The sequence below is a fragment of the Bubalus bubalis genome, chromosome 19 (assembly GCF_019923935.1).
Source record: "Bubalus bubalis isolate 160015118507 breed Murrah chromosome 19, NDDB_SH_1, whole genome shotgun sequence".
In the NCBI taxonomy this organism is placed as follows: domain Eukaryota; kingdom Metazoa; phylum Chordata; class Mammalia; order Artiodactyla; family Bovidae; genus Bubalus; species Bubalus bubalis.
In genome coordinates this window covers 28,631,290-28,775,468 of record NC_059175.1, presented here as the reverse complement: position 1 = coordinate 28,775,468, position 144,179 = coordinate 28,631,290, and the positions used below count along the sequence as shown (strand labels likewise).

At 37.2% G+C, this 144,179-nt stretch overlaps 1 pseudogene; it reads left to right on the top strand.

Moving 5' to 3' along the window:
• Positions 1–109,349: 109,349 nt before the first annotated feature.
• LOC102409334 lies at positions 109,350–110,829 on the top strand (annotated as a pseudogene).
• The last annotated feature ends 33,350 nt before the right edge of the window (positions 110,830–144,179 follow it).

Here is a 144,179-nt window from a genome sequence, read left to right as displayed (position 1 = left end):
AATTAACTGAATACTCATCATAGTAACTATGCTTAATACAGTATTGTACACTTTAAAGTTGCTAATAGAATTATCTTAAGTGTTCTCATACCAAAAAAGGCAACTATATGAGATAATTAATATGACTGTGACAATCATTTCACAATGTATACATATATCAAATCATCACATTGTACACTTTAAATTTATACAATTCTATTTGTCAATTATATTTCCATTAAACTGGAGGGAAAAAAATCTTTAGTGAATCTGCATTGCAAATAAATATATTAATACAATTTAAATGAGTATAAATGAGTGACACCAGTGAAAAGGGTATGTCTAAAAGTAATCTCATTTATAATATTAATAGTGGTAAATGTTGGAAGATTCAGACTTTTCAGAACTCTGGAAATCCCATAGCTGTAGCAATCTAGGGAGCATTTATTCAGGAAAAACACTGAACTTTGTTAGGAACAGTGATCTTTGTTATATTTCAACTTGTCCTATTTCTATTTCACACTCAAAAGCTATGCAATAGCCTCAAATCCAAGCTCCCATAATCGTGGTGAAAACCAACAACCTGACAGTCATGGGAGAGGTTAGAATGGTGTTGAAACTCTTACAAAGCTACTTTCCCAGAGAACTGTCATTACTGACCTGTCTGGTAGTTCCTTTGAAGACTCAACCTGCAAGAGAGTTTTTAAATGACCTGACTCAGAACTTTCTCAGTGCAAACAGCCTTTTCCTAGAAAGCAATTTTTGAAAACAGGGAAAATAACTAAACATTTCTGCCAAGCAAAAAAAAAAGAAGAAGAAGAAAAGAAAAAACTAGGGAAAGCAACAGACTTAAAAAAAAAATGCTCAAAAGGAAAACTTGAATGAGATGTCTGTAGGAAGATTTGAAAAACTCTGACACATTCCTGAGATCCTGAAAGACTAACTGCCTGGCAATTTACATACACAATCGTATCTACCAAATAAAAATACATGCTCATATATTTTGTTATAGTGGTGCCTCACTCATCAAGAGGAGGTTTATGTATCATATTATTTCAATTACTTGCTAATTGATCTCCTGTTTCCATTTCAGTAACCCCCAAAGTATCTTCCTACTGCTACCAAGATGACCTGATGATAACTCCTCCATTGAAATTATTTTAATTATCTGTAGACTGTTATTTCAATTTCTAAGTAAAGTATGAGATTTACTACAGCCTCCAAGCTCTTCAATACCATCTTTGCTCTTCATTCCCAAGCGTGATGCTCTTCTCTAGCTGCACTGAACCAATCTCATGTTTGAGGTCTAGACCAAACTGCCCCCCATGTCCGTCCTTTTCTCATCAAATACTATTTGTTATTGATTACAGCCAAGCCAAAATTGTTTCATATGAGGGAATGACATTATCATGGAGAAGAAGGAACAGACTCAAAATAAAATGGCATAGAGTATTGATGCAAGTAGAGACATTAAAAAGCAGACACATTACTTTGAGAACAAAGGTCTGTCTAGTCAAAGCTATGGCTTTTCCAGCAGTCGTGTATGGATGTGAGAGTAGGACCATGAAAAAAGCTGAGAAGTAAAGAATTGATGCTTTTGAACTGTGGTGTTGAACAAGATTCTTAAGAATCCCTTGGACTGCAAGGACATCAAACCAGCTAATCCAAAAGGAAATCAATCCTGAATATTCATTCGAAGGACTAATGCTGAAGCTGAAACTCCAAAACTTTGGCCACCTGATGCGAATAACTGACTCATTGGAAAAGACCCTGATGCTGGGAAAGATTGAAAGCAGGAGGAGAAGGGGACGACAGAGGATGAGATGGTTGGGTGGCATCACCAACTTGATGGGCATGAGTTTGAGTAAGCTCCGGGAGTTGGTGATGGACAGGGAAGCCTGGCATACCACAGTCCATGAGGTCACAGAGTCGGTCATGACTGGGCAACTGAATGGAACTGATTGATGCAAGCATTTTAATCACATCTAACTAAACATACATTTACACTCATTCATATTGTCCTAATCTATTGCCCACATACTTGGGCAGACAAACATTATAAATGAAAGGATTCAGGCTGGATAACTTGGTGTTACTGACAATTAACTGAAGATAGGCTGTTACTAATACTTTAGTTTTATGCTATTTGTGGCATGAGACAACCAGTGAATCTTCAACTTTAAGCAATGCAGGTAGATTTGCTCCTGTTGTTAGACCTGTTTCTGGCTTAATTCTCTAGCTGAAAATGGGTTTGGGTCCAACTTTAGAGTTCTTTTTTTTCATGAAGTATATGTTCATTTGCCACACACACCTCTGAACATCAAACAGTTGTTGTCATTGATACTGATTTTTATTAACTAAGTCATTACTTCAGTAGAGTTCAACACTTTAAAATACAACATAGGTAAGTTTACTGACATTAATAATTCCCACAGTGGTACTGGTTAATTTACTCTATATTTGGTAGAAGGCACAACTACAATCAGTAACACTGAACATTCAACCAAATGTACCCTTTGGTTTACTTGACCACCACAAGGGACAAAAAGGGTATGGACCTAGAAGCAGAAGATATTAAGAAGAGATGATAAGAATAAACAGAAGAGCTATACAAAAAAAGATCTTAATGACCCAGGTAACCAAGATGGTGTGATCACTCATGTACAGCTAGACATCCTGGAGTGTGAAGTTAAACAGGCATTAGGAAGTATCACTACAAACAAACCTAGTGGAGATGATACAATTCCAGCCGAGCTATTTCAATTCCTAAAAGATGGTAGTGTAAAAGTGCTACACTCAAAATGCCAACAAATTTGGAAAACTCAGCAGTGGCCACAGGACTGAAAAAGTTCAGTCTTCATCCCAATCCCAAAGAAAGGCAATGCCAAAGAATGTACAAACTACCACACAATTGCCGTCATTTCACACACTAGTAAGGTTATGCTCAAAATCCTCCAACCTAGGCTTCAAGAGTACATGAATCAAGAAATTTCAGATCTGCAAGTTGGATTTAGAAAAGGCAGGGGAACTAAGATCAAATTGCCAACATCCACTTGATCACAGAAAAAGCAAGGGAATTCCAAAAAATCATCTACTTCTGCTTCCTTGACTACGCTGAAGCCTTTGACTGTGTGGATCACAACAAACTGTGGAAAATTCTTAAAGAGATGGGAATACCAGACCACCTTACCTGCCTCTTGAGAAATCTGTATGCAGGTCAAATGCAACAGTTAGAACCGACATACAACAACAGACTGGTTCCAAATTGGGAAAGGATTACATCAAGACTGTATATTGTTACCCTGCTTATTCAACTTATTTGCAGAGTACATCAGGTGAAATGCAGGGCTAGATGAAGCACAAGCTGAAATCAAGACTGCCAGGAGAACTATCAATAACCTCAGATATGCAGATGACACCACCCTTTTGGCAGAAAGCAAAGAGGAACTAAAGAGCCCCTTGATGAAGGTGAACGAGGAGAGTGAAAAAGTTGGCTTAAAACTCAACATTCAAAAAACTAAGATCATGGCATCTTTTTTTTTTTATTTTTAAACTTTACATAATTGTATTAGTTTTGCCAAATATCAAAATGAATCCGCCACAGGTATACGTGTGTTCCCCATCCTGAACCCTCCTCCCTCCTCCCTCCCCATACCATTCCTCTGGGTCGTCCCAGTGCACCAGCCCCAAGCATCCAGTATCGTGCATCGAACCTGGACTGGCAACTCGTTTCATACATGATATTTTACATGTTTCAATGCCATTCTCCCATCTTCCCACCCTCTCCCTCTCCCACAGAGTCCATAAGACTGTTCTATACATCAGTGTCTCTTTCGCTGTCTCATACACAGGGTTATTATTACCATCTTTCTAAATTCCATATATATGCGTTAGTATACTGTATTGGTGTTTTTCTTTCTGGCTTACTTCACTCCGTATAATAGGCTCCAGTTTCATCCAACTCATTAGAACTGATTCCAATCTATTCTTTTTAATGGCTGAGTAATACTCCATTGTGTATATGTACCACAGCTTTCTTATCCATTCATCTGCTGATGGACATCTAGGTTGCTTCCATGTCCTGGCTATTATAAACAGTGCTGCGATGAACATTGGGGTACACGTGTCTCTTTCCCTTCTGGTTTCCTCAGTGTGTATGCCCAGCAGTAGGATTGCTGGGTCATAAGGCAGGTCTATTTCCAGTTTTTTACGGAATCTCCACACTGTTCTCCATAGTGGCTGTACTAGTTTGCATTTCCACCAGCAGTGGAAGAGGGTTCCCTTTTCTCCACACCCTCTCCAGCATTTATTGCTTGTAGACTTTTGGATCGCAGCCATTCTGACTGGTGTGAAATGGTACCTCATAGTGGTTTTGATTTGCATTTCTCTGATAATGAGTGATGTTGAGCATCTTTTCATGTGTTTGTTAGCCATCTGTATGTCTTCTTTGGAGAAATGTCTATTTAGTTCTTTGGCCCATTTTTTGATTGGGTCGTTTATTTTTCTAGAGTTGAGCTGTAGGAGTTGCTTGTATATTCTCGAGATTAGTTGTTTGTCAGTTGCTTCATTTGCTATTTTCTTCTCCCATTCTGAAGGCTGTCTTTTCACCTTGCTAATAGTTTCCTTTGATGTGCAGAAGCTTTTAAGGTTAATTAGGTCCCATTTGTTTATTTTTGCTTTTATTTCCAATATTCTGGGAGGTGGGTCATAGAGAATCCTGCTGTGATGTATGTCAGAGAGTGTTTTGCCTATGTTCTCCTCTAAGAGTTTTATAGTTTCTGGTCTTACATTGAGATCTTTAATCCATTTTGAGTTTATTTTTGTGTATGGTGTTAGAAAGTGTTCTAGTTTCATTCTTTTACAAGTGGTTGACCAGATTTCCCAGCACCACTTGTTAAAGAGATTGTCTTTAATCCATTGTATATTCTTGCCTCCTTTGTCAAAGATAAGGTGTCCATATGTGCGTGGATTTATCTCTGGGCTTTCTATTTTGTTCCATTGATCTATATTTCTGTCTTTGTGCCAGTACCATACTGTCTTGATAACTGTGGCTTTGTAGTAGAGCCTGAAGTCAGGTAGGTTGATTCCTCCAGTTCCATTCTTCTTTCTCAAGATCGCTTTGGCTATTTGAGGTTTTTTGTATTTCCATACAAATTGTGAAATTATTTGTTCTAGCTCTGTGAAGAATACTGTTGGTAGCTTGATAGGGATTGCATTGAATCTATAAATTGCTTTGGGTAGTATACTCATTTTCAGTATATTGATTCTTCCAATCCATGAACATGGTATATTTCTCCATCTGTTAGTGTCCTCTTTGATTTCTTTCAGCAGTGTTTTATAGTTTTCTATATATAGGTCTTTAGTTTCTTTAGGTAGATATATTCCTAAGTATTTTATTCTTTCCGTTGCAATGGTGAATGGAATTGTTTCCTTAATTTCTCTTTCTGTTTTCTCATTATTAGTGTATAGGAATGCAAGGGATTTCTGTGTGTTGATTTTATATCCTGCAACTTTACTATAGTCATTGATTAGTTCTAGTAATTTTCTGGTGGAGTCTTTAGGGTTTTCTATGTAGAGGATCATGTCATCTGCAAACAGTGAGAGCTTTACTTCTTCTTTTCCAATTTGGATTCCTTTTATTTCTTTTTCTGCTCTGATTGCTGTGGCCAAAACTTCCAAAACTATGTTGAATAGTAATGGTGAAAGTGGGCACCCTTGTCTTGTTCCTGACTTTAGAGGAGATGCTTTCAATTTTTCACCATTGAGGATAATGTTTGCTGTGGGTTTGTCATATATAGCTTTTATTATGTTGAGGTATGTTCCTTCTATTCCTGCTTTCTGGAGAGTTTTGATCATAAATGGATGTTGAATTTTGTCAAAGGCTTTCTCTGCATCTATTGAGATAATCATATGGTTTTTATTTTTCAATTTGTTAATGTGGTGTATTACATTGATTGATTTGCGGATATTGAAGAATCCTTGCATCCCTGGGATAAAGCCCACTTGGTCATGGTGTATGATCTTTTTAATGTGTTGTTGGATTCTGATTGCTAGAATTTTGTTAAGGATTTTTGCATCTATGTTCATCAGTGATATTGGCCTGTAGTTTTCTTTTTTTGTGGGATCTTTGTCAGGTTTTGGTATTAGGGTGATGGTGGCCTCATAGAATGAGTTTGGAAGTTTACCATCCTCTGCAATTTTCTGGAAGAGCTTGAGCAGGATAGGTGTTAGCTCTTCTCTAAATTTTTGGTAGAATTCAGCTGTGAAGCCGTCTGGACCTGGGCTTTTGTTTGCTGGAAGATTTTTGATTACAATTTCAATTTCCGTGCTTGTGAAGGGTCTGTTAAGATTTTCTATTTCTTCCTGGTCGAGTTTTGGAAAGTTGTACTTTTCTAAGAATTTGTCAATTTCTTCCACGTTGTCCATTTTATTGGCATATAATTGTTGATAGTAGTCTCTTACGATCATGGCATCTTGTCCCATCACTTCATGACAAATAGATTGGAAACAATGGAAAAAGTGACAGACTATTTTTGGGGGCTCCAAAATCACTGCAGATGGTGACTGCAGCCATGAAATTAAAAGACTCTAAATTGTTGGAAGAAAAGCTATGGCAAACCTTGTTGTTGTTCAGTCACTCAGTCATGTCTGACTCTTTGCCACCCCTGGACTGCAGCATGCCAGGTTTCCTTGTCTTTTACAATCTCCTAGAGCCTGCTCAAAATCATGTCCATTTAGTCAGTGATGTCATCCAGCCATCTTTTCCTCTGTCGTCCCCTTCTCCTCCTGCCTTCAATCTTTCCCAGCATCAGGGTCTTTTCCAATGAGTCAACTCTTCATATCAGGTGGCCAAAGTTTGAGTCTTCTCCAGCACCACAATTCAAAGGCATGAAGTCTTTGGTGCTCAGACTTTTTAAATAATAAACCTAGACATGGTATTAAAAAGCAGAGACATTACTTCGCTGACAAATTTCCCTATAGTCAAAGCTATGGTTTTTCCAGTAGTCATGTGTGGGTATGAGCGTTGAACCATATAGAAGGATGAGTGAGCACCAAAGAATCTCTGCTTTCAAATTGTGGTGTTGGGGAAGACACTTAAGATTCCTTTGGACAGCAAGGAGACCAAACCAGTCAATCCTAAAGCAATCAATCCTAAATATTCATTGGAAGGACTGATGCTGAAACTGAAGTTCCAAAGCTTTGGTCACCTGATGTGTAGAGTTAGCTTATTGGAAAAGCCCCTTATGTTGGTAAAGATAGAAGGTAGGAGGAGAATGGGACAACAGAGGATGAGATGGTTGGATGTCATCACTGACTCAATGGATATGAGTTAGAGAAAGCTCCAGGAGACAGTGAAGGACAGAGAAGCTGCAGTCCATTGGTTCACAAACAACCAGACATGACTGAACAACTGAACATCATCAACAACAAGCTTAGCTCCAGAAAAAAATAAATTACCTTTCTTCTGTGTACAAAATCACTTTGTAAACGCCACTGTAAGAGTACTTATCTAATTATATTAAATTATTTATATTGTGAATTCAAAGCTTGAATATTTAGAGCAAGCACAACAACTGTATTTTCTTTATTATATATTTTCAGTGAATCATATAGTTTCTGATATACAACATATACAGAATAATATTTCTTATGATACACTGAATCTGAAATTTCCAAAATATGATTGAAAATCCAGGAAATAAACTTCTGACCCAAAAAAATTCTTCAGTAGTCATTGAATTCATCACCTCTGCATTCTTGTTATTAAATATCGGTCCTTGAGAGGGGTCCAAGGTGGTGGCATTGGAAGACCCTGCATTCACCTCCTCCCATAGACTCAACAAATCTACACCTACATATAGAGCAACTCCTCCTAAAGAACACTGAGAAATTGAACAGACAACATACACAAAATGACTACATGGAAATGGGTAGAAAAGATGGAGAAACAGGAACCCTATAGTTATCACAGTGGCCTGCAAGAGGGAGGGATATTTCTGAGAGGCCAGAGCACAGACTCACCCATTTTAGGACACAGTGAAAAGACAGCAGTTTAAAGGGAACCTAGATTACATGGGAAGAAAATCCATTTACTAACCGTATAATTTCTTTCAAACAGGCAAGAAACTGCTGGAGCCTCCAACCTCCCTGGGGGTTGGAGGTGCTGGTGAGCACCATTGTTTGAGTCCCCCGGGACTCTTTCCAGCCTCGGTTTGCTCCAGCCCTATCCAGCCCACCAAGGTGACCTCAGTGCAGCAATCGCCAGGGTCTGCCATTGGCCCACATCCACTCCAACTCCAGTCAGTCCGTCAAGGCTCTCAGGTGCAAGAGGTCCACAGAGAAGACACTCCCACACAGGGCCATTCCTTCAAGACCGGGAGAGGTAGCTGCTTTGCTTAATTCATAGAAACAATAACTGAAAGTCAAACAAAGTGAGGACATAGAGGAATGAGTTCCAAATGAAAGAACAAAATAAAACCCCAGAAAAAAGTTCTAGTGAAACAGAGAAAAGTAATTAATCTGATTAAAGAATTCAAAGAAAAAGTCTTTAGGATACTCACTAAACTCAGGAGAATGGAGAAACTAAGTAAGAACTTCAACAATGACTTAGAAAATATAACTAACCAGAACTGAAGAGTATAATAACTGAAATAAAAAAAAATACTAAAGGGAATCAACATCATATTAAATGATACAGAAGAACATATAAGTGATCTGGATTCTAGACTAGTGGAAATAAATCAGAATAGCAAAAGGAAGAAAGAAACTTTTTAAAATGTATACCTGTGGTGGATTCATTTTGATATATGGCAAAACCAATACAATATTGTAAAGTTAAAAAATAAAATAAAATTAAAAAAAAATGATGAGGGTTTAGGGAATCCTGAGACAACATCAACTGTACTAATATCCTCATTATAAGGACCCCAGAAGGAAAATATTGAGAGAAGGGGACAGAAAACATATTGAAAAAAATAATGCCTCAGAACTTCCCTAAGGTGTGGAAGAAAACAGATGTTCAGGTACAGGAATCACAGAGAGCGCCAAAGAAGATGAATCTAAAAAGGTCCACACCAACAGATGTTATATTAAAATGAGAAAAGTTAGAAAATTGTAAACGCAGCAAGATTTAAAAAAAAAAAAGTAATCTCATAAGGAAACACTATAATACGATCCACTGATTTTTCATCAGAAATTTTAGAGGTCAAATGGAATGGCAGAATATATTAAAGAACTGAAAGAAAAAAAATGTATAACCAGAATACTCTATCCAGTAAGGTTATTTTTCAGATTTAAAGAGAGAGAAAAAGTTTCCTAGATAAGGAAAAGAAAATTTACTGGCCTTACAAGAAATGTTAAAGGGTCTCCTTTAAACATAAAAGAAAAGGCCACAACTAGAAACAAAAAGATATATGAAAGGAAAAATCTCCCTAATAAAGGAACATCGATAGTAAAAGCTGCGGGTCAGTCACTTAAAAAGCTAGTATAAGATTAAAAGACAGAAGCAGTATAATCAACTATAACTATAATAAGCAGTAAAAGGATCACAAAATAAAAATATGTAAAATACTGCCTCAAATGCCTAAAACATGCAGGTGGGAGTAAAAATGTAGTGCTTTGAGAATGCTTTTAAATATAAGTTCAGTTCAGTTCAGTAGCTCAGTCGCATCCGACTCATTGCAACCCCATGAATCGCAGCACGCCAGGCCTCCCTGTCCATCACCAACTCCCAGAGTTCACTCAAACTCATGTCCATCGAGTCAGTGATGCCATCCAGCCATCTCATCCTCTGTCGTCCCCTTCTCCTCCTGCCCCCAATCCCTCCCAGCATCAGAGTCTTTTCCAATGAGTCAACTCTTTGCATGAGGTGGCCAAAGTACTGGAGTTTCAGCTTCAGCATCATTCCCTCCAAAGAAATCCCAGGGCTGATCTCCTTCAGAATGGACTGGTTGGATCTCCTTGCAGTCCAAGGGACTTGGCAGCTTAAAACAGATAACCATATATACAGTCAATATATATATAAACATCATGAGAACCATAACCAAAATCCTACTATGGATACACAAAAAATAAAGAGAATGGAATTAAAACATAACTTTAAAGAAATTCATCAAGTCACAAGGGAAGAAACCAAGAGAAGACAGGAACAGGGGGAAAAAAAAAAAGCTACAAAAATGAACAAAAACAACTAGAAAACAATTAACAAAATAGCAATAACTACATACCTACTAATAATTACTTTAAATTTAAATGGACAAAATGCTCTAATCAAAAGACATAGGGAAATGAAATAGATTTTAAGCAATTAAGACTTATGTATATGCTACCTACAAGAGACTAATCTCTGATCCAAAGACAAACATGGACTGAAAGTGGAAATGCAAACAAGTGGAAACAAAAAGAAATCTAGAGTAGAAATACTCATATCAAACAAATAGATTTGAAAACCAAGCTGTAACAAAAGCCAAAGAAGGATATTATATAATGAGAAAGGGGTCAATTCAACAAGAGGATATAACATAGTAAATGTTTATGCACTCAACATAGGAGCACTTTAATATATAAAACTAGTATTAACAAAAATAAAGAAAGAAAAGAAGCAGAATACACACTGTTTTCAAGTAAACATGGAACATTCTCCAGAATAGATCACACTTTAGGTTACAAATTAGTCATAATAATTTTTAAAAATTTGAAATCATATGCAGTGTCTATTCTGATGACAGTGAATTCAACTACAAGGATAAAACTGGGGGAAAAAAACATAAACATTGAGAGACTAAACAATAATCAAACCATCAATGAAAAAAATCAAAGAGGAAATTAAAAATACTATGAGATAAACAAAAATGGAATTACAGCTGTCAAAAATCTATGCAGTGCAGCAAAAGCAGTTATGAGAAGGATGTTTATAGTGATACAGGCTTATCTCAAGAAACAAGAAAAACCTTAATTGAAAGGTACATTTAGAGAAACTTAAAAAAAAGAACAAAGCAAAGTCCAAAGTTAGTAGATAGAAGAAAATAATAGAGATCAGAGCAAAAATAAATGAAATAGGGACTACATCAAAAAGGTCAATGAAGCTAACAGTTGATTCTTGGAAAAGACAAAATTGACAACCTTTAGCCAGCTGTATCAAAGAAGAGGGCACTGAAATACATAAAATCAGAAATGAAAGAGGAGAAATTATAACTGACAGCAAATAAACACAAATGGCTATAAGAGAATACTATGAATAATTATATGCCAACAAATTACACAACCTAGAAGAAATGGGCAATATCCCAGAAACATAATCTTTCCAGACTGAACCATGAAGAAATGGAAAATATGAGTAGACCAATTACTAATAACAAAGTTGAACCAGTAACCAAAGAACTCTCCTTAAACAAAAGTCCAGGTCCAGATGGCTTCACAGTGAATTCTGCCAAACACTAAAAAAAGAGTTAATACTCATTCTTCTCCAATTATTTATTCCAAAACAACTGATGAGGAAGGAACATTTCCAAACTCATTTTACAAGACCATCTTTACCCTAGAAGCAAAACAAGACAAAGATTAAAAAAATTAAAAAAAAAAAACAGGCATGTATGCCTGAATTCACAAACAAAATTCAACAACTGTTTAGTAGGATCACACACGATGAGAAAGTGGCATTCATTCCAAGGATGCAAACAGGGTTTGACATCCATAAATCAATCATTGTGGTATACCACATTAACAAACTGAAGGATAGAAATCATATAATCATCTCAATAATATAGAAAAAGTATTTGACAGAATCCAACATTCATTTATGATAAATTATTCTTTAAAAAGTGGGTATACAGGAAACATTGCTCCATACAATCAAGACTATGTATTACAAATTTTGAGCTAACATCATAATAAATGATGAAAAGATAAAAGCTTTTTCTCTAAGATCAGGAACAAGACATGGATGCCCACTCTTGCTACTTCATTTAAATATAGCATCAGAAGTCCAAGTCACATCATTCAGACAACAAAAAGAAATAAAAGGCAGGCAAATCAAAAAATAAATAAACTGTCACTATTTACAGATTACATGATACAACATATAGAAAATCACAAAGACTCAGCCAAAAAAATATATATTAGAACTAATAAATGAATTCAATAAAGTTGCAGGATACAAAATTAATACATGGAAGTTAGCTGCATTTATATCCACTAATAACAAATGACAATAAATCTATGAAAAAGGAGGCAAGAACATTCAATGCGGAAAAGACAGTCTTTTCAATAAAGGCTATTAGGAAGTTTGTCAGTTACATCCAAAATAATAAAACTGGACCACTTTCTTATACCATATATATAAATGTACCCAGAGTAGCCATCATGTCAACAAAAGAGTTCGAAATGCAGTACTTGGATGAAATCTCAAAAACGACAGAATGATCTCTGTTCGTTTCCAAGGCAAACCATTCAATATCACAGTAATCCAAGTCTATGCCCCAACCAGTAACGCTGAAGAAGCTGAGGTTGAACGGTTCTATGAAGACCTACAAGACTTTTTAGAACTAACACCCAAAAAAGATGTCCTTTTCATTATAGGGGACTGGAATGCAAAAGTAGGAAGTCAAGAAACACCTGGAGTAACAGGCAAATTTGGCCTTGGAATACGGAATGAAGCAGGGCAAAGACTAATAGAGTTTTGCCAAGAAAATGCATTGGTCATAACAAACACCCTCTTCCAACAACACAAGAGAAGACTCTACACATGGACATCACCAGATGGTCAACACTGAAATCAGACTGATTATAGTCTTTGCAACCAAAGATGGAGAAGCTCTATACAGTCAGCAAAAACAAGACCAGGAGCCGACTGTGGGCTCGGATCATGAACTCCTTATTGCCAAATTCAGACTTAAATTGAAGAAAGTAGGGAAAACCACTAGACCACACAGGTATGACCTAAATCAAATCCCTTATGATTATACAGTGGAAGTGAGAAATAGATTTAAGGGCCTAGATCTGATACAGTGCCTGATGAAGTATGGAATGAGGTTCATGACATTGTACAGCAGACAGGGATCAAGACCATCCCCATGGAAAAGAAATGCAAAAAAGCAAAATGGCTGTCTGGGGAGGCCTTACAAATAGCTGTGAAGAGAAGTGAAAAGCAAAGGAGCAAAGGAAAGATATAAGCATCTGAATGCAGAGTTCCAAAGAATAGCAAGAAGAGATAAGAAAGCCTTCCTCAGCGATCAATGCAAAGAAATAGAGGAAAACAACAGAATGGGAAAGAATAGAGATCTCTTCAAGAAAATCAGAGATACCAAAGGAACATTTCATGCAAAGATGGGCTCGATAAAGGACAGAAATGGCATGGACCTAACAGAAGCAGAAGATATTAAGAAGGGATGGCAAGAATACCCAGAAGAACTGTACAAAAAAGAGCTTCATGACCCAGATAATCACAATGGTGTGATCACTGACCTAGAGCCAGACATCCTGGAATGTGAAATCAAGTGGGCCTTAGAAAGCATCACGATGAACAAAGCTGGGGGGGTGATGGAATTCCAGTTGAGCTATTTCAAATCCTGAAATGATGCTGTGAAAGTGCTGCACTCAATATGCCAGCAAATGTGGAAAACTCAGCAGTGGCCACAGGACTGGAAAAGGTCAGTTTTCATTCCAATCCCAAAGAAAGGCAACGCCAAAGAATGCTCAAACTACTGCACAATTGCACTCATCTCACATGCTAGTAAAGTAATGCTCAAAATCCTCCAAGCCAGGCTTCAGCAATATGTGAACCGTGAACTTCCTGATGTTCAAGCTGGTTTTAGAAAAGGCAGAGGAACCAGAGATCAAATTGCCAACATCCACCGGATCATTGAAAAAGCAAGAGAGCTCCAGAAAAACATCTAGTTCTGCTTTATTGACTATGCCAAAGCCTTTGACTGTGTGGATCACAATCAACTGTGGAAAATTCTGAAAGAGATGGGAATACCAGACCACCTGATCTGCCTCTTGAGAAATTTGTATGTAGGTCAGGAAGCAACAGTTAGAACTGGACATGGAACAACAGACTTGTTCCAAATAGGAAAAGGAGTTCGTCAATGCTGTATATTGTCACCCTGCTTATTTAACTTCTATGCAGAGTACATCATGAGAAACGCTGGTCTGGAAGAAGCACAAACTGGAATCAAGATTGCCAGGAGAAATATCAATCACCTCAGATATGCAGATGACACCACCCTTATGGCAGAAAGTGAAGAGGAACTCAAAAGCCTCTTGATGAAAGTGAAAGTGGAGAGTGAAAAAGTTGGCTTAAAACTCAACATTCAGAAAACGAAAATCATGGCATCCGGTCCCATTACTTCATGGGAAATAGATGGGGAAACAGTGGAAACAGTGTCAGACTTGATTTTTTGGGGCTCTAAAATCACTGCAGATGGTGATTGCAGCCATGAAATTAAAAGATGCTTACTCCTTGGAAGGAAAGTTATGACCAACCTAGATAGCATATTCAAAGCAGAGACATTACTTTGCCAACAAAGGTTCGTCTAGTCCAGGCTATGGTTTTTCCAGTGGTCATGTATGGATGTGAGAGTTGGACTGTGAAGAAGGCTGAGTGCCGAAGAATTGATGCCTTTGCACTGTGGTGTTGGAGAAGACTCTTGAGAGTCCCTTGGACTGCAAGGAGATCCAACCAGTCCATTCTGAAGGAGATCAGCCCTGGGATTTCTTTGGAAGGAATGATGCTAAAGCTGAGGAGTTGACTCATTGGAAAGGACTCTGATGCTGGGAGGGATTAGGGGCAGGAGGAGAAGGGGATGACAGAGGATGAGATGGCTGGATGGCATCACTGATTCAATGGATGTGAGTCTGAGTGAACTCCGGGAGTTGGTGATGGACAGGGAGGCCTGGCGTGCTGCGATTCATGGGGTCTCAAAGAGTCGGACAGGACTGAGCGACTGAACTGAACTGAAATGAATTCAAGACTTAAATGTAACACCTGAAATGATAAAACTTTTAGAAAAAAAAATACAGGCAGTAACCTCTTTGATGTTAATCTTAACATTGTTTGTTTATGTCTTTCCAGGCAAGGGCATGAAAGCAAAGATAAACAAAAGGGGCTATATTCACTGAAAAAGCTTTTGCACAGCTAAGGAAACCATCAACAAAGTGATAAAGCAGCCTACTGAATGGGAGAAGATATTTGAAAAGAATATATCAGATAAGGAAGGGATTGATATTCAAAACAAATTACACATACATACATATCAATTTTAATAAACCTACTTAAAAAAAGGGCAGAGGACCAGAATATATTTTCATAGACGATATACAGATTCCCAACATTCACATGAAAAGATGCTCAGTATCACTAATTATTAGGGGAAAGAACAATGTGATATCACTCCACACTTGCAGAAATGGAATTCATCAAAAAGACAAGAAAAAAGTGTTCGTGAAAATGCGGAGAAAAGAGAACACTGGAGCACTTGGTGGGAAAGTAAATTGGTGCAGCCAACGATGGAAAACAGTACAGCACTGTTGTTGTTTAGTCGCTGTCGGTCCAACTCTTTTACGACTCCATGGACTGTAGCCATACAGGCTCCTCTGTCCATATATAGAGGTTCCACAAAAATTAAACATAATGCCACCATATGATCCAGCAATTCCACTTCTGAGTATTTATCTGAAAGAAAACAAAAAACACTAATTTGAAAAGATATATGTGCCCTTATGTTTATTGCAGCACTATTTCCAATAGCCAAGATATGGAAGCAACCTAAGTGCTCAGCAAAAGATGAACAGATAAGGAAGATGTGATAAAGATATCACAGATAAAGAAGATGTGTATTACACATACACACACATACATGTATATGTGCTCAGTGCTTAGTCGCTCAGCTGTGTCTGACTCTTTGCAATTCTATGGGCTGCAGCCCACCAGACTCCTCTGTCTACAGGGTTATTCTGACCAGAATACTGGAGTGGTTTGCCATTTCCTCATCCAGGCGATCTTCCCAACCCAGGGTCTGAATCCACATCTCCAGTGACTCCTGCATGAGCAAGCAGATTCTTTACCACTGAGTCACCTGAGAACCCCATACACACATATGTGTGAAATATCACTCAGCCATAAAAAGAATGAATCTTACAGTTTGCAGCAAAATTAATGTACCCAGAGTATTATGCTAAGTGAAATGAGCCAGACAAAGAAAAACAAATACCATAGGACTTCACTTATGTGCATAATCTAAAAAACCAAAACACATGAACAAACAAAACAGAAACAGACTTATAGATACAGAGAACAAACTGGTGGCTGCCAAAAAGGAAGGAAGTAGTAGGATAGACAAAACAGGTGAAGGGGATTAACAGGTACAAATTTTCAGCTATAACGTAAATGTCATAGGGATATAATGCACAATATAGAGAATATAGTCAATAATACTGTAAACTTGGTGTAGTTACAGATGCCAGCTGGCCTTATTGTGGTGATGATGTCACAATGGATAAAAAATATGGACTCGCTACATTGTACACACAAAACTAACATAATTTGGTATGTTAATCATAACTCAATAAAAATAAATAAAAATGAACCCTTGAATACCATGTTTTTAATGTCTTTTTATTGTTTTATGTGACAAAATAGGAAGCATGCATAAACACTTTGGTTCCATTATGGTATGACGGCTATCTCAAGTAATTGCACATATGCAATTATTTAAGTTGTGAGTTAAATGAGCCGCTTTTTCATGGAATATCAGTTTTATTTGAAAGAAATAATCACAGAGATACTGGTTCACACTTGGAAACAACAGCATTTTTTCCCCAAAATGAACAAAGTAAGCCTCACAAAGAAAATAACTAATAGATTTTTTTTTTTTTTTGACAATAAGACATTTTGAGCGTTCAAGAAATTCTGGGAAACTTTTAACTGCCACCATGAACTTGGAGTTTTGTAAATGATTCTAGGAAGAGCAGGGTAATATTAATACATGTGATTTTTTTTTTTTTTTTTTGCTATTGCCTAACAAACAAGGTCAACGTTTGGAAGATCTGCATATCTCAGTAAACTAATATTTTCCAAATGACAAATGAATGATATTACAAAGTCTAGTATGGGTAAGAGATACTTTTAAAATGTGACATAGAACAATGAATTTTAATGTAATAAAGTAAGAAAAATTCACTGATAAGACATTTCACATTGCAAAAACCCCGTAAGAAACTACCACTTATTTAGTTGGTAATAGTATGCAAATACAATATCTAAAATGTTCTGGAAAGGCTGTTATACCCTTTTCCAACTATTGCTCTGTGTGTGTCTGAATATTCATTATCTATGTCAGCCAAAACAACCTAGTGCAACAGATTGAAAGCAGAACAGTTATGAGAATCTGCTGCCTTCCCAAGCCAGAGATATTTTTTAATTGTAAAAGTAAAAGCAGTGTCACTCTTCTCACTATTTCTGTTTGTTTTGGAAAGTATAGCTATTTTTCATTAAAATAGATGAATTTATCTTTAAATGAATTTATGTTGAAGTGCTATGAATTTGTGTTTAAATGAATAAATAAAATTTTACTATCTCAACTTCAATTTCTAATATTCTAAAAATCAATTCATATAACCTACATAAGTGAAAGCACTGTAGCATCCTCAATAACTTTTAAGAGTGGAGAAGAGACCTACATCTAAAAGGATAAGAACTTTTTAACACTGCTCTGCTCTCTGTAGTTACTTTCATGCCTTGCTTTTGATATTTTTGTAAGTCTCTCAACACATTCAGTGATGTCTTTGTTTAACTCAGAGCAGTGCTGTGTTTAATTATTTAAGTATATTCTGTTTAAGAAGGAGAAGAATCAATTGTGTGTATGTGTGTAGATGTTTAACAGAGTAAGCATAAGCTCTAGTCAACCAGAAAATCCACTTAAGATGAACAATTCATTTCACTAGTAGTGCATTATTTCATTAATTTTTAAAAACTCAATGAACTTAATTTTACTTTATAATAGAAAGATATTTAGACTTTATTTTAAACTTAGAAAAAAGTGAATTTTAACAAATTAGAAAACTATTCACTCTTTTTTTTTCAATTTTTTAAAACTGAAGTATAGTTGATTTACAACACTGTTAGTTTCTGGTATATATCCACTCTTTTTGATTCACATTTTTAATCATAGTCTTCAAAAACTGGAAGCCTATTTTTCATTACTCATTTTCATATGTAAATATATCTCACAGATGAAAAGATAAGTTTTATTTTTTAACAAAAGTTTACATTCTAGAATTACAAAACCTCAGAAAAATCAGTTAGTCCATGTTTCTTAACATGTTCAAATACCAATAAACTGATTTAAACATCAGAAGTATAATTTAAGAATGATATTGACCAGCATTTATAAAAAAATAACTATGTAAATTCATAATCTCAGAGTTAAACTGAAATGTACCTAGTATGTACTTTTAACACAAACAGAATGGAAAAATTCAGATTTATCATTTTAGCACTTAACTTTAATGGTTAAAGTTAATGGCAGTTTCCTTTGCTGAGTGTTTCATAAGAATTACATCAATTCATTTGGTCATTTAATAAATATCTATTGGATCATCTTTCATGTGCCAAGGATATAGTGATAAACGGATAACCTGAAGTGCAAGAGGCAGTCCAATATATTTTATGTTATTATAATGTAGGTGCAGAAGGAAAGTAATAGAAAAAAGGAGAGAAAAGGGAAGAGGATGGATTACATTCTTTCAGAATGACTGATCAGTAATCCAGAACCTGAATAATATAAGGGATAGAGTCATGAAAAGAGCTGAGGGAGCAATGGGTAGACAGAAAGAACCACATACATAGTTGTGCCAAGCCAAAATAAGCTTAGTTTCACCTTGGGTCTCCGGTATTCAATATCTCAATTCTTTGAAGTAGTTACTGTTATTAATCCTTTTCAACATATGAGGAAGGTGAAAATCAGAGAGATAAAATGAATTTAATGTAATAAAGTAAGATCTGAAGATCTCTTTGCTAGAATGTATTAAATGCTAGATTTCCACACAAGCAATCTAATTTCAGAATGTGAATTGTGTCTATCAATAAATGATGTCACTTAATACGAATCCGTGATTCTAATGGCTGATCTATGATTCTGCAGTCCCTCATACTAAACTACAAAATCTTATCATGACATACATCATAAAAAATAATTCATTTCTTATAATCTGAAAGCTTTTAAAATTTGAAACCATATTTAAATGCACATTATTTTTAAACTATTAGTATAACACATGCAAATCATGAGCAAGTTATCTTTACACTGTTCTGTTAAAACCAAAAAAAACCCAACAGACTAGTCAAATTTCTAGCCATTACTTTAAAAAAGTGATCAACTGAGAATTTTCATAAAGCCAGAATAAGAAACTCAGAATACAAGTTGGGGTTCATGCTATAGATGAACAGTAAGTGACTTTTGCAATAAAATTTAGAAAAATGCAGGAAGCCAAGCAACAAGGCTGAACTCTGGCATGTCCTACCAGGAGACCAGAGTGCAATAAGAAAGCAAATAATTCAGAATCTATGACTAACCTGTATCTAGACATACCATGCCCATCCTCTCCACCCATATACCCACACCAACCCTGCCTTTATCACTCCACTCTACCTCTGTTTCTTCTGTTTGTAAAATACATTGTTGTTTACCCTGGTTGTTGTTGCTCAGTCGTTCAGTTGTGTCTGAGTCTTTGCAACTCCATGGACTGCAGCACGTCAGGTTTCCCTGTCTCTTCACCATTTCCTGGAGTTTGCTCACTCATGTCCATTGACTGATGATGCCATCCAACCATCTCATCCTCTATCACCCCCTTCTCCTCCTGGTTAACATTCTATTAATTCCTCCTGTCTTTTCTTCTTGCCTTTCCCCTTCCCTGTTTCTCTTTTCTCACTTATTTCTTACAATACTCATTTGGATATAACTCAGAAGAGTTGCTGAGGTCCAAAATTATAACTGAAATATACCTTCATGGGAACGTGTGTATCTACATTTATGTGAATGAGTACTTGTGACTGACAAATTTCTAGTTAATAAAATCCAGTATACATAAAATATGTCACATCTGACAAAGGGGTACTCTAGAGTAGTTCATACTCATTGACTAAGAGATAAAAAATATCTCAACAGTAAATTTGCAAGTCCCTGAACATTTTAATCCTCAAAGGGGTAATAGCAAGCTAATAAAATAGGAATTACCCTAAAGAAACTAAACTGTAGTATATATGATATGATCTAACAATGAGACAGAAAAATATATTTAATTTTCAAAACAACTGTTAAGGAAATGCAAAGGTGAGGCAATAATTCTGATTATAGAAAAGGTTTCATTTCGAGATATCTGTAGAATTTTTTCTCCACTTCTTCTCTCTTTAATTTTCCTTACAGAAAGGTTTATTGATGGTCTCTAGATGCATAGCTTTGGAGTATGGTAACTAGGCAGAAAGGGATAAAAATTAGGGAATATACTCCTTAGAAAGAATGTTAGCTAGATGGGTCAGTGTCTCAAATCTAGTCAACCTAAGGGGTCTCCCAAATGTCAGGAATGAGTTTAGCAAGGTGCTCAAGGTCTGAAAAGTATCCATCTGGGGAAATTTCCTGAGAGCCAGTAAACTGGAAAGGAACATCAGAGGGCCAGGAGCAAATGTTATTAATTAGTTTTTCCTTGTGTGGGTCAGAAACTTTCAACAGGAAAACAAGTGAACAAACAAAGCAATCATTCTTCTCTGTTGGCTGACTGTATTGAATTCAAATTTGAGAGCCTGTATAACCGGATTTTTTTTCTGGATCCTGTCCCTAAATTTTCTATTCTATCTGCAATTGTTCTTCTATATGACCCCATGCCCCAGTTTAACTGATGTTTCCATACTTCTCAGGGAAAACATGATGAACCTTTACCTTGCCTTATGCATATCTGTACTCTTTCCCCAGACTTTTTTTCTCTCCATGTCACTTGTCTACCTCTCTTTCAAGGTCCCTGTCATTATACCTCCTCTCTTTCAGACTCTGCAGATCCATCAGGCTTCTTCCCTTCAAATTGTCTATAAGAGTAGCCATATCTATATCACATTTGACATAAAACTATATTTCTTTCTGTTTTAATTCTATTAAGCATAATTCCTGACAGGTATTTAATATTTAACCATTATTAGGTCCATTCTCCTTCTCAAACTATGTTGTATCATCTATTCATTAAGAAAGTAAAATACTGAACAAGAACTCAGTTCTTCCTCAATTTTCTCAAAACAATTATTACTTTATTCTAATGGCATATCTCTGGTGTTTTTTTTTTCTGAATTGGTTAATTCTTTTAAAAACGATGCTCATAATGCAAGCCAAATAGCATATGCTGTATGATGTCAAACACTTATTTATAGCTACATGTTTAAGGAAAGAAGACAGCTGTTAGTGCATATTGGGTGGCTTTTCTTTTTCTTGTTTAACATTTTCCCCTTTTGTTCATAGTTACAAAGAAGAATGTTTTGGTGAGTTTCATCAGGGAGAAATAATGTGTGCAAAAGTAAACTTATGCTATTTTCAGCATTGTTACTATTGTTACTAAGCATTGCTAAGTTCTAGGTATTGTTGCTCATTAATGCCACTGGGAAACACACTGAAGAGGAGGTTTGCATTATGTTGTACATATGTCACCTATTTTTGAAACAATACTTTAGTACTTATTTTATGCTATGTTCCTAAGGCCAAGATAAATTATTTTCTCTGCCCTGTAACTCCCATTTTAAATCAAAGATAATGGACTATTTGTACCTTTCAGAATTTTGACACTAGAAATCTCAATATGGTGTGACCAACTTTAAGCAAAACCATCAAGTCAAACATCAAGTAGTGAAACAAAGAGAAATAGGGTGGTAAAACGTTATATTAAAGTCATCAGTAAAGTACAGGTTAGCCATATAATCAATACAAGATAAACAGCCAGTGCCATATTATTGTTGTTTGGGTTTGTTTTTTGTTTTTGGTTTGTTCTATTGCAGTCACATTTTATGCACATAAAAATAATAGCTTGTGAAGGAAATCATATTATTCAGGGGCTAGAGCAGGTAATGTAGAAATGGTCTTTCTGAATGGTATTCCTAGGGAACAGAATGGTCGGTAATCTTTGTTTGAGGTTTGATGAAGAGGAAAATAGAAAGGTTTCAGCTTCCAAGGCTTTAAAATTGAAAAGAAATCACTGTAATAATTTATCAAATATATTTTACTCTTTTGTATTTTTAAGTGAATAAAAATCTCAAGGTTACATAAATTTTATAAAGTAGATGAGACCCAATCAGTGTTGTAAAAGTGAAGAGCAAGGAGAAATACTTTGATAGTCACTGACATAGTATCCACTGGTTCATCTGGAAGCTAATATCTGTACTCTTAGGACAAGCATATCCTGGTAGGTAGCCAGGGATCTTAAAGTGTGTTAGAATCATAAAATGTGATGATGATGTAATCTAATCATCTGCATAATTCTGACTTTTCAAAATTCTCACTTTTCATATTCAAAGTAATAATAAGAAGTTCTGTGAGAGCAAGTTTCCATCTTTTCACAACTAGGTTGCTCCCTGTCTTAAATTAGATTTTGTCATTACTCAGATATTTTGCTTTCTCAGTCTTCTTTCTCTGGGCTTTCTGAGCACAAGCAGAACATCATGATTCCCCATGAGACCTCAGATCTGTTCTTTCTTTTTCCTAGCTGACCACCACTGCTCCACTACTGCTATAATTAATTAACTTCATTGAAAGGACAAGCTATTTTCTGTTCCATGTATAATACAGCACTGATACCCATTCAGGTGTTATCTGATTATCATATTTATAATAGTAACAGCTGGACTCATCATTCATAGCAAAAAGATAAAAAGAATTTGGGGAAGTAAAGTAGTAAGAGAATGATCTTTGCTTGCATATAGATTTTGGTATATAGGTTCTTGAAATCTACTTTGCGGAAGAGAAATCAGAGAAAATATGTTGCACAGACAGATACAGCATGTTAATAGATGTAAAAGTTGAAGTTTCTAAAAAAATATATTCTCCCTTTATTGGTCTTTAGATGCAAAATAATTTCCAAAAAAATTCAAAATGGATATTTGGGGAAATTTACAAGCTGATTCTTACTTGAACACAAAAGAGCAAAAACATAAGTATGGTCAATATGCCTTGAGGAAGAAAAACGAGGCAGGTGAAATTGCCGTACGATGTATCAAGACTTATTACAATGCCACAGCAACTGAAAGAGGTGGCTGTGGGTCTCAGAAAGAGAAAATAACTTTTAAAATCAAGAGAAAAAAAATACAAAATTCAAGATAGCAACATACTGGGGAAAAACTAGCAGGAAGATGAGAGCAGTACATACAAGTAGCTTCTGTGGTACTCATAATCTTCAAGTTTCCCAGATGTGAATTTTGTTTTATTATGTTTCATAATTCACCTATAAATGTACTATTTTGTATTACATATTGATGCTTTAAATCAAACATTTTAAATACAGTAGAAAATAATATATCATCATTTAAATAAATAAAAAATTAAAACTATACATTTAAGTGCATTAAAAAAAAAATGTGGCAAGATTCACACCAAACTTGTAACAGCTTTTAATTTCTGAAAGGGAGAACATATTCAGAAAGAACAATGCATTATTTTGGTGCACTATCTTTTCAACATAATAATCCACTCATACTTATGCTTCATTAATTTTAAAATATTAATAAAAAGTGTGAACTTGGCCAGAAAACTTCTTAATGTAAATCTTTACATATCATTTGTATTATAAGATATAAAAAATGTACCCTCTTCCTGGTTTCACTTATGCCAAATAATATAAGTATCCATAAATTTTTTTTTAACCCGGGAAGTTAGAGTTGGACTGAAGATTACACTGATCTATTCTGGAAAGACAGCCCAAGTATTTCAGCTAATATGACCTCAGACAATAGACTAGCATAAAAAATTAATATATTATATAACTAATATAAACAATATATTTATAATTGATATAATTAAACTGCATATTTATATGTGATATATAAAATATATAATAAAATGGAAAATTGAATGTCATGTTTTGGGGGGTATGCTTAAACATCTAGAAATAGCTGCTATGATAGTCATCGTTACTTAAAATTGTTAGGGACTATATAAATGAATGTAATAACCTGAAATACTTCAGCAATTTATAACAAATGCCTCTGCATCAACGAGTAGAAATCACCTGAAGAGGCCCCAAAATAAATTAAAATCCTTTCCCTTTGTTAAATTTCAGTCACTCAGTCCTGTCCCACCTTTTGTGACCCCATGGACTGCAACACGCCAGGCTTCCCTGTCCATCACCAACTTCTGGACCTTACTCAAACTCATGTCCATCAAGTCAGTGATGCCATCCAACCATTTCATCCTCTGTCGTCCCCTTCTCCTCCTGCCTTAAATCTTTCCCAGCATCAGGGTCTTTTCCAGTGAGTCATTTCTTCGCATCAGGTGGCCAAAGTATCGGAGTTTCAGCTTCAGCATCAGTCCTTCCGATGAATATTCAGGATGGATTTCCTTTAGGATTGACTGATTGGATCTCCTTACAGTCCAAGGGACTGTCAAGAGTCTTCTCCAACACCACAGTTCAAAAGCATCAATTCTTCAGCGTTCAGCTTTCCTTATAGTCCAAATCTCACATCCATACATGACTACTGGAAAAATCGCTTTGACTAGCGAGACCTTTGTCAACAAAGTAATGTCTCTGCTTTTTAATATGCTGCCTAGGTTGATCATAGCTCTTCACCCAAGGAGCAAGCATCTTCTAATTTCATGGATATAGTCACCATCTGCAGTGATTTTGGAGCCCAGGAAAATAAAGTCTCTCACTATTTCCATTGCTTCCTTTTCTATTTGCCATGAAGTGATGGGACTGGATGCCATGATCTTTATTTTCTGAATGTTGAGTTTTAAACTGGCTTTTCCACTCTCCTTTTTCACTTTCATCAAGAGGCTTTTATTTCCTCTTTGTTTTCTGCCATAAGGGAGATGTCATCTGCACATCTGAGGTTATTGATATTTCTCCCAGCAATGTAGATCCCAATGTGTGCTTCATCCAGCCCAGCATTTTGCAAGATGTATTCTGTGTATAAGTTAAATAAACAGGGTGACAATATACAGCCTTGACATAATCCTTTCCTGATTTGGAACCAGTCCATTGTTCCATGTCTGGTTGTAACTGTTGCTTCTTGACCCGCATACAGATTTCTCAGGAGGCAGGTTAGGTGGTTTGGCATTCCCATCTCTTGAAGAATTTTCCACAGTTTATTGTGATTCACACAGTCAAAGGCTTAGGCATAATCAATAAATCAGAAGTAGATGTTTTTCTGGTATTCTCTTGGTTTTTCTATAATCCAGTGGATATTGGCAATTTGATCTCTGCTTCTTCTGCCTCTTGTAAATCCAGCTTGCACGTCTGGAAGTTCTTGGTTCACATACTGTTGAAGACTGGCTTGAAGAATTTTGAGCATTATTTTGCTAGCATGTGAGATAAGTGCAATTGTGTGGTAGCTGGAACATTCCTTGGCATTGCCTTTCTTTGGGATTGTAATGAAAACTGACCTTTTCCAGTCCTGTGGCCACTCTGAGTTTTCCAAATTTGCTGGCATATTAAGTGCAGCACTTTCACAGCATCATCTTTTAAGAGTTGAAATAGCTCAACTGGAATTCCATCACCTCCACTAGCTTTGTTCATAGTGATACTTCCTAACGCCCACTTGACTTTGGACTCCAGGATGTCTGGCTCTAGATGAGTGATCACACCATCATGGTTATCTGGGTCATGAAGATCTTTTTTGCATAGTTCTTCTGCATATTCTTGCCACCTTTTCTTAATATCTTCTGCCTCTTTTAGGTCCATACCATTTCTGTCCTTTATTGTGCCCATCTTTGCATGAAATGTTCTCTTGGTATCTCTTTCTTTTTTTAGTTAATTAATTTTAATTGGAGGCTAATTACTTTACAATATTGTGGTGGTTTTTGCCATACAGTGACATGAATCAGCCATGGGTGTACATGTGTCCCCCATCCTGAACCTCCCTCCCACCTCCCTCCCCATCCCATCCCTCAGGGTCATCCGAATGCACCAGCCCTGAGCACCCTGACTCATGCATCAAACCTGGACTGGCGATCTGTTTTACATATGATAATATACGTGTTTCAGTGTTGTTCTCTCAAATCATCTCACCCTCGCCTTCTCCCACAGAGACCAAAAGTCTGTTCTTTACATCTGTGTCTCTTTTGCTGTCTCACATATAGGGTCATCATTACCATCTTTCTAAATTCCATATATATGTGTTAATATATGGTACTGGTGTTTTTCTTTCTGACTTACTTAACTCTGTATAATAGGCTCCAGTTTCATCCACCTCATTAAAATTGATTCAAATGCATTCATTTTAATAGCTGAGTAATATTCCATTGTGTATATGTACCACGACTTTCTTATCCATTAGTCTGCTGATGGACATCTAGGTTGCTTCCATGTCCTAGGTATTGTAAACAGTGCTGCAATGAACATTGGGGTACACGTTATCTCTTTCAGCTCTGGTTTCCTTGGTGTATATGCCCAGCAGTAGGACTGCTTGGTCATATTGCAGTTCTATTTCCAGTTTTTTAAGGAATCTCCACACTGTTCTCCATAGTGGCTGTACTAGTTTGCATTCCCACCAACAGTGTAAGAGGGTTCCCAGAATTTATTGTTTGCAGACTTTTTGATAGCAGCCATTCTGACTGCCGTGAGATGGTACCTCATTGTGGTTTTGATTTGCATTTCTCTGATAATGAGTGATACTGAGCATCTTTTCATGTGTTTGTTAGCCATCTGTATGTCTTCTTTGGAGAAATGTCTGTTTAGTTCTTTGGCCCATTTTTTTATTGGATCAAACGATCCAATACCTTTTCTGGTATTGAGCTGCATGAGCTGCTTGTATATTTTTGAGATTAATTCTTTGTTAGTTGCTTCACTTGCTGTTATTTTCTCCCATTCTGAAAGCTGTATTTTTACCTTGCTTATAGTTTCCTTCCTTGTGCAAAAGCTTTTAAGTTTAATTAGGTCCAATTTGTTTATTTTTGCTTTTATTTCCATTACTCTGGAAAGTGGGTCATAGAGGATTCTGCTGTAATTTATGTCAGAGAGTTAGTTTCTGGTCTTACATTTAGATCTTTAATCCATTTTGAGTTTATTTTTGTGTATTGTGTTAGGAAGTGTTCAAGTTTCATTCTTTTACAAGTGGTTGACCAGTTTTCCCAGAACATTTGTTAAAGATATGGTCTTTTCTCCATTGTATATTTTTGCCTTCTTTGTCAAAGATAAGATGTCCATAGATGCATGGATTATCTCAGGGCTTTCTATTTTGTTCCATTGATCTATATTTCTTCTTTGCGCCAGTACCATACTGTCTTGATGACTGTAGCTTTGTGTTATAGTCTGAAGTCAGGCAGGTTGATTCCTCCAGTTCCATTCTTCCTTCTCAAGATCACTTTGGCTGTTCTAGGTTTTTTGTATTTCCATACAAATTGTGAAATTAGTTGTTCTAGTTCTCTGGAAAAATACTGTTGGTAGCTTGATAGGGATTGCAATGAATCTATAGATTGCTTTGGGTATTTTCATTTTCATATTTCATTTTCACTATATTGATTCTTCTGATCCACTAATATGGTATATTTCTCCATCTATTTCTGTCATCTTTGATTTCTTTCATCAGTGTTTTATAGTTTTCTATATATAGGTCTTCTGGTTCTTTAGGTAGATCTATTCTTAAGTATTTTATTCTTTTCATTGCAATGGTGAATGTAATTGTTTCCTTAATGTCTCTTTCTGTTTTCTCATTGTTAGTGTATAGAAATGCAAGGCATTTTTGTGTGTTAATTTTATATCCTGCAACTTTACTATATTCATTGATTAGCTCTAGTAATTTTTTGGTGGTATCTTCAGGGTTTTCTATGTAGAGGATCATGTCATCTGCAAACAATGAGAGTTTTACTTCTTTTTTCCCAATCTGGATTCCTTTTATTTCTTTACTTCTCTGATTGCTATGGCTAAAACTTACAAAACTATGTTAAACAGTAATGGTGAGAGTGGGCACGCTTGTCTTGTTCCTGACTTTAGGGGAAATGCTTCCAATTTTTCACCATTGAGGATACTGTTTGCTGTGGGTTTATCATATATGTTTTTTATTATTTTGAGGTATGTTCCTTTTATGCCTGCTTTCTGGAAGGTTTTTATCGTAAATGGATGTTGAATTTTGTCAAAGGCTTTCTCTGTATCTGTTGAGATAATCATATGGTTTTTATCTTTCAATTTATTAATGTGGTTTATCACACTGATTGATTTGTGAATATTGAAGAATGCTTATATCCCTGGGATAAAGCCCACTTGGTCATGATGTATGATCTTTTTAATATGTTGTTGGATTCTGTTAGCTAGACTTTTGTTGAGGATTTTTGCATCTATGTTCATCAGTGATATTGGCCTGTAGTTTTCTTTTTTTGTGGCATCTTTGTTTGGTTTTGGTGTTAGGGTGATGGTGGCCTCATTGAATGAGTTTGGCAGTTTACCTTCCTCTGCAATTTTCTGGAAGAGTTTGAGTAGGATAGGTGTTAGCTCTTCTCTAAATTTTTGGTATAATTCAGCTGTGAAGCCATCTGGTCCTGGGCTTTTATTTGCTGGAAGATTTTTGATTAGAGTTTTGATTTCTGTGCCTGTAGTAGGTCTGTCAATATTTTTTATTTCTTCTTAATTCAGTTTTGGAAGGTGATACTTTTCTAAGAATTCATCCATTTCTTCCAAGTTGTCTATTTTATTGTCCTACACTTGTAGGGACAATAGTAGTAGCTGAGCGTAGTCTCTTATGATCCTTTGTATTTCTGTGTTGTCTGTTGTGATTTCTCCATTTTCATTTCTAGTTTTGTTGATTTGATTCCTCTCCTTTTTTTTCTTGATGACTCTGGCTAATGGTTTGTCTATTTTATGTATCCTCTCAAAGAACCAGCTTTTAGTTTTGTTGATTTTTGCTACAATCACCTTTGTTTCTTTTTCAATTATTTCTGCCCTAATTTTTATGATTTCTTTCCTGCTACTAACCCTAGGGTTCTTCATTTCCTCTTTTTCTAGTTGCTTTAGGTATAAAGGTAGGTTATTTATTTGATTTTTCTCTTGTTTTTTGAGGGAAGCTTGTATTGCTATGAACCTTCCCCTTAGCACTGCTTTTACTGAATCCCATAGGTTTTGGGTTGTGTTTTCATTTTCATTTGTTTCTATGCATATTTTGATTTCTTCTTTGATTTGTTGGTTATTCAGAAGCATGTTGTTTAGCCTTCACATGTTTGTATTTTTAATATTTTTTTTCCTGTAGTTGACATCTAATCTTATCTCGTTGTGAACAGAAAAGAAGCTTGAAATGATTTCAGTTTTTTTGAATTTACCAAGGCTAGATTTATGGCCGAGGATGTAATCTACCCTGGAGAATGTTCCATGTGCACTTGAGAAAAAGGTAAAATTCACAGTTTAGGGGTGAAATGCCCTATAGATATCAATTAGATCTAATTGGCCCATTGTATCATTTAAAGTTTGTGTTTCCTTGCTAATTGTGTGTTTAGTTGATCTATCCATAGGTGTGAGGGGGTATTAAAGTCTCCCACTATTATTGTGTTACTGTTAATTTCCCCTTTCATACTTGTTAGCATTTGCCTTACATATTGTGCTGCTCCTATGCTGGGTGCATATATATTTATAATTGTTATATCTTCTTCTTGGATTGATCCTTGGATCATTATGTAGTGTCCTTCTTTTTCTCTTTTCATGGCCTTTATTTCAAAGTTTATTTTATCTGTTATGAGTATTGCTACTCCTGCTTTCTTTTGGTCTCCATTTGTGCAAAATATCTTTTTCTAGCTCTTCACTTTCAGTCTGTATGTGTCCCTTGTTTTGAGGTGGGTCTCTTGTAGACAACATATATAGGGGTCTTGTTTTTGTATCCATTCAGCCAGTCTTTGTCTTTTGGGGCATTCAACCCATTTACGTTTAAGGTAATTATTAATAAGTATGATCCTGTTGCCATTTACTCTATTGTTTTGGGTATGAGTGTATAAACCTTTGTGTTTTCTGTCTAGAGAAGATCCTTTAGCATTTGTTGAAGAGCTGGTTTGGTGGTGCTGAATTCTCTCAGCTTTGAGATCCTTGCTGGGTACACTAATCTGGGTTGTAGGTTTTTCTCTTTCATCACTTTAAGTATGTTCTGCCATTCCCTTCTGGTCTGAAAGGTCTCCATTGAAAGATCAGCTGTTATCCTTATCGGTATCCCCTTGTGTGTTATTTGTTGCTTTTCCCTTGCTGTTTTAATATTTGCTCTTCGTATTTGATCTTCATTAATTTGATCAATATTTGTCTTGAGGTGTTTTGCCTTGGGTTTATCCTGTTTGGGACACTAGGTTTCTTGGATTAGGGTGGCTATTTCCTTCCCCATTTTAGGGAAGTTTTCAACTATTATCTCCTCAAGTATCTTCTCATGCCCTTTCTTTTCGTCTTCTTCTGGGACTCCTATGATTCAAATGTTGGGGAATTTAACATTGTCCCAGAGGTCTCTGAGGCTGTCCTCACTTCTTTTAATTCTTTTTTCTTTTTTCCTCTTTGACTCATTACTTCTGCCATTCTATCTTCTACCTTCACTTATCCTATCTTTTGCCTCAGTTATACTACTGTTGGTTCCCTCCAGAGTGCTTTTGATCTTTGTTACTGCATTATTCATTATTGATTGACTCTTTTTATTTCATCTAGGTCCTTGTTAAATATTTCTTGCATCTTCTCAATCTTTGTCTCTAGTCTATTTATCTGTACCTGCATTCTGTTTTTGAGATTTTGGATCATCTTTACTATCATTATTCTGAATTCTTTTTCAGGTAGACTCCCTATCGCCTCCTCTTTTGTTTGGTTTGGTGTGCATCTATCATGTTCCTTTACCTGCTGAACATTTCTCTGCCTTTTTCATTTTGTTTAGATTGCTCTGTTTGGGGTGGCCTTTCTGTAGGCTGGAAGTGTGTGGTTCCTCTTTATTGTGGAGGTTACTGCCTGTGGGCGGGGCTGTGTGTCTTAATCACCTCCAGGTTCCCAGCCACTCGGTTTCCTGGGTGTGCCATGAGAGTGCTGTCTCAGCTGTACCAGGTGTCTCCTCTGGGGAGCTGATCTCTGGCTGCAACCCTCCTGGCAGATGTCAAATGTCCAGGATCCCAGGAAGATTTGGTTAGCAACTGGGAGCCTGCTCACACTGTGGTGGAGGATGCCATCTCTGGGGCCAAGATTGCCCCTTGCCTTTCGGCTCTGGTTGTCCCTCGCCTGCCTCTCTGCCTCAGGCAGGGAGTAGGGGACGGGGAAGGGTTGGACCACAGCCAGCTAGCTCTCCTTTGGTATTGGCTCAATCTTTTGTTCTATGAATGGGCCAGGCTGTGCCTTAGGTTTAGAGCTTTTCACCAGAAAGTTCTCTTTCTCTAGCTTTTTTTTTTTTTTTCTCCTCTCTCTGGCTATCTCAGGTTACCTCCCTCAGATTGTCCTCAGGGCATTCAGGCCCTAGCCTAAGCATGCAATCCATGCCTCCCTGTCCAGCCCTCCCCCCAGATCAGTGGTGGGAGAGTCTGGGCTACTTCTCTGCTGGGAGTTGTGATTAGGTACGTATTCTGTGGGATTTGTTTTTTCCCCTCCCGGTTATGTTGCCCTCTGAGATTCCAACACTCTCCACAGACCTGCTCGTGAGAGGGTTTCTTGCTGTTTGGAAACTTGTCCTCCTTCACGACTCCTTCCCTGGGACGGGTCTCTGTCCTTAACTCTTTTGTATCTCCTTTTGTCTTTTATATTTTTTCCTACCTCCTTTCGGAGAATAGGCTGCCTTTCTGGGTGCCCAGTGTCCTCTGCCAGCATTCAGAAGTTGTTTTGTGGGAGTTGTTCAGCATTCAAACGATCTTTTGATGAATATGTGGGGGAGAAAGTGGTCTCCCTTTACTATTCCTCTACCATCGTAGGACAGCCTCTCTAGTTTTCTTGAAGAGATCTCTAGTCTTTCCCATTCTCTAGTTTTCATCTATTTCTTTGCATTGATCACTGAGAAAGACTTTCTTATCTCTCCTTGATATTCTTTGGAACTCTGCATTCAAATGAGTGTATCTTTCCTTTACTCCTTTGTCTTTCACTTTGCTTCTTTTCATAGCTATTTGAAAGGCCTCCTCAGACAACCATTTTGCCTTTTTGCATTTCTTTTCCTTGGGGATGGCCTTGATCACCACCTCCTGTACAATGTCATGAACCTCTGTCCATAGTCCTTCAGGCACTCTGTCTATCAAATCTAATTCCCTGAATCTATTTGTCACTTCCACTCTATAATCATAAGGGATTTGATTTAGGTCATACCTGAATGGTCTAGTGGTTTCCCTACTTTCTTCAATTTACGTCTGAATTCAGCAATAAGGAGTCCATGATCTCCCTTCTTAATTCTGTTTTATTAAAAAATAAAACAAAAAGTCAACATAGAGATTGAAGCATCATCCTTATTCCTAGGAGGTGAAGCAGGTGCACGTGTTCTACTTATTTTGGCCAAAATGACTTGTTAATACGTGAACAAAGCTGATGTTCCCACTCAGTTCTGTCAGTGCTAGAAGTGGATCCACCCCAGAGGCTGAGATCCTAAGCACTAGAATGGCCTCGTGCTCCACATCCCAGCACTGCTAAGGGGAAAAGGCCTGCTAAACCAGCTTCTCACAGTGACCCATTAAATAAATCACTCCACACCCAGGAGGTCTTAAGAGGTTAAAAAGAAAGAAACAAGGAATGTCACACAAAGAGTTCTTTTTCTATCTAGAAGGTGATATCTTTTCCTCTCCTCTTCACCAACACAGAACAATGCTCAGGCTTGTTCCTCGAGGCATCTGCACCATCAGAGAGTGTGCTAGAAATGCTCTGGGTTCTTTCTCAAACAAATCAGAGTCTCTGAAGGTGGGTTCCAGCAGTTTGAGTTTGAACAAGCTTCCAGTGATTTTAATGCACCTTAAGTTTGAAAAACGCTTTGTCTTATTGCATTTCATTATGTATATGAACTTAGGTTTTTCTGCTTCAACATGAAGACAAATAAAATAAGACACTATATCTAAAATAATAGTGCAAATACTTTGATGAGATTTGATTAAATGAAAAGATCAATACACTGGGGAAAAAAGAGGCCAGTGCTGAAATATTTTTCCCACTTATTTCTCTCTTAAATTCGATCAAATACTCAGATTCATCTTTTATAGCTACAACAATAAAATTGGACCAAATGACTTCTATGATTTCTTCAAACTCAATTTTAAAATTCTTTTTGATCTCTGAAAGTATAAAAATCATATTGAAACATGATCTTAAACATTTTTTTAACCATTTCCTTACCCCTGTTTTGTGCACTCTGGTCCTCTCAGTCACTCATGTAGTCAACATACTTATATTGGATACTTACTGTTCAGGCTTTGAGGAGTGGGGTGAGAAATACAAAGGTGAATAAAACCCTAACAGAATACACAAACCTATAAGACAGAGGTATATTCCCAGTAAAAAGAAGGGGAGAAAAGTGACATTGTGACTTAGAGAAGAGTTACTATTTAATTAAAAATCAGAATGTATTTATGATAGTAAAAACAAAATTTATAACTTATTTGTTGGTTATTTCATTTTTAGTGATTTAGTGAATAAGAATTGTTATTTGCACTAATTAGAAAGCTAGGTTTTCTTAGAACTATTATTCTTTGTGCAAAATTATTGTATAGAAAACAGACTTTCTTTTGTACATTCTTACCAAAAACAAGTCTATTTTTCTCCTGCTGATGCATACTCACCTGGAGAAAATGAGCTTCGGCTCTGCCATCTCTCTTATTTTGCTAAGACTAGATTTCAGTTGGGGTTTTCCCTCAAAACAAAAACAAATCTTTCTCATCTGTCCAATTCTGTTCCCTGAAACACTAATAAAAAACTCTTTATCCAAGGGTCATTATTTGAGGTTACTCAACTGCCAACTTCTACCCTTAAAGGCTGAGAAACAACCCAAGTTCCTCTTAGCCTCAAGGTGACTATACCGATATTCTTAGTTGCCATAAAGTTATTAAGGTATTTTCATGAATTGAGTCCAACTTTTAATAAAACATGGGTTCAAGGGGCACAGTTTGCTTCTCTGAATTTACCTAGATTTTTATGGAGAAAGGAGGTTCAAGGGAAAAGTGGTAATTCCAAACATTGTTTCAATATTTTATTGACCTATGTGCTTAGATTTTGACTTTGAGTATTATCATTTAGAGGAGTGGCAGATTTAAAGTCACAAATTAAATTTATTTGGAATGAATTTTGCATTTATATTCATTCCCAGAACAATAATCAGCCAAGTCCTAAAGATAGCTCAAGATTGTGATTCTTCCTCACTCAGAACTTCAGTCTTCCTATATGCTACCCAGTCTATAACTACTTTTATTCTGTCAAGTGTCCCAAACAATCCACTCATGCATTCTTTAATTTATTTGCTTCTTATGTATATTGCAGTGGGTTTTCCCAGGTGTTGCTAGTGGTGAAGAACCTGCCTGCCAATGCAGGAAACATAAGAGACAAGGGTTCAATCTCTGGGTCCAGAAGATCACCTGGAGGAGGGCATTGCAACCCACTCCAATATCTGCCTGGAGAATCCCATGGACAGAGGAGCCTAGTGGGCTACAGTCTAGAGGATCTCACAGAGTCACAGAGGCAGACACAACTGAAACAACTTAGCACAGCACACATATGCAAATCTATTATGTGCCACACACTCTACTAAATGCTCCAGCAAACACAACATTGCTTAGACACTCAGTTCCCCAAGACCTTGCAATCTTAAGGGAAAGATGTTTGAATGGAAGTGGTTGAAATATCCATGGAGGGTCCCCTATACAATCTTCATTATAAATCTACTTCAAAATAAAACATTAAACATATACTAACAAACCAAAACAAAAAGTTCTGAACTTTCCAAAAATACCTTTTTGATCTATAAGGATTCATTACATTTATTGTAGTTACAAGAATAATTCTTTATAAAAATTTGCTCCACAAAAAATAAATGGATTGCTTAGAACATTATAAAGAGTCCCAGTATTGTTGAGGAGTCATAAGACCCTAGTCTCATTCTCAGACTGATGATTCTCCATGCATGTGACCTTGACAAAGATAACCTCTCTGAACTTCAGTTTCTTTATCTGTACAAAAGAGATATTAATACCTGTCTGATTACCTTTTGGGGATAATATGACAGTAATATAAATGATGAAAAGCAGAAGTTAATTTTAACTTGTAAATGCAGTAAATGCATGTTTTTATTTATGACTAATGAGCTAAAAGATAATGGACCAATTTATTTAACTATTGAACATCATCCTTAGTAAAGGATTTGTGAAGCATGGTTTCTTATTTCCTCTGTCTTGTGTAGTGAGTCACATCCAAATGCATAGAGGGTAAGAAAGTCCTACTTCTACTTTTCCTCCTCTTCATTTCTGATTATTATTTACAAATAAAAACATTGTCTGCCTGAAGCTTCATCCCTTTTCTTTGCTCTTTCTCTCTCTCAAGACAGGTGCTAGTGAGGAACAAAATGAGAAAAAGCAAAACATCAGGAGAGCAAGGATTTTACATTTCACACAAAAGATAATCAAACTCTAAATAATTATAAGTTGATATCAAAAGAATAAGAATGTCTATGAATTTCCATAATTGCTTTTTCTAAAATAGAAATGGCATTTCAACTTTTGTGATATTTAACATTTCAGGTTCAGATTCTTTTTAGGGAATATTGACTGGATATTTCTAAACTGAGGGCTTATTTAAAGGGCATCTTTTTATATAATCAATATCCAGACATGTTGAAAATAATTTAACCATTTTGAAACCAATTCTACTTCCTTTACTCAACTAATATTGGGCATCATATTAATTTCAATAGAACATAGTATTAGATTAATTTATGTCATAAATTATGGGTAAAATTTTGGTCTCAGTTTAGTTTGAAGGGCAACAGACTGTGACACCAACCCTGCCACAAAATACTTGACCACAAGTCAAGTAAAGTCTACTGGTCTCTATTATCTTGGATATTAAATGAGAAATTAGTTCTAAATGATCCTTATGTTTACATCTACATTTAACTTTCTGGTTTTTATTTCTTTCCTTCATATAATTACTAACTACATATGTACAAGAAAATTATTATCAAAGATTAATTTGTAGAACAATTTCTCTGAAGTTAACAGCCATATTTAGGGAAAAGATCTTTCTCCAGGACCTCAAAAATACAACATACTAAATATTGAGACTTAAAGACTACATCATTGCAATACAAAAATCATATCAGGTGGCAGGCTTTCTCAGCTTTGGCCCTATTAACACTTTGAACCTGATGACTCTGCATCAAGGGAGAAGCTGACTTGTGCACTGTAGTACTTTAACTGCAGTCCTGACCTCCACCCTCTAAATGCCAGGAGTACTCCCCCAAATCTCAAAAAGTTTCCATAGATGTCCCCAAATGTTCCCTTGGAGAAGGAAAGGAGACAAAACCACCCCTAGCTGAGAATCACTGAGCTAAAAAATGGTCAAATTCTTGGGTTATTAAGATTTGTTACTCCAAAATCACTATTTTTTTACATAAGTATAATTTATGATCCTCAAACACTGAAAATTTTCCTAAAATTCTTCAATTCTGTAAGCAGCATTATCAACATAATGATTATGCAATATTTCTGACTACAACAATAATTTCATTTAGAATTAGATAGTGAAAATATACATTGTATATTTTATATATATATATATTTTATATTTTATATATATATATTTTATATATAATAGACTAAGATATTTTTACTTCGACAATTATCTTATAAGATTGTTAATTTCCAAAAGAAAATTCTGGGGCAGCAAATTGTTATGGGATTTTATTTTTAATGAGTGAGCTAGTAAGAGATTGACCAAGAAAAGGTAGTTTCTTATGATGACAGTTCAATACAGAAGAAAACAGGCTTAAGTCTCTGGAAAATTAGACAACTGTCATGCCACTTCCTTTAAGAATAATCTCTAATAAAGCAAAATGTTTTCTGATGTGGTTTGAGAAGGAAGAGTAGAAAGTGGTTCAAAGATGGGGTGAGTGTACATAAGTCATGTGTTGACCATTTTAAAGATAGTACAGTTGTAAGCCACAGTGGTTACTCTTAAGCTATGAAGAATTTTCTAATAGTTCATGCCCTGTAGGTTTACGACTCATTCCAAAGAGGTTTGCTTGAAACATGCTGTTCATTCAACATGATTTTGGCTAGTTATTTATATTTTTAGCACACTGTTTTGCATAAGATATAGGTGCTTTTAAAAGTAATGCCTGAGGACAAGGCATGACTCATATCTAGGGAATAGAAACTTTTTAAAAGTACTGCATATTGCAGGTGCTGTGAAACTAAAGACTAGAGTGGCAAGTGTTTTTAAACACACAAGTATATGTTCAGTTCAGTTCAGTTCAGTTGCTCAGTCATGTCCGACTCTGCGACCCCATGAATCGAAGCACACCAGACCTCCCTGTCCATCACCAACTCCTGGAGTTCACTTAGACTCACGTCCATCGAGTTGGTAATGCAATCCAGCCATCTCATCCTCTGTCGTCCCCTTCTCCTCCTGCCCCCAATCCCTCCCAGCATCAGAGTATTTTCCAATGAGTCAACTCTTCCCATGAGGTGGCCAAAGTACTCGAGCTTCAGCTTTAGCATCATTCCTTCCAAAGAACACCCAGGGCAGATCTTTAGAATGGACTGGTTGGATCTCCTTGCAGTCCAAGGGACTCTCAAGAGTCTTCTCCAACACCACACTTCAAAAGCATCAATTCTTCGGCGCTCAGCTTTCTTCACAGTCCAACTCTCACATCCATACATGACCACAGGAAAAACCATAGCCTTGACTAGACGGATGTCTGCTGGCAAAGTAATGTTTCTGCTTTTCAATATGCTATCTAGGTTAGTCATAACTTTTCTTCCAAGGAGTAAGCGTCTTTTAATTTTATGGCTGCAATTACCATCTGCAGTTATTTTGGAGCCCAGAAAAATAAAGTCTGCCGCTGTTTCCACTGTTTCCCCATCTATTTCCCATGAAGTGATGGGACCAGATGCCATGATCTTCGTTTTCTGAATGTTGAGCTTTAAGCCAACTTTTTCAGTCTCCACTTTCACTTTCATCAAGAGGCTTTTGAGTTCCTCTTCACTTTCTGCCATCAGGGTGGTGTCATCTGCATATCTGAGGTTATTGATATGTCTCCTGGCAATCTTGATTCCAATTGTGCTTCTTCCAACCCAGCATTTCTCATTATGTACTCTGCATATAAGTTAAATAAGCAGGGTGACAATATACAGCATTGACGTACTCCTTTTCCTATTTGGAACTAGTCTGTTGTTCCATGTCCAATATTAACTGTTGCTTCCTGACCTGCATATAGGTTTCTCAAGAGGCAGGTCAGCTGGTCTGTATTCCCATCTCTTTCAGAATTTCCCACAGTTTATTGTGATCCACACAGTCAAAGGCTTTGGCATAGTCAATAAAGCAGAAATAGATGTTTTTCTGGAACTCTCTTGCTTTTTTCATGATCCAGCAGATGTTGGCAATTTGATCTCTGGTTCCTCTGCCTTTTCTAAAACCAGCTTGAACATCAGAGGTTCAAATTTTATGTTAATAACAATATCTTTGGTAACTGATATGGGCTTTATTTTTTTATATAGCAACAACATTGTTCAACTGATCTCATTCCATTCTCAGTTTCTGTCCTTATACAGGTCTATTGATATGGGTTTTTTTTATTTATTTACACACTAGTTCACAATGCTATTTTAAGCAGTCTATCCAATAGATTCAGAAAACAAAAAAACCTTTTAGACAGTGAAGATATACTTCACAAAGACACATTTTCTTCTAACTGTAACATAATTAACAATTAAAAGCCATTGAGTTGCTGGTTGGGAAAATGAGGTGTAACTATACATTAATGACATTGATTTTGCTAATATGTCTTTGGAACTCAAGCACATTAACTAAGACTCACACCACATATGTTAATCCTAAGATTAAAGACAACCAGATCTTGGAATGTACATTACTCTAACTTAATAACCCAGGTCAAGGTCTATTCATTTCAGTTCCTTGGTTTACTTTTCTAAACTCGAGTTCCACCTTCGAGGTGTTTTATTAGATTCTTAGGTTTCTGGTAGATCCTTGTAAAACACTCTTCTTAAAGGCAAAACTGGTAAAAAGGAAATGACTTGCCTTTCATAGAAGCTTAGAAGTTTTTTGGGAGAGATTGGCCTAATCCAGAAATATAGCTTTTGATACATAATGCCCACATCTTAATGCTAAGCATCATTTTAGGGAAAACATTTAAATCTTTCATTATTTTGAGTTAAGTATCACTTCCTAAAAATAATGCATTAATAACACTAAAGCATTAAGCCACTAACCCCTTAGACCCATTTTTTTTACTACTAGAGATGCTGTTAATATATAGCAAGGAGCTCCAAATTTTATGAACTAAGCACTTTATGTATATTCAATAAATATGTTATTTCACACATACTTGAGCACATGAGGCTAAAAGACTTGCAAGCAGTAGATTTTAATTCCAATTCCCACATAACTTGGAATGTAATTTTAGACATTTGATGCTTTGAAATGAATTTTTGCAGGTTTAATAAATAATAAGAGCTTTCCCAAATGGCACTAGTGGTAAAGAACCTGCCTGCCAATTCAGAAGACACAAGAGACTTGGGATCCATCCCTGGGTCAGGAAGATCCCCAGGAGGAGTGAATGGAAACCCACTCCAGTATACATGCCTAGAGAATTAAGGAGTAGTCTCTGACACACAAAAATACACAGAAATATAAAATTATTAAATATTATTTATTACTTTTTATTCTGTATAGATTCTTTTTGAAAATATTCATATTGAAGAACATATAGAAGTTTTTAATTATTAAATTTCACATATTAACAATCAGTTTACACTGAAAATACAATTACTATCTTATGGAGCATGCATAAATTTTGACAATAGAACTTCTCACTATAAAATTTAGAGTACAACTGCTATGGGAGAAAAGACTGTCTCAAGACCACACAGTATATCATACTAATAATTAGAACAGGAATCAGAGGGTATGAGTTTGAGTCCTGAATCCACATTACCCAGGTATGTAAACTTGGACAAGTAATTTAAAATCATAATCCCAATCTCTTAACCGAAACAATGAGAATAGCACCTTTTCAGATCATATCAGCCCCTCAGTCGTGTCCGACTCTTTGCGACCCCATGAATCACAGCACGCCAGGCCTCCCTGTCCATCACCAACTCCCGGAGTTCACCCAGACTCACATCCATTGAGTCGGTGATGCCATCCAGCTATCTCATTCTCTGTCATCCCTTCTCCTCTTGCCCCCAATCCCTCCCAGCATCAGAATCTTTTCCAATGAGTCAACTCTTCGCATGAGGTGGCCAAAGTACTCGAGCTTCAGCTTTAGCATCATTCCTTCCAAAGAAATCCCAGGGCTGATCTCCTTCAGAATGGACTGGTTGGATCTCCTTGCAGTCCAAGGGACTCTCAAGAGTCTTCTCCAACACCACACTTCAAAAGCATCAATTCTTTGGCACTCAGCTTTCTTCACAGTCCAACTCTCACATCCATACATGACCATAGGAAAAACCATAGCCTTGACTAGACAAACATTTGTTGGCAAAGTAATGTCTCTGCTTTTGAATATGCTATCTAGGTTGGTCATAACTTTCCTTCCAAGGAGTAAACATCTTTTAATTTCATGGCTGCAATCACCATCTGCAGTGATTTTGGAGCCCCCCAAAATAACGTCTGACACTGTTTCCACTGTTTCCCCATCTATTTCCCATGAAGTGATAGGACCAGATGCCATGATCTTCATTTTCTGAATGTTCAGCATTAAGTCAACTTTTTCACTTTCCACTTTCATTTTCATCAAGAGGCTTTTGAGTTCCTCTTCATTTTCTGCCATAAGGGTGGTGTCATCTGCATATCTGAGGTGATTGATATGTCTCCTGGCAATCTTGATTCCAGCTTGTGTTTCTTCCAGTCCAGCGTTTCTCATGATGTACTCTGCATAGAAGTTAAATAAACAGGGTGACAATATACAGCCTTGACAAACTCCTTTTCCTATTTGGAACCAGTCTGTTGTTCCATGTCCAGTTCGAACTGTTGCTTCCTGACCTGCATACAGATTTCTCAAGAGGCAGGTCAGGTGGTCTGGTATTCCCATCTCTTTCAGAATTTTCCACAGTTGATTGTGATCCACACAGTCAAAGGCTTTGGCATAGTCAATAAAGCAGAAATAGATGTTTTTCTGGAACTCTCTTGCTTTTTCCATGATCCAGCAGATGCTGGCAATTTGATCTCTGGTTCCTCTGCCTTTTCTAAAACCAGCTTGAACATCAGGAAGTTCATGGTTCACATTTTGCTGAAGCCTGGCTTGGAGAATTTTGAGCATTACTTTACTAGCGTGTGAGATGAGTGCAATTGTGCGGTAGTTTGAGCATTCTTTGGCATTGCCTTTCTTTGGGATTGGAATGAAAACTGACCTTTTCCTGTCCTGTGGCCACTGCTGAGTTTTCCAAATTTGCTGGCATATTGAGTGCAGCACTTTCACAGCATCATCTTTCAGGATTTGGAATAGCTCAACTGGAATTCCATCACCTCCACTAGCTTTGTTTGTAGTGATGCTTTCTAAGGCCCACTTGATTTCACATTCCAGGATGTCTGGCTCTAGGTCAGTGATCACACCATTGTGATTATCTGGGTCATGAAGATCTTTTTTGTACAGTTCTTCTGTGTATTCTTGCCATCTCTTCTTAATATCTTCTGCTTCTGTTAGGTCCATACCATTTCTGTCCTTTATCGAGCCCATCTTTGCATGAAATGTTCCTTTGGTATCTCTGATTTTCTTGAAGAGATCTCCATTCTTTCCCATTCTGTTGTTTTCCTCTATTTCTTTGCATTGATCGCTGAGGAAGGCTTTCTTATCTCTTCTTGCTATTCTTTGGAACTCTGCATTCACATGTTTATATCTTTCCTTTTCTCCTTTGCTTTTCACTTCTCTTCTTTCCACAGCTATTTGTAAGGCCTCCCCAGAAAGCCATTTTGCCTTTTTGCATTTCTTTTCCATGGGGATGGTCTTGAAACCTGTCTCCTGTACAATGTCATGAACCTCATTCCATACTTCATCAGGCACTCTATCTATCAGATCTAGGCCCTTAAATCTATTTCTCACTTCCACTGTATAATCATAAGGGATTTGATTTAGGTCATACCTGAATGGTCTAATGGTTTTCCCTACTTTCTTCAATTTAAGTCTGAATTTGGCAATAAGGAGTTTATGGTCTGGGCCACAGTCAGCTCCTGGTCTTGTTTTTACTGACTGTATAGAGCTTCTCCATCTTTGGCTGCAAAGAATATAATCAATCTGATTTCGATATTGACCATCTGGTGATGTCCATGTGTAGAGTCTTCTCTTGTGTTGTTGGAAGAGGGTGTTCGCTATGACCAGTGCATTTTCTTGGCTAAACTCTATTAGTCTTTGCCCTGCTTCATTCCATATTCCAAGGCCAAATTTGCCTGTTACTCCAGGTATTTCTTGACTTCCTACTTTTGCATTCCAGTCCCCTATAATGAAGAGGACATCTTTTTTTGGTGTTAGTTCTAAAAGGTCTTGTAGGTCTTCATAGAACCGTTCAACTTCAGCTTCTTCAGTGTTACTGGTTAGGGCATAGACTTGGATTACTGTGATATTGAATGGTTTGCCTTGGAAACGAATAGAGATCATTCTGTCGTTTTTGAGATTGCAGCCAAGTACTGCATTTCAGACTCTTTAGTTGACCATGATGGCCACTCCATTTCTTCTGAGGGATTCCTGCCTGCAGTAGTAGATATAATGGTCATCTGAGTTAAATTTACCCATTCCAGTCCATTTGAGTTCGCTGAATCCTGGAATGTCGACATTCACTCTTGCCATCTCCTGTTTGACCACTTCCAATTTGCCTTGATTCATGGACCTGACATTCCAGGTTCCTATGCAACATTGCTTTTTACAGCATCAGACCTTGCTTATATCACCAGTCACATCCACAGCTGGGTATTCTTTTTGCTTTGGCTCCATCCCTTCATTCTTTCTGGAGTTATTTCTCCACTGATCTCCAGTAGCATATTGGGCACCTACTGACCTGGGGAGTTCCTCATTCAGTATCCTATCATTTTGCCTTTTCATACTATTCATGGGATTCTCAAGGCAAGAATACTGAAGTGGTTTGCCATTCCCTTCTCCAGTGGACCACATTCTGTCAGATCTCTCCACCATGACCCACCCATCTTGGGTTGCCCCACGGACATGGCTTAGTTACCTTTTAACCTTCCTAAATTCATAGATTAATATAAGAGACAAATCAAACTATGTAAAATCACTTTAAAATCTTAAGTACTAAAAATATAACTTTAAATAAAACTATTTCTATCTTGAACAGGAAAGGGAGTCATAAAGTGAATGGATTCCAGAGAGGTGGCAAAACTGTAAAGAAGGAAAAAAGATCACCAAAATTAAACTTGGCCTATTCATGAGAATCAACTTGTAGCAAGTAGAGCAAATTTCCAGCTTCACCATTTTCTGGATTGAGGAATGTCTGCAAAGTTACTTAAATTTTCTATAATAGTTTTCTCATATAAAATGGGACTTCCCTGGTGGCTCAGAGGTTAAAGCGTCTGCCTGCAATGCGGGAGACACGGGTCAGTCCCTGGGTTAGGAAGATCCCCTGGAGAAGGAAATGGCAACCCACTCCAGTATTCTTGCCTGGAAAATTCCATGGACGGAGGAGCCTAGTAGGCTACAGTCCACGGGGTCTCAAAGAGTCGGACACGACTGAGTGACTTCACTCACTCATATAAAATGAGATGAGAGAACTATAAATTGGCTAGTAAGTATTCCCTTCTTATTAATTAAGTCTGCATTTGTTTAGAATAGTTGGATATCCCCAGGCAAAGAGGAAAAAAACAAAAAACAACCTCACCTTTCTTTCCACTATGAGTTACCAATGAGAAATTGGTGGCCAAACAATAGCTAGTGATATCATACGGGTGAATCAAAATGAAAGTTCTTTAGAAGGGACAGACCAAGCTGAGTTGGACTATAAAGAAAGCTAAGTGCTGAAGAATTGATGCTTTTGAACTGTGGTGTTGGAGAAGACTCTTGAGAGTCCCTTGGACTGCAAGGAGATCCAACCAGTCAATACTAAAGGAAATCAATCCTGAATATGCATTGGAAGGACTGATGCTAAAGCTGAAACTCCAGTACTTTGGCCACCTGATGAGAAGAACTGACTCATTGGAAAAGACCCTGATGCTGGGAAAGATTGAAGGCAGAAGAAGAGGACGACAGAGGATGAGATGATTGGATGACATCACCGACTCAATGGACATGAGTTTGAGTAAGCTCTAGGAGTTGGTGATGGACAGGAAAGCCTGGCATGCTGCAGTCCATGGGGTTGCAAAGAGTAGGATGTGACTGAGTGACTGAACTGAACTGAAGGACTTAAGAGACAAACGGGAAAATAAGAAAGCCTTGGATTGATTGGGGACAGTTGTCTGCTATCAAAATTTTAGAAATTAGATATACTTTTATTAATAGAAATTTCATTCAGTTACAGAAAATTATTAAATTATGTTTTTCTTGGTTAAAAGATCCAGCCACTACATAAACCCTATAGAAATATAAATGTATATAACAAAGGTCTCAAATGGAAAGAAAATTACACTTGTCTTAAAGTTCCCCCATGCTTGGAGGACTAGTAGATTGCATACGCAAGTGTCTCACTAGGATATGCTTGAGAGATGGTGGAAATAACACCATAGTTTTGGAATTGTTCGAAAATTTTCCTATGAAAAATATTTCCCACAAGCACCACCTAAAAGATAAGTAATATGAGATAGTCTCAAAAAGTCTAAAATACAAGTGGGTGGCAACTAACAGCAATAGCTACAAGACCTGCCCAGTGTTAGTGGCTATGGAGGAGAAAGTAATAGGTTGTCTTATAAGCCTGAAAACTCAAAAATATATACAATACATTCTTATTGATAACTCAACAAGACCACCTGAAGATACCAGCTAAAATTGGGAGGGATTTCAGAATACAATAGGAGATGAGTAAAAGATGTCCATGTAAAAGTTAAAAGATGACTCCTATGAATTTTAAAAACCTAACTAGAAAAACCTAAGACAGGGGCATGTCAAAAGAACAAAAGAGCTAACTTAAAGGGATTATCAGTGGCTAAAGATAGGATAAATTGAAAAGAGCTAAGGATATTGATTGCAGGAGAACAAAATACATTAAATATGCTTAGATCATTGATTTCATAATAATTTAAGAAACAAAATAACTAATTGGTAAACTTTAGAGAATCTTAGAAAACTATTTAGTTTGAGAAATGGTAAATAAAGTTACAAATCAAACACTAGCCTTCCCCATATCTGATTTGTATTGTCTAGTCCTTCACAAGTCTCAGGACACAGACATGACCTCAGGTCTAACAGTGGAGACATGGCCCAATGTAGATGGGATGATGACCATGAGGAAAAAAGGAGACATCAAATGAAATCTATGAAGATGCACAAAGTTTCGTGCTATATAGATCCCAACTTCTGTCTCCTAAATGAATTAATATTTGTGTCTTGACTAACTTATTTAACCGATCAATTAGTTGCTATACTTGTATCAGAATATTGTCTAGAAGTGCCTCCCAAATTGTGCTAAATAAATCAGTACAGGGGCATTGAAAAAAAGTCAATAAATATATGATAAATCACTCAGTTTATAATCTGTGTGACCCCATAGACGGCAACCCACCAGGCTCCTCTGACCCTGGGATTCTCCAGGCAAGAATACTGGAGTGGGTTGCCATTTCCTTCTCCAATGCATGAAAGTGAAAAGTGAAAGAGAAGTCATTCAGTCATGTCCAACTCTTCGTGACCCCATGGACCGTAGCCCACAAGGCTCCTGCATCCATTGGGTTCTCCAGGCAAGAGTACTGGAGTGGGTTGCCATTGCCTTCTCCCAAAGTTTATAAAGTGATTATATAAAGGGAAAAGACAAACAGTAAGGAGCCTGGTGGGCTACAGTCCAAAAGTACAGTCCAGGGTTTGCAAAGAGTCCAGTATGATTTAGTGACTGAACAACAACAATGAACAGTAATTGAATTGTAGTTCAAAAGTAATGAAGGAGATTCTGGGGAGATAATAATAATAGTGTCATAGTCTCTGATACTCTCCAATTTGCAACACAAAATAAGTCTAACGACATAGCCAAAAGCCCAAGGACAGAATTTCTAATGAAACTTTGAATATCTATTAATGTCAAAATAAAAAGAGACATTTGAGTGGCATGAACAGTCATAAGAACTACATGATTTCAGTGTCAGTGTGGGATCAAGTGGAGGAAAAAAATATGTCATCTAAAAATCTGAGGATAGAGAAAGCCTGGAAATAGTCAACAGATATTCATTGGAAGGCACATAAGGTCAGGTAATGGGAGAACAACAGGTGACACTGGGAGAGATTTGGCTCACCAAAATAGCAGACGAGTTCCAGTGGCCTACAGCATGATCACAATGGTGGGTACAGTCCACCTCCTTATAGACTTGAGACCTGGCAAGATGTCCTTCCTGCACATAGCCTCACACATGGGAAACAACACAGAGTAGAAGCAAAATTGAATACATAGGTGTAATAGAGATGATTTACAGTCTAAGCCACCAGAAAAGCTCAAAGGAAAGAGAATGACCACATAAAAGTAGAGGCAGGTAGACATAGGCAGGCAATCTCAGAGCAAACTCTCTAATTTTAACACAATAGGAAAACCACAGAAACGGGATGTGTGAACTTAGAAAATCTACTCTGAACTACACCAAGGTGTGTGCAAACTCAGTCAAGTCTGACTCTTTGTGACCCCATGGACTGGGGTCAGGCTCCTAAACCCAGCAGGCTCCTCTGTCCTTGGGATTCTTCAAGCAGGAATACTGGAGTGGGCTGCCATTTCCTTCTCCAGGGGATCTTACCAACCCAGGGGTCAAATCTGAGTTTCCTGCGTTGGCAGGCAGATTCTTTACCACTGTGCCACTTGGGAAGCTTAACTGTATCTAAGGAAAACTAATTTTACGTTAGTTAAAATGAGCAAGAGAAAACTATTGAGGTCAAATCCCATACAAAGAAAAAAGAGAAAAAGGAGCAGAATAATATTTGTAAAATGCCTGCTAGACATCTTGTAGAAGAGATAAAAAACAATAATATTCTTCTTGAAAACAAGCTAAAATACATTAATAAAATAATTAAAAACATGAAAAAATAAAATTAATTAGAAATAGAAATACTCAAAAAGTAAGAACATAGAACCCAAGAAAGTAAAAAGAATAAAAGAAAAAATAATTATTTCAGGAAAAGACTAAACTAGAAGGTACACAAGAATGTAAAACAGATTATGCCTTAAGAAAAATAAAATATGAAATAACAAACAAGTTTAAAAGTAAAAGGAAATGACTCAAGAAAAAACTGAACATTAAGTAGACAAAGAATAGACAGGCTTTTATGTTTGACTCAGTTTAAGACAAGTGTTTAATTTAGACCAATCAATTGCAGTGGGGGAACAGCATCAAATTGCAGTGTATAACAACAGTTTTCTTTGCCATTTTCTAAATGCAGATATTCCCACAGGCCTCAACCACCAGGACAAACCTGAATAAATTGCATATACATTTTTCTTTTTAAGTTTATACCTTGGCTTAGGCTCATCTCTTCTTCAGTATTAATTGATTATCACCTATCGATATTACTCAGAATTCATGGGCTTCCCTGGTGGCTCATTGGTAAAGAATCCACCTGCCAGTGCAACAGACACAGGTTCAATCCCTGAGTGGGGAAGACCCCCTGGAGAAGACAATGGCAACCCACTCCAGTATTCTTGCCTGGGAAATCCCATGGATAGAGGAGCCTGGCGGGCTACAGTCCCTGGGGTCACAAAAGAGTCGGACATGATTTAGAGACTTAACAATAACAACTCAAGATTTATAGGCAATATTTAGAAGTAGTTCAACATTATTGTTAATATATACATGTGCACAAAAGATCTTTTTTCCAGTATCTGCTTTTGTTGCATATATCAGCTTTTGCTGATTGGGGAAAATATTTATTTGAAACTCACTTCTGCTTAACAGTCCCTAATATATACAAAGACAGGATCTTCTATTAAGCCAAAAACAGCTAGATTATACACACAGTAATGCCTTTATTATAATACTGCACACTCAGAAGAATGAACAGTTCAGGGAAAAGCAAAAGCAGAATGGTGTATCTCCCAAGAGCACTCCTCAATAACCATGTGCAGTCATCAGTCTCAAAGCCTGTTTCCAGGAAATGCAATCTAAGACAGCAGGATCCCATTCAAAAGCTACAAAAAAAAAAACAAGTTTTGTCCTCTACAAATGGACATCTTTCACTCCAAAAAGCTCCTTCCTGACCTCTTGTCTCTTTTCCTTCATTCCAAACTCTTCCATTCCCTAGTCCAATCCATTGTGAAATTTGTCTTTGAGATTGTCTTTCCTCCCTAGGTCAGATTTCTCAGAGACTCTGAGATAAAGACTCACAAGAGAGTGATTTTTTTTTTAGAAAAGTTCCTCAACATGGGAGTGTGGAAAACATTCTGGGCAGACAAGGAATCCAAGGAAGGGAAGAAATATCAGTTAAAGTTTCATGGAGCATCACTTTGGCTCAATCCCACAGAGAAGCTCTGAAGGCAAAGTCAGTCTGGGGTAAGAAAGTGGAAGTATTTCTAGGCTGCAGCATCACTGGTTAAGAGCTAAGCAGGGAGGATGTCAATTCCCAGGGATTTCTGTCCTCCAGACACACAATAATTTCCATCAGCCTGAGGGCCATCCTCCACAGAGCCCCAGGGGCTGGCCTGAAAGCACAGTGGGAGTCCAGGAGCACAAAAATGACAAAGGATCCAAGAGGATAAGAAAGGAATGCACGTGTTCATGTTGATATATGGCAAAACCAATACAATACTGTAAAGTTAAAAAATAAAATAAAATGAAAGGAATGCAAATAGGTTGCAAATCTCGCTTCTTCTATGCACCTGCAGATTACTGTCCTTTCCAAAGCAAGTAAATTCAGCTCTCCAGGCAGTTCTCTGTTCATCTCTAGTCTATAAACTACTTCTCCCCCCAGATGGGGAACTGAACAAACAGATTCAAAGTTCTTAGTAAAAGAGATTTCTCTTGTCTTTAGTGTTAGGGAAAGGATATGACTTTTAAAATCACATTTATACAAACTTCAATCTGTTTAATAAAGTTTCAGGTTACAGAAAACAATAGATATCTAAGTGAAATGGAAAAGAGGTGCTGTTTTCTGGTCATTTCAGGGTAAAACCAAACAGAAATAATTATGTTGGCTCTGATTAGCTGCTTGGAATAGGGTAGCACGTTTTGATTTGGATTATCCAAATAATTATCTAGAATTTCTATTTAAATACCTTTCTACAATTTAGTGTATTAACTTAACTACTTCTAACCATAAGTAATAATAATGAATAGTAGTAATGAAAAGTAAAGATTAGCAATAAAAAGTTTCAGAAAAAACTAATTACTTCAATTTAAAGTCCACTTCCACAGTACTAGATGACATCATTCAATTTTGTAGTCTGGCTTTTCTTCTGAAAAGAGGAGAAATGTAACAAAATAATACCTAGGTTTAAAATCCTGAAGTGAAAGGAGCTAAAATAAAAACTGTTTTCCTTTAACGAGAACAGCATAGTTAAAAACAGCTCCTCTTTTCTATTCACTTCTCCAAAATATTCTACTACATAGAACCTGGAATCTTCTATTTAAAATATGAAGTGAAAGCATTCTTTAGCAATACACAGAAAAAGAAAGTGAGAGTTTAATTCTTAACGTGATATTTCCCAGTTTATTATTGAAAACATTTCCAGTCACATGGATTCGAGTCTTATTTCTGCCACTAACTAGCTGTGTGATCTTAGACAAATCTCTTTAACTTCTCTAAGCCTCAGTATTCTCAATAATATGATGAGTCGGACTTAACAGTATTAAAGATCATTTTCAATACTTTAAAGAGTATGAAATAGGATATATGGTTGCAACATAATGGGTCTGATTTTTAACAAACACTGAAGAATTTTAAAAATTCAAAAGTTTCTGTTCTTTAATATTGGTATGTGGAAAGCTACACACTTATTCTCACTTATTCTGTTGGTTTTGCAATTACACCAAATACTCATTAATTTTGGGGGGTCTTTTATTATGAGAATTTTATTTGCTATACAAAGAAATAAGGTTGACTAATTTAAGTACATATTTTTCTTTTAAAACAAATAAGATGGCATAGTCTACTAAACCACTGTTTTTGTTAAATTAACTTGGAATGAATTTTAATTATTCAAAAAGTAACATCCATCCTAATGGATTAAACTCTGCTACACTCTGAATAGTGAAAAAAAAAAATACTACCAATGAATGATAAATCCAAAAGCAGAATTAAAAAAATATATATTGGCAATATCCTTGGCCTAAACTATCATGTCAAAAGAAGAAAATGCCAAACTGGGGATTAAATCAAATACATTACTTTATGCTTATACCTTATTCTTTTAATTCCTCAATATTTGGCTGGGTTGCTGTAGGTTGATTTTATCACATCAGTTTTATTTCTCTGGAGAACCCTAGCTAGTACAGGTATTACTGTAAAATAGGATATTGAATCCGTTATATACTTTTGAGAGCTCTTATTTTGATTTAAAAACATGCAAAGTTGAAAAGGTAGTTTGGCGAACTCCTTTGTACTTTTTACCCATTTTTCTCAATGATTATATCTTACATAATTATAGTACAATATCAAAACCAGGATTTTCACAATGGACAATGTGTGTGTGTAATTCTAGGTCTTTTGTCACATGTGCAGATTCACATAACCACTACCATTATTAGGCTATAGTACTATCTCATCATGACAAAGATTTGTCTTGTGCTAGCCCTTTATAATCACATCCACCCAGCTTCCTTTCAACTCCAGCCCCTGATAACAGCTAGTCTGTTTCCCTTCTCTATAATATTACCATTTCTGCATATATGATGAAATTAAAGAATATATCCTTTTGAGATTGGCTTCTTTTACACAATACAGTACTTTTGAGATTTGTCCAAGTTGTACATTTCGGATGTTTATTGCTTTCTACTGCTGAGTAGCATCCATGGTGCAAATATACTACAGTTTAACAAGCCACCTATTGAGGGACTTTTTGTTCTTTCCATTTTTTTTATATACTACAGATAAACTGCTTTGAATAACTGTGTTCATGTCTGTGTGTGGACATGTTTTCATTTTTCTGGGGCAAATGACAAGTAGTCCAATTGCTGGGTTGTATGGTAAGCATTTGTATGTTTCCTTTTAAGAAACTGCCAAAAAATTTTCCAAAGTGACAGCAAAGTTTTACATCCTGTCTTTCTTTGGAAGGAATGATGCTAAAGCTGAAACTCCAATACTTTGGCCAACTCATTTGAAGAGTTGACTCATTGGAAAGACTCTGATGCTGGGAGGCATTGGGGGCAGGAGGAGAAGGGGACGACAGAGTATGAGATGGCTGGATGGCATCACCGACTCAATGGACGTGAGTCTGAGTGAACTCCAGGAGTTGGTGATGGACAGGGGGGCCTAGCGTGCTGCGATTCATGGGGTCGCAAAGAGTCGGACACGACTGAGTGACTGAACTGAACTGAACTGAACAATATATAAGTGATCCAGTTTCTCCACACATTCACTAGTACTTGGTATTCTCACTATTTTTATTTTAATTTTTCTGATAGGTATATGGGCTTCCTTGGTGGCTCAGACAGTAAAGAATCCACCTGCAATGCAGGAGACTCAGATTTGATCCCTGGATTGGGAAGATTCCCTGGAAAAGGGAAAGACTATCCACTCCAATAATCCTGCCTGAAGAAGCTCATGGACCCTGGAGCCTGGCAGGCTGTAGTCCATGGGGTTGCAAAGAGTCAGACACAACTGAGTGACCAAGCACACAGCACAATAGGTTTATTGTGGTGCTATTTCACAGTGATTTAAATTTGTATATTTCCTAGTGGATACTGAGTTCAGACATCTTTTAACATTTTTATTTACCATCCGTATATTCCCTTCAGTGAAATGAAACTTCATGTTTTTTGTCTGTGTTAAAAATGTATTGTCTTCCTTTTTATAGCTGAGTTTTGAGAGCTATGCATATATTCTGGATATGAATCCTTTGTCAGATATGTGGTATACAAATGTTTTTATCAATGAACAGTGTTATTTTTATCCTCTTAGATCTTTCAGAGAGCACAAATTTTTGAGTTTTTTGATAAGGTCTCATTTATCTTTTATTTTTAATAAAATATGCTTTTGGTGGCATGCTTAAAAACTCTTCCACATGCCTTGGGCCCAAAGATTTTCTCATGCTATCTTCTAAAAGTTTTATAATTTTACTTCTTGCACTTAATCTAGAAGCTATTCTTTGGTAAAAGTTCTGAGGTTTGGATCAAAGTTAGTTTGTTTGTTTTGCCCATAGACATGCAATTAATCCAGTTCAATTTAATGAATATACTAGCTTTCTTCTATTTAACTGCTTTTGTAACTTTGTCAAAAGTGTGTGGGAAATAGCTTTATGGAGTCATCTCTGGGTTTTCTATTCAGTTCCATATATCCATTGATCTGTTCCTCCACTAATATGACACAGTCTTCATTATATAATATAATGTATCTATATCTTAAAATTTCATAGAATGATAACTCCAATTTTTATCTTCTTTTGAAAATGTTTTTGTTCTTTTTCTTGTCATATAAATTTTACAATAATCTTGTTAACATCTACAAAAAATCATACTGAGATTTTGATAGGAATTATGTTAAATCTGTTTACTAATTTGGGGAGATCCTGAGATCTTTACAGTGCTGAGTATTCCAAACTATTAGACAGTATATCTCTTCAGTTATTTAGATCTTTGATTTCTTTTTCAACAGTATTTAGTAGTTTTCAGCACACAAGTCATGTTCTTTGCAAATTTCCCTTTTTGAGTAATTTAAATGGTACTGTAATTTTCATTTCAGTTTTCACATTTTCATTGCTAGAAATAAAACTGTAGTTGATTTTTGTGTATATATTTTATACCCTACAGCCTTAAACTGGCTTATCGGATATTGATTTTTTATTCAAAATTTTGGATTTTCTATGTAGAAAATTGTCATCTATAAATAGGGACAGTTGTATTATTTCTTTTTTATTTTTCTGACCTATATGCCTTTTATTGCCTTTTCTTGCTTTATGGTCTTGGCTAGGACTTCCTAGCCAATATGTTGAATAGCAATGGTGAGAGGACATATCCTACCTTTAACCAATTTTAGAGGAAAGCATTCCATCTTTCACAAATATGTTAGTTTCAAGTTTTTCTAGTATATATTTTTATCAAGTTGAAAAAGTTCTGTGTTTCCACTTTTTTGATAATTTTTATCATGAGTCAATGTTGAATTTTCTCACATGTTCTTTGTGCCTCAATTGATATGGTCATGTGATACCATTTCTTTAGCCTCTTAATATGCTGAATTACCTTGATTTAAAATATTGAATCGTATTTGCATCTTTGAGATGAAACTCACTTGGTAATGTTTAATTCTTCTCACATGTTGCTGAATTCTACTTGTTAATATTACGTTAAGAGGTGATTCAGGGCTTCCCTGGTGGCTCAGCTGGTAAATAATCTCCCTGCAATGTGGGAGACCTGGATTTGATTGCTGGGTTGGGAAGATCCCCTGGAGAAGAGAATGGCTACCCACTCCAGTATTCTGGCCTGGAGAATTCCATGGACTATACATGGGTTGCAAAGAGAGGGACAGGACTGAGCAACTTTCACTTTCAAGAAGTTTTACATCTATATTCATGTGGATACTGATCTGTCATTTTCTTTTATGGGGGTGTACTATCGTTACTTAGTTTGGTATCAGGGTAATATTAGCATCATGTAATGAATTGAGAAGTGTTCCCTCTAATTTTTTTGGAAAAAGACTGTATAGAATTGATGTTAACTCTACTATAAATATTTGGTAGAATTCTCTTGTGAACCTATCAAAACTTGGAGATTTATTTTGGAGAGGTTTTAAATTATAAATTCAATTCCTTCAATAGTTAAATAATCAATATTATTTTGAATGAGTTATGGTATTTTGTGCATTTCGAGGAATTTGTTCATTTCATCTATGTTTTTAAATATACATGTGTAGAGCTGTACACACATATATAATAATGTCCTTTTATTATTTTTGATGCCTCCAAGATCTATAGACATATCTTGGTTCATTTCAATTATTAATAATTTGTGACTTGTCCCTGTTTTGCTTTTTCAGTCTTACTAAAAAAGAGTCACTTATATTGATCTTTTCAAACAACCATTTGTTTTATCCATTTTCTCAAATATTTTGTCTTCATTTTATTTGATTCCTGCTCTATATTTATTATTTTCTTTATTCTGCTTGCTTTAGTTTGCTCCCCTTTTTCTAATTTCTTGATATGGAAACCTAAGACTACTGATTATGGATTTTTTTCTCATTCAAATGTAAGCAGTTGGTATTGTGTGTTTCCCTCTCAACACTGTTTTAGCTGCTTTCCACATGTTATAATGTATTTTGATTTTTGTTCAGTTCAGTATGTTTCCCTTGAGACTTCTTTAACCCATGGATTATTTAGAAATGTACTGTTTAGTTCCCTAGTGTTTCAAGGATTTCCTGTATGATTTCAGTTCTACACTGGCTGAAACTTGTTTTATGATACAGGCTATGGTTTATCTTAGTAGATGCTCTGTGGGCAATTGAGTAAAAAAGAAAAGTTATTTTCAGCTAGTGTTGTGAAAATTGTTCTATAAATGTTGGTAATATGCTTTTGTTTGATAAGAGTGAGAGTTCTTCAATATTCATACCGATTTTCTTTCTAGTTGTTCTATGAATTATTGAGGGGTATTGAAGTTTCCAATTATAAATACATTTGATATTTGATTAGGCTGATATTGTAAACAAGATATTATGGTTCATAATATTTTTAAACAGTTTATTCCTTATATTCAAAGATGTTACTCGATTTTTTACATGTGTCTTTTGCGTGCATGCTAAGTTGCTTTGGTTGTGTCTGACTCTGCGACACCAAGGACTGTAGCCTGCCAGGCTCCTCTATCTATGGGATTCTCCAGGCAGTGGGTTCCCATGCCTTCCTCCAGGGGATCTTCCTGACCCAGGGATGGAACCTGCATCTCTTCAGCATTGGCAGGCAGGATCTTACTACTTGTGCCACCTGGGAAGCCCCTAATATCCAGTCAATTTCTATGCATTCTTAAAAGTTCTGATAATTCAATTCGTGCTCATAATTCTAAGTAAATCATCCTTTCATATGCAAAGTACAAACATACTGACTTTGTTTTCAATTCCTTTACATCCTATTTCTTTTGTTATTAACATTGGCTAAAAATTCTGGAAAATATTAAGAGGTTGTCATCTCTGTACCTCATTTACATAAGTATCTTTTCCAGTAGTTAAAAATGTTAATGCTTAATATGTACTACAGCATGGAAAATATGCCACAACATAAAAATTCCATACTGAACTCGCTTTTTAGAGTGAGGGTGCAGAAAGGGGAAGGGGAGAAACTTAGGGACTGAGACAGTTCTCTTATGTACCTTCAGCAACGTCTAAGGGAAACTGTGGAGATCAGGCAAAAATATTCTCCTACTGAGTAGTATGTGCTTCGGTTTCCTTACTGAACTCAATAGGATTAACTGATTTCTATTGCTCCAAGACCTACTCTTTTTCTTAACATCCTCTCTGTATTTTCTAATTTATGTTTGTCATTTGTTATAATGAATATAGATAGATATATTTTTATCAGGATTGAATATTGTAAAAGGTAGTGATTCATGTATGTCATTAACAGAAAAGTAAATACTGAAGAGTACAAAATGTTCTGAGCTTGTATAAGGGAATCTAAAAGATGTTCATATGTTTAAAAAATAAATTCATCTTCTATTTTCAAACTATTTTGCAACAAGCTCAGACTGTTTTAGAAGCTATTTCCTCTTCTACCAATATAGGACGAAGTTACAATGACCAGAAAGTCAAAGGATAGAGATAATTTGATCATTATGGTGGTTTTTCATAAAATTTTGCATTTACAACAGAGAGTACAGATCCAGGTGAATTGGAGAAAGAGAAAAAGACAGAGACAGATAGACAGAAAGAGAGATAGATAGAGAGGGAGAAAGAAACTCTGCAAGGAAAAACTTAATTTTTGTGAGTGGCTGGCCTACTGGTACTATAAAAGTAAACCAGTCTATAATAATTTTAACTAAAATTTTTAACCATAACAATGGTTTAAAAAAAATTTAGATAATTTTTGATACAATATTGATAATTGGGTGCTCTATTGTCCATAATCATGCCATCCAAAAAAACATTTTTATACAGACAATGAAATATTTATTTGATTAAAAAGTATAGTATCAGAAATCTTAAAAAACAATAATACTGGTGTACCAACCCATTGGGCTTCCCTGGTGACTCATTGGTAAAGAATTCACCTGCCAATACAGAAGATGCAGGAGACTCAGGTTCAATCTCTGGCTTGAGAAGATCCCCTGGAAAAGGAAATGGCAACCCATTCCAGTATTCTTGTCTAGGAAATCCCATGGATAGAACAGCCTGGTGGACTACAGTCCATGAGGTCATGAAAAGTCAGACAGGACTTAGCAACTAAGTATGTGCACACACACCAACTCATTAGCTAATCTTCTTTCAATAATATTTTTCATAGAAGAAAGTTATTATGCATTTCTTGAAAGAATGAAAGTAAATCTAATTTAAATGACCTATAGGTATATATACTTTCAACTCACCATTTTTCACTGGAATAATTATGATTATATATATATATTAAAAGAGATCAATATTTTAAACAAAATAAAAATTTTACTTAAAAGTCTGTTTTACAGAAATAGTCACCCCTCAGTGCAGTTATCATATGAAACGTGGAGGAAAAATAATCAGTCCCACCAGGGTCCTCTGACTATGGGATTCTCCAGGTAAGGATACTGGAGTGGGTTGCCATGCCCTTCTCCAGGCGATCCTTCCGGCCCAGGGATCAAACCCAGGTTTCCCACATTGCTAACTAATCTTAAGTATCCACCCAGGGAGAAAATGAGAATGCAAATATGGGTAAACCAGGATTTGTAATGTATTCATTTTTTATTTAAACATTTGATAAGATTTTTTTCAAAAAGAAATTATGTGATGGAAATATGTAAAAGGAATTATTTCCTGGCTTAGAGAGAGGAAGCAGGAAGAGGATAATTGAAAAGTCCTCCTAAGCCTGTGTAAACAACAGATTCCCTGAGGATGACACTTGGATCAGCTTTACATGGTATATTATAAAGATGCTACTTAAAATTCTGTTTTATAGAAATAGTTGTCCCTCAATGCCATTGTCACGTGAAACATAGGGGAAAAAATAAGCAATCCTTAGTAATAGAATAGTACTTGTTCTGTCTCCAAAACAAGGTTTTGTAACAGTCAAGGTTCAGTGTAGCTGAAGACACTGATACACGTAAGTAAGAATATCATTGAGCTCATATTGTATTCATTCAGGGGTGAAAAGAACTCAGAGGAAATGTGAATCCTGATTTTCAAAACAACCCTCGTGTTAAAAATATGCAGAATGCTTGAATTAGCTCTACATATGCAAAATCATTTGAGGAAAATACAGAAAAGGAATTCATCTCGTTTTGGGCAAATTGACCAACTCTGAGGTGAAATACAAATAAGCCAACATAAATTGTTTGTGCTTGGTGAGGGCCAAGGACTGTCAGGAGACTCATGTCTAACTAATCTTGAAGTATTCACCCAGGGAGAAAAGAAGAATGCAAATATGGGTAAACCAGGATTTGTAATGTATTTATTTTTGATTTAAACATATGATAAGATGTTTCAAAAAGAAATTATGTGACAGAAATATGTAAAAGGAATTATTTCCTGGCTTAGAGAGAGGAAGCAGGAAGAGGAAAAGTGGAAAGTCCTCCTAAGCCTGCATAAACAACGGATTCCCTAAGGATAACATTTGGACCAGCTTTACATGGTATTTTATAAAAATCTCCAATCTTTCAAATAATGTTAAAGTTTCCATGGACTCAAATGTTATTCTGATGGATAGAAAGCAGCCTTAATGTAAAAAAAATATGAGTGGATAGAAAAATAGTAACTGATTTTTAACCTTCTATGTATGATATGTTTGTCAAATTTATTCCCAAATCTACGTACAATGAATTAGATTCCAAAGAAAGAGCTAAACCAAAGAACTACATTTTAAAAGTCAATGTAAATTTCCAACTGTTGACCAAAACCTTCAGGGTGGAGTGTTGACTAAATGACTGCAGTTGAAAAATAAGCAATGCTGGCCATTGTAAAAACAATTTATTAGAAGAAAAACAAAGAGATAATGAAGTATAGTTCAAAACCCAAACCATCACCTTATGCACAACAGAAATTTAAGTTAGTTCTACTTAGAGAAGAAAGTTGAAACCACATAGGAATGCTGTTTGCTATTGTTTTTGCTGTTGCTCTTATTGTTCATGGTGGTAGCGGTGTTTGGTGGGGTAACTATTATTATTATTCATCTTTTTCTGGAATCCTACAACCCAAACAGGTGACCTGATAAAACAATATTTGGGCTTCCCGGCAGGTTCAACTTGTTAGGTAGATAGAATAGGGAAAAGGAGTCCAAAATGGCAGTGGCTAAAAGACAAGGAAGGGAAAAGCCGCGAAAATAGAACAAAAGAAAGACCCAGGACGGGAGTGAGGACCTCAGGTAAAACAAACAACACTCCTGGCTGGCCCAATTTACGTGGGACAGGCCCAGGGAGAGATAAACATATAAATAGAGGAGCCAAAGCTAGCTCGCTCTCTCTCTCCCGTGCCTGGGGCACTCTTCTCCTCGTGTCTTTGGATCGTCGTGCCCTCACGCCTCGAAGATGGATTTTCCTGCTATCGTCTAAATAAAATAGAGCTGTAACACTGATTTGTCTAAGAGCTATAACATGGTCCTTTTGAGACCTGAGAGCTATAACACAGTCTATCCAAGACCTGAGAGCTGTGACATGCCGAGGGGGCTTTAATGTCCGTCACTCCAAATCTTTGTTGTGACAAGACAAAGAGCCGAGGAACATACACTCGCGTGACAAACTGATAAAGAATCTGCCTGCAATACGGGAGACCTGGGTTTGATCCCTGGGTTGGGAAGATCCCCTGGAGAAGGGAATGACTACCCACTCCAGTATTCTGGCCTGGAGAATTCCATGGACTGTATAGTCCATGTAGTCACAAAGAGTTGGACACAACAATATTTACCATAGGTCAAATAATTTTGAGTTAAATTTTTGCTGATGAAGAATCTCCTGCTCCATGAACTGTCACACTCTGTGCTCATGAGAAGATACCAGTGACAGATTAGACCAGCTCGTCACTAGACCTCAGATAAAAATAATTTTCCTTTATTTTGGTATGCTATTATTTGGCTTCATTTCTACTTGGCTGTTCTGACTTGCCATCCAAAATGAAATTAGGGTTTGATTGTAAAGAAAAGAATTATGGAGCCCTAATTTCATATTTCAGATAACATTAAGACTTGGAATAAAGAGAGAAATTAGTTTACCACAGAGGTATGACACCATATCTCTAACTAGTAATTCAGTAATTTGCCTGGCTTTGTCTTTAACTTACATCTCTCCTCTGTGACACCGAGGCAGCTATAAGAAGCTTGTTGAAGATTCCAAGAATTAGGATTTCATCCGTCTCAAATACAGTTTTATCTCCTTAGAAATAAGAGACAAGTTAAAAAAAATTTTCTGCTGCAAAGGACATTCTAAGATTAAATGATAGAAGACTTTATATTGGTTCTGATGTGGTAAGTATAAGATGCTAAGGGGAAAAATTCATCCTCTAGGGTATTTTGAAGGCCAAAACAGTTTTAAACAAATGTAACAATGTAAGTCAATTTCATTCAGTTCAAAGGCAAGATCTGAAGGAACTGCCATAGTGAGTCAGCATCTACCTAGAGAGAGCTGTTTAGTAATGGTGGTTCACTTCAGTGTCAGTTTTGTGGCCTGTGGCCATTTGTAATTGTGTTCTTGATTGACAGTGGTTGGATTGAAAATCAGGTTGGAAATTAATGAACTCAATACAGGAAATCCACTCTTGCTTTTAAAAATCACTTAATCAATTACAATCACTCCATATTCTCATCACTTATGTTTTTAATCCCTGGAAACTTCCTAAATACTGACATAAAAATAATTTAATCCCTGGAAACTTCCTAAATACTGATGTAAAAATAAGTAACTATTTTAGAGATACTTAATGTTTCTTGATAATTCCTGAATTCAGGAAGTTATAACTCAAATGAGACAAAATTAACACACCTGATATGGTAACAAACTAAATGTACATCAGTTCTGCTCTGAGATAGAACAAATGACATCGGACCGGAAAATGATGCTGCAAAGATTTTTCTAGACTGAAAGTAAACGAGTATAAAAGGGGGAAAATGCAGATTTCTTCAACTCAACATTGATTATGGGTTTCCCTGGTGGCTCAGATGATTAAGAATCTGCCTACAATGCAGGAGACCCAGGTTCGATCCTTGGGTCAGGAAGATTCCCCTGGAGGAGGGCATGGCAACGCACTCCAATATTCTTGCCTGGAGAATTCCATGGACAGAGGAGCCTGGTGGGCTAGAGTCCACAGGGTTGCAAAGAGCCAGACACGACTGAGTGACTAACACTTTCACTTTCATTAGTGAGAACTCTACAATTTTCTAGGTAAAGGGGATAATTAATCATAAGTATACTTGGGTATATTATGCATGAAAGTAAAGGTCAAGTGATCGAACCATCGGAACTGCAGAGAGAGCCCATTTAAGCCTTAGGAAAAATAAACAAAACTCAATTTTCTTTTTTGTGTGTGTGTGTGATTGGAATAATTAAGATCTAGTACTCTTGCCTGGAAAATCCCATGGATGGACGAGCCTGGTAGGCTGCAGTCCACGGGGTCGCTAAGAGTCAGACACGACTGAGCAACTTCACTTTCACTTTTCACTTTCATGCATTGGAGAAGGAAATGGCAACCCACTCCAGTGTTCTTGCCTGGAGAATCCCAGGGATGGGGGAGCCTGGTGGGCTGTCGTCTATGGGGTCGCACAGAGTCGGACACGACTGAAGCGACTTAGCAGCAGCAGCAGCAGTCTGTTAGCAGGCTTGATGATTATAATGCAATATTGCCTATTTCACTATACTGTGATTAGATCTTTGGGACTTACTTGCTACTAGTTTTAAATTTCTGCCCCTAACATAAGACAGGTACATTGAACTATCACTACAATGGCTATCATATAACAATATATAAACATATCAAATCAACATGCTATAGACCTTAAAATTAAATGATGCTGTTGGTGGACTATAGTCCATGGAGTCTCAAAGAGTCAGACAACAATTTAGTGACTAAACAACAACAACGGATGTCAAATATTTTTCAATAAAAACAGAAAACAGAACTCAAATGCCACTAACAGAACAAGTTTGCTCTCGCTCTCGTTCTTTCTTGCTCTATCTCTCCTCAATTTCAGGTAAAGTTAGAAAAAGAAATTTAGGATCAGACTGGCCTAACTTAAATGAAGTGCCTACCCTCATCTGGCAAATAAAATGACCCCCCGCTCTCCCTGCCAATGGGTGGAGGCAAGTAAAACATTCTATGAAGCAGGTTTCAAAAGAAAAAAAGGGCATGCAAGAGGAAGTTAAGGATTCTCAGTAAATAAATAAACAATACAATTGTCCAACTTTGGGGGATAACAAAATCTATCAAATTAAACATTCTAGTCAATTACAGAGCATATAGATGGTATAAATATTAAAATGTCAAAAGCACATATATCTTCAGTTTTAAAAATGCATCCACACCAAAGTTTCAGAAGCACTAAGAATGTTCAAGAAAACAATGAAATGAGACCTGAACTCTAACTCATGAAAATAGTAAACTTTACTAGTTGACAATGTACACACACACAAAAGTCAAACAAACAAACAGCAACAAATATAGAAAAAAGTACATTTTGTTCACGAGGCATTGAAAAATTACTCAGAATTTGTTGCTCCTTTATTTTTAAAAAATAAATAAATAAAAACAAAGTATTCACACTCCAGGTGTGTGCTGTGCTTAGTCCCTCAGTCGTGTCTGACTCTTTGAGACCCTATGGAATATAGCCCGCCAGGCTTCTCTGTCCATGGTATTCTCCAGGCAAGAATACTGGAGTGGGTTGCCATTTCCTTCTTCAGGGGATCTTCCCAACCCAGGGATCAAACCCAGGTCTCTCACATTGCAGGGAAATTCTTTACCATTTGTGCCACCAGGACCTTGATTATATCCTTCATGCTGTGCTGTGCCTTGCTTAGTCACTCAATCTTGTCCAACTCTTTGAGACCCTGTGGACTGGCTCGTCTACCCATGGGGATCCTCCAGGCAAGAATATTGGAGTGGGTTGCCATCCCTCCTCCAGGGGATCTTCCCAATTCAGGGATCCAACCCAGGTCTCCTGCATTGCCAGCAGATTTTTTTTTAATCATTTGAGCTACCAGGGAAGCCTGAGAATACTAGAGTGGGTAGCCTATCCCATCCCAGGAAATCTTCCAGATGCAGGAATCTAACCAGGGTTTCCTGCACTGCAGGTGGATTTTTTACCTCCCAGCTACCAGGGAAGCCCAATATACTTCATAGCTAAGAGCCATTCCCAGTGGAAAATAGAGGCAGTATATTTGAAATTAAAAGGTGGTGCTCTATTTACTTGTTTTGTATAGTAATTTTCTTGGGTTGTCAAATTGATTACTAAAAATAATACCACGTATTATAGAAGTGAATTGAAATAAAATTGGTGCAATTATTAAAGTGGATGAAGTATTATTACTTGGAGAGAAAAAAATTACTAAACAGAAAGATGTCATATATTAAGCTGCTTTTTTCTCTTAAACACTAGAAATTTTAAATCTCCTCAAATGTAGCACTTTCTTAGGTGAGAATTTTCCAAGAAATATTCTGTTTTTTAGTGTAAAATCTGTGCAGATGTCAAACATCTGATGGTGAAAAAGCAAGATTATATTTAGCTTTAACTCAGAGTTTTTTGGAGAAGTGGATTTATGTTTACTTTACAAAGGCATATGTTCATTTTAAGTGCTAGTGTGTTGATGAGAAGAGAAGAGAAATATTTTAAGGTAACAATTATAAAGGCAAGAGGAATAAAAATAAATAACATTTGTTGCTGAAATCTCAAAGATTACTTAATCCAAACAAGTTAATATGCATGAAACTATATTTTCTAGTAGATTTGACTCTAGAAAAATTGAAAGCATCTAATATAGATGCTAATCAGAGTGTCCATGTTAGTGTTGACATAGTGTGTTCCCACTCTAATATAATGTTTCCCATTTCTACCAAGAGTCTAGTAAAAAATATTATAAAATTAAACATAATCAAGTTTAACTCCGAGTATATATTTCTTCAATGTATATGCAACTAGATCATTTAAGGATTATTCACTCTGTTATAAAAATATTTTCATTTTTGTTTAGTTCCTAACTAGCCATTGAGTAAACTAGATTAGCATGTCAAAAGTTGACATTTAAAACATAAGTTTATTATTCTTAAGGCTTAGATATGTGTGCTAAGTTGCTTTCATAGTGTCTGACTCTTTGCGACCCTATGTACTGTAGTCTGCCAGTCTCCTCTCTCCATGGGATTCTCCAGGCAAGAATAATAGAGTGGGTTTTCCAGGGCATCTTTTCGACCCAGGTATAAACCCATGACTCTTAGTGTCTCCTGCATTGGCAGGGGAGCTCTTTACCACTAGCGCCACCTGTAAAGCCCCTCACTCAGATTAAGCTGGAAACAAAAGCTGCTGCTGCTGCTGCTGAGTCACTTCAGTCATGTCCGACTCTGTGCGACCCCATAGATGGCAGCCCAGCAGGCTGCCCCTTCTCTGGGATTCTCCAGGCAAGAACACTGGAGTGGGTTGCCATTTCCTTCTCCAATGCATGAAAGTGAAAAGTGAAAGTGAAGTTGCTCAGTCATGTCCAACCCTCAGCAACCCCATGGACTGCAACCTTCCAGGCTCCTCCATCCATGGGATTTTCCAGGCAAGAGTACTGGAGTGGGGTGCCATTGCCTTTTCCAAAACAAAAGCTACTTTCTTGCAATTCCAAGATTGCTGGAAAGACTGCCACCCTCCTTAATCAATCTCTCCATGCTTGTTAGTACCTATACTTCCTGTATCAGTTCATCAGTTCAGTTCAGTCGCTCAGTCGTGTCCGACTCTTTGTGACCCCATGAATCGCAGCACGCCAGGCCTCCCTGTCCATCACCAACTCCCAGAGTTCACTCAGACTCACGTCCATCAAGTCAGTGATGCCATCCAGCCATCTCATCCTCTGTCATCCCCTTCTCCTCCTGCCCCCAATCCCTCCCAGCATCAGAGTCTTTTCCAATGAGTCAACTCCTCACATGAGGTAGCCAAAGTACTGGAGTTTCAGCTTTAGCATCATTCCTTCCAAAGAAATCCCAGGGCTGATCTCCTTCAGAATGGACTGGTTGGATCTCCCTGCAGTCCAACGGACTCTCAAGAGTCTTCTCCAACACCACAGTTCAAAAGCATCAATTCTTCGGTGCTCAACCTTCTTCACAGTCCAACTCTCACATCCATACATGACCATAGGAAAAACCGTAGCCTTGACTAGACGGACCTTTGTTGGCAGAGTTAATGTCTCTGCTTTGGAATATGCTATCTAGGTTGGTCATAACTTTTCTTCTAAGGAGTAGCGTCTTTTAATTTCATGGCTACAGTCACCATCTGCAGTGATTTTGGAGCCCAAAAAAATAAAGTCTGACACTGTTTACCCATCTATTTCCCATGAAGTGATGGGACCAGATGCCATGATCTTCATTTTCTGAATGTTGAGCTTTAAGCCAACTTTTTCACTCTCCTCTTTCACCTTCATCAAGAGGCTTTTTAGTTCCTCTTCACTTTCTGCCATAAGGGTGGTGTCATCTGCATATCTGAGGTTATTGATATTTCTCCCAGCAATCTTGATTCCAGCTTGTGCTTCTTCCAGCCCAGCATTTCTCATGATGTACACTGCATATAAGTTAAATAAGCAGGGTATCAGATCAGATCAGATCAGATCAGTCGCTCAGTAGTGTCCGACTCTTTGCGATCCCATGAATCGCAGCACGCCAGGCCTCCCTGTCCATCACCAACTCCCGGAGTTCACTCAGACTCACGTCCATCGAGTCAGTGATGCCATCCAGCCATCTCATCCTCTGTCATCCCCTTCTCCTCCTGCCCCCAATCCCTCCCAGCATCAGAGTCTTTTCCAATGAGTCAACTCCTCACATGAGGTAGCCAAAGTACTGGAGTTTCAGCTTTAGCATCATTCCTTCCAAAGAAATCCCAGGGCTGATCTCCTTCAGAATGGACTGGTTGGATCTCCCTGCAGTCCAACGGACTCTCAAGAGTCTTCTCCAACACCACAGTTCAAAAGCATCAATTCTTCGGTGCTCAACCTTCTTCACAGTCCAACTCTCACATCCATACATGACCATAGGAAAAACCGTAGCCTTGACTAGACGGACCTTTGTTGGCAGAGTTAATGTCTCTGCTTTGGAATATGCTATCTAGGTTGGTCATAACTTTTCTTCTAAGGAGTAGCGTCTTTTAATTTCATGGCTACAGTCACCATCTGCAGTGATTTTGGAGCCCAAAAAAATAAAGTCTGACACTGTTTACCCATCTATTTCCCATGAAGTGATGGGACCAGATGCCATGATCTTCATTTTCTGAATGTTGAGCTTTAAGCCAACTTTTTCACTCTCCTCTTTCACCTTCATCAAGAGGCTTTTTAGTTCCTCTTCACTTTCTGCCATAAGGGTGGTGTCATCTGCATATCTGAGGTTATTGATATTTCTCCCAGCAATCTTGATTCCAGCTTGTGCTTCTTCCAGCCCAGCATTTCTCATGATGTACACTGCATATAAGTTAAATAAGCAGGGTATCAGATCAGATCAGATCAGATCAGTCGCTCAGTAGTGTCCGATTCTTTGCGATCCCATGAATCGCAGCACGCCAGGCCTCCCTGTCCATCACCAACTCCCGGAGTTCACTCAGACTCACGTCCATCGAGTCAGTGATGCCATCCAGCCATCTCATCCTCTGTCGTGCCCCTCTCCTCCTGCCCCAATCCCTCCCAGCATCAGAGTCTTTTCCAATGAGTCAACTCTTGGCATGAGGTGGCCAAAGTACTGGAGTTTCAGCTTTAGCATCATTCCTTCCAAAGAAATCCCAGGGCTGATCTCCTTCAGAATGGACTGGTTGGATCTCCTTGCAGGCCAAGGGACTCTCAAGAGTCTTCTCCAACACCACAGTTCAAAAGCATCAATTCTTTGGCACTCAGCCTTCACAATCCAACTCTCACATCCATACATGACCTCAGGAAAAACCATAGCCTGGACTAGACGGACCTTTGTTTGCAAAGTAATGTCTCTGCTTTTGAATATGCTATCTAGGTTGGTCATAACTTTCCTTCCAAGGAGTAAGCGTCTTTTAATTTCATGGCTGCAGTCACCATCTGTAGTGATTTTGGAGCCCAGAAAAATAAAGTTTGACACTGTTTCCACTGTTTCCCCATCTATTTCCCATGAAGTGGTGGGGACCAGATGCCATGATCTTCGTTTTCTGAATGTTGAGCTTTAAGCCAACTTTTTCACTCTCCACTTTCACTTTCATCAAGAGGCTTTTGAGTTCCTCTTCACTTTCTGCTATAAGGGTGGTGTCATCTGCATATCTGAGGTTACTGATATTTCTCTCGATTTCTTCCAGTCCAGCGTTTCTCATAATGTACTCTGCATAGAAGTTAAATAAACAGGGTGACAATATACAGCCTTGACGAACTCCTTTTCCTATTTGGAACCAGTCTAGGAGTTTATAATTCTTCTCGTTGTTGAATCCACTAAAATTAAAACCGCATGGAAAGGGTAATGCTTTAAGGAAACTATCTGTTAAATATCCTTCAGAACAAGGGAGATGCATTCAGATTAGAATGGCTGTTATCAAAAAGACAAAGAATAACAAGTGTTGGGAAAGATATGGAAAACGGGAATTCATATACAATTGGTAAGAATGCAAATTGGCGCAGCCATTATAGAACAGTGTAGAGGTTTCTAAAAAACTTAAAAATAGAATTACCATATGATCCAGTAGTCCTACTTCTGGGTATATATCCAAATAAGCAAAAGCAATCTATTGAAGAGATACCTGCACTCCCATTTAACTACCACTTACTCAAAATAACAAAGATATGAAAATAATGTACATGTCCATCAATGCATGAATAGATGAAGACATGAATGTGATATATATATACATAATGAAATTTTATTCAACCTTTAAAAAAAGGAAATCCTGTCACTTGCAACACCATGGATGAAACTTCAGGACATTATGCCAACTGAAATAAGCCAGACACAGAAAGATAAATATTGCATGATGTCACTTACATGTGAAATCTAAAATAGTGTAACTCATAGAAGCAGAGAGTAGAATGATGGTGGCCAGGGGTGGAGGAGTAGAGAACTGGAATGAGGAGATGTTGGTCAAAAGGTACAAAGTTTCAGTGATGCAAGATGAATGAGTTTTGGAAACATACATCAAGAGGACTACAGTTAATAGTACTATATTCTATACTTGGAATCTGCTAAGAAGACAGAAGTGACTTTTCTGGTGGCTTAGACGGTAAAATGTCTGTCTACAATGCGGGGGATGCGGGTTTGAGCCCTGGGTTGGGAGGATCCCCTAGAGAAGGAAATGGCAATCCATTCCAGTATTATTGCCTGGAAAATTCCATGGACAGAGGAGTTTGGTAGGCTACAGTCTATGGCGTCCCAAAGAGTCGGACATGATTGAGCAACTTCAGTTTCAAGATGAGAGATCTTAAATTAGGTATTTTCAATATACACACAATGGTAACTTTATAAAGGTGACAGATAAGTTATTTAGCTTGATTGTGGATCTTTTCACAATGTATAAATATATTGAAACATCAAGTATGCTACATTAAATCTATACAATTTTTAAGTGTCAAAGATTTCTCAATAAATTTATTTTTTGAAAAAGGATATAATTTGAATAGGAAACAACATTATGATTCTGGGATGTAACATGGAAAGAAGAAAACCTTGGGTAGGAATGAGAAGTAGTTTGGGGAAGGATAGGCTTCCCTGGTAGCTCAGCTGGTAAAGAATTTGCCTGTAATGCAGGAGACCCTGGTTCCATTCCTGGGTCAGGAAGGTCCCCTGGAGAAGGCATAGGCTACCCACTCCAGTATTCTTGGGCTTCCTTGGTGGCTCAGATGGTAAAGAATCTGCCTGCAATGTGGGAGACCTGGGTTTAATCCCTGGGTTGGGAAGATCCCCTGGAGTAGGAAATGGCAACCCACTCCAGTATTCTGGCCTGGAGAATCCCCATGGACAGAGGAGCCTGGCAGGCTACAGTCCATGGGTCGCAAGGAGTCAGACACGACTGAGTGACTAAGCACATCACAGCACACCTGAGAGCCTTACTCAACACCCACATAGGACTTTGATGAATCTCAGGAAATAAGTTTAAGGAACTACAGCAAGTAGCTAAAGACTACAAGTTCTAAAGCACTCAAAACAAGCATATCTAAATAATATATCATTTAGGACTCTACATTTCTGATAAACTGTTTTTTAAAATAAAGGGAATAATAAAACAGAAATTAGATTTGTGGTTACCTGAGGGAAGTTGGCAGAGCACTTAGGTAGTGTCAATGTTATTGCCAATGTAATTAATCTTAAATTGGAAGGTGGATTCTCGGGTGTTTGTTTTAATTTCATGCTTCACAGTTTTCATATACCCTTTGATATAACTCAAATATTATTAATTTTTTGAATTAAGCACAGAAGAAAATAGTTATGTTCATATATTGCTGAAGACTGGCACTAGGTTAAACAAGGCTAAATGTGTGCAGAAGTACTGGAAAGAGGTCATGGATTTCCTTTTTTTTTTTTTTTTTTTTTTTTTGCATTAATGATTATCTCCCAGGCTGCATGCGTGAGGACTGGAGGTGCTGCCACAAGGCCAGGAAAACTCTCTGGGAGGTATGCATGATAAGAACTCTGACAGCTCTCTGGCCCTTTGAAGACAGAAGCAGACAAAGAAATTGAAACTGGACACATGAATCTGGCTGAAAGGCAAAACTCACCCTGGTGAACAATGTCAGAGTAAGGCAGTAGCTAATTCAAGAAATATTTCAAGTTGCTGTGCTGTGCTTAGTCGCTCAGTCATGTCCCACGCTTTGCAACCCCATGGACTGTAGCTTACCAGGCTCCTCTATCTGCGGGGATTCTACAGGCAAGAAAATTGGAGTAGGTTGCCATCCCTCCTCAAAGAGATCTTCCCAACTCAGGGATCGTACTCAGGTCTCTGCATTGCAGGCAGATCCTTTACCATCTGAGCCACCCTGGTGAACAATGTCAGAGCAAGGCAGTAGCTAATTCAAGAAATATTTCAAGTTGCAAGAAGACAGAAATAACATAGGAGGTATTTCAAAGTTTTAAAAAAATATATTTTTTTTTAAAAATAGAAGGATAAGACAAGCCACAGACAGAGACAAAATATTTACAGAAGACATATCTAATAAAGGACTGTTACCAAAATATACAAAAACTTTTAAAACATAGCCATAAGAAAATGAACAGTCCAATTTAAAAAATGGGCAAAATACCTGAACAGATAACTCAGCACAGAAGATATACAGATGTCAAATAAGCATATGGGGAGTTGTTCAAAGTCATATGTCATTAAGGAATTGCAAATTAAAACAATAATGAGGTACCAATAATGCCGGGGTCCAGCCCCGGTGGATCCAGGGAATTCGAAGTGGGGACGGCGTTGGCGAGATCAGAAAACAACTGCTTAATTAAACGTTTATTAAGGATATAAAGAGTGGTGAAATAAGGATAGCTCAGCGAAGAAATTCAGTGAAGAAAAGAGGCTGAATAAAATTCCAAAGCAGGGAATTTACGTCAACTACGAAGGCCGCAGGCGTCCTCCCGTTCTCCTGAAGGAGAGACACTAAGGCCTTCCCGGTCAGATCTTAGAAGCCCAGCCAAAATTAGTAGGCTTGACGAGCTTCCCTGCCTCAGAGGAAAAGTTCAGCTAGAAGGTGAAAGAAAGAACGACATGGGGAGACCAAATTTCGGTGAACAAAAAGGCGTACTTTATTTTCCAAAGTAGTTTTATACCTTAACCTGTGCATAGAGGATAATGGGGGAAGGGGTAGAGTCATGCAAGGACAGCAGTTCCTGATCCTAATCAAAGCCAGGTTTTCAAACTTATCATATGCAAAAGTTTAGGTGATTTACATCATCTTCTGGCCAGGAGGACTGTTAACATTTTAAGAAACTTATTTTTCTCTAAAGGTGATTATTCTAAAGTCAGGCGCCAGCCTCCAAAAAGCATTGGACAAAGTTGCATTCTTATAGGGCAAAGGTGAGGTGGGCTCAATCAAGAAAAGAATTAACTCAAGGGTCCAAGGTTACAAACATTGAGGCTACTACTTACATTTCTATACACCCATTATATCAATCAATACACTGCCAAGGACACAGTAGGTAAGGGATATGGAGACTTAGCAGCAAACATTGGCCCAACAAGTGAAAAACCCTTCACCAATATAATTTCTAATCAATCTTTTAACTACTCAAAGGAATCTGTGTTTAGACAGTTTAGAACATCTCCTGCCTCTCACAGTTGGGAGGCTCTGAACAATTACATGTGGCCGGAAAAACCTATTCAGGCAGGCTAGAGGACTTCCGAAGGAGTTTGTAGGTTGAAACACTGTCACACCCAGGAATTATTAACTAGAGCTGTAAGCTAACTCTTTTTTCATTGAGAGGTAGTGGGGGACAGCCCCCCGTAAAGTCAGAGGTGTAGGTGAAAACACAAAGCAGAAAGTAGGCAGACTCTGGTTTGGGGGGTAGATGCTTGAGAATTTCCAGGGGGACTCCTGAGGCTCGATCCCGCCTTTGCATATGCCGAGCTTCCTTCCTCATGACTTTTGCCACGGGCGGAGTGCCTCACGCTGGCTCCCGGCAGTGATAGAATTCTAGTTGAGCTATTCCAGATCCTAAAAGATGATGCTGTGGAAAGTGCTGCACTCAATATGCAATATGCACTCTATATGCAATATGCTGGCTCCCAGCACAATAAATATCTGCAAACAGTTGACTCATTGGTAAAATCCCTGATACTGGGAAAGATTGAGAGCAGAAGAAGAAGAGGGCATCAGAGGATGACATGGCTGGATGGCATCACCGATGCAAGGGACATAAATATGGGCAAACTGCAGGAGATGATGAGGGACAGGGAGGCCTGTCCCTGCAGGCATACTGCAGTCCATGGGGTCGCAAAGTCAGACATGACTGGGCGGCTGAACAACAACAACACTAAATAACCTATTGTGTATTAGTCGCTCAGTCATGTCCAAGTTTTTGCAATGCCATGGATTGTAGCCTGCTAAGCTCCTCTATCCATGGAATTCTCCAGGCAAGAATACTGGAGTGGGTAGCCATTCCCTTCTCCAGGAGATCTTTCCAACTCAGGGATCGAATCTGGATCTCCTGCATTGCTGGCCGATTCCTTACCATCTGAGTCACTACAGAAGCCCACCTATTAGAATGACAAAAATCCAAAACACTAATACCACTAAATGCTGGCAAAGCTATGAACCAAAAATTACTCTCATTCATTGCTAGTGGGAATTCAAAATAATTCAGCTATTTGAATGACAGATTGGCAGTTATCTTTTATCCTAAGATCTAGTAATCATGCTCCTTGGTGTTTACTCAAGTGAGTTAAAAAATTAAGTCCTCACAGAAACTGTACACATATTTGTACAGCAGCTTTAATCATAACTGCATAAACTTGGAAACAACCAAGAAGTCTTTAAGCAGGAAAATGGATAGACAAACTTTGATATATCCAGCCAATGGAATATTATTCAACATTAAAAAGAAATGAGCTATCAAGCCATGAAAAGAAATGGAGGAAAATTAAATGCATATCACTAAGTAACAGAAGCCAATCTGAGAAAGCTAAATAATGTAGGATCCCAACTGTAAAACATTCTAGACAAGGCAAAACTAGAGACAGTAAAAAGGTTAGTGATTCCCAGGTGTTGGGGGAAGGGGAGAAGGAGGGATGAATAGAGAGAGCTCAGACAATTTTTAGGTGGATGGCATTATTGTGTATGATTCTACAATGGTAAACACACTTATCAAAATGCACAGAATGTACAACATCATGAGTAAACCTTTATATAAACTGAAGACTTCAGGTGATAATGATGTGCCAATGTAGGTTCATCAGTTATAGCAAATGTACCACTCTGGTGGGAAATATTGATAGAAGGAAGGTCTTATCTGTGTAGGGCCTGAGAATAATTGGAAATTCTTTGTACTTTCTATTCAGTTTTGCTGTAAATCTAAAACTCCTCCATTTCAAAAAATCAACCTAAATCGCTGAAGACCAGGTATATTCAGAAAGTGGATAATGAGAGTATATTGGCATCAGGAACACAGATAAGCAATCTCCACAAAAGATTCAAGTAAAAGTAAATTTTACTATTAAATCAACATTCAATCCAGCAAGAAAACACATTTCAGCCTGTAAAGAATCAAAGTTTAGAGTATCAGTGTGAAAGTAGGTGAGCCATGTTTTTTTAAGAATGGATAATTAACTGAAGTAAAAAATATGAGTGCATAAGTAAATATAGATGTGGATCCAATAAGTACATTCCCTTTAAAAGGTAGCCAGGCTTAAAACAGTAGACTAGTGCTCAGAAATGCAAAGATTTGAATAATCGAAATCAACTATCCTGTTAATATTGCCATTATAATGTGCATTCAAGAAGCAGCTTCTACTAGGTTTGAGTAAGCTTGTCAGATGAGTAGAATAAATGTCAAGCTCCATCTAGGATAGGACAATGCTTATATCCTGTTCATCTCAGAAATCTTAATTTCATCAGGTTTGCTTTGAATAAGATTTAATCTTCCAATGTAAAATTTTAGATACACTGTCAGAATAATAGAATAGATTTGCTACAGTAAGACCAACAGCAGAAACTATCAGAAAAGCTCTTTTTAAATGATAATCCAATTATAAAACTGCTACTGCTGCTAAGTCACTTCAGTCGTGTCCGACTCTGTGCAACTCCACAACTATGGGATAGTATTTCCAAAACCCAGATAAGGAAACATATCCAGGTATAGGAAGCATAGGGGGGTGGGTCCCAAACAAGATGACCCCAAAGAGACATACAACAGGACATATCATAATTAAAATGGCAAAAGTTAAAGAGAGGATTCTAAAGGAAGCAAGAGAAAAACAAAGAGTTAGTTATAAGGGAACCCCCATAAGGCTATCAGCTGGATTTCTCTGCAGAAATTGTTCAGGCCACAAGGGAGTAGCAAGATATATTCAAAATCCTGAAAGGAAAAAACCTACAAACTAGAATACTCTACCCAGGTTATCATTTAGATAGAAGGAGAGATAAAAAATTTCTCAGAAAAGCACAAATTAAAAGAATACAGCAATACTAAACCTACCCCAGAAGTGTTGAAAGGTCTTCTCTAAATGGAAAAGAAGCAAGAATCTATATGAAGGGGAAAAAAATCACAATAAGAAAGGCAAATATATAAAATGATTGAAGATCAACTAAATAATCCAGCACATAAATTAAAGAATAATAAAGATATTCAGCAAAAGGATGAACAAGAAGATGTAAAACAGGACATCAAAATCACAAAATGTGGGGGAGGGGAGTAAGAAAACATTGGTCTTTTAGAATAAATCTTACATGACTTCCAGTCTGAAGTAAGTGGAGATAGTTATGGATTAACATACTTGAAAATCAGGTTTATCACATATCAAAGACATAATACAAAAGCATAATACAAAAGAAAACCATTAAACTACAAAAGGAAAAATGAAAAAAAAGAAAGGAACAAAGAATCAGCACAAAATCATCTGGGAAATAAAGTTTAAAATAGCAGTAAATACACACTTTTAAATAATAACTTTAAATATCAATGAACTAAATGTTATGACTGAAAGACTAGAATGGCTGGTTGGTTAATAAAACAAGAACCTACAATATGCTGCCTACAAGAGACACACTTTAGGGCAAAAGATACACACATACTGAAAGTGAGGGAGTGGAAAAAGACCCTTCATGGAAATGGAAATGATGAGAAAGTAGGAGTAGAAATACTCATATCAGACAAAACAGACTGTAAAACAAAGGCCATAAAGAAAAGGATACCATATAATGATATGAGTCAATATAAGAAGAGGATATAGAATCATCAGGCAGCATCACCCCTCAGCATTTTTCATTCTATCTCATTTTTCCCTTCTTTAATTTCTTTCTGAGTTAACTGCAATATCATCGTTATAAGAAGGTATCATTTTCTAGATGTAATCCTTCCTGTTACCAAGAACTTTTGCTTGAGGGAAAGCACTGAAAGATGCTTTTTTCTAATCCATAAAAATTCTTGTTCTTATGCAAAACTAGAAACAATGGAAAATTTAAGCTTAAAAAAAATCTCAAATTGCAATTGTAACACTAAGAGAAAACAATAACTATGTTGTATATGAATTTATAAAAATCTTACTTGGGCTACCTGAAGCTTTTGTTTGTTTGTTTAACCCTAAAGCTTTGTCCTCTCACTTTAAAAGTAGATTTTAAAAATATTTAATTAGCTTTTGTATCAGCTGATTCATGAAACCTGGGCAGAACTTTATAGTCAAGAACTAAGCATAAATGAAGGCACTATTCTATTTAGAAGTCACTGTTCCTTTGACCTGGATAAAAATATGTATGGCTATGTTAGAACTCAATTTGAGTTCTAAAACAAGTATAATGACGAATTATACACATTTCCTACAAAAGAGTTAATTTGTTGTTGCCAAAACTGAATTTCTAAAAGCCGGAATACTTCTCATGCATCAGCTTTTAAAAAAAATACTTCAACTGAATAAGAACAAAACTTACATGAAAGTGTTCTTAAGAGTTTGGAGAGTGAGAAGTAAAGGAGACAAGCAATAGAAAATAGAACTGAACCATTTCTTGAGTCTCTTTATGCAAGTTTTGCTGATTCTTTAGTGAGTCAGAAGATTAAAAAAAGAAAAATAGTTACAGATTCCATGTTACTCTTTTTTAAAACATGTATCCAATACAAAACTTCTTTCCCCAAACACTTCTAACTTCTTACATTGGGAAGGGTCCAAATTTGGCACCTTCTATCTCAGAGTCAGGGCTGGGGCTGTGGCAGGTATGGGAACAAGCCTCTGATGGGGCTCTAGGAATGTGAACTCTCTCAGGTCCAATCTTTGCTCATCCTTCCCTGTTTTTCACGACTCCTTCCTCATCAGAATGGTGAGATGAGTGACACACTTGGATATGTTTCCTTGCAACCACCAAATGTCTCTCAGTTAATAAATGAATCCATGGAATAGACATATTTAGACAGAGATATATAAAGCATTATGTCTGAATCACCTATTAAGCCTGAATATACAAGAGGAGTTTGTAAGTAATGAAAATAGTTTTCTAGAATTCTCAGCAACATGGTTAAAAAAATCTAAATTCACGCAGTTTTCAGTGGTAAAATGTATTATCTGTAAATAGCTAATGGGCTTCCCTGATAGCTCAGTTGGTATAGAATCTACCTGCAATGCAGGAGACTCCGGCTTAAATCCTGGGTCAGGAAGATCCACTGGAGAACGGATAGGCTACTCACTCCAGTATTCTTGGGATTCCCTTGTGGTTCCGCTGGTAAAGAATCCACCTGCAATGCAGGAGACCCCAGTTCGATTTCTGGGTTGGGAAGATCCCCTGGAGAAGAGAAAAGCTACCCACTCCAGTATTCTGGCCTAGAGAATTCCATGCACTGTATAGCCCACTAGGTCACAAAGAGTCAAACATGATTGAGTGACTTTCACTTCAATAAATAGCTAAATACAGCCAGTAATGGAATTTTGAAACTTTTAAGGAAAAAAAAATCAAGTAAATTATTCAAAAAATACTAAATATTCCATAAAATATTAAATACTAAAAACATATTTCATAAAATAAAAATAGCAACTAAACTTTTATCATGTTTAAAGAAACTCTGGTCAAAATTAAGGTCAACTTTATTCCAATCATGTCATTTTCTCTTAGCATACTAGATTCCAAAACTTAGAATAATTTTATTTTTTTAATTAAATATTATTTCTAAGAGATATAACTAAATGTCTTCATACTTACTAGAGTTTCCCAATCTATTCTAATCCATAAGCCACCTACTAATATAATGATCTATCTCTCTCCCTACTTGATGCATCTACTGTACATTTTGATGTATATCATATTGTCTAAAATCTATCAGATTTCTCTTCTCTAGAGTGATAGTGGATATTCACGACTCTGGCACTAAGATTCCTCCTAAGTCACCCAAAAGAGAGAATATTATATTTTGACTAGTTTTGATGCCCTGTGTATTTTTATCAAATAGAAAACAATTGCATTGTTGTATATTTGTCATCTTCTTGTCAGTAGGAATTAAGATTGGCATTTCTTTTTAGCCTCACTATATCAATATTGCCTCAATACTAGTCAATGCCCTTCGAACACACATGAATTGGGTGTGCAAACTGTTCATGAAAAGGAAGTTAATCTGTCCACAATGGTCACTTCTCTTCTAAGCATGTTGCATGGATGCTATAGAAAGAATATCATAAACAGTCTGAAGATAGCCAGAACACACAAAATAATTACAACATGTCTTTGCAATACCTTAAAGTATTCCAGAGAATATATTTTTATATTTATTTCATTTATTTTAAATGAGCCTGACTCTTGCTACAGAATATTCATATCAGCATAAAACTGTGTAAGGTATAATAGTTTCTTTCAGGATATGGGAACCTGAATTTGAAGAGGTCACTGTCCGAGACTGAAAAAACACTCTAAACTGAGAAACTAGCCACTCTCATAATAACTCATCCTTAGAGATGATTTGTAAATGTATTGCTGCTGGTTGAGATGAAGTTTTCCTCAGTCTCCATCAAGAGGATCAAATTATATTCACAAGATACTGTGAACATAACACTTTAAAGAAATTAGTCATTCAGTTAAACTGTAACTTAACTTACTTAAAGATGATCCTTGTTTCTTTAGCCCAGAAGGGACACTTCCCATTCAAAGGAGAATTTTACTTCATTTGGCCAGGCAGAAGCTTACAAGGAAAAGGGAATAGGAAGCTAACATAATCAGATCAAACTGTTCACTAATATCATCCAGCTCTCTTTCCACTGGTTCTATATAAATCAAGCTACCTTTTTGCATTTTGATGTAAATTTTTTTCTGAGAGAGAATGTGCTGACCAGCTGTGTTTCCTTCCTCTTGGCAGATTTATTTCTAATTATGAATTACAGAACTAGCCTTCTGGCTTATCATGGGTCTCTTACAAGTTTCATTAGCATGAGTCAGTTCCCCTGAGTCAGATCAAGTCTGTGTTTAATGGTGGGATTGAATTTCTGGGCTCACAAAGCTGAAAATCTAGTCTCTAAGGACCAGCAGCCCCACAAAAGTATCACATGCCTAGGGACCATAGCTGAATTTCCAACTGAACTTTTAGCATGTCTCTTTAAGTGAAAAAAAAAAAAAAAGAAGAAGAAGAAGAAGTATTTGAAAAGCAGGCAATTCCCTTTTAAAAGTTCAGAAAAAGATAAGTTACCTAAGAGGTTAGGTAGGCAAATCCTAAGGGAGAGGCCCTCTCAGCACTATTTCAGTTCTCTCACTTGGCCAGTCTGAAAGTGCAGAGTGAAGCACAAATGTAAGCATTTATTAACTGAATCACATCAACTCAAGATAATTATATCTCAGTCAAATCAGGCCACAAAACCTGCATGTCTGCAACTCTAAGAGGGTTAGGGTGGTCAATGCTTACTTTATCAGACAATTACAATTGTCCATCTTATCTTCCTAGATAGATAAAAACTTGCTCCCTCTTAGGTAACTACAGGCAAATGTTTAAAAAATACAAAATAAAATATAGAAAATTGTCATCTGTTCTAATTTAAGTTAATGTGGAGATTCTTCAGTTGTCCAAGGTGAGAAATTATATAAACCAATATTTAGAATATACAGAGTCACATTACAATTTTAAAGACAATGCATTACATACATGTAATTCCAGTTGAGCTATTTAAAATCCTAAAAGATGATGCTGTTAGAGTGCTGCACTCAATATGTCAGCAAATTTGGAAAACTCAGTAGTGGCATAGAAAAAACCAGTTTTCTTTCCAATCCCAAAGAAACACAATGCCAAAGAATGTTCACACTACCGTAAAATTGTGCTCATTTCACATGGTAAGAAGGTAATGCTCAAAATCCTTCAATATAGGCTTCAGCAGTATGTGAACCAAGAACTTCCAGGTATACAAGCTGGATTTAGAAAAGACAGAGGAACCAGAGATTAAACTGTCAACAAACTTTGGATCATATAAAAAGCAAGGGAATTCCAGAAAAAAACATCTCTCTCTCTGCTTCCTTGACTATGCTAAAGCATTTGGCTGTGTGGGTCACAACAAACTGTAGAAAATTCTTAAAGAGATAGAAATTCCAAACCACCTTACCTACCTCCTAAGAAATCAGTATGCAGGTCAAGATGCAACAGTTAGAACCAGACATGGAACAACAGACTGGTTCCAAATTGGGAAAGGAGTACTTCAAGGTTGTATATTGTCAACTGCATATTTAACTTCTATGAAGAGTACATCATGTGAAATGCCAGGCTGGATGAAGCATAAGCTTGAATCAAGATTGCTGGGGGAAATATCAACAATCTCAGGTATGAAAATAATACCACTTTAATGGCAGAAAGTGAAGAGGAACTAAAGAGGCTCTTCAGTTTGGTTCAGTTGCTCAGTCGTGTCCGACTCTTTGCAACCCCATGAATCGCAGCACGCCAGGCCTCCCTGTCCATCACCAACTCCTGGAGTTTATTCAAACTCATGTCCATTGAGTCAGTGATGCCATCCTGCCATCTCATCCTCTGTTGTCCCCTTAGCTCTGAGGAAAAGGGGGTCTTGATGAGGGTGAAAGAGGAGAGTGAAAAAGCTGGCTTAAAATTCAACATTCAAAACACAAAGATCATGAGTCCCATAACTTCATGGCAAATAGATGGGGAAAAAGTGCAAACTGTGACAGATTTTATTATCTTGAGGCTCCAAAATCACTGTGGACAGTGACTACAACCATGAAATTAAGAGACATTGGATCCTTGGAAGCAACACTATGACAAACCTAGACAGTGTATTAAAAAGCAAAGACATAACTGCAAACAAATGTCCATATAGTCAAAGCTATGGTTTTTCCAGTAATCATGTATGGATGTGAGAGTTGGACCACAAAGAAAGCTCAGCAGCAACAAATCAGTGCTTTCAAATTGTGGTGCTGGAGAAGACTCCTGAGAGTCCCTTGGACAGGAAGGAGATCAAAGCAGTCAATCCCAGATGAAATCAACCCTGAATATTCACAGGAAGGACTGATGCTGAAGCTGAAGTTCCAATACTTTGGTCACCTGATGCGAAGAGCTAACTCATTGGTAAAGACTCTGATGCTGGGAAAGATTGAAAGCAAAAGAAGGGGCTGTCAGAGAATGAGATGGTTATATAGCATCACCAACTCAACGGACATAAATTTGAGCAAATTCTGGGAGATAATGGAGGACAGAGGAGCCTGGCAGATTACAGCTCATAGGGTCACAGAGAAGTCAGATACAACTTAGTGACTGAACAACAACAATGGACACCATATTTCAGCACTAAAATAAGATATGCATCATGTTCTCAGCAACCCGAGACAGGGAAACCAATCAGATATACTGCAAGTAGTCCTGACTCTTCTCTACATATCAAAGACAACGTTTCATTGGCCTACTAGAATCTATTTTCTGAAATCCAGCTGGAAAATATGTTAAATAGCCATAACCATAAGAAAAATAATGCTGATACTATTTTATTGGAAGCATTATTTATTTACAAAATATTTTGAATAAGCTATGGTGAAACATGCTTGGAAAAAGTATTTAGAATCCCCTTTTCTCTTAAGCTTGCTTTAACTATTCAGGGTATTTTGTGATTCCAAGCAAAATTTAGGATTGTTTTCCTATTTTATGCAAAATGTCACAGGAATTTTGATAGAGACTGCATTGAATTTGTAGATCACTTTGGGTATTATGGACATTTTAACCCTTCCAATCTATGAACATGGGTTATGTTTCCACGTATCTATGTCTTCTTCAATTTATTTCCTCAGTGTTTTATACTTTTCAGGGTACAGAACTTTCACCTGCTTGGTTAAATTCTTTTCTAAGTGTTTCTTTTTGATGCTTTTATAAATGGAATAGTTTACTTAATTTCTTTTTTGGATAGATCATTGTTAATATATAGAAGCACAACTGGTTTTTGTATGTTGCTTGTATCTTGAAACTTAACTGAATTTGTTTGTCAGTTCTAATAGTTTTTGGTAGTGTCTTTGGGGCTGCCGTCTATGGGGTCGCACAGAGTCGGACACGACTGAAGTGACTTAATAGCAGTAGCAGTAGCAGTTGGGGTTTTCTATATAAAAGATCAAATCATCTAGAAAAAGAGACAGTTTTACTTCTTCCTTTCTGATTTGAATGCTTTTGTTTCTTTTTCTTGCCTTATTACTTTAGCTAGAACTTCCAGAACTACATTGAATAGAAAAGGTGAGAGTAGGCATCCTGTTTTGCTCCTGATCTTAGAAGAAAAGCTTTTAGTTTTTCACCATTGAGTATGATCCTAGCTGTGGGCTTGACATAGATAGCACTTATTATGTTGAGTTACATTCTATCTACACCTAATTTGTTGGGGTTTGTTTTTTTTTTTTTCACTGAAGGGTGTTGAATTTTGTCAAATGCTTTTTCTATATCTCTTTAGATGAGCATATGACTTTTATCATTTCTTTTGTTAATGTAATCTATTAAGTTGATTGAACAAGAGAACAAACCTGAGGCATCACACTTCCTGATTTCAAACTATTAAAAAGTTGTAGCAATCAAAGCACTATGGTTATGTCATAAAAAGGCATATAGATCAATGAAACAGAATAAAGACCCAGAAATAAACCCATGAATATTTGGTCAAGGAATTTTCTACAAAGGTCCCAAGAATACACAGTGAAAAACTGATAGTCTCTTTAATAATTGGAAAACTTAATAAACGAATAAATGGAGTTGGGAAAACTGGATAGCCACATGCAAAAAGGTGAAACTAGACACATATCTTCATAGAACCGTTCAACTTCAGCTTCTTCAGTGTTACTGGTTGGGGCATAGACTTAGATTACTGTGATATTGAATGGTTTGCCTTGGAAATGAACAGAGATCATTCTGTCGTTTTTGAGATTGCATCCAATAACTGCATTTCGGACTCTTTTTTTGACCATGATGGCTACTCCATTTCTTCTGAGGGATTCCTGCCTGCAGTAGTAGATATAATGGTCATCTAGGTTAAATTCACCCATTCCAGTCCATTTGAGTTCGCTGATTCCTAGAATGTCAACATTCACTCTTGCCATCTTTGTTTGACCACTTCCAATTTGCCTTGATTCATGGACCTGACATTCCAGGTTCCTATGCAATATTGCTCTTTACAGCATCAGACCTTGCTTCTATCACCAGTCACATCCACAGCTGGGTATTCTTTTTGCTTTGGCTCCATCCCTTCATTCTTTCTGGCGTTATTTCTCCACTGATCTCCAGTAGCATATTGGGCACCTACTGACCTGGGGAGTTCCTCTTTCAGTATCCTATCATTTTGCCTTTTCATACTGTTCATGGGGTTCTCAAGGCAAGAATACTGAAGTGGTTTGCCATTCCCTTCTCCAGTGGACCACATTCTGTCAGATCTCTCCACCATGACCTGCCCATCTTGGGTTGCCCCACAGGCATGGCTTAGTTTCATTGAGTTAGACAAGGCTGTGGTCCTAGTGTGATTAGATTGACTAGTTTTCTGTGAGTATGGTTTCAGTGTGTCTGCCCTCTGATGCCCTCATGCAACACCTACCATCTTACTTGGATTTCTCTTACCTTGGGCATGGGATAAGATGTCCTTTTGATAAGATGACACCAAAAATGATGTCCTTTTCATTATAGGGGACTGGAATGCAAAAGTAGGAAGTCAAGAAGCACCTGGAGTAACAGGCAAAATTGGCCTTGGAATACGGAACGAAGCAGGGCAAAGACTAATAGAGTTTTGCCAAGAAAATGCACTGGTCATAGCAAACACCCTCTTCCAACAACAAGATAAGACTCTATACATGGACATCACCAGATGGTCAACACTGAAATCAGATTGATTATATTATTTGCAGCCAAAGATGGAGAAGCTCTATACAGTCAGCAAAAACAAGACCAGGAGCTGACTGTGGCTCAGATCATGAACTCCGTATTACCAAATTCAGACTTAAATTGAAGAAAGTAGGGAAAACCACTAGACCATTCAGGTATGACCTAAATCAAATCCCTTATGGTTATACAGTGGAAGTGAGAAATAGATTTAAGGGCCTAGATCTGATAGATAGAGTGCCTGGTGAACTATGGAATGAGGTTTGTGACATTGTACAGGAGACAGGGATCAAGACCATCCCCATGGAAAAGAAATGCAAAAAAGCAAAATGGCTGTCTGGGGAGGCCTTACAAATAGCTGTGAAAAGAAGAGAAATGAAAAACAAAGCAGAAAAGGAAAGATATCAGCATCTGAATGCAGAGTTCCAAAGAATAGCAAGAAGAGATACAAAAGCCTTCTTCAGCGATCAATGCAAAGAAATAGAGGAAAACAACAGAATGGGAAAGACTAGAGATCTCTTCAAGAAAATGAGAGATACCAAGGGAACATTTCATGCAAAGATGGGCTCGATAAAGGACAGAAATGGTATGGACCTAACAGAAGCAGAAGATATCAAGAAGAGGTGGCAAGAATACACAGAACTGTACAAAAAAGATCTTCATGATCCAGATAATCACAATGGTGTGATCACTGACCTAGAGCCAGACATCATAGAATGTGAAATCAAGTGGGCCTTAGAAAGCATCACTACAAACAAAGCTAGTGGAGGTGATGGAATTCCAATTGAGCTATTCCAAATCCTGAAAGATGATGCTGTGAAAGTGCTGCACTCAATATGCCAGCAAATTTGGAAAACTCAGCAGTGGCCACAGGACTGGAAAAGGTCAGTTTTCATTCTGATCCCTAAGAAAGGCAATGCCAAAGAATGCTCAAACTACTGCACAATTGCACTCATCTCACATGCTAGTAAAGTAAGTCTCATAATTCTCCAAGCCAGGCTTCAGCAATATGTGAATCGTGAACTTCCAGATGTTCAAGCTGGTTTTAGAAAAGGCAGAGGAACCAGAGATCAAATTGCCAACATCCACCGGATCATTGAAAAAGCAAGAGAGTTCCCAAAAAAACAAAAATATTTCTTCTTTATTGACTATGCCAAAGCCTTTGACTGTGTGGATCACAATCAACTGTGGGAAATTCTGAAAGAGATCGGAATACCAGACCACCTGACCTGCCTCTTGAGAAATCTGTATGCAGGTCAGGAAGCAACAGTTAGAACTGGACATGGAACAACAGATTGGTTCCAAATAGGAAAAAGAGTACGTCAAGGCTGTATATTGTCACCCTGCTTATTTAACTTCTATGCAGAGTACATCATGAGAAACGCTAGGCTGTAAGAAACACAAGCTGGAATCAACATTGCCGGGAGAAATATCAATAACCTCAGATATGCAGATGACACCATCCTTATGGCAGAAAGTGAAGAGGAACTAAAAAGCTTCTTGATGAAAGTGAAAGTGGAGAGTGAAAAGGTTGACTTAAAGCTCAACATTCAGAAAACGAAGATCATGGCATCTGGTCCCATCACTTCATGGGAAATAGATGGGGAAACAGTGGAAACAGTGTCAGACTTTATTTTTTTGGGCTCCAAAATCACTGCAGATGGTGACTGCAGCCATGAAATTAAAAGACGCTTACTCCTTGGAAGAAAAGTTATGACCAACCTAGATAGCATATTCAAAAGCAGAGACATTACTTTGCCAACAAAGGTCCGTCTAGTCCAGGCTATGGTTTTTCCAGTGGTCATGTATGGATGTGAGAGTTGGACTGTGAAGAAGGCTGAGCAGGGAAGAATTGATGCTTTTGAAGTGTGGTGTTGGAAAAGACTCTTGAGAGTCCCTTGGACTGCAAGGAGATCCAACCAGTCTATTCTGAAGGAGATCAGCCCTGGGATTTCTTTGGAAGGAATGATGGCTAAAGCTGAAACTCCAGTACTTTGGCCACCTCATGCGAAGAGTTGACTCATTGGAAAAGACTCTGATGCTGGGAGGGATTGGGGGCAGGAGGAGAAGGGGATGACAGAGGATGAGATGGCTGGATGGCATCACTGACTCGATGGACGTGAGTCTCAGTGAACTCCGGGAGTTGGTAATGGACAGGGAGGCTTGGCGTGCTGCAATTCATGGGGTCGCAAAGAGTCAGAGACGACTGAGCGACTGAACTGAACTGAACTGAACTGAGACACATATCTTACATACATACACAAATGTCAACTCAAAATAGATTAATGACTTAAATGTAGGTCTGAAGCTTTAAAACTCCTAGAAGTAAACATAAGGCAAAAATTCCTAGACATTAGGTTTTGGTAAAATATTTTTTTGGATTTGACACCAAAACAAAGACAACATAAGGAAAATAATTAAGTGGGACTAAACCAAATTTAAAATTTCTTCCCAGCAAAAAAAACCAAAAATCAACAAAATTTTGAAAAGTATACAAAATGGAGAAAATATTTGCAATTCAATTATGTGAAAAGGGGATAATATCTAAAATACATTAAAAATTCATATCAGATCAGATCAGATCAGTCGCTCAGTCATGTCCGACTCTTTGTGACCCCATGAATCGCAGCACGCCAGGCCTCCCTGTCCATCACCAACTCCCGGAGTTCACTGAGACTCACGTCCATCGAGTCAGTGATGTCATCCAGCCATCTCATTCTCTGTCGTCCCCTTCTCCTCTTGCCCCCAATCCCTCCCAGCATCAGAGTCTTCTCCAACGAGTCAACTCTTCGCATGAGGTGGCCAAAGTACTGGAGTTTCAGATAGACAACAGCCAAAAAAAAAAAAAAAGACAACCTAAATAAATAATAGCAAAGGCCCTGAATTTAACCTAATTAAAACATGTCAGTTCACTTCAGTTCAGTCGCTCAATCATGTCAGACTCTTTGCAAGCCCATGAATCGCAGGGGGTCTCCCTGTCCATCACCAACTCCCGGAGTTTACCCAAACTCATGTCCATCAAGTCAGTGATGCAATCCAGCCATCTCATCCTCTGTGGTCCCCTTCTCCTCCTGCCCCCAATCCCTCCCAGCATCAGAGTCTTTTCCAATGGATCAACTCTTCGCATGAGGTGGCCAAAGTACTGGGGTTTTAGCTTCAGCATCATTCCTTCCAAAGAAATCCCAGGGCTGATCTCCTTCAGAATGGACTGGTTGGATCTCCTTGCAGTCCAAGGGACTCTCAAGAGTCTTCTCCAACACTACACTTCAAAAGCATCAATTCTTTGGCGCTCAGCCTTCTTCACAGTCCAACTCTCACATCCATACATGACCACTGGAAAAACCATAGACTTGACTAGACGGACCTTTGTTGACAAAGTAATGTCTCTGCTTTTGAATATGCTATCTAGGTTGGTCATAACTTTCCTTCCAAGGAGTAAGTGTCTTTTAATTTCATGGCTGCAATAACCATCAGCAGTGATTTTGGAGCCCAAAAAATAAAGTCTGACACTGTTTCCACTGTTTCCACCTTTTCCCCATCTATTTCCCATGAAGTGATGGGACCAGATGCCATGATCTTCGTTTTCTGAATGTTGAGCTTTAAGTCAACTTTTTCACTCTCCTCTTTCACTTTCATCAAGAGGCTTTTTAGTTCCTCTTCACTTTCTGCCATAAGGATGGTGTCATCTGCATATCTGAGGTTATTGATATTTCTCCTGGCAATGTTGATTCCAGCTTGTGTTTCGTCCAGTCCACTGTGTCTCATGATGTACTCTGCATAGAAGTTAAATAAGCAGGGTGACAATATACAGCCTTGACGTACTCCTTTTCCTATTTGGAACCAGTCTGTTCCATGTTCAGTTCTGTTGCTTCCTGACCTGCATATAGGTTTCTCAAGAGACAGGTCAGGTGGTCTGGTATGCCCATCTCTTTCAGGATTTTCCACACTTTATTGTGATCCATTCAATCAAAGGCTTTGGCATAGTCAATAAAGCAGAAATAGATGTTTTTCTGGAACTCTCTTCCTTTTTCCATGATCCAGCGGATGTGGCAATTTGATCCCTGGTTCCTCTGCCTTTTCTAAAACCAGCTTGAACATCTGGAAATTCACAGTTGACATATTGCTGAAGTCTGGCTTGGAGAATTTTGAGCATTACTTTACTAGCATGTGAGATGAGTGCAATTGTGTGGTAGTTTGAGCATCCTTTGGCATTGCCTGTCTTTGGGATTGGAATGAAGGTTCTGACATTTTCCAAAGAAGATCTACAAATGGCCAATTGGAATATGAAAAGGTATGCAGCATTACTAAACATCTGGGAACCACAAATCAAAACCACAATGAAATACCCCCTCAAACCTGTTAGAACGTCTTTTATCAAAAAGACAGGTATAATAGATTTTGGAAAGAATGTAGAAAAAGAGAACCTTGTACACTATTAGTGGGAATGTACATTGGTATATCAATTATGGAAAATGGTATGAAGTTTTCTCAAAAAAATTAAAAATAGAGCTGTCAGCAATCTCACTTCTGGGTATATATCTACAGGAAATGAAATCACTGCATTGAAGAAATACCTGTATTCCCTTGTTTGTTGCAACATTATCCAAAACAGTCAAGATATGAAACAACCTGAATGGGATAATGAGATACACACACAGAGACACACATACACAATGGAACATTATTCATCCTTAAAAAAGAAGGAAATTCTCTCATTTTAGCAGATAGGTGAACTTGGAGGACATTATGCTAAGTAAAATGAGACAGGAAAAGACACATACTAGGACTTTGCTGGTGGTAGAGTAGTTAAGAATATGCCTCCCAATGCAGGAGACCCAGCTTGATCCCTGGTCAGAGAACTAAGATCTCATATGCCTTGGGGCCACCAAGCCCTTGTGCCACAACTAGATCATCAAGCCAGGATGCATCAAAGAACCCACAGGCTGCAGTGAAGACCCAGCTCAGCCGAAATTTTTTAAAGAAGAAGACAAATACTCTATGTTATCGCTTATATGTAGAATCTTAAAAAAAAAAAAAAAAAAAAGTTGAGCCAGAAAGTATAATGGTGAGAGAGGTAGAAGAAATGGAGTGAGGCTGATTAAATAGTACAGACTTTCAGTTACAAGATGAGTAAGTTCTAAGGCTCTCTTGTATAGTATGGTGACTCTGGGGAATGGTTGTGTTAACTATTAATACCTTGACTGTAGGAATCACTTAAAATCACATATATCAAATTATCACATTGTATAATATAAATGTTTTATAATATTACTTGTCAATAATACCTCAGTAAAGTTGGAAAAAAAATTAATCAAATAAAATTTCCTTTTCTGATTGTCATGGTACATTTTTCCAAGTCTTAGAATAGTTCATGCCAAATCCAAATCTCTTTTCTTCATAGGGATGATGCTGAATCAGGTCAAGTGGAATAAGAGGATTATAGATGTATTTCTGCTAATGGATTTAGCAATCTGGCCTCAATCATTTTGAATCGCATAAGTCAAGATAAGAAATATGGGGTAAAGGTGTGGACATGATATTAGGAACAAAGAAAACTGTCTCACAGTGGTGTTATATGATTTATTAAATACACACATGCATATAGTTCTAATATGAGTGTAAGCTGTACTAGGATCATGAAAATTAATCAGTAAAGATTTCAGTTCACTAACAGTTACAAATGCCACATCTACTATGTGAAATATCAGATAATGATGAACTGTTACTTTGATGACAAAATCATTATATAGGTAATATAGGCAATAAGAAGAGAGGTCTAGACAGGGAAAAAATTAACCATTCTTTCATTTCATAGGAAACCACTACCAAAATGAAGAAGAGTTGACTTTTGCTGTTGTTGTGTAAAGTGTATGAACTGATGGTCTCTCTAAAAGAAAGATGATGGCCAGGAGTTTCTGTTCTAGTCAGTCTATAGCACATTTTTTAATGGCAAGAAGTCATTTCTTGAATTTGGATTGTAGATAGTGAAGATGCACTGCCCCCAGGTGTCTGCACTAGGATTTATTGGATTAAGAAAAGCATTATTTTTTGCTCAAGGCAAATTGGCCTTCAAGAAAAAGAAATTTGTATTTTTTATCATCGTATTTTGTGTTTTTATTAGAGCTTTGGTTCTTTCCTTAGTTGTATCACAAAAGATAAAAATGAAAATACTGAAGTAGCATAATCCTCTTGAAGAGAGCTGAAGAAACTGTTATAATTGCAGGTATATTTCAATGGAAGTTCTTTATTTGAATTTCTTTATCACACAAGTATAATAGGGCATTTATCAACATTGCAAGCTTTTATGGCATAGGTAAAAAAGTTGAATTGTGTTGAGAAACCAACTATCTTAAATCATATGCCAGAGAAATAAACAATTTCTTTTAAACAAAATAACAAAAAAACAAGTTCTTTTAAAAACCTAACCCTCCTAGGACTTTCTGTCCATGCATCAAATTATATATTTGAAGCTATATATATATACACACATATATATATTCAAAGTTAGATCAACAGTAATGTATACTGCCTTTTTAATGCATGTAATATATTTTTCTAAATGCTTTCATGTGCATTACAACACCTGATTTCATCTTCGAGTATGGAATCAGTAATCCAGCAAAATGAGTCAGACATGTTCCAAAGAGGTAGCATTTTAAGTATATATTCAAATGCTAATACCCAAGACTATTACTTCATAACACAGACCCTTAGAAAATGAAAAATTCCACCTACATTTTATTCTCCTGAAACAGCCACTACTGTTCCTACATCTAAGGACATGCAAGTATGAGAATAATTGCAAAATTCTGCCAACCCACTTCATTTTTCTTAAAAGGCAGTACACATTATCTCTAAGAAGTGTGCAGAAATAAAATTAATGAAGTTTAATTCTGTAAAGTTGCAAATGTACCCAAAAGTTGTTAATCCTAGATACATACACAGGTACAACAAGAAAGACCAAAATAGTCCTTGCCCATTTAGTTATTTAAATTTGAAATAAAACAGACCTGAACTTCTACCCCTGTTGACTGAAGTGTAGTCTTTGACCATGGTCAGTATACATCAAAGGTTGTCCCCACTGGGTTTATCAATTAGTTTCATTCCAGAACTCTACTTCAGTCTCTCAGACTTCAATTTTCTCAGCACCTGACAATAAAGATTCTAAAAATTCTCACTCAAAGGAATAAGAAACACAAGTTTGCTTCATGTGTATGTGCTTAGTCACTCAGTCATGTCTGACTCTGTGGACCTCAGGGACTGTAGCCCACCAGTCTCCTCTGTTCATGGGGATTCTCCAGGCAAGAATGAATACTGGAGCGAGTTGCCATGCTTTCCTCCAGGGGATCTTCCCAACCCAGGGACTGAACCCAGGTCTCCTGCATTGCAGGCAGATTCTTTACCCTCTGAGCCACCAGTTCAATTCAGTTCAATTGCTCAGTCATGTCCGACTCTTTGCGACCCCATGAAGTGCAGCATGCCAGGCCTCCCTGTCCATCACTAACTTCTGGATCTTGCTCAAACTCATGTCCACTGAGTTGGTGATGGTATCCTATCATCTCATCTTCTGTCGTCTCCTTCTCTTCCTGTCTTAAATCTGTCCCAGCATCAGTGTCTTTACAAGTGAGTCAGTTATTTGCATCAGATGGCCAAAGTATTGGAGTTTCAGCTTCAGCATCAGTCCTTGCAATGAATATTCAGGAGTAATTTCCTTTAAGATTGACTGATTGGATCTTTTTGCAGACCAAGTGACTCTCAAGAGTCTTCTCCAACACCACAGTTCAAAAGCATCAATTCTTTGGTGCTCAGGTTTCTTTAGAGTCCAACTCTCACATCCATACACGACTACTGGGAAAACCAAAGCTTTGACTAGACAGACTTTCGTTGGCAAAGTGTCTCTGCTTTTGAATATGCTGTCTAGGTTTGTCATAGTTTGTCTCCCAAAAAGACAGCATCTTTTAATTCCGTGGCTGCAGCCACAGTCCACATATGTAAATTATGAATGATAATAATTTCTCATTTATCTCATAAATTAATTTGTTAGAATGAAGTAGTTAAAAACTGATAAAATAACAAGTCCTATAAGAACAAGGTTATATTCAAATTAAAATTTTTATAGAGGACTTAATCTCTCCCTTTATGTGGATATCTCTAAATGTAATTCAGAAAGCCTAAGTGGAAAATGGTTGCAATATTTGACTATTTACAATTTAAAACTATTGTAAAATAAAATGGCATATAAAATAAATGACCCAATAGAAAATACATTATGATTATGATAAATAAGCCACCGGGGAAACCCTCACAAAAATATCCTAATAGCCAAAATTGCAAGAAAGTGGTGTTGAATAAATCAAGAAAATGCAAATTGAACTACATACGTTTCTGTCTCTGTTTTCTACAGCACAAGGACATATATTAGAATACTGCATAAGAGCCTCTACTTGCAACAGATCAGGAGCTAGTAAGGCTTTTTTTTTCTGTCTTTGGAGAACAATTTGATAATATTTATTAGAACAAATATGCATAACCTTTGATAGAACAATTCCACTATAAGTAATATCTCCAAAAGTATAAAAACAGATGCTTAATGTAACATTGTTTGTTGAAGTGAAAAAAGTTGGAAACAATCTAAATATTCATTAATAGAGGAGATTCTGTCTAATTAATACATTAGAACCTTCCACCAAGTGATGAATGTAAAGAAAATGCTTATACAATATTTAAATATCTCCGAGAAATACAGTAAATTAAAGATAATGAAAGAAAATTATGAGGAAAACATATTAATAAAACAAATACAAATATGCACATATACATGCTATTGTGCTAGTACTATGTATGTGCTAGATCAAAACAGAGAGAGAGAGAATATACAAGCTAAACCATTATCCTGAAAGGGAAACTGTGAATTGTATGATGACAAAAAGGAAAATTCTCCAATTTTACATGCATACTTACAGTGCTTACATGTTGTACAAAAAAAAAAATACATATAGATGTGTATCATTTGAAACAAACTAAACCAGACATATGGGACTGAAAAAGGCACTGGGCTCTATTTTATTCATTCAACCAACAAGGTTGTTATTAATTAAGATCAACTGTATGGGTTTTCCAGGTGGCACAGTGGTAAAGAATCTGCCTGCCAATGCAGGAGATGCAAGAGACACGGGTTTAATCGCTGGGTCAGGAAGATCCCCTGGAGGAGGGCATGACAACCTACTCCAGTATTCTTGCCTGGAGAATCCCCATGAACAGAGGACCCTGGAGGGCTACAGTCCGTGGGGTCACAAAGAGTCAGACATGACTGAGTGACTGAGCATGCATACACAAAAAGTATACATGGTGTATCAAAAATAAGGATAAATGTCATAAAACATGTGCCTTAATGATTAAAAAAGAGAGAATACAACAAAGATTATCAGGACTAAACTAAATGCTTTTCTTCCCAGGAAGAGTGAGTATTTTTATCTATATTTTATATGTTTACCCATTTATTAATCACTTTTTAAATATGTCCTAAGTACCTGATTTCCTGCATGCCCTTGAACACAGCCAGATAGAATAATAGCTAGTCTTTAAGGTTCCACAAGTTAGTGAAAGGAAAAGCCATGAAACTGCCCTGAAAGATTAGAAGAAATTTGATTGAGCTTAAAGACAATTTTGAGTTCTTCAGGAAGATCACAATAGGAATGGACATCTATATATGAAAGCAAGAGGACATGAAATAGCATGACCTACTCTGCTTCAGCCCCATGCTTTCGTCTGGGGATCTGAAGATTAACAGAACACAGGGAAGAGATAAGTAGGTTGTGTGAGAGTGGAGTGTTTGTGGCAGCTGTGGATATCAGAGTGGAAAAAGGGTCAAGTCATGTCAAGATATATTAACAAATGGTCTTAGAAAATAATGAGATATTGGGTGTAAGAAGGAGGAATAATGCCAATTTTTCTATGATTGTTTTTTTAATTTTGACACCAAGAACTAAATGGGATAAACAGGTAGAGAAACAAGTTTTGCAGAAACATGAGTTTTGTTTTCAATATGGTAAATCAAAGCTGTCTCTTCAGAGTGAATCTTTGTAAACAGGTGGACACAAGAAATAAAACTAAATAAAAAGGTAGTACTGAGTTATCAGTATCTAAGTGGAAGTTTATGCCAGCATAAAATGCTGAGCCAAGTAAAATAAAATAGGGTAAAATGGGAAGGGAGAAAAGAATGGAGTTCTGAGCAAAACCAACCAATACACAGAGGATACATTAAAAAATATTTACAAAGGAAACAAACTGGACAAATTTCCAAATAGCTATCAAAAAAACCTGTAAATTTAATTAGGAAAAGGAAGTAAGGAGTAAAAGAGAGTGGTAGCTAGTTGGGGAGGTCCCACAGACCCTAAACTAATAATATCTGATTTCTAGGAAAAGAAAGCAGACATGCAATCAAAATTAAAGGAATCGGATATACATTCACTAGGAATGCCAAGTCCCTAGGATTCCTACATGAGGAAAATAGGTTTTCCTCATGTGAGATACTCATGTGCTTAGTAATACACATGTTTTAGGTGTACAGTTTTTATTAAGCTAAGAAGAAAATACATAGAATAAAAATATTTGAAGTTCCTTGATTTATTCCAACAGAGATTTGTCCTTGTGCTTTATGATCTTATTTTCCCATTTCTCAGTTTCCAGTTATGTATAAAGTAGGCATAGGTATTCTTGAAATTGAAACATGAATAGACCAAAGTCCAGAAATCAACATCTGATTTTTTAACAAAGGTGCAAAGGCAATTGAATGAATGAAGTAAGCATGATCTTTTCAATAAATGATGCTGAAACAATCGATGTCCACAAGCAAAAGTAAAAAAAGGAACCTAGATGGAGATCTCATATCTTACACACCCACACCACTCAGAGTGGGTAACATACCTAATGTAAAATGTAAAATTACAAAATTTCTAGAAGAAAATGTAGGAGAAAAATTACGTAAATTTGAGTTTTGAGATGAGTTTTTAGGTATAATATCAAAAGTATGATCCATGAAATAAAAAAGGTAAGTTAGAGTTAATTAAAATTAAAACTTTCTGCTCTGCAAAAGCCATTCTTAAGAGAATGAAAAGATAAGACAAATTATGGACTAGGAGGCAATATTTTCAAAAGATATGTGACAAAGGACTTATCCAAAACATGCAAAGAACTCTTAAAACTCAGCAATAAGAAAACAAACAACATTGTTAAAATTAAGCAAAAGATCTAAAGAGGTATCTCACCAAAGAAGATAAACAAATGGCAAATAGGGATATGAAAATATGCTCCACAACTTTTCTCATTAAGGAAATTCAACTTAAAGCAACAATGAGATACTATCACACATTTATTTAAATGGCTAAATTCCAAAACCAGACAAAGTCTACTGCTGGCAAGGATATGCAGCAACAGAAACTCTCCTTCATTGCTTATGGGAACGCAAATGGTACAACCACTCTGGATGGCAGTTTGGAAATTTCTTACAAAACTAAAAGTGGTCTTATCATAGGACAACAACATTCCATCCTTAGATATTTACCCAAATGACTTACCCATGTACATCCACATAGAAATATCTACAGCAAATGTTTAGAGCAGTTTTATACATGATCATTAGTTAATGATAATGTGTTCATATTGGTTTATTAATTATATGACAAATACACAATACTAATGGAAGATATTAATAATAGAAGATACTGCATATGGGGTATACAGCAACTCTACTAACAATATTTTATGTAAATCTAAAGCTTTCTAGATTTAAACATTTACTTCAAAAATTAACTTTGACATGGGATAGAATCTTTTTTTATAAAACACTGAAATTCAAGTAATAGTTATTAGTGACTAATCTAATTCGGGTAACGTGATTCCTTGGGACATTAGCCCACCATCTTCTAAGTCTGCTGCTTTCCAAATAAATTTGCCATTCTTTGACCCAACAACTTGTCTCTTGATTGATTGATTGGCCTGTAGTGTGGTAAGTAATAAGAGCTTAGATTCAGTAACAAATCTACCTGGAAATCTATAGGCAACCCTGAGAAAAATGTTCTCTGTTTGGGGGAAGGGGTATTAGAGAAAGGAAAAAGACAAAGGAAAGATTCAGAGTAAACAGCTAAGTAAAGCACAGAGGAGGATAGAAAGGATGCAGGCCATGAAAAAAACTGAGAGCGTCCCCCCGTTCAGACTGGAATCTCTATATCTAACAAACAACAGGGTGAAATCTTAGGCAGAGTCATTGATATAGTAGATGTCACTGGCTCAAGTACAAGTGCAATGAGATTAAAGAATGAGGCTGTTGTTCACGCCCAAGTTAAGAAATGAGTCTTTCTAGTCTCATTTTATTTCAAACTTTTTTGAGATTTTAATGGTGAGAAGTGAAATTCTTTGCTGAGAAGTAATTAAAACCATACAGCTAATTAAATAAAAGTAGATTGGAAAATAAGCACATTTTTAGTATACTGAGCTTGTGGATTTACTGCAAAATGTATGCACTGAGAAAACAGCTTTGCTATGAATTAATCCCCAGTGGGCTTTTAAACTAAAATCATTTACAACCAAATTCAATTTTCAAGAAGTCATTAAGCTTCTCTTGAATAAAATGTTTATTTGAATATTGCTTCTATTAAGTATTCATAAAAAAAAACCCTAAGCATTTAATCTGGCATAGTACCTAATTGACGTAGAGGCCAGATATCAAGGTTATAGTAATCACTGACACTAACTGACTTTGCAAACTTTGGTAAATCAATTACTAGTGTAAGTCAACCCCACTCACAGTACATATAAAAAGCTATTTCTGTCCCACCAATCACAGAATTGTATTAAGGTTCTAGAAAATCCAGTGTTTAAAATATACAACATGTAAGCGCATCTTGTAAAATTTAAAAATGGCTAAGTAATATAAATTGAAAAGAATAATCCAAAATAGTAAGAGATATTTAACCAACTCCTAAAATATAGTAAATATCCACTATTTACTAGACAGATAGCTTTTAGGAGGAGTAGTCATATAAACTGAATTCAGCTTTTAAAAGGAAGCCTTAGGAAGTGATTCATTAAAATATCTTAGCCATTAAAATTTCCTGGTAAATCCCACGTCCTGAGAACTAATCATGTCCATTTTAATTTTCAGGTATATGTTGAAAATTTCAACTTTATAATAATACAACAATTAATTTTATTTATTGAAGCTCTTTTAAAATATACAGGCACAATTTTTTAAATTTCATAAAATCATTTGGTCTAGAGAAATTAAAATAAGAATCTATTAAAACTGAAAGGATACTTTCAGTACTGAATAAAAATCAAATATATACAGTAATATAAATGGACTACAAAGAGTTCCATATTACTTTGACAGTATTATTTTATTTTAGCATAAAACTACAAAATGGAAAGGTCAAGAGATAGACAATCTACCAGACTGATAATAAATGAATTTACAAAAATTATCTAGGCAGTACTAATAAATACTGTAGATACAATAAATTAACTGAAGGGCCAAAGAATGCCAAGAGCCCAATTTCCTACCAGACATGTTCAATCATAAATGAGTTTGTAAGCCCCAGTCTAGGATTCTAAAGTTAGATCAATTTCTAATTATTACATTATATTATGTATACACCAACTGGTCTGATCCCCTGAAATAAACATGGACTCTTCTTTTTTCGGAAATCCATAGTAGTTGGCATTTCTTATTACATTCTATCTTATTTTATAGCAATAGTTTCCTCAAATTATTTGATGATAAACCCGTCTGGGTTTCCTTTTTTTATGTTTTGCTTTTTTTTCCAAGTTATCATCTTAAATAAGATGTTCTTTGGAAAACATTTGGGAAGTGGTTGTTTGTAACCACTGCTGTATTCATCAAAGGATGACTTCAAGAACACACTTGAAAGATGGACCATGCCTTATTCATAGATGTGTACAGTGCTGGATTTACAGTGTCATGTACACAACATACGACTCTTATTGAAAAGCATTCACCAGAAAATTCTGCTCCTCATTTGAAGAATTTAGTAAGCACAACATTTTAAAATATGATAATTTAATGTCCAGAAAGACTAAAAAAAATCTAAAAAATAACATGTATCAATTTAAAGTATAGTGAAAGGATTTAAGGCGAACTTAAAAATTATTAATTATTTTATAAATGATGTAGTCTTAATGCCACCATTTAGTAGAATACATATAATAAATGAAATATTTTTATTTTTAAGCTTTTATTTACATATAAAGAAACTGGTTGTGAAATAGTTCTCAAACTTTACAGTAGATTTTATGCTTATTTAAAGATACATTTATAAATTATAGAGGTTTAAATATTATTTTAATTTAAAAATATTGGACGTGAAATAAACAATAAAGTGTTCAGCATTAAAACTTGTGAAATATCAACATCTCACCAAAATGGCTAAAATTTAAAAGACTGACAATACCAAGTGCTGATGAAAATTTGAGTAACTGAAATGTTTTGATAGCAGAAGGTAAAATGGTAAAACCACCTCAGAAAACTACCTAAATATTTTAAAAAATCAACACATATATCTCAAAAACTCAATAATAAAGACATACATACAATTGAAATAAATACACGTCCATCAAAAGATATGTATAAAAGCTGGAATAACCAAAATATCTATCAAAAGTTAAATAAATGCATTGCTGCCTGTTATTTATTCAAAGCATTCTAAAAAACAAAGAAAAAGAATGAACTACTGCCATATGCAATGACATAGAGAAACCTCACACACATAATGTCATGATGGAATAGAACTAATAACAAACTAAAACTATGGTGGATACAGATTTTCAGATATTGGGCAACAGGTAGCAAAGAGATAAAAAATGAAGTGAGCCCCACAGTGTGGCCCATGACTAGTGGTACTCCACACTCAGTGATGGACAACAGAGTGATGGTCTCACTGAGCTTTGGAGACAGAAACTGGAATCTGGGGACTGAAGAGGAGGCTGGGAAGGGTACCAGAGTGAAAGCATCTCCAAAAGAGAGAACTAGGGAGTCTAATGATAGTGATCATATGATTAATCATCTAAACTACTTTGGGGAACAAAAGACCATACTATTAATAATCATGACAGAACAACACATATAAATCTGACATGCCTTTGGCAAACAGGTATAATCAACCCACTTCCATTTTCCTTGTTTCCACAAAGAATTGCTGTTGAAAGTTGGTCCTAAACATTATTCTGAAACATACTGGTTGTCTCTGTTGGAGGCTCTCTTCCTGCCAGACCCAGTTGTGAGATTCCCTCCTGCACTCTGTTCACAGTGCACCTGGTTTACACGCATATATGCAGTCACTGGTAACTGAAACTCCACGACGGGTCAGAGATTCTGGCTTGAACAAACATATAGCATCGCTCATATACTTTGCCAAACTCAGCTTCCATGGATCTTTTTAAAGGGCTGTGATGGTTCTCCAATCTTAAAAATATACTAAAAAATGTGAATTGTGTACTTTAAAAGGTTAAGTTTCAGTCAGTTGAGTTCAGTCGCTCAGTCGAGTCCGACTCCTTGAAACCCATGGACTGCAGCACACTGGGCCTCCCTGTCCACCACAAACTCCACTTACCCAAATTCATGTCCATTGAGTCAGTGATGCCATCCAACCACCTCATTCTCTGTCATCTTCTTCTCCTTCTGCCTTAAATCTGTCCCAGCATCAGGGTCTTTTCCAAGGAGTCAGTTCATATCAGGTGGCCAGAGTATTGGAGTTTCAACTTCAACACCAGTCCTTCCAATGAATAGTCAGGACTGATACCCTTTAAGGATGGACTGGTTGGATCTCCTTGCAGTCCAAGGGACTCTCAAGAGTCTTCTCCAATACCACAGTTCAGAAGCATCAATTTTTAGGTGCTCAGCTTTCTTTATAGTCCAACACTCACATCCATACATGACTACTGGAAAAACCATCGCTTTGACTAAACAGACCTTTGCAGGCAAAGTAATGTCTCTGCTTTTTAGTATGCTATCTAGGTTGGTCACAACTTTTCTTCCAAGAAGCAAGCATCATTTAATTTCATGGCTGTAGTCATCATCTAGAGTGATTCTGGAGCCCCAGAATACAAAATCTACTACCGTTTTGATTGTTTCCCCAACTATTTGCCACGAAGTGATGGGACTGGATGCCATGATCTTCGTTTTTTGCTTGTTGAATTTTAAGACAACTTTTTCACTCTCCTCTTTCACTTTCATCAAGAGGCTCTTTAGTTCTTCTTTGCTTTCTGCCATAATGGTGGTGTCATCTGTATATCTAAGGTTATTGATATTTTTCCTGGTAATCTTGACTCTAGCTTGTGCTTCATCCAGCCAGGCATTTCACATGACGTACTCTGCATTTAAATTAAATAAGCAGAGTGACAATATACAGCCTTGACATACTCCTTTCCCAATTTGGAACCAGTCCATTGTTTCATGTCCAGTTCTAACTCTTGCTTCTTGATCTGAATACAGATTTCTCAGGAGGCAGGTAAGGTGGTCTGGTATTCCCATCTCTTGAAGAATTTTCCACAGTTTGTTGTTATCAATGCAGTCAAAGACTTTGGCAGAATCAATAAAGCAGAAGTGGATGTTTTTCTTGTATTCTATTGCTTTTTCAATGATCCAACAGATGCTGGCAATTTGATCTCTGGTTCCTCTGCCTTTACTAAATCCAGCTTGAATATCTGGAAGTTCACAGTTCATGTACTGTTGAAGCCTGGCTTGGATTATTTTGAGCATTACTTTGATAGCATGTGAGATGAGTGCAATTGTGCAGTAGTTTGAGCATTCTTTGGCATTGCCTTTCTTTGGGATTGGAATGAAAACTGACCTTTTCCAGTCCTGAAGCCACTCTGAGTTTTCCAAATTTGCTGGCATATTGAGTGCAACACTTTCACAGCATCATCTTTTAGGATTTGAAATAGCTCAACTGGAATTCCATCACCTTCACTAGCTTTGTTCGTAGTGATGCTTCCTTAGGCCCACTTGATTTCACATTCCAGGATGTCTGGTTCTAGGTGAGTGATCACACTATCATGGTTATCTGGGTCGTAAAGATCTTTTTTGTATAGTTCTGTGTATTCTTGCCACCTCCTGTTAATCTCTTCTGCTTCTGTTAGATCTATACCATTTCTGTCCTTTATTGTGCCCATCATTGCACAAAATATTCCCTTGGTAATCTCTGAATTTTTTGAAGAGATCTCTAGTCTTTCCCATTCTATCCCACTCTAAGTTTCACAGAGTTGAAATAAATTTCTATGTCCAAGATGGAGCCACGCCGTCTTGGCATATCTTTGGTGCCATATCAGCACCAGAACTTATGTAACTTTGATATCCCTATAAAGCCATTTTATCAGAAATGCAGTATATCCAGTCAGCCAATCCCAAATACCAAGCCAACCCTTGGCTCTATACTTGCTTCCCTGTGCTTAATCCATTTTTTATTTTTCTTATCCTTGCTTCTTATTCTTTGCCCTATAAAAAAGGTTCCTGCTTTCTGCCCTATTTTGCAGTTCTCTGGATCCTTGGGGATGAATACTGCCCACTTCACGAAATATTAAACTATTGAAATGTTGAAAAGAATTTTTTTAACTTGTCTCGGGCATAAAACACTAGTCCGAACTTTCTCCCAAGTGATTTTAGTTTGGGATCCTCATGAAATCTCCACTTCAGTCATGCTGTTCTAAATTTGCATCTCAGCAGACTTCCCTGATGATCCAGTGGTTGATAATCTGCCCGCCAATGCAGGGGACATGGGTTCGATACCTGGTCTGGGAAGATTCTACATGTTGCCCAGAAACTAAGCCCCTGCACCACACACTGGAGCCCATAAGCCATAACTACCCAAGTTCAAGCACCCTAAAGCCCATGTTGGCAGCAAGGGAAGCCACTGCAGGGAGAAGCCCACCCACTGCAACCAGACAGTAGCCTCCTGCTCACTGCAACTAGGGAAAGGCTGCACGCAGCAACCAAGGCTTGGTGCAGCCAGAAGTTAAATACATAATGAGATGGTAGATATGCACCAAAAACTGCAGTCCATGGGGTCGCTAGGAGTCGGACACGACTGAGCAACTTCACTTTCACTTTTCATTTTCATGCATTGGAGAAGGAAATGGCAACCCACTCCAGTACTCTTACCTGGAAAATCCCATGGGCGGAGGAGCCTGGTGGGCTGCAATCCATGGGGCTGCGAAGAGTGGAACACGACTGAGCGACTTCACTTTGACTTTTCACTTTCATGCATGGGAGAAGGAAATGGCAACTCATTCCAGTGTTCTTGCCTGGAGAATCCCAGGGACGGGGGAGCCTGGTGGGCTGCCATCTATGGGGTCGCACAGAGTCGGACACGACTGAAGCGACTTAGCAGCAGCAGCAGCATGCACCAAAAATAAAATCAATATATTTAGATTTCAGAAAGTACAAAAGGCGAATCTCAGAATTTCTCTCCAGTAATGTTAGCTTTAGTTTTCTTAAGTAAATTGGTGCAGCAATCATTTCATTGTACCTCCACTTTATCTCCTATGCCAAAATCTAGCACAAATGATTTGAGCATCTAGTTGGGGAAAGGAGACAGGTTTTCTCTGTAGAGCATGACTCCTCAAAAGAATCGATATTAGAAGGACAGCAAAGGGAGGATCAGAGCTAGCTAAAGAGTATTCTTCTATGTAGTAAATAAAAATTTTGAGAATTCCTCCTTGCAAGGACTTGATTTAAACTATCTTTATATAGCTCTCACCATAGTTGATGTTTTACATTTATCTATTTATCTGATCTTTCCCTTCAAACTATAAACTCCCTGAGGGCAGGGCCTGTGTTTTCTCCATCTTACAGATTTTTCATATCACCTCTCCCAGTTCTCTTCCTACAGAAGGCCCTTAACTGTGTTTTGAATTAATAACATTGGGTTTTATTCAGGTTTGGAGTTTAGAATGCTGTATAATGGTTCTCTTTCTGGAACTCATGCTGCTCGTTGTGGAGAGCAGTAAGTAGCCAATCCATTATAGAAATGAATAAACAATCCTGCATTCTGTGAAAGCATCCAAGGAAATGCTACCTATGAGGTCTTCTTAGTAGAGATTTGAACACACAGGATAAAAATAAAAGCAATGTTGCAGGCCCTCTCCCCCAACAGCTTCAAATATGTGCTTTGATTTGAAACAGATGGATTTTCTTTGAGCACAATACTCTGACAGCTAAAAATAAAACAAATGCCCTTTCTGATACTTCAGAATACCCAAGGCCCATGATTCAAGAAAATACATGGAGAAATGTCATCACTTATTTAACTTCTGTAAAGAGTTTCCAAAATAAAATTGCTGATGCTGCTTATCTTGGTTCATGTAAATATTTTTAAAGGAAAGGATCTAGATGCCTTTTTATGCCTCAGCACTATAATAGATAAGATGTAAAAAGACTCTAAGTCCCTAGGAATAAATCAATAATATTTTTATATATATTAGAAGCTATTTTAACTCACAGAATACTCAGAGAGGCTTAATTTGATTTCTTTCTTGTAAGCATTTGGGAGATACAAGTGTTTTATTTCAATTTTATAGATGAGGAAACTGAAGGGTACAGAACTGAGGTGATTTTTCCAAAGTCATCACCCCAAGGTTAATGCTTCCACATCCTGAACTCTTATTTCTTAAATCATGCAGTTTTGCTACTGATCTTTTGGTACTATAGTGTTCTTATTCCCCTTTATTCTACCTTGGTGTCTGTGGAAAATATTGCTAATGAGGTACTTTCCTCTAGCAGGGTTACCATGTGATAGCAATTTCCACCTTGACTCAGAGCAGTAGGAAAAATAACAAAGGAAAAATTACAAAGAGCATCTGCTGATGATAGCAAAGGCTGTAGAGGGGCTAGAATGGAAAATTCTGGGAACAAAACTGAAGCTTCCCCTAAAAGCTACACAGCACTTTATGCATGGATCTCTTAACAATTTTTCTTCAGTCATCAGTAGATGACAATGATCTAGAATGTAGGACTGCAGTAAGCAATTTTAAGTGGGCTAACCACAGAAAATGACCTGAGAATTTGCATGTACTGCCACAATTTATACACAACCAAGAAATTTTATGATGCAGCATTAAATAAGAATGACAGCTAGTTAATGTCTGTAAGTGATGACCTTCCACTTCCCTCATGTCTTCGCAATAGCAGCGGATGCCTTAACCAGCATTGATTCCTGCCATTCTAAAGCTGCTTTCAAAGGCTTTTCTACTGCTGCAGTAAGTGCCAATGCAGCTATATTGCTCCATTTTAACTAAGCTCTTTCCATTATAATCTAAATCCTTCATGCTTCATGCCAACTACCATAACTATCAGCTTTAATCTGACATTTCAAAAAACAGAATTTCAAATATCAAATACACATTCCATATTTCTCTTCCTACAAAAACATTCAAACTGTGCTAGTATTTGGTTTCAGGATTCATTCATCTGATCAAAAATTAAGTAATAAACTGGTTGAAGAAAAACTCTCAAGTCAATTTTGGAAGAATTGAGGAAAATTTTATTATGGACTGGATGTTAAATGATATTAGGAAATTATGTTCTTTTATTAGGTGTAATATGATATTATGCTTTTTAGAGGGAAGTCTATTTTTAGGAAATACCAATTAAAGTATATGTAGGTAAAGTGTAATGATATCTGCAACTTACTTATTGAATTTAATCCAAAAATAAATATACATATGTATACACAGAAAAAGTTATAGATGATTAAACAAATGAAGCAGATATAAAAATTACTGAATACTTGGTGGATATATTTGCTAACAGAGGTACTGAGGTAAACCAAGTTCCTGACTTCATAGTCCAGTAGTCTAATTAAAGGTATGCATATATAATAACTATTGCAATTTGTAATGAATATAGTACTAGCAGTGGAGGAGGTAATGGCAACCCACTCCGGTATTCTTGCCTGGAAAATCCTAGGGACAGAGGAGACTGGCGGGCTACAGTCTACAGGGTCGCAAAGAGTCAGACATGACTCAGCACGCAAGCACACTAGCAGTAGGTAGCAAGACACTTGAAAGCATAAAAGGGGAAGAAAATAATTCTACCTACAGATGTGAAGTAAAGATTTCCACAGGGAGTGACGCTTATAGAGGGACTTAAAAATATATACATGAACAGGAAAGACATTGGCAGAGGGAAGGGATGGGCATCACTGTGGAAGCCTGAAATGGAATAAAAGGGTTAGGAAACAGCACACTGTAGGTGACTAGGCCACTGAGCATGAGATGGAAAGAGTGAGAGATAAGTCTGGAAGGTCATGCAAACTGGGGATCTGATAAGAAGAGTACATTCTACTAAAGAGTCACAATATTTTCCTAGAGGCAGTATGAATCCTTAAACAATGTTTAAATTGTGTTCGCTTGACTTATTGTGGTGATCACCCCACAATATATACAAATATGGAATCATTATTGCATACATCTGAAGCTAACAATGTTACATGTCAACTATATCACAATTTTTAAAGAGTTGTTAAGAAAAGGATGGGCTTCCCAGGTGGTTCAGTGGTAAAAATTCCGCCTGACAATTTAGGAAACACAGGAGATGTGAGTTCAATCCCTGGGTTGGGACGATCCCCTGGAGGAGGAAATGGCAATCCACTCCAGTATTCTTGCCTGGAAATCCCCTGGACAGAGAAGCCTGGTGGGCTACAGTACATAGGGTCACAAAGAGTTGAACACAACTAAGCAATTACACATGCACATATGCAAGAAAGGGTATGGAATGCTCATTAATCCATGACTTATCAACTGAGTAGTTATTTGAACTCCTGGATCAAAACAACTTCTTGGTTAGCATCTTATAGAAATAATCCTAAATTTCACAACAATTTGAAGCAAATAATGACAATTTTTCTGATTAAGTGAGCCAAGTCTAAACAATTAGGCCCAGAGAAAGCATACCAATGGAGATTAAATACTGGAAGCTGTTAATTAAATAATACATAGATAAATATGTGTGAATTAAGAAAATAAGACATGCACATATAAGGACTAAAAACTAAACCAAAGAAAAGATAATTTAAGGAAAATGGTTCACAAATATTGGAAGATTACCTTTTAAAGGAAATCAACCCTAATGTTGGATAGCATCACCAATTCAATGGACATGAACTTGGGCAAACTCCGGGAGATAGTGAGGGACAGGGAGGCCTGGCATGCTGCAGTCCATGGGGTCACAAAGAGTCAAACACAACTTAGCAACTGAACAAATCTGAATATTCATTGGAAGGGCTGATGGTGAAACTGAAGCTCCAATACCTTGGCCACTTGATGCGAAGAGCTGGCTCATTGGAAAAGACCCTGATGCTGGGAAAGATTGAGGGCAGGGGGAGAAGGGGATGACAGGATGAGCTTGTTGGATGGCATCACCAACTCAATGGACATAAGCATGAGCAAACTCAGGGAGAGAGTGAAGGACAGGGAAGCCTGCTGTGCTGCCATTCATGGGTAAAGGGTCAGACAAGAATTAGTGACTGAACAACAAAAACTTTGAAGAACTTTTCACCAGTGTGTTAATCCACTCATGAACACTGAATTTTTTTCATCAAAGATAATTGGCTATTCATTCCAGCCTATGAACAAACAACCCTCCTAAATTTTTAGGAGTTGATACTGGATACCAAATGGCAAATGAAGATAAGGTCTCAGTGAAATGATTATCCAATATAGAAACTATGTTTCCATATGCACTTTGCATTTTGAAAAATCCACTTTTATATACTAATAAAGAGAGCTACACCTCTACTGCTGTCTGATTTTGTTTAAGCCTATATTTATCTTTTAAAATTTGGTCAGTGTAAGATTAGCTTGGTTTCATCCTCAGACTCAATTTCCCTATTTTTTTAATTTTAACTTTTTCTTTACAAATCATATATACTGGATACTGCAAGAAAGTACATTTTAAGTAATTTTTCATTTTAGTTTTGTCAGATGCTGTGTATATGCTGGTAATGCTGTGTATTATCACCCTATATATTTAACTACTATGCAGAGTAAGTACATCATGAAAAGTGCCAGGCTGGATGAAGCACAAGCTAGAATAAAGATTTCTGGGAGAAATATCAACAGCCTCAAATATGCAAATGATACCACTTTAATGGCACAAAGTGAAGAGGAACTAAAGAGCCTCTTTTTTAATTTATTTTTTAATTGAAGGATAATTGCTTTACAGAATTTTGTTTTCCGTCAAGCCTCAACCTGAATCAGCCATAGATATACATATATCCCCTCCCTTTTGAACTTTCCTCCCATCTCCCTCCCCATCGCACCCCTCTAGGTTGATACAGAGCCTCTGTTTGAGTTTGTTAGTCGTTCAGCAAATTCCCATTGGCTATCTCTTTTGCATATGGTAATGCAAGTTTCCATGTTACTCTTTCCATACATCTCATCCTCTCCTCCCCTCTCTCCATGTCCGTAAGTCCACTGTCTATGTCTGTTTCTCCATTGCTGCCCTGTAAGTGAATTCTTCAGGACCATTTTTCTAGATTCCGTATATATGCATTAGAATATGGTATTTATCTTTCTCTTTCTGGCTTACTCCACTCTGTATAATAGGTTCTGGGTTCATCCACCTCATTAGAACTGACTCCAAGGCATTCCTTTTTATGGCTGAGTAATATTCTATTGTTTATATGTACCACAACTTCTTTATCCTTTCATCTGTTGATGGACATCTAGGTTGCTTCCATGTTCTAGCTATTGTAAATAGTGCTGCAATGAACAATGGGATACATGTGTCTTTTCAATTTTGTTTTCCTCAGGGTATGTGCCTAGAAGTGGGATTGCTGGGTCATATGGTGGTTTTATTCCTAGTTTTTTTAAGGAATCTCCATACCATCTTCCATAGTGGCTGTATAGTTCCCTTTTCTCCACACCCTCTGCAGCATTTACTGTTTGTAGATTTTTTGCTGATGGCCATTCTGACTAGTGTGAGGTGATATCTCATTGTAGTTTGGGTTTGCATTTCTCTAGTAATGAGCGATGCTGAGCATCTTTGCATGTGTTTGTTAGCCATCTGTATGTCTTCTTTGGAGAAATGTCTGTTTAGGTCTTTTTCACACTTTTTTGGGTTGTTTGTTTTTCTGGTATTGAGTTGTATGAGTTGCTTGTATATTTTGGAAATTAATCCTTTGTCAGTTGTTTCATTTGCTCTTATTTTCTCCCATTCTGAGGGTTGTCTTGTCACCTTGCTTATAGATTCCTTTGCTGTGCAAAAGCTTTTAAGTTTAATCAGATCCCACTTGTTTACTTTTGTTTTTATTTCCATTACTCTAGAAGGCGGGTAAGAGAGGATCTTGCTTCGATTTATGTCATCAAGTGGTCTGTCTATATTTTCCTCTAAGAGTTTTATAGTTTCTGGTCTTACCTCTTGATGAGGGTAAAACAAGAGAGTGAAAAAACTCATGTTTCAGAGTGAAAAAGTCACATCTGACTCTGCGACCCCATGGACTGTAACCCAGAAGGCTTCTTTCCCCACGGGAATTTTCAAGGCAAGAATACTGGAGTGGGTTGCCATCTCCTTCTCCGTGGGATTTCTGACCTAGGGATCAACCCACATCTCCTGCATTGGCAGGCTGATTTTTTACTGTGGTTCCACGTGGGAAGCCTGCTGTGTATAAAACATACTCCTAATAACATGAGATGTTCTACCTTCACTTTTCAGACTTAAAACTTTTTCAGGGCTTAATGTAACACTATTTAATTTTTTTCTCTAATTTATAAGAATGAGGAATTATGGCTTATAATTACATGGTTATAATCTAGTATGGAAGAAAAATAAGAATTTTAATGCAAAGATCTATTTAGGAGATAGTTTTTGGGAAATTTTAGAAATAAAGTAAATATACTTAAATATAGCTTCTTAATAGATTGCTGGAGGAGTACTCAAAGAAAGAGACAAGAAACTTTAAAGTAAACAACATTAAAATCCTTAGCAAGCACTTGTATACTAGATTCCTGGGAGGAATTATAACATCTGCTGGGTTTTTCCTAATGTGAATTCCTGGGCTACCAATTAGAAATGGAAAATTACTTGAGTTGCACATGTAGCCCACAGTAACTAATCAGACTCTAGGATTCTCCCACACTAGCCTTTGGTCATACCACTAGAAGAAAACAAAGAAAATGTTGACATTGTCAGAGAAGAAACAGGGAGCTCTTTATCTACTTAAAACTAGGATGCGCAGAGGAGAGGGAAGCAGTGAGGTTCTGAAATCTCCTTGAAGCAGCTCAGATTAAAGAAGAACAAAGAAACACTACTACTACTCCTAGAGGAGAACATAGGCAAAACACTCTCTGACATACATCACAGCAGGATCCTCTATGACCCACCTCCCAGAATATTGGAAATAAAAGCAAAAATAAACAAATGGGACCTAATTAACCTTAAAAGCTTCTGCACATCAAAGGAAACTATTAGCAAGGTGAAAAGACAGCCTTCAGAATGGGAGAAGAAAATAGCAAATGAAGCAACTGACGAACAACTAATCTCGAGAATATACAAGCAACTCCTACAGCTCAACTCCAGAAAAATAAATGACCCAATCAAAAAATGGGCCAAAGAACTAAATAGATATTTCTCCAAAGAAGACATCCAGATGGCTAACAAACACATGAAAAGATGCTCAACATCACTCATTATCAGAGAAATGCAAATCAAAACCACTATGAGGTACCATTTCACGCCAGTCAGAATGGCTGCGATCCAAAAGTCTACAAGTAATAAATGCTGGAGAGGGTGTGGAGAAAAGGGAACCCTTTTACACTGTTGGTGGGAATGCAAACTAGTACAGCCACTATGGAGAACAGTGTGGAGATTCCTTAAAAAACTGGAAATAGACCTGCCTTATGATCCAGCAATCCCACTGCTGGGCATACACACTGAGGAAACCAGAAGGGAAAGAGACACGTGTACCCCAATGTTCATCGCAGCACTGTTTATAATAGCCAGGGCATGGAAGCAACCTAGATGTCCATCAGCAGATGAATGGATAAGAAAGCTGTGGTACATATACACAATGGAGTATTATTCAGCCATTAAAAAGAATACATTTGAATCAGTTCTAATGAGGTGGATGAAACTGGAACCTATTATACAGAGTGAAGTAAGCCAGAAAGAAAAACACCAATACAGTATACTAACTCATATATATGGAATTTAGAAAGATGGTAACAATAACCCTGTGTACGAGACAGCAAAAGAGACACTGATGTATAGAACAGTCTTATGGACTCTGTGAGAGAGGGAGAGGGTGGGAAGATTTGGGAGAATGGCATTGAAACATGTAAAATATCATGTATGAAACGAGTTGCCAGTCCAGGTTCGATGCACGATACTGGATGCTTGGGGCTGGTGCACTGGGACGACCCAGAGGGATGGAATGGGGAGGGAGGAGGGAGGAGGGTTCAGGATGGGGAACACATGTATACCTGTGGCGGATTCATTTTGATATTTGGCAAAACTAATACAGTTATGTAAAGTTTAAAAATAAAACAAAATTAAAAAAAAAAGAATAACCTTAAAAAAATAAAATAAAATAAAGAAGATCAAAGCAACAGGTTTTGCCAACTGGGGAATGGGCAGTTTGGGTTCCTTTAGCAATGATCCCTCTGATAAGCCACCTTGCCAAGGTTGCTTATCATGGAGCTACCTCATGGAGCTTTATATCAAGTGTGCAGTTTCCTTATTTCCTCTGCTTACCGTGTTTCACTTGAGGATTTGAGTACAAGAAACATCAATGTGATCATACTTATGAAATGTCGATTTTCCTCTTCTTGACCCTAGCTGGATTTTCAAGAAGAAATGGCCCTTTTACAAGCTGTGATGGAATGTGGCTTTGGAAATTGGTAGGATATAACCAATCAGATGTGCACCAAGACCAAGGAGGAGCGTGAGAAGCACTATATGAACCATTTCTTCAATAACCCTCTGTTCACATCTACCCTGCTGAACCTGAAGCAAGCGGAGGAGGCAAAAACTGCTGACACTGCCATTCCATTTCACTGCAGATGACCCTCCCCGACCTACCTTTGACTCCTTGTTTTCTCAGGACATGGCGGGATACATGCCAGCTCAAGCAGATTTCATACAGCAGTTTGACAATTATGCGAAGTGGAACTTGAGAGATATTGATTTTGTTGAAGATGACTGGGACATTTTATGTGCTCTGAAGATGGCTGTAGTAGATATCTATCATTCCAGGATGAAGGGGGACAAAGATGAAAAAAAAATTGAGACCATGAATTAATCAACCTTAGGAAGTTTCAGTTAATGGAACGATGATACCCCAAGGAAGTCCAAGATCTTTATGAAAAAAAATGAGGTGATTTGCAAGGATAGTGGGGCCTGTGGGGCCTGACAAGTTCATTGAAAGCCAGGCATTGGAATTTGAACTCCAAAGGGAAATCAAAAGGCTCCAGGAATACAGGACAGCAGGCATTACCAAATTTTGTAGCGCCAGAACCTACAATCACCTCAAGAAGACTCAAGAAGAGGAACCCCTCAAACGCAGAATGTGCTCCGAGGTCCTCCAGGGCACCCAGGACAGCAGCGCCTGCCAGCTGTGGCTCCACCAGCAGGCTGACGTTGACTCTGGCTTGAGTCCTTCTGTTCGAATTACTTCGAATTCAGGTAGATGAAGTGTACTGCCCTTGAAACTCAGTGGCCTCCCTGGCACAGAGAAGTTGAGTGAAAAAGAAAAGGAGCTCTGTTAGATGGTGAAGTTGGTCCCAGGAGCCTAGCCTATTTAGAATACACATCTGCTCTATTGAACAAACATAACAAGCAAGGGGGCTTGAAACTGGCCGAGGCGAGAGCACTCATCAAGATAGACATGAACAAAACCCAGAAAATCTATGATTTCCTCATCTGAGAAGGATACATCACCAAAGCCTGTGAGGCTCCCCAGGAGTGTTGCGGGCCAAAGGGCCACAGGGGCATTCTGGAGCCTCATTTTTGAACTGAATTCTCATTGAGAAAAGAGGGAAAGAAAAAAGGAAATCTTCAGTTGTATTAGTGTCTACTTTCTTCCCCACCCTGCTTTAAAATACTCCTGCTGTTGGTATTGTGCTGCAGAGTTATGTGCTAGATAAGCTATTATTAATTGTGTGTGGGCATTCATTCCTAATACCTCTTGTAACTAAAACAAGAACCATAGTACCGCACAGCACAGTATTGGTAGATATAGAACTAAACCAGTCTGTAGTCCCAGGAGTCCAGCTCAGATCCTCGTACCTGCTTGGGAGGTTGGTTTTCTAATTATCTGTTTTGCCTTCAAACATTGCAGACAGATGTGAAATAAAGAGGCTATATAGAGAGAAAGCTTTCTCCTTCTGTCTGAGATTTTATTTTTAAGCTAACAATTTAGGTTTATGAGCAGAAAGGAGGAAAACCTCCCCCATGATGGTCTTGCCCCAAACTGTACCTTGAACTTGAATGTTTGGCTCTGTAATCTGCAGTCTGACTCTCTCATCTGCAGACTTTTTGAGTAGGTTACACCCAATATAAAATGTCTCTGCTATTTTTAGAATGAATGGATTAAAATGTTTTGCTACTTAAAAAAAAAAAAAACTAGGATAAAGAATGCAAGATGCAAATAGCCAGATTATTATTACTTTTTAATCAAGAAGCACCTGAGATAATCCTGCTAAGTTTTCCACTGAGTTCATGGCCTAGAAAATTTAATACAGCCTTCAGAGAGCCTGTGGGCACAACACAAAGGTGCCATCTAAAATTTGAAATATTTAAAGTCCCAGTATAACCTTTAAAAATGCTTGCAAATTTTGTATTCTTCTCCTTAATGTATCAATGCTTCTTTTGAAGTAAAAATGGCTTCAGCTACCTACAAGTTAAATTACTAGCCCTTTTCATAAATCTTTGAATAAAATCAATGCTTTCTAAGATAACCATGCTTATTTCCAGCTTTATATTCCCAAAGCATACTCAGCTGGAGAAGAATGACCCAGAAAAAATCTAAAGGTTTCCATGTAAAGATCACATGCTTAGGATAACACTGAGGTCTCTAGTGCTCCAGAGAAGGAGGACTATCTGCTCTTCAGTTAGTGAAGACTGTTGGTATTTTATTCACTCATTTGTGTCTGATTCTTGCAACCCCATGGACTGTAGCCCACCAGGCTCCTCTGTCCATGGGGATTTCCCAAGCAAGAATACTAGAGAGGGTTGCCAGGCCTTTCTCCAGGGATTTTCCCCACCCAGGGATCAAACCCGGGTTTCCTGAAAGGTAGGCAGATTCTTTACTGTCTGAGCCACCAGGGATGTCCAGCTTCCCACCAGGAAAGTTGATATTTTAAAGGTATTTTTCATTACCAGGGGAACTACTAGTGCTATGGTACTACTGGTCATGTCTTGAGATCAGAGAAGAAAAGGAAATTATATTTTAGGTTAAACTAAGAAAAATTCAAGGGAAAAACAATGATTTTCCCAGCTTTGGCTCATCTTTAGATCAACAGCAACTGAACTTAGAAGCGAATGCCACGGTTTTGCCAAAAGAAAACTGTAAGGTTTTAGGCCCCACAGTACTCAGCATAAGGTAAGGCAGTATGATTAGAAATCTGAACAAGAACTTTCTTTTCCTTATTTTTTCAACTGACTATATAATTGACTATAACATTTGTTGCAGGTGTACAACATAGTTGTTCAACACATACACATTATGAAATGACCTCCATAAGTCTAGTAACGGTCTATCACCAAAGTTTTACATTATTGTTGATTATATTCCCTATACTGTACATTACCTCCCCAGAACTTACTTATTATATGACTAGAAGTTTGTACTGGGCTTCCCTGATAGCTCAGTTGGTAAAATATCCACCTGCAATGCAGGAGACCCTGGTTCTATTCCTGGGTTGGGAAGATCTGCTGGAGAAGGGATAGGCTACCCACTACAGTATTTGTGGGCTTCCCTGTGTTTCAGCTGGTAAAGAATCTGGCTGTAATGCAGGAGACTTGCGTTAGATTCCTGGGTTGGGAAGATCCCCTGGAGAAGGGAAAGGCTACCCACTCCAGTATTCTGGTCTGGAGAATTCCATGGACTCTAGAGTCAACAGGGTCGCAAAGAGTCAGACACAACTGAGTGTAAATGCTGTGCTGTGCAAAAGTTTATACTTATTAATCTCCTTTTCCAATCTTATCCATTCCTCCATCTGCCTGATTCTGGCAACCCACTAGTCTGTTACCTGTATTTATGAATCTGTTTCTGCTTTGTTTTTTCTTTGTTGTTAATTTGTTTTTATGTTCCACATACAAGTGAAATTATACAGGATTTGTCTTTGTCTGACTTTTTTCACTTTGCTTAATACATTCTCGATCCATCTATGTTGTTGTAAATGGAAAGATTTCATTCTTTCTCATGACTAATATTCCATTTCATATATTAACAGCATCTTCTTTATCCATTCACCTATCAATGAACACTTAGGTGGCCTCCAAGTTTTGGCAACAATAAACCACTGTGATGAAAAAGAGGTGCATATATTTCTTCAAATTAGTGAGTTTTGTTTCTTTGTATAGATGTCAAAGAGTGGAATTGGTGGGTGGTATGGTAGTTCTATTTTTAATTTTTTTAAGAATCTCTATGCTGTCTACCATAGTGGCCACACAAATTTATATTCTCACCAATAGTGTAAGAGGGTTCCCTTTTCTCCACATCCTCTCTAGCATTTATTGCTTGTAGATTTTTTGATGACAACCATTCTGATCAGTGTGAGGGGATACCTCACTGTAGTTTTGATTTGCAATTCTCTAATAATTAGTGATATTGAGAATCTTTTCATGTGTTTGTTTTCCATCTGTGTGTCTTCTTTGGTGAAATATCTATTTAGGTCTTCTGCCATTTTTTCACCAGGTTGTTCTTTTTATTATTGAGCTGCATGTGCTGTTTGTATATTTTAGAGATTAATCTTTCATCAGTTGCCTCATTTGCAAATATTTTCTCTCATTCTTAAGACTGTCTTTTTGTTTTGTTTATAGTTTCTTTTGTTTTGAAAAAACGTTTAATTAGGTCCCTTTTGTTTATTTTGTTTTTATTTTCATTACTCCAGGACATGGGTTACAAAAGATCTTGCGGCAATTTATGTCAGAGAGTGTTATGCCTATGTTTTCCTCTAAGAGTTTTAGTGTCTGGCCTTACTTTTATGTCTTTAATCCATTCTGAGGTTTGTGTGTGTTAGTGTGTGTGTGTGTATGGTGTTAGAGAGTGTTCTAATTTCATTCTTTTACATGTAGCTATCCAGTTTTCCCAGTACCACTTATTGGTGAGACTGTCTTTTCTCTATCGTATATTCTTGCATTCTTTGTCACAGATTAGGTATGTGGGTTTATCTATGGGCTTTCTATATGGTTCCATTGATCCATTTTTTTGGTAATGTGCCAGTACCATACTGTCTTGATTATTGTAGCTTTGTATTGTAGTCTGAAGTCAGGGAGCCTGATTGCTCAAGCTCAATTTTCTTTCTCAAGATTGCTTTGGCTATGTGGGATTTTTTGTATTTCTATATAAGTTGTAAAAAAATTTTGTTCTATGAAAATTTCCATTGGTAATTTGATAGGGATTACACTGAATTTGTAGACTGCTTTGGGTAGTACTGTTAAATGGGTTTTTTAAATTCTTTTTGTAGTTCTCACTTTCTTCTCTTTCTCTCTTCCCTTGTGACTTGATGACCATCTCTAATGTCATAACTGAATTCCTTTCCTTTTAATGCTTGTGTATCTACTGTAGACTTTTGGTTTGTGATTACCATGAAGTTTATAAATAATGACATAAAAACAACAGAAAACCTATATATATATAGGTTTTATATGTGTGTATATATATTCACATATATAGGTTATATATTATATGGTTATAGGTTATAACCATATATATGTGGTTGTCCCTTTTAGGCTGTCTATCTCTTAAGTTGAAATGCATTTTAAAAGCCTTATATTTTCATACCCCCCAAGTTTTTATATTTTTTATGTTATATTTTACATGTTTTTATTTTGCATATTCTGTAAATGGTTATTATAGATTTGGATGATTTTTACTACTTTTGTCTTTTAAGCTTCTTTCGAGTTTTGTAATGTTACTATAGGTTTGCCTCTACATGAGATTTTTTTCATTCATAATTTTCTTATTTCCAGTTGTAGCCATCTCTTCTCCACTTAGAATAATCCTTTTAACATTTCTTGTAAGGCCAGTTTAGTGGTGATGAACTCCTTCAGCTTTTGCTTGTATATAAAACTCTAAATGATAATCTTGCCAAGTCAAGTACTCTTGGTTGTCAATTTTTTCCCTATCATATCCTTCCACTTCCTTCTAACCTGCAAAGTTTCCGCTGAAAAGTCAGTTTATTGTATTCTGGGAGCTCCCTTGTATATAACTAGCTGTGTCTCCATTGCCACTGTTAGTTTCTTTACCTTTGATTTTTTCATTTTAATTATAGTTTGTTTTGGTGGGGACCTCTAGATTCATCTTGTTTGGGACTCTCTGTGTTTCTTGGACCTAGATGTCTGTTTCCTTGCCAGGTTAAGGATGTTTTCAGCTATTATTTCTTCAAAAAGTTCTCTGCCCCTTTCTCTATCTCTTCTCCTTCCAAGACCCCTATAATGTGAGTATTTGTGCACTTGATGCTATCCCCAATGTCCTTTAAATTATATTCATTTTTCTCATATTTTTTTTCTTTTCAGCTTCCATTATTTTCACTACTCTTGTCTTCTAGATCTCTGGTTCATTTTTCTATATCACCTAATCTACTGTTGATTCCCTCCAGTGTACTTTTTACTTCAGTTGTATTCTTCAGTTCTGGTTGATTCTTTATACATTTTTTATCTCTTTGTTGAAATTCTCATGGTGTTCATAAATTTTTATCCCAAGTTTTTTGACCATATTTATGACCATTATCCTGAACTTTTTATTGAGTAGATCAAAATATTTCCATTTTGTTTAGTCCTTTTTCTGAGGTTTTATCTTGGTCTTTCATTTGGAACGTATTCTTGTGTCTCCTCATTTTGCCTAGTTCTCTGTGTTTAAGACAAGTGAAGTCGCTCAGTCGTGTCTGACTCTTTGCGACCCCATGGACTGTAGCCTACAGGCTCCTCCATCCATGGGATTTTCCAGGCAATAGTACTGGAGTGGGGTGCCATTGCCTTCTCCAGGGGATCTTCCCAACCCAGGGCTCGAACCCGGGTCTCCCGCATTGTAGACAGACGCTTTACCATCTGAGCCAACAGGGAAGTCTCTGTGTTTACTTCTTTGAATTTAGTAGGTAAGTTATATCTCTCAACCTTGGAGACGTGGTCTTATGTAGTAGATGTCCTCTGGGACCCAGAAGCACACCCCACTCTGGCCACCAGAGCCAGATGTGTAACAGGTATTCCCAACGTGAGCTGTATGCACCTTTCTGCTGTGGTGGTGCCGACTGCTACAGTCACTCTGGTATTCAGGGCTGGTCCTGGCCCAGCTGGCTGCAATGCCCAGCGGTGTATGACTGTAGGTACATTGCAAGTAGGGTAGGCCCTCAATGTGACTCGGTGTAAGGAACAACGGTATGTTACTGCTGCTAGGGGACAGAGATTCCCCAGTTCACAACCACTGCAGAGGTCCTGGTAGGCAAGGCAAGTCCCTAGCACAACTGGCTATGAGACCTGGTGTTGCATAACCACTGCAGGAACTGGTTGGTGGCACAGGCCCCTGGAAGTAATAGTCTAGAAGGAGTATTTCAAAATGGCACTCCTCTAGTATAGCTGTCTGCAAAGTAGAATAAGATCACAAAAATTACTGCTGCCAGAATCTCAGTCCCCAGGGAGTGTTACAGCTGCCTCCTATCTCTCTTCAAGTTTAGCAAGTGAAAGTGAAAGTGAAGTCGTGTCCGACTCTTTGCGACCCCATGGACTATAGCCTACCAGGCTCCTCCCTCCATGGGATTCTCCAGGCAAGAGTACTGGAGTGGGTTGCCATTTCCTTCTCCAGGGGATCTTCCCTACCCAGGGATCGAACCCTGGTCTCCCGCATTCCAGGCAGACACTTTAACCTCTGAGCCACCAGGGAAGCAAGTGGCACCTTTCAAATTGCTGCCTCTACATTGGGACTCAGATTGAGTGAACTTCTGCATGTGCCCCTTAAGAGTGGAGTCTCAGTTTCCCACAGTTGTTTGGCTCTCTGAACATAAGCCCTGCTTAGTTTTCAAAGCCCAACATTTTGGGGGCTCATATTCCTGGTACAGACCCCCAGGCTGGTGAGCCTGAGTGAGGGTCAGAGTCCTTGCTCCTCAAGAAAGAACTTTGTAGTTGTGACTTTTCTTCCACTTTTCTGGTTCACAGTGCCGGGGATACAGGTCCTGACTAGACCGTATCTCCACCCCTCCTACCTATCTTTGGAGAAGGAAAAGGCAACCCACTCCAGTATTCTTGCTTGGAGAATCCCATGGACAGAAGAGCCTGGTGGTCTGCCATCTATGGGGTCGCACAGAGTTGGACACGACTGAAGTGACTTAGCAGCAGCAGCCTATCTATCTCATTGTGGCCCTTTCTTTATATGTATTGTTGTGGAACATGTTTTCTGCTGATCTTCAGGTCATTCTCAGAGATGGTTGCTCTGTAAGTAGTGGCAACGCTGGTGTGCCCATGAGAGGAGGTAAGCTCAAGATATTCTTACTTTATAATCTGGATTCAGACTCAGAGCCAGAACTTTTTGCTGGGATATGGAAGAGTGCCATCGCTGATGGAGAAAGGTATATCTCTGAATGCATATGATAAGTAAAAGTGAAAGTGTTAGTTGCTCAGTCATGTCCGACTGCGACCTCATGGACTGCAGCCTGCCAGGCTCCTCTGTCCATGGAATTCTCCAGACACAAATATTGAGTGGGTTGACATTTCCTTTTCCAGGGTATCTTTCTGACCCAGCGATTGAACTCGGGTCTCCCACATTGCAGATTCTTTACCACCTGAGAGGTGCTAGGCATGTACAGATGAGTCACTAAAGTTCTGTTTACCCTTCAGATCTCAGTCTAGCCATTGTTCCCTCAGAGAGGTCTCTCTTGATTCTCTGGTGTTAGTTTCATATCCTGTAGACTCTTCTTAACCCGATAAATATTTGTGTTCTCAACTTAATTGTGTGAGCCTTTAAGATATGCTGCAGGCAGTGTACCTTATTCTCAGTCTTAAATACAGTGAGCCCTCATTAAATGTAAATTGGTTACTAGATTAAATAATGACCACTTTACTACCAGACATCAGTGGTAAATAAATAATAATAATTGGATTTATGCTCCCTCTCTCTTTCTCTCTTTTCATTAATACATTCCTTCCATTTATGAGAAGTGTATATACACCTAAATAACCTAAAAACTTTTCTGCAATGGCTTATTTTCTGAACAAAATAAAGCAGATCTATCTTATCTTTCCCAGATTCATTTATGTTGGATTAGCATGCTACCCTCAGCAGCCCTGAGTGCTGCTGGACTACCCTTCATTCATATCAATATCATCATTTTGGTGAGGCTATTAAACAAATAACATAATACTTGGTGAAACAGCTTAAAATTAAGATACCATACAGCCAACATAATTGCAATAAACTGGAAAGATACATGGAGAAGGGGAGTTTCTTATTTACTGGGGCTCTTGCCAAATATAAAGATGCAAATTTCTAAGAGAGAGAAAAAGAATTTAAAACACACACAAAACAGGTCCTACTCAATGAATTATGACTTTTTGGTTATTTCTCCCAAGTAGTTGTGAATGCAGACTGTAAAATATTAATCAGGTTCAGTCTCTATTTATCATGCAGGACAGATGGAAAACTCAGATATAAATGTTATTAGTCTTGATTCAGGTCATTTGGAAAAGTATCTTCTGGAGCTAGCATGCACTGGTCAGAGATTAGAACAAATGTGATTGGACAGTAAAAGCAAAATGATGTCATTGGTTAAGTCATCTGAGACAGGTGGTCTGTAGGCTGCACCTTAATTCCCATACCATCTTCAATCTGTCAGATAAAATTAATGACTCACTCCAAACAACAAATGACTGTTGTTTGGGGCTACAGAACAAATTCTTTTGCAAGGTCACTACATATGAGCACCACATACTTTATTCATCTCTGACTGAGACAATCAAGAGAGAAATAACAAATTTGAATCTGACATTGCAGTCCTACCACTGTGGCATTAGGAAAGCTAGAGAATCAGGACCTTTTATATAAACAATATGACATGGTCAAAGTGCTACAAGGGATAAATGATTTAAGAAAAAAAAATTTGGTCCTCAGATATATGATTTAGAGATCAGACACATAGAAAAAAGCCCCATCTCTAAAATGTTGACATAGCAGTGGAACTTGCTATAGTATCGAAAATTTATTTTCACAAGAGTCAAGGAATTTAAGAACTATAGCATGTGGGGGCACACAGATCTTTTTTTCAGGCATTTTGTCATCTGTCTCAGCACTGTACTCAAATGAGTGGGGAAGCCCAAGTGAGTGAGAAAGTCCAAGTTTGCTAGGCTACAAATTGTTGATTTTTTCTTCAGGAACAAATGGACTAATTAACTGACCATGGATTTCTCATCACAAGAGTTCAATCATAGGCCAAAATACCACTTAGTAGAGATTTTAGGTATAGATAGTCTTTAACATCCCCTTTAAGTCTTATAGTTCAGACTACCAAATCATCCTGTACTTCTCCATATCACATATAGCTCTTATAATTATTTCTTTAACAGCATTCTTCCTGTAAGTACCACAAGGTCAGGAGCTAATTCTACCTTCTCCACTGTGGTGTGCTCAGAGACTAGCACAGTGTCTAACAGATAGTGTTTATTTAATACAATGCTGTTTATTAACTGACAAGTCTTATAAACCTGAAAAAGAGTGATTGTTTGAATTAAAAGTTTTGAAATAAAATTGGCATGTGCTGTGCTGTGCTAAGTTGCTCAGTTGTACCTGACTCTTTGCAACACTATGAATTGTAACCTACCAGGCTTCTCTGTCCATGGGGATTCTCCAGGCAAGAATATTGCAGTGGGTTGCCAAGCCCTACTCCAGGGGATTTTCCTGACCCAGGGATCGAACCCAGGTCTCCCGCATTGCAGGTGGATTCTTTAACGTTTGAGCCACCAGGGAAGCCAAAAATTGGCATGACTTCCTCCTAAATTTAAATGGAAGGTATTTTAAAAAAAGTTTAGATTATTGTAACTTCTGAAGTTTCAAGTTAAAATATGTGGAGTTTTAAGCTGACTTCATGTTTCATTATTACAGGGAAATAATTATCATATTAATAATAATAAATATCATTCCTAGTTTCCTAAACCACTCCTAGTAAATATTTGTAGGTATGTGTGTGAAATATATATATATATATATATAACAGAATACATAGAGAGAATAGAGGCTTCCCAAGTGGAGCTAGTAGTAAAGAACCCACCAGCCAATACAGGAGACATAAGAGATGCAGGTTTGATCCCTGGGTGGTGAAGGTCCCCTGGAAGAGGGCATGACAATCCACTCCAGTATTCTTGCCTGGAGAATCCCATGGACACAGAGCCTGGCGAGCAACAGTCCATAGGGTCACAGTCAGTCGGACACAACTGAAGAGACTCGGCATGTACATGCACACATACAGAGAATATATATAAAAGAATCATATAAAGAGAGATAAAGCATAAATAATATAAATAGAGGCAGTTGTATCATTCCAAAACTTTTATTTCCCTTGAATTATCATTGAAATGATAAAATTTAGTTAAATATTTTCTTCCAAATAAGTACTGTTTCTACTTCTGTCAAAATTCTTTTGGAAGTTTTAGATTTTTGACAAGTACAATAATAAAAATAAAGATGCCACCAAATTAGGTATGATTAATATTGGGAGGAAAAATCATAAAATCTAAAAAGACTCTGCCTTCAGATTACTTCAAAACTGACTTCGATTTCCCATTTTACTTTCATGAAACTAAAAATCAGAACTGTAGAATATAGTGTGATTTATTTCAGAAAGATGACAGGCATTATTTTGCATACTCAAATGAGAGACAACTGACTCACATCAAAAGACTGACAATGAGAAATTTATGAATTTTAACTTAAAACGTGCAAACTTTGAACATAAAATTTCTATTATTCTCTTCTTTCACTTTTTTTCTCAAATATCACACTGATAGCATTAATTGTATAAATCAGGGATTTCCCACACCTCTCAATGTCAAGAGCTGCAAACTCAGGGGTTATAGGTGGAATGCCTGCAGGCAGGTGTATCTGTAAAACTGAATGCCTTTACAAGGACCATGTATCCACCAGTTTGCTGTAGTTGATACCACTTTCCCTTATTCTACACTAGCCTTCTTACACATGTGCACAGCCTCCCTGGCACTTTCTGAGATCATTTGATTTTTTTGACCCCAGACTTAGACAAACCCCTAAGAAATAACAAAACATTTTTTCCCTTTATTCAATCAAACATCATGCTTCATAGATATATGTATAATTATGTGCCTTTATGAAAATAATGCTGTGCTCCAATGATAGTAAAAATACTAATGCAACATAAAAAATTCAGAATAAAACATATATGAATAAATAATAAAATTTAGAAAGATTACACAGTATCTAAGCATATGGCCAGATGTTTTTAATGCAATATATTATTCAGTGCTCAAAACTATGAGAAAGGTAATATCATTATCACCATTTTGTAGATGAAAGTACTAATGTTCATCAAAATAAATATCTTACCCGAGGTTAACTAGTAATGGCTAGACTGAAATTCAATAGAAGTGCATTGACCACATATTTGCACTGTTAATCACAGTAATATTTTATGTGTGCACATGCACCTGTGTGTGTGTGTGTGTGTGTGTGTGTGTGTGTGTGAAGACAGAAAGACAAAGATTGCATATATGAAGGGCAACTTTTCCTTTCTTCTCAACAACACAAGAGAAGACTCTACACATGGACATCACCAGATGGTCAACACTGAAATCAGACTGATTATATTCTTTGCAGCCAAAGATGGAGAAGCTCTATACAGTCAACAAAAACAAGACTGGGAGCTGACTGTGGCTCAAATAATGAACTCCTTATTACCAAATTCAGACTTAAATTGAAGAAAGTAGGGGAAATCACTAAACCATTCAGGTATGACCTAAATCAAATCCCTTATGATTATACAGTGGAAGCGAGAAATAGATTTAAGGGCCTAGATCTGATAGATAGAGTGCCTGATGAACTATGGATTGAGGTTCATGACATTGTACAGGAGACAGGGATCAAGACCATCCCCATGGAAAAGAAATGCAGAAAAGCAAAATGGCTGTCTGGGGAGGCCTTACAAATAGCTGTGAAAAGAAGAAAAGTGAAAAGCAAAGGAGAAAATGAAAAATATAAGCATCTGAATGCAGAGTTCCAAAGAATGGCAAGAAGAGATAGGAAAGCCTTCCTCAGCGATCAATGCAAAGAAATAGAGGAGAACAACAGAATGGGAAAGACTAGAGATCTCTTCAAGAAAATTAGAGATACCAAGGGGACATTTCATGCAAAGATGGGCTTGATAAAGGACAGAAATAGTATGGACCTAACAGAAGCAGAAGATACTAAGAAGAGGTGGCAAGAATACACAGAAGAACTGTACAAAAAGATCTTCATGACCCAGATAATCACAATAGTGTGATCACTGACCTAGAGCCAGACATCCTGGAATGTGAAGTCAAGTGGGCCTTAGAAAGTATCACTACAAACAAAGCTAGTGGAGGTGATGGAATTCCAGTTGAGCTATTTCAAATCCTAAAAGATGTTGCTGTGAAAGTACTGCACTCAATATGCCAGCAAATGTGGAAAACTCAGCAGTGGCCACAGGACTGGAAAAGGTCAGTTTTTATTCCAGTCCCAAAGAAAGGCAATGCCAAAGAATGCTCAAACTACCGCATAATTGCACTCATTTCACATGCTAGTAAAGTAATGCTCAAAATTCTCCAAGCCATGCTTCAGCAATACGTGAACCGTGAACTTCCTGATGTTCAAGCTGGTTTTAGAAAAGGCAGAGGAACCAGAGATGAAATTGCCAACATCCGCTGGATCATTAAAAAAGCAAGAGAGATCCAGAAAAACATCTAGTTCTGCTTTATTGACTATGCCAAAGCCTTTGACTGTGTGGATCACAATAAACTGTGGAAAATTCTGAAAGAGATGGGAATACCAGACCACCTGATCTGCCTCTTGAGAAATTTGTATGCAGGTCAGGAACCAACAGTTAGAACTGGACATGGAACAACAGACTGGTTCCAAATAGGAAAAGGAGTATGTCAAGGCTGTATATTGTCACCCTGGTTATTTAATTTATATGCAGAATACATCATGAGAAATGCTGGACTGGAAGAAACAGAAGCTGGAATCAAGATGGCCGGGAGAAACATCAGTAACCTCAGATATGCAGATAACACCACCCTTATGGCAGAAAGTGAAGAGGAACTAAAAAGCTTCTTGATGAAAGTGAAAGTGGAGAGTGAAAAAGTTGGCTTAAAGCTCAACATTCAGAAAACGAAGATCATGGCATCCGGTCCCATCACTTCATGGGAAATAGATGGGGAAACAGTGGAAACAGTGTCAGACTTTATTTTTGGGGGCTCAAAAATCACTTCAGATGGTGATTGCAGCCATGAAATTAAAAGACGCTTACTCCTTGGAAGGAAAGTTATGACCAACCTAGATAGCATATTCAAAAGCAGAGACATTACTTTGCCAGCAAAGGTCCGTCTAGTCAAGGCTATGGTTTTTCCAGTGGTCATGTATGGATGTGAGAGTTGGACTGTGAAGAAGGCTGAGTGCCAAAGAATTGATGCTTTTGAACTGTGGTGTTGGAGAAGACTCTTGAGAGTCCCTTGGACTGCAGGGAGATCCAAACGGTCCATTCTGAAGGAGATCAGCCCTGGGATTTCTTTGGAAGGAATGATGCTAAAGCTGAAACTCCAGTACTTTGGCCACCTCATGTGAAGAGTTGACTCATTGGAAAAGACTCTGATGCTGGGAGGGATTGAGGGCAGGAGGAGAAGGGGATGACAGAGAATGAGATGGCTGGATGGCATCACTGACTCGATGGACTTGAGTCTGAGTGAACTCTGGGAGTTGGTGATGGACAGGGAGACCTGGCGTGCTGTGATTCATGGGGTCACAAAGAGTCGGACATGACTGAGCAACTGAACTGAACTGAACTGAACTGAAGAAGGTAGATTTTGACAAAGGTAATACCTTCCAGTTACATTATGCTGAACAGATCACTGGCTGAACAAACTTCAGTGACCATGCAGCCATTTGGCAGAATAAAATCTTCAAAATCATTATTATATGGGGTGTCCAATTGTATTATAATACACTAAAGTGTTTGTTATCTTTATTGTTTTTTTTTATTGATGTGATGGATACTACAGGACATAATGCCTGAAACCGTAACAAATATAATTTAATATAATGACACTAAAGAAATAAATTGGAAAAGGTATGAAAAGATAGCAAGAGCTTGTTGTATGGCAAGAACTGACTGACATATTTTACATGTAGAGTATAATAACAATTTTTATAACATTTTCTTAAGTTGTTTTAGTAATATGAAAACTTCTTATTAACTGAGTAGATTTAATAAGCCAGAACTATAAATTTAGCTGAATATGTACTTTAGTTTTAGCAATACATAGCTTGATTGTACTCATGGAATAGTATGAGTTTCATGTGAGATAAATCATACAGACTGACCAAGAGAATAAATACTGGTGTCAAATAACTCCTGTTTGAATTTGGTAGCACCTTTTTTTTCTAGCTGTCTGATATTTGAGCTATGAATTAAATTTTTTAAATTCCAACTTTTCCATATCAAGAATAGCACTCTATTGTATGCTGTTAATAGTAATGATCAAATTATATAAAACAAGAGAAGCACTTATATGGTAAACACCAGTCATCATAGCTGTTATTAATATTAAAATATAATGATACACATGGTGATACCATTAAAGATGTAGAAATGGGAAGAGCACAATGATTAATTTCTATAAATCAGACTTACCACAAACCTTGTCTTCTCTCTGAATATGAATTTGTGATTCCTGGTTGGTCTGATGTGATAAGCATCTGTAGGATGATTGCCTATTGGATGGATGACAGGTTTAACTGTTAGTTTTGAATGACTAGACTCAGAAACAGTACTAACCACAGTACATTTTTAGAAATAAAGTGAAAAATAATGAGATTATTTTTTGTTTCAGCAAGCATCCTTCATCTTGTCTCTCTTATATATAAATCTTAGACATAATAGATGGAGCATCTATCTGAGAACATCAGTATTTTCTTATCTGGTTTCAACAAAATTTCAGATCTGTAGGTGGACATCAGCACACACAAGAAGCTCTGGAGGAGAAGACATCAAGTCAGGTAGGAGGATTAGGAAAGCGGCCTCATAATACTCAGAAAGAGAAGTGGATAGCTCTCTCTTCTCACTGTTGTCTCTTGCCCCGGCCCATGATGACTCATGAGGGCTTAACACTACAGGGGAGGATAAATATTCCCTCTAAAAAAATGGAACCATGAACCCAAGATGTGGGGAGTATATCGACTGCTTTTATGTCTCTGTGATTCCACTGTTTGGCTCCAGACATGATCACATTCAAAGGAAATAAGTTGAAGAACAGGGCAAATAAAATCCCATATTGCAAGCCAGAGGATTCCTGGGAAATCAGAAAGTATTAATGAGATTATAAAGAGGGAGAGTATTGGGAAATAATTCTTATAAATGAGCTTATGAACTACTGAACTCACCACTGAGCTGTGCATATATACTTTTGATCCTAAACAGTATATCATAGACTTCTTGAAAACAAGTAAGATATAGATCACTGTCTAGATCTCAGACTGGCCACTGGGTAGCACACACATGTGGCAGATACAAAGAGCACTGTAAGGGCTTTGAAGTAGAACTGATGCTGTAAACACAATCAAAAGAAGGCCAAACTGGAACTTTTCATCCGAGTGGCATTGAGTGTTTTTCCTGCTAAAACAAAAATGTAAATATTTCTAATAAAATTTTAAGAGACTCAGTGTCTCATAAAGCAAAATGTCCATGATACAATCCAAAATTACTTGGATATGAAGAATCAGGGAAATCTAAATATGCATGGAAAAAAGACAATCAACATATGCCAACACCAAGTTGACAGAGATACCAGGACTTGTTTGACAAAGACTTTAATGAAGCTGTTTTTTTCTTTTTAAATCTTACAAAAAATAAAGACAGAACTTTTGAAATGAATGAAAAGATGGAAATACACTACTAAGAAACAGAAGTTACACAAAAAATCAAATTGAAATTTTCTAACTGAAACAATAACCAAACTTTTAAAATATCATTTGATGGGCTCAATAATCAGATCTAAGAGAGTAAAGAGTAGATAAAACTTTAAAACAGAGCAACAGAAATTATGCATTTTCTTTAACAGAGAGAAAGAATTTTTTAAAATATTTAAATGCCAATCCAGTGGAAAGCTCTTCTAGTAGACAGGTTACTATCACTGGTTCTTCTGACAGTATTAGTCTGGACCAATATTTAACTAATGCCAGGCTTTCCTCTCCAAGGGCATGGGGTATAGCTAGAATAGTGTAGGCTCACTCATAAGTATTTTCTGCTGTTTTCCCATCATCCAATTGTGTGATTTCTGATTCTGCTGCTGCTAAGTCGTTTTAGTCGTGTCTGACTCTGTGCGACACCATAGACGGCAGCCCACCAGGCTCCCCCGTCCCTGGGATTCTCCAGGCAAGAGTACTGGAGTGGGGTGCCATTGCTTTCTCTGGATTTCTGATTCTAAGTTTTAAATAATTTGTAAGTGTTCAGTTTCTACACAACTTTATCACCTGCTAAGAATTTAAAAATCACATTCTCTGCTCAGCTGTTAATGCTAGGATCCATATTAGTTTTATAAGCATTTCCCTGTTTTAAACAGCTTTGTTTTAGGCTTTTGGCTTATGAATTTTATTTATGTTTGTTCATAAGAAATGTAAGAGTGGAATGTTAATAAATGTCAGTATAGTTCTGTAGTGTCAAGAATTTAAAAATTTAAAAATAGATTGGTTAAAAAATGCTTAATATTTGAAAAAACTGGAAACTACTATCTTAAAAAAAAGAAAAAGAATAGAAAGTAGAAATAGAGACAAAAATAATAAAGGAAATCAATGAACCTAAAAACTGATTAATAAAATTGATAAAATCCTAGCAAGACACATGAAGAAAAAAATACAGAAGACATAAATTCCCAATGTGGAGAATTAGAGAAAGAATATCATTACAGAGCATGTAAACATTAAAATGGCCATTATGGAATACTATAAACAACTCTACACACATAAATTCAACAACTTAGATAAAATGGACGAATTTCTTGAAAACTTAACTACCAAAACTAATCTAAAATTAAATTAAAAATCTGAATAGTTTTAGAACTACTAAATAAATTGAATCAATAGTTTAAAATCTTCTTTTAAAGAAATCTACAGGTCTCGATTGTTTTGCTGATGACTTTTGCCAAACATATAAGGAAAAAATAACATCAATCCTATAAAACATCTTCCTGAAAATAGAAGAGTAGAGAACACTTTCTAACTCATTTTCTGAACTCCAGCATTAATCTGACACCACAGGTGGACAGACAGGATAAGAAGAAACAACTACCTACCAATATTCCTCACGAGTAAAGAAGCAAAAAAATCTTCAGCAAAATATTCACAAATTAAATCTAGCAATATATTAAAAGCACAATAAACAACAACTAAGTGGAGAATTATAGTTAGAATGCAAAGTGAAGTTAAAATCACTTACTCCTCTCCAACTCTTTGCCCACTCTCCCCCCCCCCCCGCCCCCCCCCCACCCTCCCCCAACTATAGAGTCCATGGAATTCTCTTGGCCAGAATACTGGAGTGGGTAGCCTTTCCCTTCTCCAGGGGATCTTCCCAACCCAGGGATCGAACCCAGGTCTCGCACACTGCAGGCGGATTCTTTACCAGCTGAGTGACAAGGGAAGCCCAAGAGTACTGGAGTGGGTAGCCTTTCCCTTCTCCAGCAGAGCTTCTTGACCCAGTAATTGAACCAGGGTCTCCTGCACTGCAGGCGAATTCTTTACCATCTGAGCTATGAGGTATGCAAAGGCTGGCTTAGTATTTGAAAATCAATCTATATAATCTCTCACATTAATAGAAAAAAAATAATTATCATTTCATGTAGAAAAAGCATTTGACAAAATTCAAAATTTATTCCTAATAAAAACTCTCAGCTAACTCCAAATAAAAAGGAATGTCTTCTATCTTATTTTTAAAAGTATTTAGAAACCTTCAGTGAATATCTTATTTAAAGATGAAAAACTGAATGATTTGCCTCTAACATTGTGAACAAGATAAAGATGTTGGTTTTCACCACTCCTATTCAACTTCTTATTAGAAGTCCTAATCAGTAAAGTAAGCTACCAAATAGAAATTAAAGGTATATGGATTGAAAAGGAAGAAATAAGATTTTTCCTACTCATTAATAACATGATTGTCTATGTAAAAAATCATAATAAATCTATTTTGAAACTCCTAGAACTAATTTGTGAGTAAAGTAAAATCACATAATACAAGGAAAATACACAATATATTTCTATATATCACCAATTGGAAATTGGAACAATTACAAACCAAAATTTAAAAATAATAGTATGTATAATATCTCCAAAAAATGAAATTATTAAATATGAATATAAAAACATCTGAATTCTGAAAAGTGAAACTGATGAAAAATTAAAGATAGCATAAATAAATGAAGAGGTCTATGGTGATTATTACATTTTAAAATTATTTTAAAATTATAAATTTCTGACAATGTAAAGCACTAGTTTGAATGTGGAACAGCGGAAACTCTCATTCATTATGAAAATGCAAAATGAAACAGCCATTCTTGAAAACAGTTTGACAGTTTCTTACAAAGTGAAATATGGATATATTTACCATATGACTCAGAATTTCCACTCCTAAGTATTTGCCCTAGTATAATGAAAACATATGTTTACATAAAAACTTTTTTTCACAGACGTTTTCAACAGCTCTACTTATAACCCTCCAAAACTGAGAATAACCCAATGCCCTTTAGTAGGTTAATGATTAAACAAACTGTGGTACTTTTATGCAATGAACTCAACAGTAAAAATGAACAAACTCAATACACAGAGTGCTTTGAATAAATCTCAAAAACATTATGGTGAGTGAATTAAGCCAGTCTCAAAATGTTGTGTACTGTACAATTCAATTTTTATGATATTCTCAAAAAGACATCTGTAGTGACAGAGAACAAATTATTGGGTGCCAAAGTTTAGAAGTAGGGGTAGGGTATTACTACAAAAGGGTAGCAAGAGGGAGATTTTGGGAGTCACAGAGCTCTTCATGTAATTTGTGTAAACACTACCTTGCTGCTGTAGTGTTTACACAAATTTATAAAATTCACAGAGCTATACCTCCCAAAAGGCAATTTTACTGCATGTTAATTTCTAAAATTAAGTGAAATTAAAATACAGTTCAACAGAAGCTACTTGTATTCAGGATAATTCTCAGCCTAAAATAATAGGGGGCTAAACTAATATTGCCTTAACCAAAAATGCTTTATTTTTCGTATATAAGAAGTCTCCAAATAGGCATAAAAATGATTAGCTGCTTGAAAATGCTGTCAGTACATGGGTACTTTCTATTTGCAGGTCATTATCCTTAGCCTGTTGACTTCTCATCCTTCTGCTAACGTTGCCCCTTGACTAAAATATGGCCACACTGGCTCCAGGTATTAAGCTCTTGCTTAAGGCTGAAAGATGTGGTTAAGAAGAAAGTCTTATCTGCCCTTGAGACCACCCACTCCAGCAAACTTCTCTTTACATTTTAGTGGCCAAAATTGAATCATTCACCCACCACTGTACCCTGATTGTGTATTCAATCACTAGTGAAGAATTCAGTTGTTGTTGCTATTTAGTTACTAAGTTGTATCTAACTCCCTGGTGATTCCATGGACTGTAGTTCACCAGGCTCCTCTGTCCTTGGAATTCTCCAGGCAAAAATACAGAGGGTGTTGCCATTCCTTCTCCAGGGGATCTTCCTGAGCCAGGGATCAAACCTGCATCTCCTGCACTGCCAGGTGGGTTCTTTACCACTGAGCCACCAGGGAAGCCCACTGGAGAATTTAGCAATTACCTTAATTCTACAAATCATGATTAATCTCCAGGGGCTGGAGTAGAGGCCTACTGCCTGAAAATTAAGCAAAATGTACAAGAAACTATCTGTTTCCGCTAATTAAGAGTATGACCTAAAAATGTCTTGTCTATTATTTCCACATGATATATGAAATTTTTTGAAGAAATTTTTAAAGTATATTCTTTTTCTCTAATTAAAACAACCATTTCAGATTTCACCACAGTACTCTAATATACCCAGCCTATATGATAAAAATGCATTTCAGATAAGATTAAATTTATTTGTCTTCAAAGACTTCAAAAAATACATTAAAAAGTGTACGTAAATATATACACAGAGCAACTACTGCTTTGAATATCTACAGAATATCTACTGCTACAAATATCTAGCAGAAATGTTCACAGCCAAAATGTTTTCATTCTATGCACAAATCTTTCAAAACATTTTCTTTCATACAGTTTTCCAACTACTTTAAGAAAGAGTATTTTCTTCAGAATTGCTCAAGTACCGCATGATAACAGGGCATTGTCAAGTAAAGGATATTTGAGGAAGGCAACAAAGAGGTGAGGATATATTCTCACAAAGTTCACATTTCCTTTTTATTTTAAAAGTCTGCATTGTTTTGATGCAGCCTTTGCTCTCATTCTCATCATTTATGCTCTGAGCAAAATTTCCAACCAGAGAAGAAACATTTGGTGCCTTGGGTTGTTTGTCCTTTTATAGCCTTGCTGATCTTTGCTTCTGGCAGCTCCTTACATTTTGTGGTTTCCCATGGAGTATGCAAAATACAAAGAAAGGTGTATTTTAGTCTAAGGTGGTGTCAAAGAACAATATCAAGTGTTCCTGTAAGCTTCTGCCAGTGCATTAGCGTTTTAAAAAGCTCAGATGGAAATCCAAATGCAATTCAAGCTCTTTCTTAAGGTCTTATATAAGTCATCTTGCTAACCTAATGGTACATTAAAAAAAAAATACTAAGGTCTACTGAGCAGTGTGCAGGTAGATCAAATATAAACCACTAACTACATGCTGTACCAGCTATAAAAGACAGGTACAGTGTCTGGTTACCTTCCCCTTAGGGAGAAAGAGGAAGCAGTTGTTCTGTCAGGGGAGTGTGTAATTTCCTTGGTTCGGTCTCGTCACAAGAAAAATGTGGAGCGACGGACGTTAAAGCCCTCAGACAGATGGTGTCACAGTTCTTGGACACATCAGTGTTACGGCTCTCAGACAGAGCAGTGTTACAGCTCCGTTTTATTTAGAAAATAAAGGAAAATACATCCTCGAGGTGTGAAGGCATGCCGACCCAAAGGACGCTAAGAGGAGAGAGAGAGAGACCCCAGCCCTTTGGCTCCCCTTTTTGTATGTTTTTTTTCTCCTCCCTCACTGGGCCTGCCCTATGTAAATTGGGCTAGCCAGGAGTGCTGTTTGTTCTACTTGGGGTCCTCACTCCAGCCTCGGAGCTTCCTTTGTTTTATTTTTGCAGGCTTTTCCCTTCCTTGTCTTTTAGCCACCCCCATTCTGGACTCCTTTTTCCTACTCTAACTACCTAACAGTTCTAAGCAATTTCTGTCCACTTCAGAAGATGACAAGTTTCTTTAAAGATGGCAACCTATTAAAAGTAAGATGGATATGACTGTGAAATTTCACTCATCATCTAGAAGAAGCCAAACAAAGTAAAATCTCCTTCTTCCCACTCTCAGGTCGATTTCTGACACTTGGTTGAAGCATTCTGTGAGGAGAGAATGAGGATGATTCTCTGCGTGCACACACCCAAAGAAAACTGTACTAACCACCATGTTCAATGAATAGATTTATCCAGGTAACGTCATTTCAAGAATCTAATCCAATACCATAGGTTAGGTTTTGTTTACAAAATATATTTTGTAAAATTATAAAATTGTCTGTTTCTGTGAAAAGTACAATAGTTTACTTGAATGTGTAATTCACTAAGTTTTAATATAAGTTTTAAAATTCCCAGCACTTCCTTTTACTCTTAGAAAATTAATTTAAATTCAGCTTCATCAAGAAAATAGCATCTATCAGATATAAACTCCCATAAATTGATTATATTTTATTCTTACCTACAATTGCTTTCACTGAACTTTACCTCTAAGGCTTCTGCCTCAAAGGAGTTGCGGGGAGGAGATATTAACATGCAAGACAAAGAATCCCTCTTATAATACTCAACTTCCACTGGGATTTTATTTAATGTTTTATATAACTGATACTACCTCTCTGGTAAACTTTTTCTAACTCCCACCAATCAAATGTTGCCCTTTGAAAACACAGTATTAATTTGACATTATTACTGTATTCTCTTTATTTCTTTTACTCCCAAATTCCTGCAATGAATGATGAATGTAAGAGAAAATACTTTTCTCTTTGTATTATTCACTATAAACAATCTTCTCTACTGTTAAGTGTGTGCATGTGTGCACATGTGCATACGCACACAAACACACACACACACACACACACACACACCTCACCCATGTCACTCTTCAGTACAGGTCAGTGCTCCATGTAATAGTCATTTGGAGACCTACACTCTTTCCATCTTGTGAAACAATCTTGGAGGAGAAAGAGAGATTAATACTGTGGTTTTACAATGACTTTCTCGTTTTAGTGCTTCCTAACGTGGTGGCTCTGATGGTTAAGAATCACCCTGCAATGCAGGAGACCTGGGTTTTATCTCTTGGGTCGGGGAGGAATGGCAACCCACTCCAGTACTATTGCCTGGAAAATCCCATGGATGGAGGAGCCTGGGAGGCTTCAGTCCATGGGGTTGCAAAGAGTCGGACACAATTGAGCAACTTCACTTTCTTTTCTTTTGGGAAGATTCCCTGGTAAAGAGAATGGCTACCCACTCCAGTATTCTTGCCTGCAGGATCCCAGGTGGGCTATAGTCCATGGGGTCACAAAGAGTTGGACATAACTGAGTGACTAACACTTCCTCATTTTATATGTCAGCAATGCAATGTTAAGTGTGGAGAGATAGGAAACTAGTTTAAGAGGCTGTAGAATAAAGGGAAGAAGCACAAGAGCCCTGCTAGTTGTCATAACTAAACATAAGGTTCACCTCCTTTGGAAAGCATATTCAAAGCCCCAGATCTACCAGTCCCAGAGTTCAAACCCAGGCTCCACTACTTACTAGGTGTATAACCTTGAGCAAATTAGTTATCATATCTGAAATTCATTGTATTTATCTGTAATGTTAGTTAAGTAACAGCACCTACCTCAAAGGATTACCCTACAAATTAAATGGATTACTATCCATAGGGTATTTTGAAAGTACAGATCATATAATTAGCCAACTCAAAAGGTTAGACTTTATTTTTCCATATTTTCCCCTAGATTATAAATTCCTTAAGTACTGGCAATATGAAAACCTTAACAGTGCCTAACAAACAGTGTTTGCTTAATACAGGCACACCAAATGTGTAGCATATATGAGTGAGTGAATGAGTGGTAGTCGCTCAGTTGTGCCCAACTCTGTGACCCCAGGAATGGTAGCCTGGGGTCTTCCTCTATCTATGGAATTCTCCAGGCAAGAATACTGGAGTGGGTTGCCATATCCAAAATCTCATGTAATATACACAATATATTAGAGAAGGAAATGGCAACCCACTCCAGAATTCTTGCCTGGAAAATTCCATGGACAGAGGAGCCTGGCTTGCTGCAGTCCTTGGGGTTGCAAACAGTCAGACATGACTTAGCGACTGAACAATGATACTATATATATATATATGATGTACATATATATAAGCTCATATAATGGTTTCATGAGTTCTGTAAGATAAATATTTTAATCTCCATTTTAATAGATGAGGGAAAGCAGGTTAAAAGAAATCATATAATCTACCCAAAGTCATACAACTAATCAGAATTCAAATCCAGGCCTCTCTTTCTGTAGTGTTCTTTTCCATTACTGCACACCATCTAGAAGTAGGTAAGCCAATTTACCTACTGTACAACCATAGCAGCATTTATTACATACCTAAAATTATTTTTTGTGTGAATCTTCTCCAATTCTGCCAATTATTCAATTAGCAGGCAACATGCTATATTTAATTAATGGTCAGTGTTAGCAGCATGGATTAAAATGGGATCAAAGAACAAATTGAATTAGAGGGAGAGCCAATTAGTTTTTAAACAATTGAATATCTTTGGTGAGGGAAGACTCATGATGACTCCAAGGTTTGTAGCTTAGCCATTAACTAAGATTTAGAGCATTGCAAAAAGAGAAAGTTGGGGAAGAAAGCTGTCTAGACAGGGTTGTCAAGTAAGCAGCAGGACAAATAGACCAGTGATCCAAAGGAGAGGTCTGCCCCAGATACAGGTGTAGGATGCAGCATCATATAGATAGACTAAAAAACATAGACGAAAATGAGTTCACTCAGAGATTTAAATGAGACTTTTTTAGGTGTATGAAAGTTCAGGTAGCATGCAAGCAAACTGAACTAATAGTAACCTAACATCTCGCACTTTTTCCAATGTATCCCATAGTTCTAATGTATTCCTGGATATAATTATTTTACCTACTCTCCAACTTATCATTTCTTCAGTTGGTTAATGATATTAAGATATTAATTAAAAAATTAGACTAAGGTGGTTCTAATGCATTAGTAGCCTGTGTAAGGAAACCAAACTCTAACCTAGAGTCAATTCAAGTAAACATATTTGTATCGGAGAAGATAAATTTATGAACAACCAATCACAAACAGAAAACTAGGCTTTCCCAATTAAGGTATCAACTTGAGTTACAGTCAAACAATTTTCTTGCTTCACTACCACATAGACTCTTCAAAAGTGTTTCCTCTGACTCCTGTCAGCAAAAAGCTTCTAACCACCTTCAGTTTGCACGCCTGATAAGACACTTCAGTTGTGTTCGACTGTTTGTGACCCCATGAACTGTAGCCCACCAGGCTTCTCTGTCTATGGGATTCTTCATGCAAGAATACTGGAGTAGGTTCCAGTCCCTTCTCCAAAGGATCTTCCCAACTCAGGGATTGAACCCGTGTCTCTCATATCTCCTGCATTGGTAGAGAGGTTTTTTACCACTAGCACCACCTGGGAAGCTTTTGGTTTGGAGCTGCTCAATTCAAATTGCTGCTTGCTACAAATTCTTGAAAAATTAAATGTGCCTTAGTTTATTTTTCAACAGAAGAAAATGTACAGCACAAATGCAACATACCACATTTCATTTTAAAAACTGACCTTGATTACTGTCTTCTAAAATGAAAGATTTCAACTTGAAGAAGTTTCTAGCAACTTATAAATGAAGAATGAATGGGAGTCAATAAAGTATCAGTGAATAGAAAACCCAATTTTAGAATAAGACACCAATGCTATTTGGATACTAATGACCACCTATCCTAAATGGAAATAATTTTGTTTGTCCAGGATCTATTCTTTCTGCTGGTAAAAATATCACGGTTTTGATTTAAGGAAATAACTTTTCCCTATGGAGTACAGCCTTTTAAGATTGTAAACCAAGGGGTTTAATTCTCTTCTGACCAATGGGTGCATGGATAACCCCAGTTTGGTGAGTAAAATCTGGTTATCTCTCAAAATTAAAAGAAATTTGTTCAGAAAATATATCTATTACACTCTCCACATATCAGACTCATTCTAGAAATAAAATATCAACTTGTGCTTCCCAGAAAATTATTTGATTTTAAATGTATGCTTTACTTTCCTATGTACTAGAGTATTCTATACTAATCACAGGAAATATAGATCACAAAATGGAGTATTTGTCCTTCATTAACATTGTTAAATCTGCATATCTGAGGTTATTGATATTTCTCCCGGCAATCTTGATTCCAGCTTGTGCTTCTTCCAGCCCAGTGTTTCTCATGATGTACTTGGCATATAAGTTAAATAAGCAAGGTGACAATATACAGCCTTGACGAACTCCTTTTCCTATTTGGAACCAGTCTGTTGTTCCATGTCCAGTTCTAACTGTTGCTTCCTGACCTGCATATAGGTTTCTCAAGAGGCAGGTCAGGTGGTCTGGTATTCCCATCTCTTTCAGAATTTTCCACAGTTTATTGTGATCCATACAGTCAAAGGCTTTGGCATAGTCAATAAAGCAGAAATAGATATTTTTCTGGAACTCTCTTCCTTTTTCCATGATCCAGAGGATGTTGGCAATTTGATCTCTGGTTCCTCTGCCTTTTCTAAAACCAGCTTGAACATCTGGAAGTTCACGGTTCACGTATTGCTGAAGTAAGGCTTGGAGAATTTTGAGTATTACTTTACTAGCATGTGAGATGAGTGCAATTGTGTGGTAGTTTGAGCATTCTTTGGCACTGCCTTTCTTTGGGATTGGAATGCAAACTGACCTTTTCCAGCCCTGTGGCCACTGCTGAGTTTTCCAAATTTGCTGGCATATTGAGTGCAGCACTTTCACAGCATCCTCTAAAAGTTGGCTTATAGCTTAGCATTCAGAAAACTAAGATCACGGCATCTGGTCCCATCACTTCTTGGGAAATAGATGAGGAAACAGTGGAAACTGTCAAATTTTATTTTTCTAGGCTCCAAAATCACTGCAGATGGTGATTGCAGCCATGAAATTAAAAGACGATTACTCCTTGGAAGGAAAGTTATGACCAACCTAGACAGCATATTCAAAAGCAGAGACATTACTTTGCCAACAAAGGTTAGTCTAGTCAAGGCTTGATTTTTCCAGTGGTCATGTGCGGATGTGACAGCTGGACTATAAAGAGAGCTGAGCACCGAAGAATTGATGCTTTTGAACTATGGTGTTAGAGAAGACTCTTGAGAGTCCCTTGGACTGCAAAGAGATCCAGCCAGTCCGTTCTAAAGGAGATCAGTTCTGGGTGTTCATTGGAAGGACTGATGCTAAAGCTGAAACGCCAATACTTTGGCCACCTCATGTGAAGAGTTGACTCATTGGAAAAGACCCTGATGCTGGGAGGGATTTGGGGTAGGAGAAGAAGGGGATGACCGAGGATGAGATGGCTGGATGGCATCACCAACTTGATGGACGTGAGTTTGAGTAAACCCCGGGAGATGGTGATGGACAGGGAGGCCTGGCGTGCTGCGGTTCATGGGGTCGCAAAGAGTCGGACATGACTGAGCAACTGAACTGAACTGACCTAAACATTATTAAAGAGGAAATTTTACCTCATTTTTACCACAAATATCTAGACAAAAATATTGAATTTAAGAAAAATAAAAACTTAATAGCCTACAAACAATGATTGTTTAAAAATAATATTTAAAATATTAGGTGTTGTATAGCATCATAAATAGGGAAGACTTTCCGAAACATATAACTAGCTCACAACCCATATCTCTCTCTCACCTGCTATTTTGGTAGAAGTGATATAATTATCATTAGAAACAGTTTAAGTATTCTTTCTTTAAATTCACCTGGATATGGTCTCCTGAGAGGAAATGTAGACACCTTGAAGCTGCGGAGGGGATCAAGCACCCTAAGGATAATGGCACTGTGGTTATCGTTTCTGTGGTTTTGGAGAGCATACTTGGAACTGGGGTCCCAGTATTCCATACCAGAATCCCAAGTCGCTGCTCTGAGCTATAGATTCATAGCACTTGCAGGTACAGTTTACTTCTCTTCTGGCCTCAGGTGTTTCCATCCCTCTACAGCTTTTGCACCAGAACCTGCCCCCTGACTCCCCTGCTCCAAAAGAGCCCCAGCACTTTGGAGGCAAGGCATAAAGAAAAATTTGGGTTTAGTTGATAGGCAGTATGAGCCACACTTCCTAAGAAAGTGTGTGAAACAAGAAGCCTCAGGCACCTGAAGCACCTAGGTATGTGTCATCCCAGGAACTCTTGGAACACCCGGTAGTCTCGTGAGATCCCAAGCAATCACCCTTCCTCTGGGAAGAGTGGTTGACAGCAGCCCCCGCGAGATTGATTTTGCCTTTCTCGGAGCCTCGGAGCATCAGCCTCTGGGATTATGTTCACCCTGCCCTTCCACGGGACCTGCACTTACTTCTCCAACACACCAAAGCCACACAGCACACCGCGCTGGCTGCTTCTGTGGTTTCCTGTCTGCCTTCCTGGGAAGCCCCGCAATCCACCTGCCCATAGACCTCAGCTCCACCCTCAGTCATTAAAGATGTTAAAAAAAGAACTTTTCCTAATGAAGCGGCTTAGCGGAAGGGCCCAAGTCCCCATAGCAGGGTGCTGGCAGACGGCTGGGTTAGAAAGAGAGAGCAATGTCTTGAGACTGTTCTTCATCAGGAAGGCTTGAGGAGCAGTCTCCTGAGGCAAATTCTAGATGCCTCACAACTGCCTGGAGGAACGACTGCCCTCAAAGATAAAGGAACCCTGAGCTCAGCTTGCTGCAGCCTTTGACCTTGCCAGACATAGACCTGGTCTTCTAGGAGCCTGTACCTGTATCCTACTGCTTCGGCCTGGTGTCCTGGACTTCCGGAAAACAGCAGACTCCCTCCGTAAGCAGGGCCTCAGTTGTTACTGCCCTTCACCTCTTCTGGGGCAAGAGTCCCACTTCTCGCTCTTTGCCAGCCCCCAGGACAAATTAGAGCCACCATGTGACTCTCATTCTTGGGTCCTTTGAGTCCAAGAAGAGTCTGCAAGGATGCGTCCCCACTTGCTAGGTGCCCCGAGCCAGACTTCAGAATGACTTCAGAGTCACACAAGGTCTAGTCCAGCAGGTGTTCCTTGGTTCTGTCAGTAAGTAGCTTCTTGCTTTGAGTTTCTGGGTGATAGACCTAGTTACACAGTTGTATGGAAATCTCTTTGACATGATCTCACGAGATTGACCAGGTTCAAGGAAGGGTGGGAAGGCATAGAAACCTGTATCAAGGTGACACAGGCGGCCGGAATGAATGAGTGGACATCTAACTTGCTGAGATTATTATTCGTGTGGAATGGGAGAGGAGGATGAGGGGGAAGGTTCCTAAGATTTATAGCCAAAATAATAATTAATATAGTATTATTAAAATATTTGTTTATATATGTAAATTAGATAATATAAAAAGATACTCATGAATCACACCTCTGTATAAAAAGTAGACAAACATAGAAACAACCATAATTTCATCACTATTATTAATAAGCATTGATGTTATTTTTTTTAAGCTTTCATAGTTGTAGCAGCAGCAACAAAACACCCCTCTATCCAAAAGTTTCTCTATCAAAAAAATATATATAAATAAAAATTTCCTGGCCTATATATTTAGATTTAATTTAATAATCTAGCTAGCCATTTTAGATTAATTATAGGTTGAATAAAATAACCAACAGTTAAGAATGAGATATTTGCACTTAGTTGAAGATCTGGGGAACGTAAAGAAAAATAGCCTAACAGTAGAGAGAGGGGTGTGCAGATATACCAGATCATCAGTCCTCACTGTCGGTACCCAAGGCACAAGTCTATTGTCTCTCACTCTGAGTCCAGCTGTCAGTCACCAGTTGTTAGGAAAAGTGGAAAATTAGGATAGGAAAATTGTTACTCTCCCTGCTCTTAGTAATCAACAAATTCCAAGAATAGAAGACAATCAAATGGAAATTAAACCAGTCCTCACATAACTTACTAAATGAGGCCTCACAGAACTTACTAAATGAGGATTGTTCCAAGAAATAATCTTACAATGGTTTTCTGTAAAATGTCTAAACTTAGCTTTAGACAGAAGAATTTTTCTTAAACCTCTCTATTCCTTTGTCTATTTTATTCCCTCTTCTTGCCTTGTTTTCCCCTTTGTACCCAATATGTATATTATTGTCTCTTACAAGCAGTCAGATTCATTTCTCAGGGGAAATAAAATGATATCTACCATTTTATAAACCTTCTTCCCATTTCTTTTAGCTTTTTAGTTCTGAATGATACTGGGAATTATTTATATCCTTAGAATTTCTTTAATTTTTAAACACATATAGAACAGTACCTAGAAGAAAATAAAAATTACCATAAAGATTTATCCATTTTTAATAACTTTCCTTTTGGAGCACAGTTGTTTATTTTTAATTCACTTTCTTATTACTCAGAGTTACATTATTATATACCTCAGGCTTTACTTTCTGGTATATATCCATTTTTAGCATGTTCTTCAGTATGAGTTTATATGGTTAAGTGAGTCCAGTATTTTTAGCTTGTCATTATTAGAATTCATGGCCTCTGTTTTGATCTTTGTTTTGTCAATCCTGAGATTTGGTTATTTGTTTTATACTGCAGCCATGAACTTAAAAGACGCTTACTCCTTGAAAGGAAAGTTATGACCAACCTAGATAGCATATTCAAAAGCAGAGACATTACTTTGCCAACAAAGGTTCATCTAGTCGAGGCTATGGTTTTTCCTGTGGTCATGTATGGATGTGAGAGCTGGACTGTGAAGAAGGCTGAGGGCCAAAGAATTGATGCTTTTGAAGTGTGGTGTTGGAGAAGACTCTTGAGAGTCCCTTGGACTGCAAGGAGATCCAACCAGTCCATTCTGAAGGAGATCAGCCCTGGGATTTCTTTGGAAGGAATGATGCTAAAGCTGAAACTCCAGTACTTTGGCCACCTCATGCGAAGAGTTGACTCATTGGAAAAGACTCTGATGCTGGGAGGGATTGGGGGCAGGAGGAGAAGGGGACGCCAGAGGATGAGATGGCTGGATGGCATCACTGACTCCATGGACGTGAGTCTGAGTGAACTCCAGGAGTTGGTGATGGACAGGGAGGCCTGGCGTGCTGCGATTCATGGGGTCGCAAAGAGTTGGACATGACTGGGCGACTGATCTGATCTGATCTGATCTGATACTAGGGATTCTACCTCACTAGAGCTGCCAGATATAGCAAAGAAAAATGTGGTGTGTGCAGTTAAATTTGAACTTCAGGTAAGAAGTATTTTTGTGTGTAAGTAGGTCCCATGCAATAGTTGGGTATATGTTATAAATAATATTGTTGATCTGATATTCAAGTTTAAGTGCACAAGCTATAACAAATAAAAATATAAGACATTCAGTTAAATTTTAATTTCAGATAAACAATGAATAATTGTTTATTATAAGTATTTTATCTGGTAACTCTATACTCCATCAAATTTAGAATGAGGGTAGAGTGGAGGGATAGGACAGTTCTATGTGGGGTCATTTCCCCAGTTCAGAATGTAGCACTAGAACTTCAATTCCAAAGGCCAGGGATCTCCACAATGCTTCTTCAGAAGGTAGGAGCTGGGGAATGGGTGAGGATCAACATTCTATTTGCCTCCAAGTTGGGGGTATTAATGGAAATTCTCCCCTCACTAAGAGAAGTCCTGAGCTTGGGTTTAGTGTGAAGAACCATACCAGACTGTGCTTTTCTGTTCTGCTCAGAAATATGTCTCATTCTTCCCAGAGAGTCTGGGTTTTTGTTGGTTTCTTTGCTGTGGTTTTTAAATTAAATTGTCCTATTTACCCTATGTGAATGGTGGTGGTAAATTTATTGTTAATTGCTTTTTTTCTCTTTTCCATTTTTTCCTCATGTTTTCAGGGTTTGACAGGGAGAGTGGAGTCTATGGAGATCTTGCTTAGCTTAGAAATGCTGTCTTTAGAATTTCTTTTAAATCTACACACTTTATAAATAAAATTGTTTCAGGTAAAATCTTGCAGTAACAGACAAGAGCATTTAGTGTGTTGGTTGGTATTAGAGAGTGCCTGACTCTCAGGCCTTTGAGTTAAATCACGCAGGTTCAAAGCTCAGTTCTTCACTTTACTCTCTGGAAACCCAAGCAAGGCTCAGCTTCATTAAACCTCACTGTCAGCGGGGCATAATATAGCACTGCTTTCCTTACAGATGTTTTCTGAGAATGAAATGAATAAGGCATGTTATTTAACAGTGTCTGGCACATAGAAAATGCTCAGCAAACACTGGTGACTCATTATTTCAACTATTAAAATATATCTTTCTATTCTTAGAATCACAAAACATTAGAACTGGAAGAAACCTTCACACTTACTAAATGTTAAATTCATGTGGTAATTTATTATTTCTAGGTACAATAAATAGTGAATAAGATACTGTTGTCTAAATGTCACATTTCTCAGCATTATTGCTTTCCTGGGAAGAAGGAGTTATTAAGGAAAGTTGAGATTTATCTACCATAAAAAGAGCAATACTGTATTTAGAATGATTTTTCTAACTAACATGGTAATTTCTGGTGCTAGGAACCTTCCATTTCTCAGACTGGGTTTGTTTTTTAAACTGTTGGTGTTGTGAAATAGGGGTCTTTGAATGAGGTAAAGACAAGGCAATACAAATAAGTAGACTCAAATACCTTGTGGCTTAAAACTAGGAGAAAATAAACAGACATTTGCAGCATTTGAGCTCACCCTGATGCCTTCCTCAGTGACAAAGGATGTCCCTATATAGTGTGACAATGTCTGTGGCTGGATTTCTCCCCAGAAGGCTGTATGCATAAGCTGCAGTTCATGTCCTTCAACAATTTCAGGGCCCAAGACAGCACTTGCTCTGTCAGACTTCATGCAAAGACTTGATTCAGTAGCCTGACAAGCATGGTTATCTCTCTTGTCTGAGCTCAATTTTTATTCTAAATTTTAAAAATTTATTTTATTATTATTTTATTTGCACATTTTGATTTATTAAGTGATTAAAAAAAGAAAAAAGTTATATTTGGAAAATTCAAACTGTTGCTGCTAAAGCTTCTTTTTTTAAATGCATAGGATCTAGACAATCACATTCAGTATTGAGACATACTGATGAAACTAAGATTACAAGTTCGATTCCCTCATAGACCAATTAGCTTCTTTTGTTTCTCATCCAGAACATGAGATAGTCATTCATTCAGCCATTTATTAAGTGCTTAGTTTTGGCCAAGCCTGGGCCACAGTCTAAGGAGAGATAAGTGCTTAGTTAGGACAAGTCTTTGCAATCAAAGAGCATGTTCAATTGACTGTGCCCCTGATTCCATCTGGCCAAACTATAAAAGTAGGAAAAAAAGCAAAGAAATCGAAGAAAAGATGAAGAAAGAAATAGAAATGTAGTACAATTTCTGGAAACTAACCTATGGTGGAATCATTTCTGTATACAAATGAAAGTTTACTCATCTTAACAGATAACTGCTTTCGCAAGTCAATATCCAATACACGGCAATAGTGAATAATATTGATATGTGGTTCCATTGCAGGAAGTTTGGTGATACAAAAAAGGAGAAAAGGTAAAGTTAGACTCAAGATCACAGTCCTTGAGGAAACAAACTTAAGTAGTTAAGACAACTTGTTCTTGTAACAGAAGTCTCCTTGACATTTCAGAAGTGGGCTCTTTTGTAGAGTCAAAGAAGATAGGGGCTGAGTCAGACAACTACAGATATATGCAAATGAAGAGCAGATTCTTTTAATTCATACAGTAATGTCAAACTACTTTAGAGTCTCAAAACTCAATTATTGTTTGTCTAATTATGAGCTACCACTGGATGTTATAAAAAAGAAATTTCTGGATGTTATAAAAAAGAGATTTCCATTAATAATTTGGTTGATCATACTGTGAATTCGATAAAGATTTTTAAAAACATGAAACTACTTTAAATGTTTTAAAGGACACTTAGAGTAACACAAATCACTATTTTATTTTATGGAGTTCAAGACCATTCAGACATCCTCTGATAATGTGTTATGCAAAAATATTTTGAAACTTGTGAAAGTAGGAATTAAGGGGAATCAATAAGATAGGCTTCCTAGAGAAAGAACATGTTTTTCATGTTTTGAGACTATTGGCTGCTTGGTAAGTTCTTTCTCAAAACAACAAATGTTATTTCTTCTATGCCATTCCATAAGCCTTACTCCTATAAAAAAAAAAGATGGGAGGTTAAAAATAAAAAGAAAGGAAGGGAAAGAAAAGGAAATAGAGAAATAAAGGAAAGAAGGAAGAAAATAAAAACCAATTGAGTGTAAAAACAAATTTGTGTGTATAAAAATCAACTAACAAATATAGTCAAGTAATCCAGTCTTCATAGAAAGATTTAAGAGTCAGTGCATATGTTATCAGAAAAAAAGATGAGTGGGTATTTTCAAAATCTTCATTCATTGAATCTGTCCTCCATGGCTAACAATAGGTAGACCTGGTCTGTTGTTTCATAAATTTAATT